Below are 144,179 nucleotides of genomic sequence, written 5' to 3' on the forward strand. Positions count from 1 at the left end.
ACACACCCACACCACAGGGCTCTGATGACACCTACTCCACAGGGCTCTGATGACACACCCACTCCACAGGGCTCTGATGACACACACCCACTCCACAGGGCTCTGATGACACACACCCACACCACAGGGCTCCGATGTCACACACCCACTCCACAGGGCTCTGATGACACACACCCACTCCACAGGGCTCTGATGACACATACTCCACAGGGCTCTGATGACACACACCCACTCCACAGGGCTCTGATGACACACCCACTCCACGGGGCTCTGATGACACACACCCACACCACAGGGTTCTGATGAACCCCAATCCACAGGGCTCTGATGACACACACCCACTCCACAGGGCTCTGATGACACCTACTCCACAGGGCTCTGATGACACACACCCACACCACAGGGCTCTGATGACACACCCACTCCACGGGGCTCTGATGACACACACCCACACCACAGGGCTCTGATGACACACACCTAATCCACAGGGCTCTGATGACACACACCCACACCACAGGGCTCTGATGAGACACACCCACTACACAGAGCTCTGATGATACACACCCATTCCACAGCACTCTGATGACACACACCTACTCCACAGGGTTCTGATGACACACACCCACACCACAGTGTTCTGATGACACACACCCACACCACAGCACTCTGATGACACACACCCACACCACAGCACTCTGATGACACACACCCACACCTCAGCACTCTGATGACACACACCCACACCACAGCACTCTGATGACACACACCCACACCACAGGGTTCTGATGACACACACCCACACCACAGGGTTCTGATGACACACACCCACACCACAGCATTCTGATGACACACACCCACACCACAGCACTCTGATGCAACACAAGAGCAGCTTCAGTAGCAGGTTATTCCTGCCCAGACATTCCACAGAGAGGTTTAGACCGTCATTTCTACCCACAGGCATTTAATGAGTGTAATTGATTAACTGTTTTGAGGTCATCCTATTGGAAAATGGTGCTGCCTGTTTTTCCCCCAGAGTAGGATAGAAATCAGCACTTGAATCAGACTATTATTTCAGGGATACATACTGTGGTACATATATGTGCCTTTATGAGTCTCAATGTGTGTTGTTTTTTATATTGTGTTTGTCATTGTTAAGTGTCCTGTCATTGCAAGTCATTGATGATACATGCTGTAAAAAAACAGTTTCCCAAGTTGGGATTATTAAAAGCAATACTCTACTCCCTCTCTCTCTACTCTAGAACAAAATAGAATAGAACAGAATAGAATAGAACAGAATAGGGCCTCCCGGGTGTACTGCAGCGCCAGCTGTGCCATCAGAGTCCCTGGGTTCGCGCCCAGGCTCTGTCGTAACCGGCCGCGACCGGGAGGTCCATGGGGCGACGCACAATTGGCCTAGCGTCGCCCGGGTTAGGTAGGGCTTGGTCGGTAGGGGTGTCCATGTCTCATCGCGCACCAGCGACTCCTGTGGCGGGCTGGGCGCAGTGTGCGCTAACCAAGGTGGCCAGGTGCACGGTGTTTCCTCCGGCGCATTGGTGCGGCTGGCTTCCGGGTTGGATGCGTGCTGTGTTGGCTTGGTTGGGTTGTGTATCGGAGGACGCATGACTTTCAACCATCGTCTCTCCCGAGCCCGTACGGGAGTTGTAGCGATGAGACAAGATAGTGGCTACTATAACAACAATTGGATACCACGAAATTGGGGAGAAAAAGGGGTAAAATTCAAAAAAAAAAAAAAAAGAATAGAACAGAATATAACTTAGAATACAATGATTGCTAACGTGTTTACGGAACTTACTAATGAATTATAGCCACAGCATTAGCATTTTTAGCATCAGCATGCGCTCTAATTTGAGAGGCAATCAGAGCAGGAGAACGCTTATTTTAATAGTTGTCTCTGACTGTGGAATGCCCCCTGGTCTACTTACGTCACTCCCCTGAGAGTGAGAGTGGAACAGACCGAGCAGACATGCCAGACTTGGGTTCAAATACTATTGGAAATCATTTGAAAAATGATATCTGTGCTGGATTGAGCTTGTCTGACAGAATGGAACCTCTAGAAAAGTCCTACAATTGCAAACGTTGCCCACTTGGCTCTCCAGGCAGGCTAAAGCAAACACTCAAAGTATTTAACAGATTTCTAATAGTATTTGAACCCAGGTCTGCACCGCAAACAGTCCGGTCCAGGATAACCCCTAAGACGTCAGAACCACCAGGCACCAAGCAGAGGCAGGCTGATCTCCCTGAGAGAGACACATATCATGTCTGTCTGCTCTGAAACCTCTCCTCTAAAATTACCACCTTATCAGAAACATTCTGCCCCTCAAACTCCCCTGTCTCCACCGCTGTGTGGTCCAGAAAGAGGACATGGGTAGTTTTTAACTAATGATTTATTGTCTCAGTTTAGGAAAAATATTAACTTAATTGATGCCCTTTTCAAGTAAGTAAATGACAGTATCAGTAAGAGATGTATTTTTAGAGACATGATACAGGTACCCATAAGAGTGTTTACGTCGGCAGGTCTGACTTGGGACATTGCCCCTGGTCTGGTGGCAGCCATCGCTAGTATGCGAATAGGTAAACACAATGGCCTCTGGTGGAATGTCACTGTTCATACTGGTAATGGTGCAAGACAATTGATCCTATCCGGCTCGTAGGACCACTATATGGGTTTATGACAAGATGGGAGGATAATACAACCTATTCCCCTTGAAAGTTGGACCCTACACAATACAGCTTTATGCCCCCCCCCCCCCCCCCCCCCCCCCCCTAATTCAGGACCTCTATAACAGGGGGTGTCAGAGTAAGGCCTTAAAAATTGTGAAAGACTCTAGCCACTCAAGTCATCAAATGTTCTTCTGCTACCGCACGGCAACCAGTACCGATGCAGGCTGGAACCAAAAGGACCCTGAGCAGCTTCCACCCCCAAGCCATAAGACTGCTAAATAGTTAGGTAGATATATTTAACAAACATCCTGTCAATCCAGAGCATCCCAAACATCCCGTCAATCCAGAGCATCCCAAACATCCCGTCAATCCAGAGCATCCCAAACATCCCGTCAATCCAGAGCATCCCAAACATCCCGTCAATCCAGAGCATCCCAAACATCCCGTCAATCCAGAGCATCCCAAACATCCCGTCAATCCAGAGCATCCCAAACATCCCGTCAATCCAGAGCATCCCAAACATCCCGTCAATCCAGAGCATCCCAAACATCCCGTCCATCCAGAGCATCCCAAACATCCCATCAATCCAGAGCATCCCAAACATCCCGTCAATCCAGAGCATCCCAAACATCCCGTCAATCCAGAGCATCCCAAACATCCCGTCAATCCAGAGCATCCCAAACATCCCGTCAATCCAGAGCATCCCAAACATCTTGATATGCCACACCTGTCAGGTGGATGGAGTATCACTCAATCAATTAAATGTATTTATAAAGCCCTTCTTACATCAGCTGATGTCATAGAGTGCTGTGCAGAAACCCAGGCTAAAATCCCAAACAGCAAGCAATGTAGGTGTAGAAGCACAGTGGCTAGGAAAAGCTCCCTAGAAAGGCTGGAACATAGGAAGAAACCTAGAGAGGAACCAGGCTATGAGGGGTGGCCAGTCCTCTTCTGGAGGTGTCGGGTGGAGATTATAACAGAACATGGTGAAGATGTTCAAATACTAATAATTACAGTGGTTGTAGATGGTGCAACAGACAGTAGGGGAGGTAAGTCCAACTCTTACTATAGCAGACAGTAGTGAGGTAAGTCCAACTCTTACTATAGCAGACAGTAGTGAGGTAAGTCCAACTCTTACTATAGCAGACAGTAGTGAGGTAAGTCCAACTCTTACTATAGCACACAGTAGTGAGGTAAGTCCAACTCTTACTATAGCAGACAGTAGGGGAGGTAAGTCCAACTCTTACTATAGCAGACAGTAGTGAGGTAAGTCCAACTCTTACTATAGCACACAGTAGTGAGGTAAGTCCAACTCTTACTATAGCAGACAGTAGGGGAGGTAAGTCCAACTCTTACTATAGCAGACAGTAGTGAGGTAAGTCCAACTCTTACTATAGCAGACAGTAGGGAGGTAAGTCCAACTATTACTATAGCAGACAGTAGTGAGGTAAGTCCAACTCTTACTATAGCAGACAGTAGGGAGGTAAGTCCAACTCTTACTATAGCATACAGTAGGGAGGTAAGTCCAACTCCTACTATAGCACACAGTAGTGAGGTAAGTCCAACTCTTACTATAGCACACAGTAGTGAGGTAAGTCCAACTCTTACTATAGCACACAGTAGTGAGGTAAGGGCTTGGATTTGATTTGTTAACTTTAGTTTTCCACTGGTGAAATTCTTCTTGCAGGGCCATATGTTTACCTTACCTTGATACATGTTCTTCACTCCAAAAAACAACACTTGTCAAATGTTTTCTTTTGGATATCAAAGTCTGGTCCAATATTGCATTGCCCATGTGTCTGGACTCCATCATGCTAACTGGTTCAATCTGGTTGACATTCCACACCAGTTTACCAGAATTTTGGAGCACAGTGAAATCAGTGTAGTAGCACAGTGACATCTTTGAATACTATTAATTCCCCACTGACATTAACTGATGCACATCACAGGGACTATGTTACCAGGTACTCTGCCTGTTACCAGGTACTCTCAGAGACTCTGTCTGTTACCAGGTACTCTCAGAGACTATGTCTGTTACCAGGTACTCTGCCTGTTACCAGGGACTCTGTATGTTACCAGGTACTCTCAGAGACTATGTCTGTTACCAGGTACTCTGCCTGTTACCAGGTACTCTCAGGGACTCTGCCTGTTACCAGGGACTCTGCCTGTTACCAGGGACTCTGTCTGTTACCAGGGACTCTGTCTGTTACCAGGTACTCTCAGAGACTCTGTCTGTTACCAGGTACTCTCAGGGACTCTGTCTGTTACCAGGGACTCTGTCTGTTACCAGGGACTCTGTCTATTACCAGGGACTCTGTCTTGTGTCCCAAATGACACCCTATCCTCAATAGTGTGCACTACCTTTGAGGTGGCACACCCCATAGGGCTCTGGTCAAAGTTAGCGTACTACATAGGGAATAGCAGATTTTGTTTACAGGCAGCTGAATGTTGATGTCCTTTCATAAAGTTAGTCTTGGCCAACAGCCTGTTGACCTAAGTGACTTGGCACAGAGCCGGAATAAAATATGCATCATCTGCAAAACGTGCATCAAAGCCAAAGAAAGGGTGGCATTTGCTTTCCGGTGGTTTTAACATGGCTGGTATTCAGAGGAGTGAAAGGACACCTGAGATCTTGGACGTGTGCTGTTTCCTGCTGCACCACAAAGTGTTGTGTTTCATTTGTTTACTTGCTTTAGGTGGTACTGAATGCATCAACAAATAAAACGCTTTGTTCTTCATGGAAGCTGCAAGGTCCTTCTTCTGATACCCGTGGTTGATGCTATCCACCAATGTCTTCTGGGAGATCTTTGTCAATTTAACAAAGACCTCCCATTTGGTTTTCCCGATACCTGTGTGGTTGTGTCTTCAATATGCAGGTCACCACAACAACATCCACTGTCTGGCTATAGCAGTCAATCAGCTGATTAATTGATTAAATTAATTTGTTGATTGATTGCAGGGCACCCCTGATTGTAAGTCGTTATGGACAATAGTGTCTGCTAAATTACCATATTGCGGTCTTGTTTGGGGGCAGAGCTCAGTAGAATAATAACCACCTGTGTGCTTTGCAAATGTTCATTTTTAACATTTATATGTTGGTCATTTAGCAGACACTCTTGTCCAGAGCGACTTGCAGTCAGTGGAATCATCTAAGGTTGATTAAAAAAACAACAACATCACAGTCATAGAAAGTAAAAGGTATTGTCACGTTCTGACCTCTATTTCCTTTGTTTTTGTATTTATTTAGTATGGTCAGGGCGTGAGTTGGGTGGGCAGTCTATGTTTGTTTTTCTATGTTTTGGTCTAGTTCTATGTTCGGCCTGATATGGTTCTCAATCAGAGGCAGGTGTTCGTCATTGTCTCTGATTGGGAACCATATTTAGGTAGCCTGGGTTTCACTGTGTGTTTGTGGGTGATTGTTCCTGTTTTTGTGTTTGCACCAGACAGGGCTGTTTTGAGTTCTCACGTTTCTTTCCGTTAGTTTGTTCATGTATAGTGTCGTCAATAAATACAATGAACAACCACCACGCTGCGCTTTGGTCCGCCTCTACTTCACAAGAAGAGAATCGTTACAGAATCACCCACCACAACAGGACCAAGCGGTGTGGTAATGGGCAAAGGAGAAAGCAGCAGCAGGAGCAGCGCGAGGAGGTATGGACATGGGAGGACGAATTAGACGGTAAAGGACCTTGGGCTCAGCCAGGAGAGTATCGCCGCCCCAAGGAAGAACGGGAGGCGGCGAAAGCGGAGAGGCGCTGGTATGAGGAGGCAGCGCGGCGTCGTGGATGGAAGCCCGGGAGTCAGCCCCAAAAATTTCTTGGGGGGGGGCTAACAGGGAGTATGGCTACGCCAGGTAGGAGACCTGAGCCAACTTCCTGTGGTTACCGGTGGGCTAGAGAGACCGGGCAGGCACCGTGTTATGCTGTGGAGCGCACGGTGTCCCCAGTGCGGGTGCACAGCCCGGTGCGGTACATTCCAGCTCCGCGTATCGGCCGGGCTAGAGTGGGCATCGAGCCAAGTGCCATGAAGCCGGCTCTACGCATCTGGTCTCCAGTGCGTCTCCTTGGGCCGGCTTACATGGCACCAGCCTTGCGCACGGTGTCCCCGGTTCGCCTGCATAGCCCAGTGCGGGCTATTCCACCTCGCCGCACTGGCAGGGCGACCGGGACCATTCAACCGGGTAAGGTTGGGCAGGCTCGGTGCTCAAGAGCTCCAGTGCGCCTGCACGGCCCGGTCTATCCGTCACCACCTCCACACCCCAGCCCTCCGGTGGCAGCTCCCCGTACCAGGCTGTCTCTCCGGCCCATCCGTCCAGAGCCTTCCTCCTCTCCAGCGCTGCCGGAGCCTCCCGCCTGTCCGGCGCCTCTGCCGGAGCCTCCCGTCTGTCCGGCGCCTCTGCCGGAGCCTCCCGCCTGTCCGGCGCCGCTGCCGGAGCCTCCCGCCTGTCCGGCGCCGCTGCCGGAGCCTCCCGCCTGTCCGGCGCCGCTGCCGGAGCCTCCCGCCTGTCCGGCGCCGCTGCCGGAGCCTCCCGCCTGTCCGGCGCCGCTGCCGGAGCCTCCCGCCTGTCCGGCGCCGCTGCCGGAGCCTCCCGCCTGTCCGGCGCCGCTGCCGGAGCCTCCCGCCTGTCCGGCGCCTCTGCCGGAGCTTCCCGTCTGCCCGGCGCCTCTGCCAGAGCTTCGCGTCTGCCCGGCGCCATCGGAGCTTCCCGTCTGCCCAGCGCCGCCAGCGCCGCCCGTCTGCCCAGCGCCGCCAGCGCCGCCCGTCTGCCCAGCGCCGCCAGCGCCGCCCGTCTGCCCAGCGCCGCCAGCGCCGCCCGTCTGCCCAGCGCCGCCAGCGCCGCCCGTCTGCCCAGCGCCGCCAGTGCCGCCCGTCTGCCCAGCGCCGCCAGTGCCGCCCGTCTGCCCAGCGCCGCCAGTGCCGCCCGTCTGCCCAGCGCCGCCAGTGCCGCCCGTCTGCCAGGAGCCGCCAATGCCGCCCGTCAGCCAGGGGCCGCCAGTGCCGCCAGTCAGCCAGGGGCCGCCAGTGCCGCCAGTCAGCCAGGGGCCGCCAGTCAACCAGGGGCCACCAGTGCCGCCAGTCAGCCCAGCGCCAGCGCCGCCAGTCAGCCAGGGGCCGCCAGTCAGCCAGGGGCCGCCAGTGCCGTCAGTCAGCCAGGGGCCGCTAGAGCCCCTCCGCCCGGAGCAGCTGTCCCTCTGTCCCGAGCAGCTGTCCCTCTGTCCCGAGCAGCTGTCCCTCTGTCCCGAGCAGCTGTCCCTCTGTCCCGAGCAGCTGTCCCTCTGTCCCGAGCAGCTGTCCCTCTGTCCCGAGCAGCTGTCCCTCTGTCCCGAGAAGCTGCCCCTCTGTCCCAAGCAGCCCCTCTGTCCAGTGGGGTCATTGAGAGGGGTGGGCATGGTGAGTAAGCCACGGAGGCGGACAATAAGGCGGACTGAGACAATGGCGAGGTGGGGTCCGCGTCCCGCGCCAGAGCCGCCACCGCGGACAGACGCCCACCCAGACCCTCCCCTATAGGTCAAGGTTTTGCGGCCGGAGTCCGCACCTTTGGGGGGGGGTACTGTCACGTTCTGACCTCTATTTCCTTTGTTTTTGTATTTATTTAGTATGGTCAGGGCGTGAGTTGGGTGGGCAGTCTATGTTTGTTTTTCTATGTTTTGGTCTAGTTCTATGTTCGGCCTGATATGGTTCTCAATCAGAGGCAGGTGTTCGTCATTGTCTCTGATTGGGAACCATATTTAGGTAGCCTGGGTTTCACTGTGTGTTTGTGGGTGATTGTTCCTGTTTTTGTGTTTGCACCAGACAGGGCTGTTTTGAGTTCTCACGTTTCTTTCCGTTAGTTTGTTCATGTATAGTGTCGTCAATAAATACAATGAACAACCACCACGCTGCGCTTTGGTCCGCCTCTACTTCACAAGAAGAGAATCGTTACAGAATCACCCACCACAACAGGACCAAGCGGTGTGGTAATGGGCAAAGGAGAAAGCAGCAGCAGGAGCAGCGCGAGGAGGTATGGACATGGGAGGACGAATTAGACGGTAAAGGACCTTGGGCTCAGCCAGGAGAGTATCGCCGCCCCAAGGAAGAACGGGAGGCGGCGAAAGCGGAGAGGCGCTGGTATGAGGAGGCAGCGCGGCGTCGTGGATGGAAGCCCGGGAGTCAGCCCCAAAAATTTCTTGGGGGGGGGCTAACAGGGAGTATGGCTACGCCAGGTAGGAGACCTGAGCCAACTTCCTGTGGTTACCGGTGGGCTAGAGAGACCGGGCAGGCACCGTGTTATGCTGTGGAGCGCACGGTGTCCCCAGTGCGGGTGCACAGCCCGGTGCGGTACATTCCAGCTCCGCGTATCGGCCGGGCTAGAGTGGGCATCGAGCCAAGTGCCATGAAGCCGGCTCTACGCATCTGGTCTCCAGTGCGTCTCCTTGGGCCGGCTTACATGGCACCAGCCTTGCGCACGGTGTCCCCGGTTCGCCTGCATAGCCCAGTGCGGGCTATTCCACCTCGCCGCACTGGCAGGGCGACCGGGACCATTCAACCGGGTAAGGTTGGGCAGGCTCGGTGCTCAAGAGCTCCAGTGCGCCTGCACGGCCCGGTCTATCCGTCACCACCTCCACACCCCAGCCCTCCGGTGGCAGCTCCCCGTACCAGGCTGTCTCTCCGGCCCATCCGTCCAGAGCCTTCCTCCTCTCCAGCGCTGCCGGAGCCTCCCGCCTGTCCGGCGCCTCTGCCGGAGCCTCCCGTCTGTCCGGCGCCTCTGCCGGAGCCTCCCGCCTGTCCGGCGCCGCTGCCGGAGCCTCCCGCCTGTCCGGCGCCGCTGCCGGAGCCTCCCGCCTGTCCGGCGCCGCTGCCGGAGCCTCCCGCCTGTCCGGCGCCGCTGCCGGAGCCTCCCGCCTGTCCGGCGCCGCTGCCGGAGCCTCCCGCCTGTCCGGCGCCTCTGCCGGAGCTTCCCGTCTGCCCGGCGCCTCTGCCAGAGCTTCGCGTCTGCCCGGCGCCATCGGAGCTTCCCGTCTGCCCAGCGCCGCCAGCGCCGCCCGTCTGCCCAGCGCCGCCAGCGCCGCCCGTCTGCCCAGCGCCGCCAGCGCCGCCCGTCTGCCCAGCGCCGCCAGCGCCGCCCGTCTGCCCAGCGCCGCCAGTGCCGCCCGTCTGCCCAGCGCCGCCAGTGCCGCCCGTCTGCCCAGCGCCGCCAGTGCCGCCCGTCTGCCCAGCGCCGCCAGTGCCGCCCGTCTGCCAGGAGCCGCCAATGCCGCCCGTCAGCCAGGGGCCGCCAGTGCCGCCAGTCAGCCAGGGGCCGCCAGTGCCGCCAGTCAGCCAGGGGCCGCCAGTCAACCAGGGGCCACCAGTGCCGCCAGTCAGCCCAGCGCCAGCGCCGCCAGTCAGCCAGGGGCCGCCAGTCAGCCAGGGGCCGCCAGTGCCGTCAGTCAGCCAGGGGCCGCTAGAGCCCCTCCGCCCGGAGCAGCTGTCCCTCTGTCCCGAGCAGCTGTCCCTCTGTCCCGAGCAGCTGTCCCTCTGTCCCGAGCAGCTGTCCCTCTGTCCCGAGCAGCTGTCCCTCTGTCCCGAGCAGCTGTCCCTCTGTCCCGAGCAGCTGTCCCTCTGTCCCGAGAAGCTGCCCCTCTGTCCCAAGCAGCCCCTCTGTCCAGTGGGGTCATTGAGAGGGGTGGGCATGGTGAGTAAGCCACGGAGGCGGACAATAAGGCGGACTGAGACAATGGCGAGGTGGGGTCCGCGTCCCGCGCCAGAGCCGCCACCGCGGACAGACGCCCACCCAGACCCTCCCCTATAGGTCAAGGTTTTGCGGCCGGAGTCCGCACCTTTGGGGGGGGGTACTGTCACGTTCTGACCTCTATTTCCTTTGTTTTTGTATTTATTTAGTATGGTCAGGGCGTGAGTTGGGTGGGCAGTCTATGTTTGTTTTTCTATGTTTTGGTCTAGTTCTATGTTCGGCCTGATATGGTTCTCAATCAGAGGCAGGTGTTCGTCATTGTCTCTGATTGGGAACCATATTTAGGTAGCCTGGGTTTCACTGTGTGTTTGTGGGTGATTGTTCCTGTTTTTGTGTTTGCACCAGACAGGGCTGTTTTGAGTTCTCACGTTTCTTGTTTTTTTCCGTTAGTTTGTTCATGTATAGTGTCGTCAATAAATACAATGAACAACCACCACGCTGCGCTTTGGTCCGCCTCTACTTCACAAGAAGAGAATCGTTACAGGTATATGCAACCTTTCCTGGGAATGTTGTTGTAGTTGAGGATACATTGGTCTTCAAATCCTCATCTTTTTGTAACAAGATAGCTTTTGGTTGAATCTTGGCCCTGCTCTTTGGGGTCCGGGCCATGTAGCTGTCTCTGTACCTGTAAAAGCACTTTGTGACAACTACTGAAGGGATTTATAAATAACATTAATTGATTGATTTGATTGGTAATTGATTTGGTGCTGTGCATCGCTAACAGAAGATACTGGATCTAACTCTGTAACCTTTTAGAAATGACCTGTGCTTTAACGTTGTAATCTTTCAGAAATGACCTATGCTTTATTTAACCTTTAAAGGGTATATGAAACAAAATGAAGACGTTTTTGGAGAGGATTTGACCACATGTAGACTAATAATTCGTACTTCCATTTTCTATGAATAAAGATGACTAACATTTATTAAATGACGTGTTTACAGTAAAGGAGAACAACAACATGTAAATGAACGGTAATCTGAGTGTATTTCCAGCCCACCGGAACCTTACTATCCTATATCAACAGTCCCCTGTGTTCACCATGGGGTCTGTTGTTAGGCTGGGGGGAAGGTGGATGATCACATTCTGGTGTGTGTGTTTGTACTGTGTCCCAATGGTCTAGATTAAAAGTTCTAGGTAGGAACTCTCTGTACAGTACTCAGTGGAAGGACACAGTCTACTGGCTGGAGAGTTGGTGGGCCAAATGTAGCCTCAAACCAAGTCACCCCACATCCCAGTGGACAGGAACACCCCACAGATTTCAGAACATCACTATTTATAACAATTTTACTCCCCATACTACTAGCATGCTCCATTTGTCACAATGCATACACAGTGAATGGTTAAGAAACACATTTTAATTGTGTAGACATGACTAACCTTGATCAGATAGGGATTGGATCATATTGAAACTCACATGTTAGCGCAACAAGGCTTCTTTGTCTGTGTGTGTATGGGTGGGGAGGGAGGGAGGGGAGGGTAGAAGGGGAGGGTGGGGTGAAAGGGGAGGGAGGGAGGGCGGGAGGGTGATATTGACAAAATAAGAATAGTTGTGGCTCCTGACAAAGGAAACTACTACAAAGCAGATATTTGGGTTTAGCTCTGATAGTCCATTTATTTTTTATACCTGGTGCTAACATGCATCATTTGTCCTGATCTTTGCCACATTCTGATTAAGCCCATATTTTTTGACAGGTGTAGATAATTAAAATACACATTGTGATCTGTAGGTGATCAGATCTTTCTGACCATCTACGGAGGTAGTCAGGCACACATTGTTTCTGGATATCAATCAAGTGTAAACAGAACTGGATGGTCAAAGCATTTTAATCATCATTAACCCGACCTCTATAATCATTGACTGGTGGCACCATTGACTTATGGCATCGGTAAATAAATGAATCCATATTATTTTGAAAGAATATCTATCCAAAATATTTGCATACAGAGAGGAACCAACTAATCTGCTCACAATGCAGACACAGTGGATAGATAAGATACATTTTAATACAGTGTTTGGATCATATTGATCATATCACAGAACTCAAATATTAGTGCAAGGCTTTTGATCAAGTTGGTGAATGACCTTGCTTGAACCCTCTTATCACAGTGTATCCTCCCTGCCGGACCTTGTCCCTAGCTTCCTGTCGGAACTTGTCCCTAGCTTCCTGTGAGGCCTTGTCCCTAGCTTCCTGTGAGGCCTTGTCCCTCGTGCCCTGTCGGGCCTTATCCCTAGCTTCCTGTCAGACCTTGTCCCTAGCTTCCTGTCAGACCTTGCCCCTATCTCGCCGTTGGGCCTTGTTCCTAGCACCATGTGAGGCCTAGCTCCATGTGAGGCCTTGTCCCTAGTGCCCTGTCGGGCCGTGTCTCTAGTTTCCTGTCAAACCTTGTCCCTAGCTTCCTGTCGAAACTTGTCGTTTGCTCCCTGTGAGGCCATGTCCTTAGAGCCCTGTCGGTCCGTGTCCCTATAGCTCAATTTGAAGCCTTGTCCCTAGCTTCCTGTCGGTCCTTGTCCCTAGCTTCCTGTCGGACCTTGCCCCTATCTCTCTGTCTGGCCTTGTTCCTAGCACCATGTGAGGCCTTGTTCCTAGCTCCATGTGAGGCCTTGCTCCTAGCTCCCTGTGAGCCCTAGTTCCTAGCTCCATTGATAGTAAGGACAAACACAGCCTACCTCTCTCCATCCACACTGAGTCCACAAGATGACGCCGACAGAGAGGGCTGCCTCGCTTTTAGTCCTTAGGAAACTTTGCAGTATTTTGTTTTTATATGTATTATTTCTTACATTGCTAGCCCAGAAAATCTTAAATGTTATTACATACAGCCTGGAAGAACAATTAGACATCAGTGCAGCGTCAACTTTCTAGCACTACGACCTGGAATACAACTTTTCCGAATCTGATCCTTTGTCGGAACTAACCAGGGCATTTGAACTGATTCCAGAGGCTGACCCAAAATAACGCCGCCAGAGAAGAGGTGGAGAGAGCGGTCTTCTGGTCAAACTTTGGGGGGGGCGCACACCACCCACCGCTTCCAAGTATATAACTCGCTAATGTCAAGTCTCTAGATAACAAGGTATACGAAATTAGAGCACGGGTTGCTTTCCAGAGAGACATCAGGGATTGTAACATACTCTGTTTCATGGAAACATGGCCCTATCGGGATATGCTTTCAGAGTCGGTACAGCCACCTGGATTCTCTGTTCTCTAAACATCTCTCCGGGAAGAAAGGCAGGGGTGTATGTTTCATGATTAATAACTCATGGTGTAATTGTAACATCATACAAGAAATCAAGTCCTTTTGTTCACCTGACCTAGAATTCCTCACAATCAAATGCCAACAGTGTAGTTATTCCCTCCGCAAGGCAATCAAACAAGCGAAATGTCAGTATAGAGACAAAGTGGAGTTGCAATTCAACGGCTCAGACACTAGGTGCATGTGGCAGGGTCTACAGACGATCACGGAATACAAAAGAAAAACCAACCACGTCACGAACATCGACGTCTTGCTTCCAGACAAACTAAACACCTTCTTTCCCTGCTTTGAGGACAATACAGTTCCACCAACGCGACCCATTAACAAGGACTTGTGCTCTCCTTCTCCGTGGCCGACGTGAGTAAGATATTTGAACGTGTTAACCCTCGCAAGGCTGCTGGCCCAGTCGACATCCCTAGCCGTGTCCTCAGAGCATGCGCAGACCAGTTGGCTGGTGTGTTTTCGGACATGTTCAATCTCTCCCTATTCCAGTCTGCTGTCCCCACATGCTTCAAGATGGCCACCATTGTACCCAAGAAGGAAAAGGAAACTGAACTAAATGACTGTCGCCCTGTAGCACTCATTTCTGTCATCATGAAATTCTTTGAGAGGCTAGTCAAGGATCATATCACCTCCACCTTACCTGTCACCCTAGACCCACTTCAATTGCTTACCGCCACAATAGGTCCACAGATGATGCAAATGCCATAACACTGCACACTGCTCTATCCCATCTGGGCAAGAGGAATACCTATATAAGAATGCTGTTCATTGATTAAAGCTCAGCATTCAACACCATAGTACCCTCCAAGCTCATCGTTAAGCTTTAGGCCCTGGGTCTCAACCCAGCCTGTGCAATTGGGTCCTGGACTTCGTGAGGGGCTGGCCCCAGGTGGGGGGCAGCCCACTTCGCTGTTCCTCAACACCCAACACCCACAAGGGTGCGTGCATAGCCCCCTCCTGTACTCCCTGTTCACCCATGACTGTATGGCCATGCATGCCCCCAACTCAATCTTCAAGTTTGCAGATGACACAACAGTAGTAGGTTTGATTACCAACAACGATGAGACAGCCTACAAGGGGGAGGTGAGGTCACTCAGAGTGTGTTGTCAGCAAAACAACCTCTCACTCAACATCAACAAAACAAAGGAGGTGATCGTGGACTTCGGGAAACAACAGGGCGAGCACCCCCCTCTCCACATCGACGGGACAGCAGTGGAGAAGGTGGCAAGTTTTACATTCCTCGGTGTACACATCACGGACAAACTGAAATGGTCCATCCACACAAACAGTGTGGTGAAGAAAGCGCTACAGCGCCTCTTCAACCTCAGGAGGCTGAAGAAGTTTGTATTGTCACCTAATATCCTCACAAACTTTTACAGATGCACAATTGAGAGCATACTGTTGGGCTGTATCACCACCTGGTATGGCAACTGCACCGCCCACAACCGCAAGGCTCTTCAGAGGGTGGGGCAGTCTGCACAACGCATCACAGGGGGCAAACTACCTGCCCTCTAGGACACCAACACCACCCGATGTCACAGGAAGGCCAAAAAGATCATCAAGGGCAACAACCACCTGAGCCACTGCCTGTTCACCCTGCTATCATCCAGAAGGCAAGGTCAGTACAGGTGCATCAAAGCTTGGACCGGGAGACTGAAAAACAGCTTCTATCTCAAGGCCATCAGATTGTTAAACAGCCATCACTAACACAGAGCGGTGTACTAGGCATTTGTTGTGGAATTGTTAGATTACATGTTAGATATTGTTGCACTGTCAGAACTAGAAGCACAAGACATCTGCTAATGCAATAACATCTGCTAACCATGTGTATGTGACTAATATCAGTTGATTTGATTTGATGTGGGGCCCTGTTCCTAGCTCCTTGTGAGGCCTTGTTCCTAGCACCATGTGAGGCCTTGTTCCTACCTCCTTGTTAGGCCTTGATCCTTGCTCCTTGTGAGGCCTTGTTCCTAGCTCCATGTGAGGCCTTGTTCCTAGCTCCTTGTGAGGCCTTGTTCCTAGCACCATGTGAGGCCTAGTTGAGGAAACATCCCCCTCCTATTGAACTCCACAGTGGCTGCTCTGCTATGTCCCGAGGCACCGATGACGATCACTGATGGAAAAATGGGCTTACATAAAGACTCACAGCTTGTAGTGTTGGTGACACAGTTGGTAGAGATGCTCACCTGCTGAGAGCTGGGGAGCTGGAGATCTCTAAGGCACAGGACCTCTGACACACATACTCACACACGTCACATACACTCTGTCACACATCTTCCAGATATACATTTACGCGCACAATCTCACACACACTACAACCTCTGCAGCACCAACCAACAGCCAGGAATCACGCTATGCAGGCTAGAATATCGAACTCTGACATCCGCCTGGAGACATGGAAGACAAATTTCAAACGGTAAGAGCCAAAGCCGTAATAGAACTATGCTATAGTTTCATAATGGTAGACAAAGTGGTAGGTAGTGGTTCCTAATGGATAATGTTAGATAAGAGAATGTTAAATTACAAATGTATGATCTGTTGGTGATTTATGTTTAAATATAAGATAAGACAATGCATGGTCTGTTTGCAGTTTACACGTAAAAGTTACTTTGAATCTTCAAACTGCTTCTGATAATGCTGAATCCTCACAATATTTTTAAACGGAGACTAAAGGTTCCCGTATCTCTGGGATTTATAGAGATACTGTACGAATTCAAGTCTCTGCAATAAAAGTAATTAGACAGTGAATTACATCTGCTCTGAGGTCAGTTCCTGGGCAAAGAGAGACCAGAGGTGGTGGTTGATATAGTTAATGGGAATAGAGAGAGGAGTGGAGAAGGACAGAGAGATAGAGGGGGAGAGACAGGAGAGAGGGAGAGAGATATTCAGTGGGAGGAGAGGAGTGGACAGGACCAGACTAGCACGTTTAATCTACACAAGATGAAGAGGTTTAATCTAGACTAGATGAAGAGGATGTCCAGCAGTCATTATTAAGTCAGATCAATCCTTCTAAATGCAATCAAAAGACACTGAGAATCCTTGGCTAATGAACACTGGAAGACTCCTCCCACTCTGCAGTTTGATTGGTTCTCGGTTTTTAATTCTCCCACTGGGCACAGGTCAGTTCAACTTCTAGTTTTGATTTACATTTGGTTGAAATTTCAACTAACGTGAAATCAACAAAAAAATGTAACTATGTCATTGGATTTAGGTTAAACATTGGCTGTAAAAAATATTAAATTCCCTTACGTTGATTACTATTTTCAAGTCCTGTAATTTTTCCAAATTGATTCAGCATCCTCATCACATATATTTTTGTTGTTGCTGTTGAAATGATATGGAAACATCTATGATTCAACCAGTTTTTGGCCAGTGGGCAAATCCTTCTACTAAGTCATTATATCCGGTTAAAGATTCATTATCCTTTTTTAGCCTTTTTTTCCCTTGCAAAGGTGAAGATTTTCCCCGACCACCCTGACACCAAACATAATTTTTGTCAACATATCAAACATTTAACAACCAACTCATTAAAATTGCCTTTGAATGTAACAAAAAAAAAAGGAAATTGAAACCTCTGAATTGACTTAATCGTTAAGAGTCTATTGATGCACACGTGTCAATCTCAGTAACATAATAAAAAAATCCCTACCAAAATCCGTATATAATGGCCTTCCACATCATCAGTGGAAGGTGGCCGAGCTACAGCGACATTTGTCAGACCATGAGATGTCCCGAAAATGTCTTCTCACCAAAAATTACCATTTGGCGTTTTGCTCACCACAAGTGTCACGAAACTCATCTGTAGGTAACCCATACCAATGAATGGAAGTATGGCGATATATATAGATATTAAACCTTCATCTGAAGGTAACCCATATAAACGAATGGAAGAATGGAGATATATATAGATATTAAACCTTCATCTGTAGGTAACCCATATAAACGAATGGAAGAATGGAGATATATATAGATATTAAACCTTCATCTGAAGGTAACCCATATAAACGAATGGAAGTATGGAGATAGTTTTGTGCCAACAAAAATAAGGGGTTAAATATGTGGCCCAAAAAGATACAAAAAATTCTTGATCTTTCTTGCAGGTAAAGGACAGACACTTCAAAAACTAATTCCTTCTGATAAATGTTTTGACTGTCCTTGTTTTTGTTAATTTATGAATGCGTTATACAGTGGTGTTTCTATGGGCTTTAGTAGTGAAGCACAAATTCTATATTTTTTGTATACCTAAAGGGGTCCTACAATTCAAAACCAAATCGCTAAATGATCCATGGTATGACCATCTTAAAACAATTATATTTGTTCTCTTAGTAGAACCCACCCCCTTTCTTACAATTCTCAGAATGAAATGCAGTCATACGCTCTGAATTGAAGAGGCAAGTCAAAGAGCATGGGAGCATGGGAGTGACCCGGCCACCAAGCAAGACAAGCAACCAGGGAAAGTCACTCTGCTGCATTTCCCCAGTGATGTCGCCAGAACGCTCTCCCAGCCTCATAGTTATAAAATGAGGCTTAATGAATTGAAGCTATACATGATGTATGTCTGCCCCAGCAGTGCTCCAAGTTAAAAAATTAATTGAATGTCATCTCTGATCTTGTACTGTAAGTGACTAGAATCTCTTAGATTTTTATTTGCATGAAAGCTATGAAAGAGAAGGAGACTAAGTTTCAGCCTCCACTTGTGTTTTCATTTGACCTGGCCTGTAAGGTTGTTGTATTTCTGGGTAGCCGAGTAGTAGTTAGCCTGCGGAGAATTGTTGTGGGTGACTTTCCAGGACAGTTTTTATTGGTTTATTTTGGTTTGGTCATTCTATCACACAGGCTCTGTAGTGAACAAGACTTTGGTCTGTGCTTTGCCGGTGCAGTGGAAAATTCTCATTGGGGTTTAGAGTACACACACACATTGCCTTGAAAGCATAGCAGTCAACACCCCACCAGTGAGGTTGCCTCGGCCACCCCCCCTCTTTCTCTCTCTATTTCTATCTCTTCCTCCAGCCCAGCCCTGCTTCCTTTCACAGCATTGACAGAACTGACACACTTTGGCCTGGACCAATCACAGTTCAGCTAGGTCCCCTCAGATGTGGGTGCAGGCTACGCAGGCTGGGGTGTACCAGGATGTCTTTCTCGGGACAGAAAACTTTGGGTGGTTCAGTTGAACAGTAGGCTATCTGAGAGAACTTTGGGTGGTTCAGTTGAACAGTAGGTTATCTGAGAGAACTTTGGGTGGTTCAGTTGAACAGTAGGCTATCTGAGTGAACTTTTTGCTTTCTAGTATTTTCTGGGGAGTCTCTCTCGGTTCTCTGTGTCACTGTGCCTGAGCTCTGAGCTTAGGGCTGTAAGAGACAGTACCTTTGGGCTGTGCAGGCAGTGTCTAACTGTGGGCTATAAGGGGTTGTAAAGGTTTTGCCTTACTGTGGGCTGGATGGCTGAGCTGGTGAGAGTGAGGAAGAAACATCTCCAGACACCTATCTCCAGGTAAGAGAAGGGGGAGAAAAAGTGAGTAGCAATGAATTTCTGAACCTTATTAACCTTTCCTGTCTGTGATAAGGTAGGAAGTAAGGTGTTATACTGTACATACTGAGGCTACTGTAACATCCTGAGGTTACTGTGCATACTGAGGTTACTGTACATACTCAGGTTACTGTACATACTCAGGTTACTGTAACATCCTGAGGTTACTGTACATACTGAGGTTACTGTACTTGGTCTACTGAGGTTACTGTAAAATCCTGAGGTTACTGTAACATCCGGAGGCTACTATAACATCCTGAGGTTACTGTAACATCCTGCGGTTACTGTACATACTGAGGTTACTGTATATACTAATGTTACTGTAACATGATGAGGTTACTGTGCATACAGAGGTTACTGTACATACTGAGGTTACTCTATATACTGTACTCAGGTTACTGTACATACTGAGGTTACTGTACATACTGTAACATATGTGCTGCGTCAAGGTCTAAGGACACATCTCTCTCTGTATAGCATGCGGACTGAAACAGTCTACTGCTTTTGTTTCATGAATCTGTCTGCTTGTTAGTTTCTTTGTCGAACCGTCCCTCAATAGGGACTCATTGTTCTCCGCTTTGTAATGTGGTTGTGAGACCTTTATTTTAACAATTGATATGCATAACCTTGACGTGTTTAGTTTGGAGTTTAGAGTGCTAGGACGTGCCACACTTCTCTGTACAACTCCTCACTGCTCCTCATGGCTCTTCGTTGCTCCTTATTGCTCCTCACTGCTCCTTATTGCTCCTCACTGCTCCTCACGGCTCCTCACGGCTCCTTATTGCTCCTAACTGCTCCTCGCTGCTCCTCACTGCTCCTCATTTCTTTATCACTGCTCATCACTGCTCCTCGCTGCTCATCGCTGCTCCTCGCTGCTCCTCACTGCTCCTCACTGCCCCTTATTCCAAGATGGCATAGCCGTAGCAGGTCTGTTTGTCTTGTCCCGTCAAGTCCCATGTATATATATTTTTCTTGGTATATATTTCCTATATTTATTATTATTATTTTTTTAATCTCAATTTCCATCATCGGACTGAACATACTCTCCTGCAACCGCCTCACCCAATGTGGTATGGATCTGCTATTTATTACACTTTAGAACCGGAACTCTACTAGCTACTAGCTAGTAGTCAGTTAGTCACTGCTAGCGGTCATCACCGTTAACTCGGACATCAGCCAGCTTCAGCGGGGTCAATTTCTGCCAGTCTGCACAGCGCGATATCAACCCATAGCATATCGACTGCTTTTTCTCTACCTCATCTCCGGATTCCTTTCACAAGCTCTGAACCTTTACAGCGGATCATCATAGCTAGCTAGCTGCTATCCGAGTGGCTACTCCTGGCTAACGTCTCTGTCCCGAAGCAAGCACCAGTTAGCCTGGAGCTAACCTCGAGCTAGGCCTGTCTCCCGGCTAGCTGAAGAGGTCCATCAGCCAATTCTTGGGCTACAATACTATTTTGCCAATTGGCCTTGGACTGGACCCTTACACAGCCGACACGGAGCCCCACCGATCCATCACGCCTGGTCGGCCAACGTAACCGTCCAAGGGGGTTTCAACAGGCTTTTCCGTTGTGACGTCCCCCGAAGGCCCATCTATTAGCCTGCTAACTGTCTGAATCGCTGTGACTCCAGCTCGCCTAGATATTCACTCGATCCAATGATCACTTGGCTACACATGCCTCTCCCTAATGACAATATGCCTTGTCTATTGCAGTTTTGGTCTGTGATTATTGTTTTATTTCACTGTAGAGCATCCAGATCTGCCCAATATGCCTTAGTTAGCCCTTTTGTTCCACCCCCCATACATGCAGCGACCTCATCTGGCTTAAATGGTGCCTTTAGAAACAAAACCTCTCTCATCGTCACTCAATGGCTAGGTTTACCTCCACTGTATTCACATCCTACCATACCCTTGTCTGTATATTATGCCTTGAATCGATTCTACCGTGCCCAGAAATCTGCTCCTTTAACTCTCTGTTTCCGAACACACTAGGCGACCAGTTCTTATAGTCTTTATCCATACCCTTATCCTACTCCTCCTCTGTTCCTCTGGTGATGCAGAGGTTAACCCAGGCCCTGAATCCCCCAGCTCCACTCCCATTCCCCAGGCGCTCTCATTTGTTCATTTCTATAACTGTAAAATCCTTGGTTTCATGCATGTTAACATCAGAAGCCTCCTCCCTAAGTTTGCTTTACTCACTGCTTTAGCACACTCCACCAACCCTGATGTCCTAGCCATGTCTGAAATTCGGCTTAGGAAGGCCACCAAAAATCCTGAAATTTCCATCCCTAACTAATAACATTTTCCGACAAGATAGAACTGCCAAAGGGGGTGGAGTTGCAATCTACGGCAGAGATAGCCTGCAGAGTTCTGTCATACTATTCAGGTCTGTGCCCAAACAATTCGAGCTTCTAATTAAAAAAATCCACCTTTCCAGAACAAGTCTCTCACCGTGGCGCTTGTTATAGACCCCCTTCAGCCCCCAGCTGTGTCCTGGACACCATATGTAAATTGATTGCCCCCATCTATCTTCAGAGTTCGTACTGTTAGGTGACATAAACTGGGAAATATTAACACCCCGGCCGTCCTACAACCTAAGCTAGTTGCCCTCAATCTCACACAAATGATCAAGGAACCTACCAGGCACAACCCTCAATCCGTAATCATGGGCACCATCTTAGATATCATCCTGACCAACTTGCCCTCCAAATACACCTCTGCTGTCTTCAACCAGGATCTCAGCGATCATTGCCTCATTGCCTGCGTGTGTACTGGGTCCGCGGTCAAACGACCACCACTCATCACTGTCAAATGCTCCCTAAAACACTTCAGCGAGCAGGCCTTTCTAATCGACCTGCCTCGGGTATCCTGGAAGGATATTGACTTCATCCCTTCAGAAGAGGATGCCTGGTTGCTCTTTAAAAGTGCTTTCCTCACCGTCTTAACAAAGCATGCCCCATTCAAAAAAGGTGGAGCTAAGAACAGATATAGTCCTTGGTTCGCCACAGACTTGACTGCCCTTGACCAGCACAAAAACATCCTGTGGCGTTCAGCATTAGCAACGAATAGCACCCATAATATGCAACTTTTCAGGGAAGTCAGGAACCAATATACTCAGTCAGTTAGGAAAGTTAGGAAATGTGCATCCTATAGCACTAATTCCAAAAAGTTTTTGGACACTGTAAAGTCCATGGCACTTCCTCCATGCTGCCCACTGCACTGAGGATAGGAAACATTGTCACCACCGATAAATCTACGATAATCGATCATTTCAATAAGCATTTTCCTACGGCTGGCCATGGTTTCCACCTGGCTACCCCTACCCCTACCATGGCCAACATCTCAGCACCCCCTGCAGCAACTTTCATTTTTTATTTTTGTTATTACACCTTTATTTAACCAGGGAGGTCAGTTGAGAACAAGTTCTCATTTACAGCTGCGACCTGGCCAAGATAAAGCAATGGAGTGCGACAAAAACAACAACAGAGTTACACATAAACAAACGTACAGTCAATAACACAATAGAAAATCTTTGTACAGTGTGCGTAAATGTAGAAGATTAGGGAGGGTAATGCAATAAATAGACCAGAGAGGCAAAATAATTTCAATTTAGCAATAACACTGGCGTGATAGATTTGCAGATGATAATGTGCATGTAGAGATACCGGGGTGCAAAAGAGCAAGATGATAAATAACAATATGGGGAAGAGGTAGTTGGGTGTGCTATTTACAGATTGGCTGTTTATTTTATCTAGGGCCTATTTATTGCCTACCTCCCTACTCTTCTACATTTGCACACACTGTACATACATTTCTCTGTGTTATTGACTGTACGTTTGTTTATGTGTAACTCTGTGTTGTTTTTGTCGCACTGCTTTGCTTTATCTTGGCCAGGTCTCAGTTGTAAATGAGAACCTGTTCTCAAATGGCCTACCTGGTTAAATAAAGGTGAAATAAAAACAAAAATAAAAAATAGCACCTCACTGCTCCTCACTGCTCCTGACTGCTCCTCACTGCTCCTTACTGATCCTCACTGCTCCTGACTGCTCCTCACTGCTCCTGACTGCTCCTCACTGATCCTCACTGATCCTCACTGCTCCTCACTACTCCTCACTGCTCCTCACTGCTCCTCACTGCTCCTGACTGCTCCTCACTGATCCTCACTGCTCCTGACTGCTCCTCACTGCTCTTCACTGCTCCTCACTGCTCCTGACTGCTCCTCACTGATCCTCACTGCTCCTCACTGCTCCTCACTGCTCCTGACTGCTCCTCACTGATCCTCACTGCTCCTCACTGCTCCTCACTGCTCCTCACTGCTCCTTATTGCTCCTCACTGCCCCTCACTGCTCCTCACTGCTCCTTACTGCTCCTCACTGCTCCTAACTGCTCCTCACTGCTCCTAACTGCTCATCACTGCTCCTCACTGCTCCTCACTGCTCCTTATTGCTCCTCACTTCTCCTCACTGCTCCTCACTGCTGCTCACTGCTCCTCACTGCTCATCCTGAGGTTACTGTAACATCCTGAGGTTACTGTAACATCCTGAAGTTACTGGACTGAGGTTACTGTAACATCCTGAGGTTACTGTACATCCTGAGGTTACTGTGACATACTGAGGTTACTGTCAAATTCTGAGGTTACTGTCAAATCCTGAGGTTACTGTCAAATCCTGAGGTTACTGTACATACTCTACTGAGGTTCTCACTGCTCCTGACTGCTACTGACTGCTCCTCACTGATCCTCACTGCTCCTCACTGCTCCTGACTGCTCCTCACTGATCCTCACTGCTCCTCACTACTCCTCACTGCTCCTCACTGCTCCTCACTGATCCTGACTGCTCCTCACTGATCCTCACTGCTCCTCTCTGCTCCTCACTGCTCCTAACTGCTCCTCACTGCTCCTAACTGCTCCTCACTGCTCCTTATTGCTCCTCACTTCTCCTCACTGCTCCTCACTGCTGCTCACTGCTCCTCACTGCTCATCCTGAGGTTACTGTCAAATCCTGAGGTTACTGTACATACTCTACTGAGGTTACTGTACATACTCTACTGAGGTTCTCACTGCTCCTGACTGCTCCTGACTGCTCCTCACTGATCCTCACTGCTCCTCACTGCTCCTGACTGCTCCTCACTGATCCTCACTGCTCCTGACTGGTCCTAACTGCTCCTAACTGCTCCTAACTGATCCTCACTGATCCTCAATGCTCCTCACTGCTCCTCACTGCTCCTCACTGCTCCTTACTGCTCCTCACTGCTCCTAACTGCTCCTCACTGCTCCTAACTGCTCCTCACTGCTCCTCACTGCTCCTCACTGCTCCTTATTGCTCCTCACTTCTCCTCACTGCTCCTCACTGCTGCTCACTGCTCCTCACTGCTCATCCTGAGGTTACTGTAACATCCTGAGGTTACTGTAACATCCTGAAGTTACTGGACTGAGGTTACTGTAACATCCTGAGGTTACTGTACATCCTGAGGTTACTGTGACATACTGAGGTTACTGTCAAATCCTGAGGTTACTGTCAAATCCTGAGGTTACTGTCAAATCCTGAGGTTACTGTACACACTCTACTGAGGTTACTGTACATACTCTACTGAGGTTACAGTACATACTCTACTGAGGTTACCGTACATACTCGACTGAGATTACAGTAGATACTCTACTGAGGTTACAGTACATACTCTACTGAGGTTACAGTACATACTCTACTGAGCTTACCGTACATACTCTACTGAGGTTACTGTAACATCCTGAGGTTACTGTAACATCCTGAGGCTACTGTACTTATGGAGGTTACTGTAACATCCTGAGGTTACTGTACATCCTGAGGTTACTGTGACATACTGAGATTACTGTCAAATCCTGAGGTTACTGTCAAATCCTGAGGTTACTGTCAAATCCTGAGGTCACTGTACATACTCTACTGAGGTTCTCACTGCTCCTGACGGCTCCTGACTGCTCCTCACTGATCCTCACTGCTCCTCACTGCTCCTGACTGCTCCTCACTGATCCTCACTGCTCCTCACTACTCCTCACTGCTCCTCACTGCTCCTCACTGATCCTGACTGCTCCTCACTGATCCTCACTGCTCCTCTCTGCTCCTCACTGCTCCTAACTGCTCCTCACTGCTCCTAACTGCTCCTCACTGCTCCTTATTGGTCCTCACTTCTCCTCACTGCTCCTCACTGCTGCTCACTGCTCCTCACTGCTCATCCTGAGGTTACTGTAACATCCTGAGGTTACTGTAACATCCTGAAGTTACTGGACTGAGGTTACTGTAACATCCTGAGGTTACTGTACATCCTGAGGTTACTGTGACATACTGAGGTTACTGTCAAATCCTGAGGTTACTGTCAAATCCTGAGGTTACTGTACACACTCTACTGAGGTTACTGTACATACTCTACTGAGGTTACAGTACATACTCTACTGAGGTTACCGTACATACTCGACTGAGATTACAGTACATACTCTACTGAGGTTACAGTACATACTCTACTGAGGTTACAGTACATACTCTACTGAGCTTACCGTACATACTCTACTGAGGTTACTGTAACATCCTGAGGTTACTGTAACATCCTGAGGCTACTGTACTTATGGAGGTTACTGTAACATCCTGAGGTTACTGTACATCCTGAGGTTACTGTGACATACTGAGATTACTGTCAAATCCTGAGGTTACTGTCAAATCCTGAGGTTACTGTCAAATCCTGAGGTCACTGTACATACTCTACTGAGGTTCTCACTGCTCCTGACTGCTCCTGACTGCTCCTCACTGATCCTCACTGCTCCTCACTGCTCCTGACTGCTCCTCACTGATCCTCACTGCTCCTCACTACTCCTCACTGCTCCTCACTGCTCCTGACTGCTCCTCACTGATCCTCACTGCTCCTCACTCCTCCTTACTACTCCTCACTGATCCTCACTCCTCCTTACTACTCCTAACTGATCCTCACTGCTCCTCACTCCTCCTTACTACTCCTCACTGATCCTCACTGATCCTCACTGCTCCTCACTGCTCCTCACTGCTCCTCACTCCTCCTTACTACTCCTCACTGATCCTCACTGCTCCTCACTCCTCCTTACTACTCCTCACTGATCCTCACTGCTCCTCACTCCTCCTTACTACTCCTAACTGATCCTCACTGATCCTCACTGCTCCTCACTCCTCCTTACTACTCCTAACTGCTCCTCACTGCTCCTCACTCCTCCTTAGTACTCCTCACTGATCCTCACTGCTCCTCACTGCTCCTCACTGCTCCTAACTGCTCCGAACTGCTCCTAACTGATCCTCACTGATCCTCACTGCTCCTCACTGCTCCTTACTGCTCCTCACTGCTCCTCACTGCTCCTAACTGCTCCTCACTGCTCCTCACTGCTCCTCACTGCTCCTTATTGCTCCTCACTGCTCCTCACTGCTCCTAACTGCTCCTAACTGCTCCTCACTGCTCCTCACTGCTCCTCACTGCTCCTCACTGCTCCTCACTGCTCCTTACTGCTCCTCACTGCTCCTAACTGCTCCTCACTGCTCCTAACTGCTCCTCACTGCTCCTCACTGCTCCTCACTGATCCTCACTGCTCCTTACTGCTCCTTACTGCTCCTCACTGCTCCTAACTGCTCCTCACTGCTCCTCTCTGATCCTCACTGCTCCTCACTCCTCCTTACTACTCCTAACTGCTCCTAACTGCTCCTCACTGCTCCTCACTGCTCCTCACTGATCCTCACTGCTCCTAACTGATCCTCACTGATCCTCACTGCTCCTCACTGCTCCTCACTGCTCCTCACTGCTCCTTACTGCTCCTCACTGCTCCTAACTGCTCCTCACTGCTCCTAACTGCTCCTCACTGCTCCTCACTGCTCCTCACTGCTCCTTATTGCTCCTCACTTCTCCTCACTGCTCCTCACTGCTGCTCACTGCTCCTCACTGCTCATCCTGAGGTTACTGTAACATCCTGAGGTTACTGTAACATCCTGAAGTTACTGGACTGAGGTTACTGTAACATCCTGAGGTTACTGTACATCCTGATGTTACTGTGACATACTGAGGTTACTGTCAAATCCTGAGGTTACTGTCAAATCCTGAGGTTACTGTCAAATCCTGAGGTTACTGTACACACTCTACTGAGGTTACTGTATATACTCTACTGAGGTTACAGTACATACTCTACTGAGGTTACCGTACATACTCGACTGAGATTACAGTAGATACTCTACTGAGGTTACAGTACATACTCTACTGAGGTTACAGTACATACTCTACTGAGCTTACCGTACATACTCTACTGAGGTTACTGTAACATCCTGAGGTTACTGTGACATCCTGAGGCTACTGTACTTATGGAGGTTACTGTAACATACCGAGGTTACTGTAACATTCTGAGGTTACTGTAAAATCCTGAGGTTTCTGTACATACTCTACTGAGGTTACCATACATACTCTATTGGGGTTACTGTACTTGCTCTACTGAGGTTGCTGTGACATCCTGAGATTACTATACATACTGAGGTTACTGTACATACTGAGGTTACTGTAACATCCTGAGGTTACTGTACATACTGAGGTTACTGTAACATCCTGAGGTTACTGTACACACTGAGGTTACTCTACTTATGGAGATTACTTTAACATCCTGAGGTTACTGTAAATACTCTACTGAGGTTTATGTAACATCCTGAGGTTGCTGTAAAATCCTAAAGTTACTGTACATACTCTACTGAGGTTACTGTACATGCTCTAATGAGGTTTCTGTAACATCCTGAGGTTACTGTACATACTCTACTGAGGTTACAGTACATACTCTACTGAGGTTACTGTACATACTCTACTGAGGTTACAGTACATACTCTACTGAGGTTACAGTACATACTCTACTGAGGTTACCGTACACACTCTACTGAGGTTACTGTAAAATCCTGAGGTCATTGTACATACTCTACTGAGGTTACTGTACATACTCTACTGAGGTTACAGTACATACTCTACTGAGGTTACCGTACACACTCTACTGAGGTTACAGTATATACTCTACTGAGGTTACTGTAAAATCCTGAGGTTACTGCACATACTCTACTGAGGTTACAGTACATACTATACTGAGGTTACTGTACATACTCTACTGAGGTTACCGTACATACTCTACTGAGGTTACAATACATACTCCATTGAGGTTACAGTACATACTCTACTGAGGTTACAGTACATACTCTACTGAGGTTACTGTAAAATCCTGAGGTCATTGTATGTACTCTACTGAGGTTATAGTACATACTCTACTGAGGTTACTGTACATACTCGACTGAGGTTACTGTACATACTCTACTGAGGTTACAGTACATACTCTACTGAAGTTACTGTACATACTCTACTGAGGTTACAGTACATACTCTGCTGAGGTTACTGTACATACTCTACTGAGGTTACTGTACATACTCTACTGAGGTTACCGTACATACTCTACTGAGGTTACTGTACATACTCTACTGAGGTTACAGTACACACTATACTGAGGTTACAGTACATACTCTACTGAGGTTACTGTACATACTCTACTGAGGTTATAGTACATACTCTACTGAGGTTACTGTACATACTCTACTGAGGTTACTGTACATACTCTACTGAGGTTTCTGTAACATCCTGAGGTTACTGTACATACTCTACTGAGGTTACAGTTCATACTCTACTGAGGTTACTGTACATACTCTACTGAGGTTACTGTACATACTCTACTGAGGTTACCGTACATACTCTACTGAGGTTACTGTAAAATCCTGAGGTTACTGCACATACTCTACTGAGGTTACAGTACATACTCTACTGAGGTTACTGTACATACTCTACTGAGGTTACAGTACATACTCTACTGAGGTTACAGTACATACTCTACTGAGGTTACAGTACATACTCTACTGAGGTTACAGTACATACTCTACTGAGGTTACTGTACATACCCTACTGAGGTTACAGTACATACTCTACTGAGGTTACTGTACATACTCTACTGAGGTTACAGTACATACTCCTCTGAGGTTACAGTACATGCTGAGATATTACAACTGGTAATGTATCTTCTGAAACTGAGACGGTACATTAAACGCATGTTTTCCTTCCTCGTTGATCCACAACAAAGCAGTCATATTATCAAGCAGATTATTCTAAATTCATCATCAAGTATGAAGCCCTCCCGCTGTGTCGCAGCCTTCCCATGCCTGCTATTTTTATGACTGGGCAGCTTTCAGAACCCCATCGCTGACGTGTGATAAACACACAAGTGGCTCATGACACTTTCACAGAGTTGACGCCATCATCATTTGTTGGCTGACAGTGCAACTGTGATTAGAAATGAAGTGATTGTGGTCCCACCGTGACTAACCTCTTCATAATGCATTCTAAGTACACATGCTGTGCATAACGCATTATAATGCAGGATAGATCTTAATAGCTGCTCATAAACATCTATAACAACATTCATAGAGCATTATGAGTAGGCAGCTCAATTGTTAAGCACGAGAACTTGAACACTCATAAACCCTATTTTATGAGAAATGGATTATCACCATCCCTTAAATCAATTTTCAAATGCCAGTGGTTGTTTTTGAGCCCTTGAAGTGCAGTGTAGTCTACTCGGGGGGTATTTTATGCTCTAAGATTGGCATATGAGGTCAGAGCAATAGTATGTGAGTTAGTGTTACTGATTTCCCTGTCAATTTTATTTCCTGTGAATGTATTTTGCCTTGGGGGGGGGTTGTAGTTTTAGCCTGGGCTGTGTTGTGTTTGATCCAGCGTGTATAGGCTACATATTTTTTTATATTCTTGAATTAGTAACTGTAGACCATAATGAATAGCAGCCTTATAACAGAAATGTAGTGAAACACTGGTGGTGTCATGAGTCAGTTTGAAGCACCAACTAGTAACGCACCAGAGAAAAAGTTCAGATATGCATTATACTGTATATGGTGAAAAGCACTTACTGTATGTATCGCTAGGAAGCACTATCAGCATTCTATGAGCTTTCCATCTGGATTCTATCAGTGTTCTATGAGCATTCCATCTGGATTTTATCAGCATTCTTTGAGCATTCCATCTGGATTCTATCAGCCTTCTATGAGCATTCCATCTGGATTTTATCAGCATTTTATGGGCATTCCATCTGGATTTTATCAGTGTTCTATGAGCTTTCCATCTGGATTCTATCAGCCTTCTATGAGCATTCCATCTGGATTCTATCAGTGTTCTATGAGCATTCCATCTGGATTCTATCAGCCTTCTATGAGCATTCCATCTGGATTCTATCAGCCTTCTATCAGCACTCAATCAGCCGAGTCGACCCTTTGAATTGATATATACTAAATATATAAAAGTATGTGGACACCCCTTCAAATGACTGGATTTGGCTACTTCAGCCACACCCGTTTCTGACAGGTGTATAGAATTGAGCACACAGCCATGTACAAACGTTGGCATATTTTTTAATTTATTTTACCTTTTAGATTTAGATTTAGATTACCATTTGCAGCAGAATGGCCTTACTGAAGAGCTTAGTGACTTTCAACGTGACACCGTCACAGTATGCCACCTTTCCTACAAGCCAGTTAGTCAAATTCCAGCCCTGCTAGAGCTGCCCCGGTCAACTGTAAGTGCTGCCTTGGGAAGTGGTAAGCCACGCAAGCTCACAGAACGGGATCACCAACTGCTGAATAGCGTAGTGCGTCTGTCCTTTGTTGCAACACTCACCACCGAGTTCCAAACTGCCTCTGGAAGCAATGTCAACACAATAACTGTTCAATGGGAGCTTCATGAAATGGGTTTCCATGGCCGAGCAGCCGCATACAAGCCTAAGATCACCATGCTCAAAGCGTCGGTTGAAGTGGTGTGAAGCTTGCTGCCATTGGACTCTGCAGCAGTGGAAGCGTGTTTTCTGAAGTGATGAATCACACTTCACAATCTGGCAGTCCGACGGACGGGTTTTGCTTATGCCAGGAGAACGCTACCTGCCCCAATGCATAGTGCCAACTGTAAAGATTGGTGGAGGAGGAAGAATGGTCTGAGGCTTTTTTTTTCATGGTTCGGGCCCCTTAGTTCCAGTGAAGGGAAAGCTTAATACTACAGTATACTATGACATTCTAGATTATTCTGTGCCTTCAACTTTGTGGCAACAGTTTGGGGAAGGCCCTTTCCTGTTTCAGGATGACAATACCTCCGTGCACAAAGAGAGAGCAGCAGACTGAGGGTCAGTCTCAGTGGAGGGAGAGAGCAGCAGACTGAGGGTCAGTCTCAGAGGAGGGAGAGAGCAGCAGACTGAGGGTCAGTCTCAGTGGAGGGAGAGAGCAGCAGACTGAGGGTCAGTCTCAGTGGAGGGAGAGAACAGCAGACTGAGGGTCAGTCTCAGTGGAGGGAGAGAGCAGCAGACTGAGGGTCAGTCTCAGTGGAGGGAGAGAGCAGCAGACTGAGGGTCAGTCTCAGTGGAGGGAGAGAGCAGCAGACTGAGGGTCAGTCTCAGTGGAGGGAGAGAGCAGCAGACTGAGGGTCAGTCTCAGTGGAGGGAGAGAGCAGCAGACTGAGGGTCAGTCTCAGTGGAGGGAGAGAGCAGCAGACTGAGGGTCAGTCTCAGTGGAGGGAGAGAGCAGCAGACTGAGGGTCAGTCTCAGAGGAGGGAGAGAGCAGCAGACTGAGGGTCAGTCTCAGTGGAGGGAGAGAGCAGCAGACTGAGGGTCAGTCTCAGTGGAGGGAGAGAGCAGCAGACTGAGGGTCAGTCTCAGAGGAGGGAGAGAGCAGCAGACTGAGGGTCAGTCTCAGTGGAGGGAGAGAGCAGCAGACTGAGGGTCAGTCTCAGTGGAGGGAGAGAGCAGCAGACTGAGGGTCAGTCTCAGAGGAGGGAGAGAGCAGCAGACTGAGGGTCAGTCTCAGTGGAGGGAGAGATCAGCAGACTGAGGGTCAGTCTCAGTGGAGGGAGAGAGCAGCAGACTGAGGGTCAGTCTCAGAGGAGGGAGAGAGCAGCAGACTGAGGGTCAGTCTCAGTGGAGGGAGAGAGCAGCAGACTGAGGGTCAGTCTCAGTGGAGGGAGAGAGCAGCAGACTGAGGGTCAGTCTCAGTGGAGGGAGAGTGCAGCAGACTGAGGGTCAGTCTCAGAGGAGGGAGAGAGCAGCAGACTGAGGGTCAGTCTCAGTGGAGGGAGAGAGCAGCAGACTGAGGGTCAGTCTCAGTGGAGGGAGAGAGCATGCCTCCACTCTCCCTTTCCTCCACTGACACTGACCAAAAAAGGACACAGTATTCAAACTCTAAAAAAGTATCGATTTTTCAGTAACATTCTTTAATGCCTGCTATGTTACTGAGACATCCGATTGGCCAGCAGCAGGCCTATAGTGCACTTGATTTACTCTCTGGGAAGGCAGAGTTCGTACCTTCAGACACTTTAAATTATTACGAATGTCAACCCTGCGTGCAGGGCAGCTGAATCGGGTGCACCTACTGCCAACAGCCCGAGACGAATACAAATAATAGGAACACAAGGCTTTATAGTTGGGTTTTTACAGAAATGTTCGGTGATCGACTAGGAATGCCTTGGAGATCGTGATCGACCGGTTGGTGACCACTCCTCTAGAAAGATGAGTAAAGTTCAAGCTCGTGCTTCTCTCTGTGGGCTGATATTTGACCTCCACCCCATCGAACACCTTTGGGATGAATTGGAAAGCCGACTGCTAATTGCTCAACATCAGTGCCTGACCTCACTAATGCTCTTGTGGCTGAATGGAAGTAAGTCCCCGCAGCAATGTTCCAACATCTAGTGGAAAGCCTTCCCAGAATAGTGGAGGCTGTTATAGCAGCAAAGGGGGGGACCAACTCCATATTAATGTCTATGATTTTGTAATCATATTCGATGTGCAGGTGTCCACATACTTTTGGTCATGTAATGTATCTAATTCTGTATGCATGCCATTTTAAGACTATGCGGTGGCCGTATAACCAAATGATTGAAAGTTTGGGCAGTTTTCCTATTTAATGGAAAATGTGGGGTTAATGATAGAAAATGTGGGGCTAATGATGCCTTCCTGCCACTGGTTCTCTGGTCCGCTCCACACCTCACGGAGTAGTATTACAACTCATCCAAATGATTGATATATATTCATTCTCTCTCTCTCTCCCTCCATCTCCATCTCTCTTTCTCTTTCTTTCTTTCTTTCTTTCTTTCTTTCTTTCTTTCTTTCTCTCTTTATATTTCTCTCTCTCTCTCCTCCCCCTCTCTCTCTGTCTCTCTCTCTCTCTCTCGCTCTTCTCTCCCCCTCTCTCTTTCCCCCTCTCTCTCTCTCTCTCTCCCTCCATCTCTCTTTATCTTTCTTTCTTTCTTTCTCTCTCTCTCTCTCTCTCTCTCCTCCCCCTCTCTCTCTTTCTCTCTCTCTCTCTCTCTCTCTCTCTCTCGCTCTTCTCCCCCTCTCTCTCTTTCCCTCTCTCCCAGTTTCCCAGACCTTTCATCCTATTGTCAAAGCATTGCCAGCTCATAACATTGAACCGTAACATACAAACACAAGGCTTTTGGGGGGGAAATTGCTTAGTAATTGCTCCCATCATATACCTGACTGTGTTTTGAAAACACTGCTGTCTTACTGAATATCTTGTTGTTGATGATAGTGTTGTGCTATGACAGGAACCAAGGTTATTCATCAACAAAATGTCGTCCTCCACTCCTACTTTAAATTAAACCCAACTTTAAAGGCTTAAATGCTCTGATGAAGGTCGCGAGGCTGATACTAAGCAAGTGCAACGTGCAGGATTTTCTTTCCTCTAAAAGTTCATTAGTAACACCATCATAAATCCTTAATATTGCCTATATCATGTGTAAAGTGCTTACAAAGACTTTTGGGACTCTCTTTCCAGGCTGAGGTGTATGGTCAAGCAATTGGAAGAGAAAGATGTGGACTTCGAAGATCTGAAGAAGAACTTGGACTACACAGCATCCTTACTGGAAGCTGTTTACATTGATGGGACCAGGTACAGTGTGGCCTTTAGTGTGATTATATTGTATGATACTGTAAGCCCCTACTGCCTGCTTAAGGCCTGAAACGCATATACACACCAACTATATCAGCATATCCTTGTTTCCACTCTGAACACAACGCTCCACATTATGTGTTGTCTATATTTAATATTTGAGCCATACGGTGTTCCAAGGCAACCATGTCTACTTGTCTATATTTAGTATTTCCCCTTAGCCACCCTGTCTCCTTTGATATGACCCCAAAGCACCTTGATGAAGGCTGTGATGAAGGATATGAAGATGGCTGTAATGAAGGATATAAAGAAGGCTGTACTGAAGAATATAAAGATGGCTGTAATGAAGGCTGTGATGAAGTCTGTGATGAAGGGTAAAAAAAGAAGGCTGTGATGAAGGATATAAAGATGGCTGTGATGAAGGCTGTGATGAAGGGTATAAAGGAGGCTGTGATGAAGGCTGTGATGAAGGGTAAAAAAAGAAGGCTGTGATGAAGGCTATAAAGAAGGCTGTGATGAAGGCTGTGGTGAAGGGTATAAAGCAGGCTGTGATGAAGGCTGTGATGAAGATTGTGATGTAGGTTGTGATGAAGGTTGTGATGAAGGCTGTAATGAAGAAAATAATGAAGGCTGTGATGAAGGCTGTGGTGAAGGCTGTGATGAAGGGTATAAAGAAAGATTGTGATGAAGGCTGTGATGAAGGGTATAAAGAAGGTTGTGATGAAGGCTTGATAAAGGTTGTGATGAAGGCTGTGATGAAGGCTGTAATGAAGGAAATAAAGAAGACTGTGATGAAGGCTGTGATGAAGGCTGTAATGAAGGAAATAAAGAAGACTGTGATGAAGGCTGTGATCAAGGCTGTAATGAAGGCTGTAATGTTTCCATCTACTTAAATGTGTCATTCAACAGAGTGGGATTGCTGTACCGCTTAGAATAAGGGAAACGAAAAAGAATGTGTCCCTGTTCCCATCACTGTCTCTCCTCTCTCAGGCAGGTCTGATTTGCTATCTCTCCTCAGGCAGGTCTGATTTGCTCTCTCTCCTCAGGCAGGTCTGATTTGCTCTCTCTTTCTCTCCTCTCTCAGGCAGGTCTGATTTGCTCTCTCTTTCTCTCCTCTCTCAGGCAGGTCTGATTTGCTCTCTCTCTCCTCTCTCAGGCAGGTCTGATTTGCTCTCTCTCTCTCCTCTCTCAGGCAGGTCTGATTTGCTCTCTTTCTCCTCTCTCAGGCAGGTCTGATTTGCTCTATCTCTCCTCTCTCAGGCAGGTCTGATTTGTCCTCTCTCTCCTCTTTCAGGCAGGTCTGATTTGCTCTCTCTCCTCTTTCAGGCAGGTCTGATTTGTCCTCTCTCTCTTCTCTCAGGCAGGTTTTATTTGCTCTCTCCTCTCTCGGGCAGGTCAGATTTTTTCTCTCTCTCCTCTCTCAGGCAGGTCTGATTTGTCCACTCACAGGCAGGTCTGATTTGTCGTCTCTCTCCTCTCTCAGGCAGGTCTGATTTGCTCTCTCTCTCCTCTCTCAGGCAGGTCTGATTTTCTCTCTCTTTCCTCTCTGTCGTGTCTTTGGCTATGCCGAATTAAGAAATATGACATGCTATTCTATAAAATAATGTCTCCGTAATTAATATTACCTGATTGAGCTAATAATGTAAATGTAATTAACTAGAGAGTCGGGCACCACAAAATTATATTTGTAGAACTGTTATCTTCCGAATAAACTCTTAAAGTCCTAGTAATATTTTACATCAATAGCAGTCAACATTAATCTTCATCTTACTTCAGTCTCATCTGAAAGTTGTAAATTCTTGGTTATCTGCAAGAACCCTGGCTAACAATTTGAATCAGCAATACAACATTGGGTTTAATTATTTATTTACTAAATACACACAATTAATCATAACTTGATTACAAATTACGTCATAAAGGAAAACGTCCCTAGCGGGCGGAACAGATATGACAGCTTGTTACACAAAGGAAAAGGGGCTGGGTTGAGTGAAAGAGCGGGAAGACTGAGTAACAAATGGAAAAAGCTGTGCTATCGTAAATACAGTATCTTATGCATTCTAAATTACCGCCCATTTGGAAAAGGAAAATGCAATAAATATTTACTCTGAGCTGCGCTTCAGTCGGTTGGTGGTTGATGGAAGGCCGTGTTGCCAAACCGAGTCCTCTGTCCTTTGAAGAATGTCTCTGGTTGTCAATTGATATGTTGTAGTAACGTCGTTGTGTGATAGACGGGATACTCTGTCTGTTCCTTCCTACCCTGCGTAACTCAACAGCTAGAAGGTATCACTTCTGTAGTGAATAAGAGTTCAAAAGTTCATACCATTCGCAACCAAAGCTCATGCTTTCTCATGCATTCTGACATAGGACCGTCACCCTCATATCCTCGGAACAGGAAGTTATGTTGTCGTCAAGGCTTTATATAGGAAGTGGGGAAAAGGGGTGTGTGTCATAGTTTGCAACCTCTGTCTCTTCATGTGGGCGGGCCATTGAGTGAGCAGCAATATCTTATGAAAACCCACATCTCACATTTTAGAAGCTAAAATCACATTTCATCCCATCACAAATCATTTCATATTCAAAAATGTCATGTGTAGACTTTCCACTGTAGAGTTTATGTCATCTTATCATTGATGAGAATGTCTCAGATGACAACCGAACTGACATCATATTCATTAAGTACCACCGCATATGTTCAATTGGTCGGATTACCAGAATATAGTTCATTTCCCCCCACCTTCTGATGTTCCCAGAATCTCTATGTTAACCAAGGGGTATGCAAATGTAACTTCAGTAGGGTAGAGAGGAAAAAGGGGGGAAGAGGTATTTATGACTGCCATAAACCTACCCCCAGGCCAATGTCATGACATCTCTCAGGCAGGTCTGATTTGTCCTCTCTCTCCTCTCTCAGGCAAGTCTGATTTGCTCTCTCTCTGTCCATTCAGACAGGGTCTGGACACAGAGGACGACCTCCAGAACCTGCACTCTGATGGCGTGCCCACGGAGGTCACTGATTGGCTGGCTTCAACCTTCACTCAGAGGGCCCGCCGCCCCGCCCGCCGCTCTGACGACAAACCAAAGTTCCGCAGCATCGTCCACGCAGTGCAGGCTGGGATCTTTGTCGAGAGGTAGATGGAAAACGTTATTATCTTCAATGAGGACATGAATTTGTAATATAAAGTATAGGAGGCTCGCCCTGGTCCTCCTCATTCATTTGTGATATAAAGTAAAGTAGGCTCGCCCTGGTCCTCCTCATTCATTTGTGATATAAAGTAAAGTAGGCTCGCCCTGGTCCTCCTCATTCATTTGTAATATAAAGTAAAGTAGGCTCGCCCTGGTCCTCCTCATTCATTTGTAATATAAAGTAAAGTAGGCTCGCCCTGGTCCTCCTCATTCATTTGTGATATAAAGTAAAGTAGGCTCGCCCTGGTCCTCCTCATTCATTTGTGATATAAAGTAAATTAGGCTCGCCCTGGTCCTCCTCATTCATTTGTAATATAAAGTAAAGTAGGCTCGCCCTGGTCCTCCTCATTCATTTGAGAAAAACAATGCAACATTAAAAAACCCTCCTTCTATATAATGTTGTGAATGGGGTTTGTGAAGTGTGTGTCATAGGGTCAGGATAAATTCACTTCTGTACATTTGCAGTGGAATTCTTGATCCACACTATGTTATAACAAGGACATCACAGATTCACTACTGAGATTGTCCAATGCAAAACATTGAATGTGCTGTTGTTCCAGGATGTTCAGAAGGGCCTACACTGCTGCCATGCCTGACCAACCTGCAGCAGTAGTTAACTGTCTCAGGGTAAGAATATGTGATCTGTTATAATTTCTAAAGTCTTTAGTTGGGCTACAACATATGGAGCAGAGCCAGGAGTTTCCCTGACCGTATGACTACAGTATGAGCTATCGACCTTTTCAATTTCAGACTCCAATTCTTGAAAACCTCAATGTGCTTTGGACATAACATATATCTGTTATCTATTTGTCTCTATCATCTCCATCTTTAGGACATTGACCGGTGGAACTTTGATGTGTTTGCCCTGAACACAGCCAGTGATGACCACGCACTACAGACCCTGGTCTTCGAGCTGGTGACACGATACGAACTCAACAGCAGATTCAAGGTCTCCACAAATCACTTTGCACGTCCTTACTATTTTACCATAACTCCTTCTGTTTCTGTACAGCTTTAATTTGACATTAGCCTCTAAAAATTCTAACTTTTCTCACTGCCATAAACAGCTGACGCAAACACACATATTATAGTCTACCTTTTCTAGTGTGTAAAACTGTTTCCATAGGTAGTACCCTAGAGGGCAGACTCAGACACAGGCCAGTTAGCTGATGTAGTGTGCTCGAACACAACAGATGAACTCCGTGTGAACCTTCCATGTCATAATGTGTGGTATTACAGATCCCAATCTCCTGTCTGATGTCCTTCTTGGAGAAGCTGGAGAAAGGCTACAGTAAACACAGCAACCCGTACCACAGCAGTGTCCACGCAGCCGACGTCACACAAACCCTCCACTGTCTGCTCTTACGTACAGGACTAGTGGTACAGTACAGCTCGTCTTCTCTCAGTTTATAACAAGTTATCCCTGTCATGTATTTGTTCGTCACAGCTCAGGAAAGGAGATTTCCCAAATTGTGTCTGCCTGGTCAGGTCACTGGCTACAGTGTGTGCATGGACTTGTATGAAATAGCAGAAGAAAATGTATAGGGTTTGTGAGAAATAATAAAGGAAAATATATTTTTTAAAGATATGTATGTTTGTATGTGTATTTGTATGCATATGTATGTGTATGTTTATGTATGTATATTTATATACATATGGGTATGTGTATGTGTATATATATAAATATATATATACACTATTAATATATACCCCCAAAATATATGGGGTATTGGAAATGATGAAGACAATTACATTGATGGAATCTACAATCAAAAAAGGGGGAAAAAAGAATCCAATATAGATGTATTTACTGTAAACCAATGTAAATGTCTGCATTTGAAATACAGGTGTTTATAATAAGGGGTGTCTGTGTTGGTCTAGCCTCCAGCACTGGTTACTCTATAATAACGATACACTAACTCTATATGAAAGGTATATGTAGGTTATGTATGTGAGGTTTATAACAAGGGGTATCTGTGTGGGTCTCACATGCAGCACTGGTTGACTGAACTGGAGGTCCTGGCGTCCCTGTTTGCTGCGGCCATCCATGACTACGAACACACTGGAACTACAAACAACTTCCACATTCACACAAAGTAAGAAAAAGTAAAGTAAGAAAAAGTAAAGTAAGATAAAGTAAAGTAAGAATTACTGAGGTGTTCGAAGATGCATTTGATTTCAGAGTGAGTGGGAGAGAGTGAAATCGAATCCACATTTTACACCAACTAAGATAAACATTGTGTATGTTTTATTCTCTGAATTTATTACAGTTTTTCTCAATTGCTAAAACACTAAAATCCATTGGCTGAACAAAGTTCTCAGTTGCCTGGACTCATTTAGCTAATTATGCAGTCTGTTGTCAATACCTTAAACAATTTCACATGATAAAACACAATTTGCAGATCTCACTTAGACTTTTCAGCAAAACTCCAAACACATTCTCATTCTCAAAACACATTCTGCACTCTCATGCACATGTCATCCATACTGGTAAACACAAGTGGCAACAATCAAATACAAATAGAGAACATATGTCATTGATTGAACACAACCACTCAAAATTGATTTAACCTGTTTCAAATGATGTGACACAACCAATATAAGCCAGTTCAGAGAGCAAACAGGTTGTTGAAGGTGGGAAGGAGAAAGTCTGAGAATGGATACTGTAGTACAGTGCATTGTAGGCTGTATACTGTACAATGGATGAATTGTATGGCCCTGAACATTGTGCTTTCCATTTATTAACAGTACTGACTCCTCAATATATTTTGACTGGTTGCAGGTTCATATCAACAAAGAACAAGAATTACAGTATCACAGAGACAAAGGACAAGTTTGTGAGATGCAGGGTACAGTACTGTAAAAATAGGGGTACAAGGAGGAGGAAGAACAAAAAACAAAATTGCAAAGAGCAAAGAAGAGTAGTAATTTCTTATAACTTTTGAGCTACTATGATAGAACATGGTTTCGTTCATCAAAAGACAATGACGGAAAAATATGAATCTTTTTTTAGATTAAAAATGTTCTTCTCCCTGAGAATTGTATGTTTTGAACAATGTGTTTTCTATTTTTCGGTGTATTGCTTACTGACTGCTTGAGAGTGTTTATCATTTTGATCACTTTGTTTATGATTTGAGAGCAGTGTTTGATTTTGAACACAGGTAAAACTGTTTTGAGGCGAATGTTTCATTTTGCAAGAGGAGTCAGAGGTTATGTAAATATGTGACGTTTTGTGTTTAATGTTTTCAGGAAATGGAGCAAGGTTTCAGAAATTGTGTTTTCAGAAATTGTGTTTTAGCAATTGAGAAAAACTGTAAATGACTGAGGTGCTCATCAAGAAAGAGAGAAGGGGAGAGAGAAAGAAACTGAAAGAGACAGAAAGAGAGAGACAGAAAGAGACAGAGACAGAGAGAAAGAGAGAGAAAGCGACAGAGACAGAGAGAGAGAGAGAGAGATGCTTTCAGCTCCTATTCCTTCTTAAGCAAACATATCTTATGGAGGGAAGCTGCTAATTTTAGCAGTAGATTTTCCACATAGAGACACAGAGGCACCTAAGAACTCTGTCTCCTGGCACACAGATCAACTCTTTATTTTGGGAACAAAAACACGAGGGCCTATCAACACTACAAAGAACAACGCTGTGATCACACTTCACCAGACCTGGCGCCAGGATACAGTGATTAAGGGGGAAGTTGAAATCGGCAAGGGGGAAAATTTTTGGGGGGTTCTTACATTGGAATTAAATTGAATTCTGCTTTACCACAATAAACAGAACATTTAAATAGAGAGACTCTGACATCATAGAGTGCTTTCGAAATTTGTGGCATATACAGTGCCTTGCGAAAGTATTCGGCCCCCTTGAACTTTGCGACCTTTTGCCACATTTCAGGCTTCAAACATAAAGATATAAAACTGTATTTTTTTGTGAAGAATCAACAACAAGTGGGACACAATCATGAAGTGGAACGACATTTATTGGATATTTCAAAATTTTCAACAAATCAAAAACTGAAAAATTGGGCGTGCAAAATTATTCAGCCCCATTACTTTCAGTGCAGCAAACTCTCTCCAGAAGTTCAGTGAGGATCTCTGAATGATCCAATGTTGACCTAAATGACTAATGATGATAAATACAATCCACCTGTGTGTAATCAAGTCTCCGTATAAATGCATCTGCACTGTGATAGTCTCAGAGGTCCGTTAAAAGCGCAGAGAGCATCATGAAGAACAAGGAACACACCAGGCAGGTCCGAGATACTGCTGTGAAGAAGTTTAAAGCCGGATTTGGATACAAAAAGATTTCCCAAGCTCTAAACATCCCAAGGAGCACTGTGCAAGCGATAATATTGAAATGGAAGGAGTATCAGACCACTGCAAATCTACCAAGACCTGGCCGTCCCTCTAAACTTTCAGCTCATACAAGGAGAAGACTGATCAGAGATGCAGCCAAGTATTAACTTAAGGGGGCTGAATAATTTTGCACGCCCAATTTTTCAGTTTTTGATTTGTTAAAAAAGTTTGAAATATCCAATAAATGTCGTTCCACGTCATGATTGTGTCCCACTTGTTGTTGATTCTTCACAAAAAAATACAGTTTTATATCTTTATGTTTGAAGCCTGAAATGTGGCAAAAGGTCGCAAAGTTCAAAGGGGCCGAATACTTTCGCAAGGCACTGTATCTGCTGCACTGAATCAGTACAATGGACAGCGCCATACAGATAGGACATTTTGGTAATGAATATAGGCTGCAAGATAGACAGGGAAATTCACTAAATACAAACAGCATGATTTCTATTTGCTGTCCAGTCATATGGTGACTAGATGTTTTTTCATTTTTTTCTTGAAGGTGGATTAACTTTTTGCCTGAGAAATATGGATTGGTAGAGTTCCATTCAGCTATGGCTCTATATAAAACTATAGATTTAAGGCGATTTGTCCTTGGCTCGGGTTGTTTTAGCTGCCCTGAATTTGAATGTTTGGTTTGGTGCTTATGTGTGTTGCTAGTATGTACTAACGACTGAAAAATACTGTTTAAAAAAAATATATATAACATTCCTAAAGAAAATCAGAAGACTAGATAGTAATATGTTTTTAACATGAAGCCATGAGAGATTCTGATAATATTTGGATAATATTCATACGGTCAGATAATCTACCAGCCCTGTTTTGAGCAATGAAGAGCTAATCTGGCAGCCCTGTTTTGAGCAATGAAGAGCTAATCTGGCAGCCCTGTTTTGAGCAATGAAGAGCTAATCTGGCAGCCCTGTTTTGAGCAATGAAGAGCTAATCTGGCAGCCCTGTTTTGAGCAATGAAGAGCTAATCTGGCAGCCCTGTTTTGAGCAATGAAGAGCTAATCTGGCAGCCCTGTTTTGAGCAATGAAGAGCTAATCTGGCAGCCCTGTTTTGAGCCATTTGGAGCTTTTTTCTATCTTTCTTTGCTGCAGATGACCATATAACTGGACAGTACTCTAAGTGTGATAGGACCAGGGACAGTACTCTATTGTTTGTAGAAATGAACGTGGTACCTTCAGGCATTTGGAAATTGCTCCCAAGGATGACCCAGACTTGTGGAGGTCTACAATTCTATTTCTGAGGTCTTGGCTGATTTCTTTTGATTTTCCCATGATGTCAAGCAAAGAGGCACTGAGTTTGAAGGTAGGCCTTGAAATACATCCACAGATACACCTCCAATTGATTCAAATTATGTTAATCAGCCCATCAGAAGCTTCTAAAGCCATGACATAATTTTCTGGAATTTTTCGAGCTGTTTAAAGGCACAGTAAACTTAGTGTATGTAAACTTCTGACCCACTAGAATTGTGATACAGTGATTTATAAGTGAAATAATCTATCTGTAAACAATTGTTGGAAAAATTACTTGTGTCATGCACAAAGCAAGAAATGTGTGGAGTGGTTGAAAAACGAGTTTTAATGACTCCAACCTAAATGTATGTAAACTTCTGACTTCAACTGTATTTTCCGTTCTGATATTTCAGATTTTTTTAAACTTGTGGATGATGTGTGTATTGTTATTGCTAGATATTGCTGCACTGTTGGAGCTAGAAACAGAAGAATTTCACTGTACCTGAGATAACACCTGCAAAACTGTATACTTACCAATAAATGTTGATTTGATGTGTGTGTGTGTGTGTGTGTGTGTGTGTGCGTGTGTGCGTGCGTGCATGCGTGCGTGCAAAGCTTCATGTTTTATTTTGATTTCAGGCATTTTTACTCCCCCAGTAAAATGTTATTTTTTCTCCTGAATCTTGGGCACCTCCATTGGGATTATTCAGTTGCATCACATTTCCTCATTATACTGTTACAACAGTACTACATATATGCTCTGTTTTGTTCTGCTTGCAAATGGAAGCAGATTAATCCTAAAAACACGTACTAAGCTGTTGCTGCAGTCTTGAAAATGTGTTGTACAGCCAAAACATTGACAATTAAATGTCTCCTTTTTTTTAGCACTTGCCTAAGTTTTCTATGCAGTGTTTATCCCTACGGGGAATCCCATTTACTGTGTAGCGCTGATATCTGTTTATTATCCATTTCTAAGTGTCTAGTAAACATGTATGCAAATTACTTTCGACAGGGGGCTTGATAATGGATGTGACTCAATTAACTTGCTCCTGCTCCTTTCTCCTGAGTCATTTATGTCCATCTGTTCTCTTCTCTCATTACCTCTTTATTACAGCTCCACCACTCAGAATCTCACTATCTGGTGCTGTCTCTATACATATGAGCCTGGTCATCTACGTACAGTGCCTCGGAAAGTATTGATTAAATTGTTTCTTTCCCCTCATCAATCTGCACACAGTACCCAATTGTGACAAAGCAAAAACAGTTTTTTCAAAATGTTTACTAATTTATTAAAAATAAAAAAACTGAAATATTACATTTACGTAAGTATTCAGACCCTTTACTCAGTACTTTGTTGAAGCCCCTTTGGCAGTGATTACAGCCTCGAGTCTTCTTGGGTATGACGCTACAAGCTTGGCACATCTGTATTTGGGGAGTTTCTCCCATTATTCTCTGCAGAACCTCTCAAGCTCTGTCAGGTTGGATGGGGTGCGTCGCTGCACAACTATTTTCAGGTCTCTCCAGAGATGTTCGATCGGGTTCCAAGCTCTGGCTGGGCCAATCAAGGACATTCAGAGACTTGTCCTGAAACCACTCCTTTGTTGTCTTGGCTGTGTGCTTATGGTCATTGTCCTGTTTGAAATTGATCTTTCGCCCAAGTCTGAAGTCCTGAGCGCTCTGGAGCAAGTTTTCATCAAGAATCTCTCTGTACTTTGCTCTGTTCACTTAATCCTGACTAGTCTCCTAGTCCCTGCATGATGCTCCCACCATCATGCTACACCGTAGGGATGGTGCCAGGTTTCCTCCAGACGTGACGCTTAGCATTCAGGCCAAAAAGTTCAATCTGAGAGTCTTTAGGTCTGAGAGTCTTTAGGTGCCTTTTGGTAAACTCCAAGCAGGCTTCATTGTGCCTTTTAATGAGGAGTGGCTTCCGTCTGGCCACCCTACCATAAATGACTGATTGATGGAGTTCTTCAGAGATGGTTGTCCTTCTGAAATGTTCTCCCTTCTCCACAGTGGAACTCTCGAGCTCTGTCAGAGTGACCATCGGGTTCTTGGTTACCTTCCTGACCAAGGCCCTTCAACTTCAATTGCTCAGATTGGCCAGGTGGCAGCTCTAGGAAGAGTCTTGGTGGTTCCAAACTTCTTCCATTTAAGAATGGTCAATTCCTTTGACCTCATGGCTTGGTTTTAGCTCTGACATACACTGTCAACAGTGCTACCTTATATAGACAGGTGTGTGCCTTTCCAAATCAATTGAATTTACCACAGGTAAAGTTGCAAAAACATCTCAAGGATGATCAATTGAAACGGGATTCATCTGAGCTCAATTTCGAGTCTCATAGCAAAAGGTCTGAATACTTATGTAAATAAGGTATTTCCTTTTTAAAAATCTTTAATACATTTGCAAGAATGTATAAAAACCTGCTTTTGCTTTGTCATTTTGGGCTTTTGTGTGTAGATTGCTGAGGATTCTTTAGTATTTCATCTATTTTAGAATAAGTTTGTAACGTAACAAAATGTGGGAAAAGTCAAGGGGTCTGAATACTTTCCGAATGCACTGTATGTGCTTTATCCAACCCCTCTGACTGTCATTGTCATGCCATATGTGTTTCTGGAAAACAAAGGACAAATGATATCCTGGTCACAGATCTGTAGGATCAGGGTTAAAGCTAAGGCATGACAACAGTAGTCAGATAATTTAGCTAAAGCCCGATCATTGTAGTAGAACCAATCTAGCTATTACTTCATGATTGTTTTTCATCTGTGTGTGTTTTGTGTAGGTCAGACTTTGCTATGATCTACAACGACCGGTCAGTCCAGGAAAGCCACCACATCAGTGCCGCGTTCCATCTTCTACAGGACGACCAATCCAACATCTTCATGAACCTCTCCAGAGAACAGTGGATGTAGGAGAGATGTACTGTATCAATATGCTGTGAGACAGACAGACAGAGACAGAGACACAGACAGACAGACAGACAGACAGACAGACAGACAGACAGACAGACAGACAGACAGACAGACAGACAGACAGACAGACAGACAGACAGACAGACAGAAGCAAACCCAACCACAACTCCCCTTTGAGCAGCACAAATCTATGTTACCATGGGAACAGAGAAACCCATCAGGACAGTCTGGAAAGGTTAGATGGGTGTGTTTATGCGTTTGTGTGTGAAAGGGCAGTCTGGAAAGGTTACATGGGTGTGTTTCTGTGTGTGTGACAGGGAGCTGCGAGCGCTGGTGATAGAGATGGTGTTGGCTACAGACATGTCGTCTCACCTTGTCCAGGTCAAAGCCATGAAGGGGTGTCTGCAGCAGCACGAAGGGTACGTGCTGCTCCACACTTTACCCAGGTCACATCATCTGAGATGTAGATTATGGTGGTACAGATGTAGGATCTTAATTTGAGACAATTTGCTACAGCAGGAAAATAATCCTGCAGCAACAGGAAATGTGAAGTATTATGTGGATTATAATGAATGTATGGGTTGATATAATTTTCATTAGAGCAAGTCAAGCCTGACATTTTTAAGTGGAAATGACAAACGTTAGAAGACTTTTTAATCCTCAAATATACTACAAGTTTGCATTTCCTGCCATGCAGGGAAATTCTCAGCAACAAAATAGTGATCAAATTATCTGTAGGCCTACTTGATAGCACATTGTGAGGAAGGTACTATATTCAATGACATATTTTTTTTAGACATGTTGATGGATTTCATTCCTGTTAATACTTGAAGAGCAATTTATTTTTCATAACTTAAAATGAATGTGATGTGTAACTCTCCCATTGACTCCAATGATTAACATGACATCCAAAGAAGCTCAAGTTCTGTTCTGGTCCATATCTAGCAGTCACTCGTGGTCATTTGTTTCCTATGGTCAACAGCATAGACAAACCAAAAGCGCTGTCCCTACTACTGCACACTGCAGACATCAGCCACCCCTCTAAGCCCTGGAGTCTACACTCTCGCTGGACCAAAGCCCTCATGGACGAGTTCTTCAGACAGGTAGGACCCATGGAGGAACTTACAACTGGGTACAGGATTTTCTTGACTGTTTCAGTTTTAGATAGTCTTTGGTACTGTGTTGGTCCTGGATCGTCTTCTGTACTGTGTCGGTTCTGGATCGTCTTCTGTACTGTGTCGGTCTTGGATCGTCTTGCGGATTGTGTCGGTCCTGGATCATCTTGCTCATTGTTGTTGATTGTCTTTGAAACATTTTTTCTCTCTTTCTGTTTCTCTGAGGGTGACAGAGAGGCAGAGCTTGGTCTTCCCTTCTCTCCACTGTGTGATCGGAACAGCACCCTGGTCGCAGAGTCACAAATAGGCAAATTATAAGACATTACTGCACATGGTCATCACTGAGTCATCCATTTGAGTCATCACTGAGTCATCCATTTGAGTCATCACTGAGTCATCCCTGAGTCATCATCAACCATCAATATATATGCTCTCATTTTATATACTTTGGACAATGTGTATGCAAAACCATACTGTCTAAAGCACATATGCAGGTTGTGTATGAAGATGTGATCTTTCACATGTAAAAAACACGGTTGTTACATAATGTATAATATTAGTATTATTAGACATACATGTTAGCCATTTAGCAGACACCCTTATCCAGAGCCACTTGTAGTAAGTAGTAAGTGCATACATTTTCACACGACGTAGCAATTTTTTTCATAGTATATAGCTAACAATACTGTTTTTGTGCGCAGGTTTCATAGACTTCATAGTAGACCCTACGTTCTCCCTACTGACTGACGTGGCTGAGAAGATAGTCATTCCCCTGGTGGAAGACAACCCAGGCCCACCGGACCCCTGCAATCGACACAGGTGGCATTCCAAGCATGTTTATTAGACTAGAACCCCAGCTTAGACGTTAGTTAGCTAGTTGTTTTCTTAACTTGTACCTACGCGCGACAAATACGTTCAAGCACTTGGGCTGCTGTACAATGGAAACAATGGAATAGTTCCAAAAGCACAAACCCAAATCTAAATTAAGCACACCCCAATTACATTTGACATATGTGTTTGACTCAGGTCTGATGCCTTTTTTGTCTTTTTTTCCCAGTAATCTGTGGAAGGAGAGTTCCAGAGGACTACAGTGGAGCTTGTCTCACATCACCTCAGAACTGGTCAGCTTCAGATCCACCTGGACACGACACACAGAAGACAACAAGTTCAAATGGAAGGAGAGCGGCGCCAATGGTAATGTGACAGACTTCTATTAACACCCTGTTGTAGCTCAGAGGTGGGCAATCTTACCTTGCCAGGCATGGCTGGTTGGGGTGGTGTATTGACGCTTGGCTGGAATCGCGACACCAGCTGTCGCAGTGTATGATTGATTGCTCACCCCTTGGCTTGGCTCTATGAATACTCAGTGGCTGAATCCCAAATGACACTGTATTCCTATGCAGTACGCTACTTTCGACCAGGGCCCGTAGGGCCCATAGGCCTCTGGTCGAAAGTAGTTCACTATATAGGGAATAGGGATCCATTTGGGGCGCAGTCAGTGTCTCTCTTTGATTTCCAAAAAGATTGAGGAGATATCAAGGAGACATACAGTAAGCCATGTTTATACCTGGTACTAACATCCATCCATCTTGTGTCTGGATCATGTCCACATTCTGATTATGCCCACATTTTCAGCCAGGTTTAGATGATTAAAAGAAGCATTATGAACTGATTTCGATCAGATCTTATAAGTGTAAATGGACAAGATCAGGATGAATATTCTTTCCAACCTATTGTATTTCAATCAAACAATCATACTATCATGCTATCATACCATCATGCTATAATGTGATCATCCTATCATATCATCACGCTATTATGCTATCATATCATACTGTCATACCATCATGCTATCGTGCAATCATGCTATCATTATTTATTTATTTACAGTTATTTTACCAGTTAAGTTGACTGAGAACACGTTCTCATTTACAGCAACGACCTGGGGAATAGTTACCATCACCATCATGCTATCATACCATCATGCTATCATGCTATCATACCATCATGCTATCATACCATCATACTATCATGCTATCATACCATCATGCTATCGTACCATCATGCTATCATACTATCATACCATCAGGCTATCATACCATCCTGCTATCATGCTATCGTACCATCATGCTATCATACTATCATACCATCAGGCTATCATACCATCATACTATCATGCTATCATACCATCATGCTATCATGCTATCATACTATCATACTAAATATACTTTAATCCTCTTCCCCTCTCAGGGCTCTTGGATCAGATCGTGTCGAAGGAGCCGTTGGCTGGTGAAGACGATGAGCTCTCTGAACAACTGCTGCAGACCCCTTCTAATGATGCTAAACAGTAGATAGGCCTCTCATGTAGTATGATGCCTATGTAAACGATATGTAAACGGAGGGTTGGGGAGAACTGTTTATCTTTTACATGTAATCTGATAATAATACAAAAATTTAACTGTAATCAGCTACTTTACCAGCTAAAATATTGTAAATGGATTCCAAATACTTTTGAAAAACTAGATGATTACTTCTTTTATTACTTTAAAATACAGAAAGGATGTTTGGGAAAGAATACAGAATGCCACCTTTCTGTTTCTCAATGACATTCAATTCAGCACTGAAAAAAAGGTGCTAGTTTATGTTTGTTCCACCTGGTTTGATGGATCCTTTCCATCTTCTTCTGATGTCTCTTAAGGAGAAAGTAATCAGTTGACATTACAGAGTGGAGGGGAAAGTAATCCAAAAGTAACTGAAAGTAATCAGATTATGTTACTGAGTTAAGGGGATAGTAACCCAAAAGTAACTGAAACTGAGTTTGGGTATCCAAAAGTTAAGTTACTAATTACAATTTTGGACAGGTAACTAGTAACTGTAACTGATTACATTTAGAAAGTAATCTATCCAACCCTGTGTAAATTATAGTAATTTAATGAAGATTACCAAAACATGCTGGTCATGTTCTATGCTAATTACCATACATGATTTTACGGTGGTTTGCTTGCAATTTGTTAACCAGTTAAGAAAACTTTCATGGAGAAACTTAGCAAAGATCATGTATCATGGGTAACATGGGTAGCATGTATGTTACATGGAATAGATAATGTCAAAGGTCCCAGCAGTGAAAGGCTGGCCTTATCATGTGGAAGATGTACGATGTAATCATGTGACTGTTGTTGATGTAAAGTACAACAAGACAAAGAGTTTTCTACTTCTTTATATTCTACCCGTACCACTGAGGAGATGTTGATGTGCTTTATATTCTACCCTTACCACTGAGAAGATGTTGATGTGCTTTATATTCTACCCTTACCACGGAGGAGATGTTGATGTGCTTTATATTCTACCCATACCACTGAGGAGATGTTGAAGAGTGATTCTTTGTCTAATTCTTCATCTGTTTTCTTTGAATCCAAAAAAATGGAATCGTGAACTATACTGAACATACAGGATATCAGTAGCCATTGTCCCAGATCATTAGCCAACTCTTCTGACTATCAGCCAGGAACATAGCCTGGAGACCGATCTATAGCCAAACTAGCATTTCTTCTCCACGATGAGTCTTGATTTGCTTGCCTCCCTTAAGTTTTGTAGAATGTGGGCACATTCTGATCATTCTGATTGGTTCCAGAAACCGGTGGGCTGGGCCAGAGGCGGCCTACATGATGACCGTATCAACTTTGATACTATGATTGGTTAGATTGATTAGAGACAATCCAATCACTGATTTAATTGTTTTGTACAGCGCCCCTCATTTTCACAGCAGCACAAATGACTTCTAGGATGGCAGTTTCAGATTTCAGGATGACACAGTCATAGACTCCTGAATAATTACATTCAGGAGTCTTATATCTTTAATGTTGTGATTCTGAGGCCGTCCTACTATGGACACAGCACATCAAAGGCATGACAGACAGTAATAGTCAGAAGAGTTGAATGAAGCACTGCAGATCTGGGACCAGGCTGAGATATCAGTCCAATCCTTCAGCAGAGTCCTGTTCACTGGTCCTCCAGTAGGAGGAGCCAAAACTGTGGGGAGGAAGATTGAACCAGGCTACAGTGGTATTATGAAATGCATTGGGTGAAAACTGGTCACGCTGTGAAATATTCATGTGTTTTATGCTCGCAGCACCACGTCTATTGAATAATTGATAATTGGGTTTTGTTATAAGTCAACCTTACTTACTCAACATTATAGGTCAGTGATGCAACGCTAAAGTCAGAGCCGTATTGTTGGCCTACTATGGGTAGTTCTTGGCATGAATTAAAATGGATTATAAATTGGGTGATTCAAGCCCTGAATGCTGATTGGCTGACAGCCGTGGTATATCAGACCGTATACCACGGGTATGACAAAACATGTATTTTTACTGCTGTACTTACATTGGTAACCTGTTTATAATAGGAATTAGGCACCGCTGGGGTTTGTGATATATGACCAATATATCACGGCTAAGGGCTGTATCAAGGCACTCCACTTTGCGTCTTGCCTAAGAACAACCCTTAGCCATGGTGTATTGGCCATATACCACACCCCCTTGGGCCTTATTGCTTAATTTTAGCATGGATTATAATTGGAATAATATGTTTTGTTTAAAGAAGTAAACACAAACGCTTGTCCAATTTAAACACTTTATTGTATCAAACCATTTTTATTTTTTTATTACATATGTAATCATTACCAAGTCAAACAAAGTTGAACTAAAATGCAGATATAGATGGATTTCATGTACCGTAATTTATCATTAATAAAAATTTAATAAATACACAATCATTTATGGTGTTCATACATTGAAAATGAATTACAAGATAATGTTTTTAACAGATGTAGAGTGTTCAATGCTAAATAACTGGAACACTTTCTATAAGCAGAATATAATTGTGGGTCAGATTCCCGGGAAGTATATGACTTTTATGTTGAAATCCTTACACCTGTCCAATTCAGTAGACCTCTCTAAATTGACATGATGTCGTTCGTTTGCTGTGTACTATACATACAGTATATTGAAGTAATGAGCCTAATCTGTCATCAAAATTATATGATGACGCTGACGAATATTAGGTCTAAAATGTCACCCAATCAGGACTCTAATGTCACATCAGTGAAGCAGAGTATGGGATAGAACTAGTGGAAAACAAATATAATTACCTAAGATAAAACAAGTTATATATGCTTCTGGATGTTGTTACGGTACAGAAAACAATACGATATACTGGTAGTGAAATAAAAACTCTGAATGATGTACTGGGGGGAGTACAGAACAAAGGGATGTGTAGTACTAAATCTGTACTATGCATGACTGGGATGTCAATAGACACGTTGATCGTGGGATGTCAATAGACACGTTTTTAAAAGATCAAAGTTCACCCAGAGTCCTGTCCAATGAATTGGTCCCTTAATCAGATATGTTTTGGAGACTTCAGAGACTCAAATAGACAGAGACCGAAAACACTCTGATCACAGCTCCAGATTGTGTCATTGATGATTCCCAGGATGCCTCCCAAATAAGCACCGTGTCCCCAATAATACAGTAGTACACTACTCCATTTGGCTCTGGTCAAAGCTAGTGCACTATATGAGAAATGATGTTCCCTAAGTGATGCAGTGATACTGCCCTGTGATTCTTAAAAATAGACAATGTTATTGTCGTGGCACAAATGTGTGTCGTGGCACAAATATGAATAAGGACTAAATGCTGTTCTTGTTGTTGTTGTTTATGGGAGTCTCTTTTGGCCCACCGAGGTCTAGTTCCTTCAAGAGTCCTGGACGGAATGTCTAAAACATCAAATCAATCTTAGAATAATCATGAGACAATATTTGGATTTATGAGTATTATACAGGGGCCATATTAGACATGTGAGTGCTAGGCCGTTACAGTTTGTGTATGCAACAAACCAAAAACTGTCATGAAAAATACCCAAATATTTCCTGTCCTGGTTTGAAACATCAGATAATTAGTTACAGATTAGTAGGGGCAATCAAATGAGTAAATCATTAGAAACAATAAACGCCTAGTCATAAATAAACGCCTAGTCATCTCTCCACCTGCACGGTATAGTACCTGACCAGACATATATCCTGATGTCTCCGTATCTACAGTGTGTCTGTTTATCAAAAGGATGATCACTTGTCTGCCTGTTGTCTGTAGTTATTAACTGAACATCAGGTCCCAAATGGCAACCTATTCCCTACATGGTGCACTATTTTTGACCAGAGCCCTGTGGGAATAGGGATCCATTTGGGACACACGACAGGTTGGCGTGGAGGCTGTTCCATGGTTCTATTTGTCTTCTTATTCCTGGATGGGTTTCTTTGTTTTCTTCTCCTCTGGACTCGCTACGGATGCAGATTGGACACATATATACACACACACACAGGGAGAGGGGGATAGAAAGATGGAGAGAGATAAATCAGTGAGATCAGGCTAGATATTTGAGAGCTTGTGAGCTTATTCCTACAGTGTTTCTTTGACATTTTTGAATGAAACATTTCTTCAGAATGTTGATCCACATACATTTTTAGAGTCGGTATGCAGTAGGTTATAAAAAAAGGCTCCATTGTTGGCACACATTCAAACTATTGCAGGCATATTGCAAAACGTTGCTTTTGTTCTGAAGCTACACGATCAAAGCACTATTACAGATGTTAGCTTCATTATTATGCACAATTAAAGCCAAATCGTTAAATAGTTTAACAGATGAAAATAATCACTGTCTGGCTGAATTCTAAAGATTCCCATTGATGATATCAAAGGGATTAGGATAGTGTCACACTACTGTCTGCAATAGGTGCAGGGGCTCCTCCTACCTGCTTGTGTGTGTTGTTTTTGTTGTGATGATGATGTTGCTGCCATGGGGACGGTGGAACATCCCACTTCTTCCTTGGAGAAGGAGCACTCATGTCCCCCTGCAGCGTCTGATAGACTGTCCCGTGAAAACTCTGCTGGAAACACAGAAAGTGTCCTTTACAGAATAGATGTGGTTAGCAGGTCAGTGGAAAGCAGACTGTGAAGAATGGCGCCGAAGTGATTCAACAAATCTGATCTGACAATCATGATTGATGTATTTTAGTAACAGGTCCACAATGTGATGACTAACATATTAGATATGTGTGTCTGCGAGCAGGGGTTGTTGGAGAGATTTCAATTCTGTACAAATATGAGATATACATTTCAAAATAGATTATAAATATAGTTTATTTATTTATTGTCCTATCATGATGGAATGGTACCCAACCCTATAACCTAGACACCCACCTGAGGGATCCATACACTAAGGAGAAGTCCTTATCTGTTTCATGAGCCTACTGTAAGTAGCCTATACACAGCCAAGACAGAAATATTAATGCACTCAGAGACCCACAAAAGCAGCACCGCCCCCTCAAGAGTCTGAGCCTGCCTGGCAGGGTTGGTCCTACAAAGCCAAAGCCCCCTGATGGGAGAGCATAATATACCAGGAATTGCTCAAAGCTGCTAATGAAAACCTTGATGACCTTGTACCTAGCCGGTGGGAGTCCCAGTGGGGTGCCCCCAACCAGGCAGTAGCTGTGCTGACAACACTAGCTGCAGTAACCCATGGGGGGGGGGGGGGGGGGGGGGGGGTCACAGTCGGACATTCAGAGAGGGAGCAAATTATTGTGGCCCTGGTGGCACAGAATAATCAAAGGTCTGACTTCACAGAGAATCTTGGGAAAATGGTCAAAACTGGGGACCAGCGTGTTTCAGAAGTGGGTATATTATTTTGCTCAAATTTGCATGCCTTCTCAAACAGCTGTAACTGTATATGCATTTGCACATCAAGTCCTTTCTTGAGTTGGGCTCGGGGATGGAACAACTGTTGAACATCTGAGTTTGTGGTTGTTTGTGGGGGAATGTGATCGAGTTTGCATGAGTATGTGTACGTATCCCACATCTGATGCTATGGGGTAATGATGTTAGGGACAACATAGGATGAATCACAATAATTGTTTGCTAAAATAATAATTGCCTGTCAGAAAAATAAATGTTGGAATGTCAATCCTGGTTCTAGGTAACTGCCTACAATATTAAGCATATTATTCGTTAATTGTGTAAATTAAGATTTTTTTTAAAAACTTAACATGTGTAAACTGAACAAGTTCCACAGACATGTGACTAACAGAAATGGAATAATGTGTCCCTGAACAAAGGGAGGGTTCAAAATCAAAAGTAACAGTCAGTATTTGGTGGGGCCACCAGCTGCATTAAGTACTGCAGTGCATCTCCTCCTCATGGACCGCACCAGATTTGTCAGTTCTTGCTGTGAGATGTTACCCCACTCTTCCAACAAGGCAACCTGCAAGTTCTCTGACATTTCTGAGGGGGAATGGCCCTAGCTCTCACCCTTCGATCCAACAGGTCCAGACATGCTCAATGGGATTGGGATCCGGGCTCTTCACTGGCCATGGCAGGACACTGACATTCCTGTCTTGCAGGAAATCACGCACAGAACGAGCCGGATGGCTGGTAGCATTGTCATGCTGGAGGGTCATGTCAGGATGAGCCTGCAGGAAGGGTACCACGTGAGGGAGGAGGATATATCTTCCATATAACGCACAGCGTTGAGATTGCCTACAATGACCAAAAGCTCAGTCCGATGATGCTGTGACACACCGCCCCAGACCATGACGGATCCTCCACCTCCAAATCGATCTCGCTCCAGAGTACAGGCCTCGGTGTAACGCTCATTCCTTTGACGATAAACGCAAATCGACCATCACCACTGGTGAGACAAAACCGCGACTCGTCAGTAAAGAGCACTTTTTGCCAGTCCTGTCTGGTCCAGCGACAGTGGGTTTATGCCCATAGGCAACGTTGTTGCCGGTGATGTCTGGTGAGGACCTGCCTTACAACAGGCCTACAAGCCCTCAGTCCAGCCTCTCTCAGCCTATTGCGGACAGTCTGAGCACTGATGGAGGGATTGTGCGTTCTTGGTGGAACTCGGGCAGCTGTCGTTGCCATCCTGTACCTGTCCCGTAGGTGTGCTGTTTGGATGTACCGATCCTGTGCAGGTGTTGTTACATGTGGTCTGCCACTGCGAGGACGATCAGCTGTCCGTTCTGTCTCCCTCTAGCGCTGTCTTGTCTCAGTACGGACAATGTATTGCCCTGGGCACATCTGCAGTCCTCATGCCTCCTTGCAGCATGCCTAAGGCACGTTCACGCAGATGAGCAGGGACTCTGGGCATTTTTCTTTTGGTGTTTTTCAGAGTCAGTAGAAAGGCCTCTTTAGTGTCCTAAGTTTTCATAACTGTGACCTTAATTGCCTACCGTCTGTAAGCTGTTAGTGTCTTAACTTCTTTGGGAAAGGGGGCAGTATTGAGTAGCTTGGATGAATAAGGTGCCCAAAGTATACTGCCTGCTACTCAGGCCCAAAAGCTAGAATGTGCATACAATCAGTAGTTTTCGGTAGAAAACACTCTGACGTTTCTAAAACTGTTTGAATGATGTGTGAGTATAACAGAACTCATATGGCAGGCAAAAACCTGAGAAAATATCCAAACCAGAAAGTGGGAAATCTGAGGTTTGTAGCTTTTCAAGTCTTTGCCTAATCCAATAAGCAGTGTCTATGGGGTCATATTGCACTTCCTAAGGCTTCCACTAGATGTCAACAGTCTTTAAAACCTTGTTTCAGGCTTCTACTGTGAAGGGGGAAAGAATAAGAGCTGTTTGACTGAGAGGGCTGGCAGAATGCCATGAGCTCAGTCAGGCGAGCGTCCGTGAGAGTTAGCTGCGTTCCCTTTCCTTTCTAAAGACAAATGAATTGTCCGGTTGAAACATTATTGAAGATTTATGATAAAAACATCCTAAAGATTGATTCTATACATCGTTTGACATGTTTCTACGAACTGTAATATATTTTTTGACTTTCCGCCTGAACTAATTGCTTGCGCACTGTGCAACAGATCCGCAAGGTAGATGGATGATTTTAAATATGTTCTTGAATCATAAACAGATATGGCTCATTAATCTATACCGGTCCAAATTATGATCAAACTTACAAGCAATACAAGACTCTATTATTATGGTGGGAGATTATAATACTGTTTTAAATACCTCAATGGACCTTAAAGGAAATCACACTATAAACTATCACCTTCGTGCACTTAAGGAAATCACGAATAACATGGATATTTTGGAACCAGTGGCTATGTGGAGGCTTAAATATACTGACCTAGTGAGATATACATGGCATTCGGAAAGTATTCAGACCCTAAACTTTAATATTTCCAGTTTTACTTTTAATACATTTGCAAACATTTCTAAAACACTATTTTTGATTTGTCATTATGGGGCATTGTGTGTGTAGATTGATGAGGGAAAAAAAACTTTTTTTTAGAATAAGGCTGTAACGTAACAAAATGTGAAAAAAGTCAAGTGGTCTGAATACTTACCTAATGCACTCTACATGGCGGAGGCTCAATCAAGCTAGTCGTTTTGACTACTTTCTAATGTCATTATCACTGGCAAGAAAAGTTTAAAAAGTGTTGATAGGGGATAGAATGAAGTCGGAACATGAAATTATTTGCATATACGTTGCTCTTACATAATTTCCAAGTTCGCGAGGATATTGGAAATGAATCAAAGCCTATTGGATTATTATTTGTTTTTAACTAGGAAAGAATAATGTATAACTGACTCTTTCTGATATAGGTACAGCAGATCCCCTTATTGTATGGGACACTGTTAAATGTGCTTTTAGGCTATGCAATTCAATAATCATCTTTAAAACAAAAGCTATTTAGGTCAAAAGAGTTCATATTAGCAAAGAAAATGGAGGGACTAACATAGAGCTACAGAATAAGTTAGCGGAAAAACAAGAAGAAATTGAGTAATTTATTCAAGAAACATCAAGTGGAATGTATTATAAAAAATAAAGCGAACTGGATGAATATGGGGAAAAATACACCAAATTATTTTTAAATCTTCAACATAGAAATGCAACTAAAAATACATTTCCTGAAACGGGTTACATATCCTAGTTTACCTATTTGTTTATGGTCTTGCCTACACCTAGCGACCTGTTTTTAAAATTAATATGAGCAAAAAATATTCAATTTTATTTTAAACGGCAAACCAGACGAAATTGAACGGCCCTATTTATATAATGAATATGAATTCGGAGGGCAGAAATGATTAAATATTAAAGGATTAGACCTCTCACTAAAGGCGTCGGTCATACAACAGTTATACTTAAATACGAACTGGTTTACTAGTAGATTAGTAAGAATGTCTCACCCCATATTCAAGAACGGCCTTTTTCCCTTTATTCAGATTACAACCTCTCACTTTTGGTTATTTGAAAATGAAACAATCTCCAAAATATCACTATTTTTAAAACAAGCCATAGATAGTTGATTGCAATTTCAGTTTAGTCCACCAGAAAATAATAATACAACAAAATATTGGATATATTTGGCTGTTTTTCGCTGCATAACATTTAGAAGTAGTCCCTTTTCAGGTTTAGAATAAGTGACTCCGAAAAGCTAACTCCTGTTTGTATAAATTGGTAGCATAGCTAGCACAGAGAAATCGTGGGTGGTAGTGAAAGTCGTTTTTAACTGTAATGCAGTTGATTGGTGACAATGAACATGTATTGGGGTTGACAGCCATACAAATATTGTACTCTAATTTGTACCTCAACATAGTGTGAAATGCACATAATCGATAGCCAAAATGTAGGCACGTTTCACCTGGGGGCAGTGAGGAGGTTCGGGACGTTTCCTCCACAGCATCTTTCCGACACACGTTTCCATGGCCTTTACATTGTTTTGGTTGAGTTCCATTACCCTCTTTACCATTTTTATTAATGGGTTGCATGGTTCTTCACAATATTCTTTTGAATGTTTGTTTTAGGACTGATGCTCAACTAAGCATTCTACTTAATGCAGTCTCAATTGGTGCGGGTAAAGATTTTGTCTAAAGTGCATTACTGTGGCTTGGAAACACAATGACATTTCAAAAGGAAGCAAAACATTTGTAGGACTTTTTTTTTGTCATCATTGCGATGTCACCAGATTGACTTTAGATGCAGGTTAACTTTAGCTAGCTAGCTAATATTGAGGGGAGAGCACATACATTTTAGCTAGCCAACGTTAGCATTGCTAACTTTTTCTAACAAACGTTACTAGCTCATGGCAACATTGCCATCTCTCTAAAGTAAACTTGACGACATCACAATAATGGCAACGTTATTTCTACAAATGTTTGTCTACGCTAGCAATGTCATTGTAATTCCAGATGAACCATCAGTCAGAATTCAATATGCTGCGACATCTGTAGAATGCTGATAACCATGGCAACAACACAACCGAGTGACGGAGATGCAACCCATGAATAGTATGGCAATGACTTTTAAAATTCTCCAATTTCTATATTCCAAATGTTATTTGGAATGTTCTAATTCCAATTCCATTGTTCCAGTTCCATTGTTTCAGTTCCAAACCTGTTTTTATTGTATTGAGGGGAGAATCACCTCCTCGTCTCATCAGTCATCAGTCAATGTTATTACTGATGCTGAGTGAGTTTTAAAGGTTGATATTTTTAAAAGTCCAAAGTTGACTATTGATGGTAATGATTCAGGGGGGTTGGGTTAAATGCAGAAGACACATGGGTTTAATGGATTCAGTTGTGCAACTGACTAAGTATCCTCTTTTCCCTTTCCCATTGATTATTTTCATCCATTGGTTTTCTCACTTCTTTCTAGACGTTGCCGTTTACTACATTTTTCCGTTCTGATTTTCAATACTCTATACTAAATGGGACTATGGGACAAAAACATAGTGTGTCTTTGCGAGAGGAAAATGTCACCCAGCATAGTATCAAAGGCACCAATATTGAGAAAATATTGCAACCTACATACAGTTGAAGTCGGAAGTTTGCATACACATAGGTTGGAGTCATTAAAACTATTTTTTCAACCACTCCACACATTGTTTCAACCACTCCACACTTGTTAACCTGTAGCTCCAAACTATAGTGTAGCTCCAAACTATAGTTTTGGCAAGTCAGTTAGGACATCTACTTTGTGCAAGACACAAGTCATTTTTCCAGCAATTGTTTACAGACAGATTATTTCACTTATAATTCGCTGTATCACATAACTAGTGGGTCAGAAGTTTACATGCACTAAGTTGACTGTGCCTTTAAACAGCTTGGAAAATTACAGATAATTATGTAATGGCTTTAGAAGCTTCTGATGGGCTAATTGACATAATTTGAGTCAATTGGAGATGTATCTGTGGATGTATTTCAAGGCCTACCTTCAAACTCAGTGCCTCTTTGCTTGACATCATGGGAAAATCAAAAGAAATCAGCTAAGACCTCAGTAAAACAATTGTAGACCTCCACATGTCTGGTTCATCCTTGGGAGCAATTTCCAAATGCCTGTAGGTACCACGTTCATCTGTACAAACAATAGTATGCAAGTATAAATATTGTGGGAAGGTTGTGGAATGCTACCTGAAACGTTTGACCCAAGTCAAACAATTTAATGCTACCAGATACTAATTGAGTGTATGTAAACTTCTGACCCACTTGGAATGTGATGAAAGAAATAAAAGTTGAAATAGATCATTCTCTCTCCTATTATTCTGACATTTCACATTCTTACTGTAAAATAAAGTGGTGATCCTAACTGACCTAAGACAGGGAATGTTTACTCTGATTAACCGTCAGGAATTGTTAAAAACTGAATTTAAATGTAGTTGGCTAAGGTGTATGTAAACTTCCGACTTCAACTGTATATATGGTTTACCTGGATCCATCTGAGCACAGCTCTAGGGTTCATTTTACTACTGAATTTAAAGCAGTTGGCACGATAAGAGGTCAGCACAGCTCTAGGGTTCATTTTACTACTGAATTTAAAGCAGTTGGCACGATAAGAGGTCAGCACAGCTGCCATGCTAGGACTGCATTTCCTTTTCCCATGATCTCAAATCAAATCTACCTTTTACTCTCCCTCTTTTTCTCCCACCACACCCCCCCCCCCTAGACCCGACTGCCTGTTCCCTCTACCCATGTCTCTCTCTTCCACCCATCTATCGCCCACGCCTCTCTCTCCCAACCCCTCTCTCTCCCAACCCCTCTCTCTCCCAACCCCTCTCTCTTCCACCCATCTATCGTCCACGCCTCTCTCTCCCAACCCCTCTCTCTCCCAACCCCTCTCTCTCCCAACCCCTCTCTCTTCCACCCCTCTCTCTCCCAACCCCTCTCTCTCCCAACCCCTCTCTCTCCCAACCCCTCTCTCTTCCACCCATCTATCGCCCACCCCTCTCTCTCCCAACCCCACTCTCTCCCAACCCCTCTCTCTTCCACCCATCTATCGCCCACCCCTCTCTCTCCCAACCCCACTCTCTCCCAACCCCTCTCTCTTCCACCCATCTATCGCCCACCCCTCTCTCTCCCAACCCCTCTCTCTCCCAACCCCTCCCTCTCCTGTTAGGGAAGATTCAGAATTTGTTGGTAACATATGTAAGATGTTTTATATTTATCAAATGTGTGTAAGTTAATTCTCATCAGAATGGTATTTTGATAATACTGTGGGCAGGGTTGCAGTATCTGTTCTATGTCAAGACTAAGTTGCATGGCCGCTGAGAGGGGAGAGGTCAAAGTGTCATCATGTGTAAACATATCTTTCACTCTCTACCTTTCCCATAGTGGGGAAAGGAAGGTTGCAGTGTCTGGAATCATTCTATGCTCCCTCTTATGTTGTTTCTATCTTAACCTATAGCCTCACCCTCCTCTCCGTGAGTTTGTCCAGGAGTTTGTATTTAGAGTGGGTTGTATCTAAATGACAATTTGATATATGCCTGTTGTAATGGAGGATTGGTTTATGGTTTGGGAAAGGAGACAAAGCTGAACGATGAGTTATGTCTATGCTGTCTGACTATGTGGGTCTTTGCTATTAAAGGAACTCAGTTGCATTGTAAGGGGGCTCTCAGAGAATTCACTGAGAGACACTGAATTTATCTGAGAGTCACAGGGTTGTGATAGAGCTCATATAATTAAAGATGGACTTTTATAACTAACTCTGACTTGTGTGTGTGGTTTGCTCCCATGATTAGGTAAATAGAGGAAATTTCCACGACACTCCCAACCCCTCTCCCTTTTTTCCTCCCTCCTCTCTTACCCTCCATCTGACAGCGCAGCTTCTCGAAGGCCTCCGCAGTGACATTGTCGCCGGTTCCCCAGGCCTCCTCGTCCTCCGGTAGCTCCAGCTCCTCCTCCTCTCCGGTGGGCAGAGTGTCCGGGCTGGGTCTGTCTGACAGACAGCTCTCTGAGGAACACTCATCATCTCCACCTATATATTGTGTTGGAAGAAAAAAAATATGCAGAAGACTGTAGCTGTCTTATGTAACTGTGGCTGTAGCTTATGGAGAATAAAGTTGCAGTGTATTCTATTCTGTTGTCACGGTGTCCTGTGCAAGCAAACAATAAGGTATAAACTCTTCTCATACCGTGCTGCTGCTTGTACAGGTGGTGTTCTACCATGAACTGCAATTCTGTAGGGAGGGAGGGAGAATGTGAGAGAGGTAGAGAGGGAGCGGGAAAATACACAATAAAAGGTGCAGGAGTCAATGTTAATATACTGTACAGTACGCCATTATGAACTGATGAAATCTTCACCGTCTTGCTGTAACATAGCCTTCTTCAGCGTGTCCATTAGAGTTGAAGCTGCTTGTAATGTAATGGAAGTGACTTAGCCCATATTATTGTGTGGGCGATGAATGTGTTGATTATTCCTTTAGAGGTTCAACTTGGTGTCATGATAGGGGCTGTACCAAATGTTTGATATATTTAATAGTAATTGATTATGCTCATGTTGTATTAATAGAAGGGGAGGGGTTATAAGACCCCTCCCTCCTTACATTTATAGGGTCCTAGACTACAGATTAACAATATATATACATTATGAGGTTTAATATTGTTTCACAGTACTTTTCTAGGCTCTCTGCCTCTTATGAAGAAACAGTCTGAGCAATGTGTGACTGTGAAGACAGAACTCTGCAGGGGAGTGTAAGAGATAGGAGACTAGTTAGACGTTAGACAACTTGGACATTTACTGCTAAGCTTTTAGATAGCTATATAAACAAGAGTTTTAGTGTTGAGTTGGCATGGTTTTGGTCTCAGGAGTAGAAGATAATGATGTAGGCAGTGACATAACTAGGGCTGGACTTTGGGTTTAATAAAATAACTCGGGACCTTTCTTTGATGCAGAACTTACTCTGAAACATGCGTCATGTTCCTGTTGTCAACTTCTGTCTGCAATTGCATTAAGAAAGGTTTTTGAACAATTTAATTAAAGATATTGTCATAATGCTAATTTCACCGATGAGCCAATGATTGACAAGGACCAAGGAAACGAACCCCAACAAAACCTACAGTGTATTTACACCCCTTGACTTATTCCACACTTTGTTGTGTTACAGCCTGAATTCAAAATTGATTAAATAGTTTTTCTTCTCACCCATCTACACAAAATACCCCATAATGACAAAGTGAAAACATGTTTTCTTTTTTTAGCACATTTATTGAAAATTAAATACAAAAACATCTCATTCACATAAGTATTCAATCAATAGTTTGTAGAAGCACCTTTGGCAGCGATTACAGCAGTTTTTCTGGGTAAATTTATAAAAGAATTCCACATCTGGATTGTGCATCATTTCCCATTATTCTTTATTCTTTTGGTGGTTGATCATTGCTAGACAACCATTTTCAGGTCTTGCCATAGATTGTCTCGTAGATTTATGTCAAAACTGTAACTAGGCCACTCAGGACATTCACTGTCTTCTTGGTAAGCAACTCCAGTGTATATTTGGCCTTGTGTTTTAGGTTATTGTCCTGCTGAAAGGTGAATTCATCTCCCAGTGTCTGATGGAAAGCAGACTGAACAAGGTTTTACTCTAGGATTTTGCCTGTGTTCAGCTCCATTTTATTTATTTTTATTCTGAAAACCTTCCCAGTCCTTAACATTTACAAGCATACCCTTAACATGATGCAGCCACAACCATGCTTGGAAATATGAAGAGTGGTTCTCAGTGATGTGTTCTGTTGGATTTTCCCCAAACATAACACTTTGTATTCAGGACATAAAGTGAATTTCTTTGCAACATTTTTTCAGTTTTATTTCAGTGCCTTATTGCAAACAGGATGCATGTTTTGGAATGTCTTTATTCTGTACAGGCTTCCTTGTTTTCATTCATTTAGGTTAATATTGCTCAGTTTTGTCCTATCCTAGCCATTAAAAGTGTTACAAAAAGTACAAAGTGTTTGTTATGTGTTAAACCTCTGTTAAAATACGCTTAAAATTATTAAAAGACAAGAAAGCGATTGTGATTGTGTTGAATTTTGTTTGGGAAATAAAGATGGACATGGTTTGAAAAAGGTAGTGGTGATTTGAAACCGCTCAGGGATTTCACCATGGGGCCAATGGTGACTTTAAAACAAGTACAGAGTTTAATTAGGGATAGGTGTCTCGCTAGTGGGACAAATTCCGGTGACACTGGAGGGTGTGCAATTCAAATAAATAATCATAACAATTATGGATATTATACCTTTAGGTACATATAAGTGTGTTATATTCACAAATAACGATTAAATATTAACTTACTTTTTGAAACTCTTCCTCTGATTTGTCATCCAAAGGGTCCCAGCTATACCATGTAGTGTCGTTTTGTTAGATAAAATCCTTCTTTATATCCCAAAAAGTCTGTTTAGTTGGCACCATTGATTTGAGTAATCCACTCGTTCAACATGCAGAGAAAGGAATCTGAAAATCTACCCCTAAACTTTGTCAAAATACGTTTTTATTCACTCCTCAGATACCCTAAAATGTAATCAAGCTATAATATTTCTTACGGAAAGAAGTATGTTCAATAGGAAACCGATTTTAGCAGGTGCACACTGTCTTCATGGCGCGCCCAAACATGAATTTCCAAGACTCTGTCCCTGTACTAAAACTGATATTTCTTATTTGTTTTTTTATAGTTACAAGCCTGAAATCTTGAACATAGACTGCTGACACCCTGTGGAAGCCATGGGAATTGCATCCAGGGAGCTAATTTTCAATATGACCTTTTACTTGCCTTTCTAAGAGGAAGGTCGCTTAAAAACAAAAATTCTTTCCTACCATATTTATTGTGTTATATTCTCCTACATTAGCTTAACATTTCTACAAACTTCAAAGTGTTTTCTGTCCAATTGTACCAATTATATGCATATCCTGGCTTCAGGGCCTGATCAACAGGCAGTTTACTTTGGGCACGTCATTCAGGCAGAAATTGAGATTTTTAACATAGAGCAGGCCCTGTCGTTACCTCATTTCCAAGAGATAATGCCTTACATTATGCCTGGGAAGAAAACACTTGTCAGGTGTAATGCAAAAAATGTACAATTTGCTCAAATTCCCATTGGCTCAACTTACCCAAAGGTCATTGGCTAAACTTACCCCAAGGCAAACATTTAGACTATATTAGCTGACACAGCTACAAGGATGCACTTTAATATTGAAGCTTAGAGAGACCGCAGCTGATGTATAGACCAATCTTAAAATGATCTACTTTGGTTTAGATACATGAAACCTCTAACACAAAAAAAGACACCCTGGTTCGAATCCAGGCTGTATCACAACCAGCCATGATTCGGAGTCCCATAGGGCGGCGCACAATTGACCAAGCGTCTTTCGGGTTTGGCCGGTGTAGGCCGTCATTATAAATGAGAATTTGTTCTTAACTGACTTGCCTAAATAAAGGTTACATTTAAATGTTAAAACATTTTATTTGACTTGGTGAAAATCTGTTTTTTGGACCTAACTTGTTTTTTTTACTTCACAGATTACACAAACTTATGACCTCTTCCTAAATATTTGGTCAAATTATTAATTTTGTGCATGGTTTCCTAGAAACAAGGGTGGCTCAACTTAGCCCACTCTTTTATTTGTTCTGTTTAGGAAGTGAAGAGAGTGCAAACCGAGGACACATTCAGAACTTTGGGCTGACTGACATATTATTAAACTGAAGAAAGTCACACTGCAATAACCCCATGTTGATTAAATAAATAAGAGCCCATCTTAAATGACTATGTTGATGCTTATGTGTTACCTTCTCTACAATTCGTAAGCTACATGACCTCACCTTTCATGGTGGGCGTGCCTCTTGCTCCCTTCCTCCTCTGCCTGGGAGAGTTCAACAGGGCTGCCTGCAACAACATGTCAACATTAATAAGGTAAGCCGGGCCAGAAGATCTTCATTTGTCCATGGGTTGTCGTTACTAATGATTTCTCTATAGATGCATTCCATATGAAGTACACAGTTGATTACCTTGTATAACTGGTTAGGAAGACGGTCTTCATCTATTTCTGTAGGAGGGACAATAAAATATGGGTTGTGAATTAAACTGTAACATAAACAAATCCGATGAACTGTGTAGGGTGGCTGGAAGCCTAGTTGTTAAGAGCTTTGGGCCAGTAACCGAAAAGATGCTGATTCGATTCCCGAGACAACTAGGTGCAAAAGTAATTTGATGTGCACTTAACCCTAATTCCTTCTGTTAATCACTCTGTAACAGTGTCTGCCAAATGCCTAAAATAAAATGTAAAATGATGAACACACACATAGACTTGGCAGGACAGTATAGTCCTATAGTTCTGCCAGTCTACAGCTGTGTTCCAGTATATAGTCCTATAGTTCTGCCAGTCTACAGCTGTGTTCCAGTATATAGTCCTATAGTTCTGCCAGTCTACAGCTGTGTTTCAGTATATAGTCCTATAGTTCTGCCAGTCTACAGCTGTGTTTCAGTATATAGTCCTATAGTTCTGCCAGTTTACAGCTGTGTTCCAGTATATAGTCCTATAGTTCTGCCAGTCTACAGCTGTGTTCCAGTATATAGTCCTATAGTTCTGCCAGTCTACAGCTGTGTTCCAGTATATAGTCCTATAGTTCTGCCAGTTTACAGCTGTGTTCCAGTATATAGTCCTATAGTTCTGCCAGTCTACAGCTGTGTTCCAGTATATAGTCCTATAGTTCTGCCAGTCTACAGCTGTGTTTCAGTATATAGTCCTATAGTTCTGCCAGTCTACAGCTGTGTTTCAGTATATAGTCCTATAGTTCTGCCAGTCTACAGCTGTGTTCCAGTATATAGTCCTATAGTTCTGCCAGTCTACAGCTGTGTTCCAGTATATAGTCCTATAGTTCTGCCAGACTCCAGAGGGACTCGACAATGTATGGTGACTAAGGTGACCTTGTGTCAGTCTGTGTGTGTGTGTGTGTGTGTGTGTGTGTGTGTGTGTGTGTGTGTGTGTGTGTGTGTGTGTGTGTGTGTGTGTGTGTGTGTGTAAACATGTATGTTGTGTGTGTGTGTCTGTGTGTGACCTTGTGCCAGTCAGTCCAGATGGTCTAATGACCCCCTCAGACCTCTGCCTGACGTCAGCAGGACAAGTGGCACTGGATAGTCACAATGCTGACATTACTACAACCACAACCACAGGACTGATCCTAGATTCACAATAACAACCACACACACACACACAACATACATGTTTATACACACGCACACACACACACACAGTCTTTTTCTAGGACACCACCACCTTGTTGCCTAGCAACCTAAACATCCCCAGACACCAGTACAGTTCAGTGTGTCTGTGTGTCTATGGGTGTGTCCATGCGACCTCCATGCATGTGTGTGTACACTTGAGCATGTTTGTGTCTGTTTGTCTGAGTGTGTGTGTGTGTGTGTGTGTGTGTGTGTGTTTGTCTGAGTATGTGTGTGTGTGTGTGTGTGTGTGTGTGTGTGTGTGTGTGTGTGTGTGTGTGTGTGTGTTTGTCTGTGTGTGTGTGTGTGTGTGTGTGTGTGTGTGTGTGTCTGTGTGTGTTTGTCTGAGTGTGTGTCTGCATATGAAATGTGAACAGCTCTTCAACATGCCTGTGATGTGTCTGCATCTGTTTCAACACTCCTCTCTGCATCACATAACAATTCAGCACGTTTTAATATCGACATCAACTGAATAAAAAAATACAAAATGAACGACTTCTCATAAAAACACACCAAGAAAGCCCCTTTTCATTTTTAACAACGTGTGTTTGTGATGATGCATCAAACATCCATATTTTTAGCAAGTCCCAAGTGTCTGGCCATCAAGATTTTTGTTTCAAAACCATTAAAATAAGTAGGGCAGACCTGCAGTGTTCTCTCTCTCTCTGTCTCTCTCTGTCTATCTCCCTCTCTCTCTGTCTATCTCTCTCTCTCTGTCTCTCTCTCTCTCTCTGTCTATCTCTGTCTCTCTCTCTGTCTATCTCTCTCTCTGTCTCTCTCTCTCTCTCTGTCTCTCTCTCTCTCTCTCTCTCTCTCTCTATCTATGTGTCTCTCTCTCTCTCTCTCTTTCTCTCTCTTTCTTTCTCTCTGTCTGTCTCTCTCTCTCTCTTTCTCTCTCTTTCTCTCTCTCTCTCTCACCCTCTGAGTGAGAGAGAGAGAAAGGGTTACAGCTCAGTGTGTGAATTGGAATAAACTGAGGGGTCTTCTCCAAACTGACTAGGAGTTAATCTCAAATGGAATCCTACTCTAAAGAGCCTATGTGGTCTATGCCCAAAAGTAATGCAGGATATAGGGCTATAGGTCAAAAATAGTAGACTACATTGTAGATTATAGGGTGTTATCTTTATTATTATATATTATAGGGTGTTATCTTTATTATTATATATTATAGGGTGTTATCTTTATTATTATAGCCTATAGGGTGTTATCTTTATTATTATAGCCTATAGGGTGTTATCTTTATTATTATAGCCTATAGGGTATTATCTTTATTATTATAGCCTATAGGGTATTATCTTTATTATTATAGCCTATAGGGTGTTATCTGTATTATTATAGCCTATAGGGTGTTATCTGTATTATTATAGCCTATAGGGTGTTATCTTTATTATTATAGCCTATAGGGTGTTATCTGTATTATTATAGCCTATAGGGTGTTATCTTTATTATTATAGCCTATAGGGTGTTATCTTTATTATTATAGCCTATAGGGTGTTATCTTTATTATTATAGCCTATAGGGTGTTATCTTTATTATTATAGCCTATAGGGTGTTATCTGTATTATTATAGCCTATAGGGTATTATCTTTATTATTATAGCCTATAGGGTGTTATCTTTATTATTATAGCCTATAGGGTATTATCTTTATTATTATAGCCTATAGGGTGTTATCTGTATTATTATAGCCTATAGGGTGTTATCTTTATTATTATAGCCTATAGGGTGTTATCTTTATTATTATAGCCTATAGGGTGTTATCTTTATTATTATATATTATAGGGTATTATCTTTATTATTATAGCCTATAGGGTATTATCTTTATTATTATAGCCTATAGGGTATTATCTTTATTATTATAGCCTATAGGGTGTTATCTGTATTATTATAGCCTATAGGGTGTTATCTGTATTATTATAGATAATCATCTGTTATCTTTATTATTATAGCCTATAGTGTGTTATCTGTATTAGTATAGCCTATAGGGTGTTATCTTTATTATTATAGCCTATAGGGTATTATCTTTATTATTATAGCCTATAGGGTGTTATCTGTATTATTATAGCCTATAGGGTGTTGTCTTTATTATTATAGATAATCATCTGTTATCTTTATTATTATTGTCACGCCCTGACCTTAGAGAGCCTTTTTATGTCTCTATTTGGTTTGGTCAGGGTGTGATATGGGGTGGGCATTCTATGTTTTGTTTTCTATGATTTTGTGTTTCTATGTTTTGGCCGGGTATGGTTCTCAATCAGGGACAGCTGTCTATCGTTGTCTCTGATTGGGAACCATACTTAGGTAGCCCTTTTTCCCTCCTTTCGTTGTGGGAAGTTGTCTTTGTTTGTGGCACTATAGCCCTTAAGCTTCATGGTCGTTTTGTATGGTTTATTGTTTTGTTGGCGTAATTTTAAATAAAATAAAAATTTACCCTCACCATGCTGCGCTTTGGTCCAGTTCTTTCGACGGCCGTGACAATTATAGCCTATAAGTATTATCTTTCTTACTATAGCCTATAGGATGTCATCTTTATTCATGTATAGGGTGTACTCTCTCTCTCTCTCTCTCTCGACAGGCATCCAGCTACAGCTCACTCTGATACAGATATCAGTGGAGTGTGTGTGTGTGTGTGTGTGTGTGTGTGTGTGTGTGAAATAATGAAATACTTACACATAATATAGTTTGTATCAGTAAGACAGTCAACATTACCATTATGTCACTCCAAAGATCTAATAGATGGGAAAACAGAGGGGAGTGGGGAATTGCTGATAAAAAGGACCATTATTTGTATGTGTGTGTAGTACGGAACTGTTATTTTTCTTCAGGGAGAATATCAGAGACTCAGTTAATCTCCTGTGAATCTCTTGTTGAGAGAAAGATCCCTAAGATCAAAGACAGAAAAGAGAGTTTATATGTAGTCTATAAATACCTATCACAATGACTTAGCAACATTACCTATACCACACACACACACACACACACACACACACACACACACACACACACACACACACACACACACACACACACACACACACACACCAGGGAGGAGAGAGAGAGAGAGAGAGAGAGAGAGAGAGAGAGAGATTTTGTGAGTGAGTATTGTTTACTGTTAAAAAAGTATTGAAATTTAGAGATGGAGAGAGAGAGGTGTCCCACTCTCTTATGACACCGGGGAGAAGAGAGAGACAAAGACAGAGACAGACAGAGAGAGTTGGAGAGAGAGAGAGACAGAGAGAGGAGAGGTATCCCACAAGGAAGGAGAGAGAGAGGAGAGGAAACGAGAGATGGTATCCCACAGAGAGAAGAGAGAGAGACGTTTAGTTCCAAATATCAGGAAGGACAGGAGCCATATAAGGATAAGGGGGTTAGTTCCGATGGTAAGGAAGGACAGAAGGACAGATGGACAAGAGCCAGATGGGGTTAGGGAACCTAGATCCAGTAGTCATGAATGATAGAAAGCACCAAGTGGGAGCACGGACATACTACATTATTGATATAGAAATGACATGCTGTATATACCGTAAGTATGACACAGATCTAACCATGGCAACCTGGACATCGTATGTCACTATGTAGGAGTAAAAAGGTAGGAAGGTTGTAATATAAAGGAAGGAGGGTAGGGTAGGGGAGGTATAATATAAAGGGAGGAGGGTAGGGGAGGTATAATATAAAGGTAGGAGGGTAGGGGAGGTATAATATAAAGGGAGGAGGGTAGGGGAGGTATAATATAAAGGTAGGAGGGTAGGGGAGGTATAATATAAAGGGAGGAGGGTAGGGGAGGTATAATATAAAGGTAGGAGGGTAGGGTAGGGGAGGTATAATATAAAGGGAGGAGGGTAGGGGAGGTATAATATAAAGGAAGGAGGGTAGGGGAGGTATAATATAAAGGGAGGAGGGTAGGGGAGGTATAATATAAAGGAAGGAGGGTAGGGGAGGTATAATATAAAGGTAGGAGGGTAGGGGAGGTATAATATAAAGGTAGGAGGGTAGGGGAGGTATAATATAAAGGTAGGAGGGTAGGGGAGGTACAATATAAAGGTAGGAGGATAGGGTAGGGGAGGTATAATATAAAGGGAGGAGGGTAGGGGAGGTATAATATAAAGGGAGGAGGGTAGGGGAGGTATAATATAAAGGTAGGAGGGTAGGGGAGGTATAATATAAAGGTAGGAGGGTAGGTGAGGTATAATATAAAGGTAGGAGGGTAGGTGAGGTATAATATAAAGGAAGGAGGGTAGGGGAGGTATGATATAAAGGTAGGAGGGTAGGGGAGGTATAATATAAAGGTAGGAGGGTAGGTGAGGTATAATATAAAGGTAGGAGGGTAGGTGAGGTATAATATAAAGGTAGGAGGGTAGGTGAGGTATAATATAAAGGTAGGAGGGTAGGGGAGGTATAATATAAAGGAAGGAGGGTAGGGGAGGTATAATATAAAGGTAGGAGGGGAGGGGAGGTATAATATAAAGGGAGGAGGGTAGGGGAGGTATAATATAAAGGGAGGAGGGTAGGGGAGGTATAATATAAAGGTAGGAGGGTAGGGGAGGTATAATATAAAGGAAGGAGGGTAGGGGAGGTATGATATAAAGTTAGGAGGGTAGGGTAGGTATGATATAAAGGTAGGAGGGTAGGGGAGGTATAATATAAAGGAAGGAGGGTAGGGGAGGTATGATATAAAGTTAGGAGGGTAGGGTAGGGGAGGTATAATATAAAGGTAGGATGGTAGGGGAGGTATAATATAAAGGTAGGAGGGTAGGGGAGGTATAATATAAAGGGAGGAGGGTAGGGGAGGTATAATATAAAGGGAGGAGGGTAGGGGAGGTATAATATAAAGGAAGGAGGGTAAGGGAGGTATAATATAAAGGGAGGAGGGTAGGGGAGGTATAATATAAAGGTAGGAGGGTAGGGGAGGTATAATATAAAGGAAGGAGGGTAAGGGAGGTATAATATAAAGGTAGGAGGGTAGGGGAGGTATAATATAAAGGGAGGAGGGTAGGGGAGGTATAATATAAAGGTAGGAGGGTAGGGTAGGGGAGGTATAATATAAAGGTAGGAGGGTAGGGTAGGGGAGGTATAATATAAAGGGGGGAGGGTAGGGGAGGTATAATATAAAGGAAGGAGGGTAAGGGAGGTATAATATAAAGGTAGGAGGGTAGGGGAGGTATAATATAAAGGGAGGAGGGTAGGGGAGGTATAATATAAAGGTAGGAGGGTAGGGGAGGTATAACATAAAGGTAGGAGGGTAAGGGAGGTATAATATAAAGGGAGGAGGGTAGGGGAGGTATAATATAAAGGTAGGAGGGTAGGGGAGGTATAATATAAAGGGAGGAGGGTAGGGGAGGTATAATATAAAGGGAGGAGGGTAGGGGAGGTATAATATAAAGGTAGGAGGGTAGGGGAGGTATAATATAAAGGGAGGAGGGTAGGGGAGGTATAATATAAAGGTAGGAGGGTAGGGGAGGTATAATATAAAGGTAGGATGGTAGGGGAGGTATAATATAAAGGGAGGAGGGTAGGGGAGGTATAATATAAAGGGAGGAGGGTAGGGGAGGTATAATATAAAGGAAGGAGGGTAGGTGAGGTATAATATAAAGGAAGGAGGGTAGGGGAGGTATAATATAAAGGGAGGAGGGTAGGGGAGGTATAATATAAAGGGAGGAGGTTAGGGGAGGTATAATATGAAGGTAGGAGGGTAGGGGAGGTATAATATAAAGGGAGGAGGGTAGGGGAGGTATAATATAAAGGGAGGAGGGTAGGGTAGGGGAGGTATAATATAAAGGTAGGAGGGTAGGGGAGGTATAATATAAAGGTAGGAGGGTAGGGGAGGTATAATATAAAGGGAGGAGGGTAGGGGAGGTATAATATGAAGGTAGGAGGGTAGGGGAGGTATAATATAAAGGGAGGAGGGTAGGGGAGGTATAATATAAAGGAAGGAGGGTAGGGGAGGTATAATATAAAGGTAGGAGGGTAGGGTAGGGGAGGTATAATATAAAGGGAGGAGGGTAGGGGAGGTATAATATAAAGGGAGGAGGGTAGGGTAGGTATAATATAAAGGAAGGAGGGTAGGGGAGGTATAATATAAAGGTAGGAGGGTAGGGGAGGTATAATATAAAGGTAGGAGGGTAGGGGAGGTATAATATAAAGATAGGAGGGTAGGGGAGGTATAATATAAAGGGAGGAGGGTAGGGGAGGTATAATATAAAGGTAGGAGGGTAGGGGAGGTATAATATAAAGGGAGGAGGGTAGGGGAGGTATAATATAAAGGAAGGAGGGTAGGGGAGGTATAATATAAAGGTAGGAGGGTAGGGGAGGTATAATATAAAGGTAGGAGGGTAGGGGAGGTATAATATAAAGGTAGGAGGGTAGGGGAGGTATAATATAAAGGAAGGAGGGTAGGGGAGGTATAATATAAAGGGAGGAGGGTAGGGGAGGTATAATATAAAGGGAGGAGGGTAGGGGAGGTATAATATAAAGGTAGGAGTGTAGGGTAGGGGAGGTATAATATAAAGGGAGGAGGGTAGGGGAGGTATAATATAAAGGGAGGAGGGTAGGGGAGGTATAATATAAAGGAAGGAGGGTAGGGGAGGTATAATATAAAGGTAGGAGGGTAGGGGAGGTATAATATAAAGGTAGGAGGGTAGGGGAGGTATAATATAAAGGAAGGAGGGTAGGGGAGGTATAATATAAAGGAAGGAGGGTAGGGGAGGTATAATATAAAGGGAGGAGGGTAGGGGAGGTATAATATAAAGGGAGGAGGGTAGGGGAGGTATAATATAAAGGTAGGACTGTAGGGTAGGGGAGGTATAATATAAAGGGAGGAGGGTAGGGGAGGTATAATATAAAGGGAGGAGGGTAGGGGAGGTATAATATAAAGGAAGGAGGGTAGGGGAGGTATAATATAAAGGTAGGAGGGTAGGGGAGGTATAATATAAAGGTAGGAGGGTAGCGGAGGTATAATATAAAGGAAGGAGGGTAGGGGAGGTATAATATAAAGGGAGGAGGGTAGGGGAGGTATAATATAAAGGTAGGAGGGTAGGGGAGGTATAATATAAAGGTAGGAGGGTAGGGGAGGTATAATATAAAGGAAGGAGGGTAGGGGAGGTATAATATAAAGGGAGGAGGGTAGGGGAGGTATAATATAAAGGAAGGAGGGTAGGGGAGGTATAATATAAAGGGAGGAGGGTAGGGGAGGTATAATATAAAGGAAGGAGGGTAGGGGAGGTATAATATAAAGGGAGGAGGGTAGGGGAGGTATAATATAAAGGAAGGAGGGTAGGGGAGGTATAATATAAAGGTAGGAGGGTAGGGGAGGTATAATATAAAGGAAGGAGGGTAGGGGAGGTGTAATATAAAGGTAGGAGGGTAGGGGAGGTATAATATAAAGGTAGGAGGGTAGGGGAGGTATAATATAAAGGAAGGAGGGTAGGGGAGGTATAATATAAAGGTAGGAGGGTAGGGGAGATATAATATAAAGGGAGGAGGGTAGGGGAGGTATAATATAAAGGAAGGAGGGTAGGGGAGGTATAATATAAAGGTAGGAGGGTAGGGGAGGTATAATATAAAGGTAGGAGGGTAGGGGAGGTATAATATAAAGGGAGGAGGGTAGGGGAGGTATAATATAAAGGGAGGAGGGTAGGGGAGGTATAATATAACTAGATTATAATACATAATAAATTGCTTCACTGTGTGTCCGCCTCTGCATTGCTGCTCTATGGAGTTTTACGCTGAGTCCTTTTTACTTTGTGATTACTGCTAATGTTAAAGGGCTTTATAAAATACGTTTGATTGATTGATCTGCTGCCAGCGGACCATTCGACTGAAGAAGGACAGAAGACACATTTCAGTTCTACACAAAAATGGACACTAGAGTAGGCCCATGTATTAAAGTGAATAAGATGCTATTTAATTACCTGGAGAAGACTGGTCACTGGAAGCCACCAGAGTAGCAGGGGTGGGCCGACGTCTTCTGATCTGGAGAGAAACAGACAGAACTGACATCAGTATTCAAGAAATCGAAAAAAAAGTAAATTAAGAAACCAAGAAAAACACAAGATTTTGTGGTGGTGGTGTTTGCTTAGAGATAGAATTCAGATGTGTGGTGGGGTTAAAAAAAAAAAAAAAAAAAAGAGTCCAACAACAGTATTGCACCCACACAAACAGCTGACCTCATCTTCAACTCCCTCAGTTGCACAGACACACACACTTACACACACACCAGCAGTTCTGAGCTGTAGCTGACAGCCTTGCTGAGTAAGGACGAAAGACAAGTGAGGTCCAATCCTACTGTTGTTTCTAAATGCTGAAATCTGCAATTACAAAACAGTCTAGTTGGCTTTCTGTTTACAGTATCCCACACACTGTTATTTATGTGTATATTGTACTGGAGTGACTAAAACAGTGAGCACCATAATGATCATTTTAGAGGCAGAGTTAGGAGAGTGTCACACCCTGACCATGTTTTGCTTTGTATGTTGCTATGTTTTGGTTTGTCAGGGTGTGAGCTGAGTGGGCATTCTATGTTACATGTCTAGTTTGTCTAGTTCTATGTTTGGCCTGATATGGTTCTCAATCAGAGGCAGGTGTTTGTCATTGTCTCTGATTGGGAACCATATTTAGGTAGCCTGTTTGGTGTTGGGTTTTGTGGGTGATTGTCCTTAGTGTCCTGATGTCCTTGTTCTGTGTTGGTTTACACAAGTATAGGCTGTTTCGGTTTTCGTTCCGTTTATTGTTTTGGCAGTGTTTGTGTTTAGTGTGTTGCTTCATTAAACATGAATCGTAATCTACACGCCGCATTTTGGTCCGACTCTCCTTCACAACAAGAGAACCGTGACAGAGAGCTTCTTCACCTGCTGTTTATCACTATTTTTCTCTGATTTAAGTATAGCCTATATGTAAGGAAGACAAGATGGAATTCATAGAACAACACAGTAGCAAAACTCCTAACCCAACCTCGGTTGGCATGCGAAACAGTCTACACGCAGAAACATGAAACGGAGGCTGAGTTCACACAGGCAGCCCAATCCTGATGTTTTTATTGGCGAAAGAGCTGATCCGATTGGGTCAAAAGACCAATTAGTGGGAAAAGATCATAATTGGGGCAGCCTGTGTAAACACAGCCTCTGAAAACCTTTGAAATGCACATGTTACTACTGAAGAAAATGCTTACCTAATGAGAGTCTTGCTCTGCTTTCTTAGTTAACGATAAGGGTTTATTTAATAGGGACTCATTATGGGAGTCAATGTCATCTCCTTGATGACGTACTGCTCACTAGTCAATGTTATCTCCTTGATGACACACTGTTGCTCACTAGCCAATGTTATCTCCTTTGTAATACACTGCTCATTAGTCAATGTTACCTCCTTGATGACAGACTGTTGCTCACTAGCCAATGTTATCTCCTTCATAATACACTGCTCATTAGTCAATGTTATCACCTTGAATGACACACTGCTCATTAGTCAACGTTATGTAATTGAATGACACACTCATGCTCACTAGTCAATGTTATCTCTTTGATGACGCACTGCTCATTAGTCAACGTTATCTCATTGAATGACACACTGCTCATTAGTCAACGTTATCTCTTTGAATGACACACTGCTCATTAGTCAACGTTATCTCCTTGAATGACACTGCTCATTAGTCAATGTTATCTCCTTGAATGACACTGCTCATTAGTCAATGTTATCTCCTTTAATGACACACTGCTCATTAGTCAATGTTATCTCTTTGATGATGCACTGCTCATTAGTCAACGTTATCTCCTTGAATGACACACTGCTCATTAGTCAACGTTATCTCCTTTAATGACACACTGCTCATTAGTCAATGTTATCTCTTTGATGATGCACTGCTCATTAGTCAATGTTATCTCCTTGAATGACACACTCCTGCTCAGTAGTCAATGTTTGTTTTTGCACCAAAGAAAACAAGTGATAAACAACAACACATTTAAACGATGTGCAGGTGTGGTTGGAAGCCCAAGGGCTGAAATGAAAACCACACCACAAACAAGGTTTGTAACAAAACTTACTATTTAAAAATATATAAATTAATTGATCAGTAAAAATGGTTTGTTTAAATGTGTGTGCACATGTGTGCATGTGAATGTGTGAGAGAGAGTGAGGCTATATGGAGGAGATTACTGAGTAGTTTGGTTCATCAGACTGACCTCCAGTTTTCTCTTGACGTTATTGAGGGAGATACCTCAACATTATCTCCTTGATGACACACTGCTAATTGGGTATGCAGACCGAAAGAGGATTCATTCCCATTCTCACACAGCCAGAGAAAGACTGTGTATAAGAAGCAACATTTGTCTTTCTTTTGGTCTATATTTCACACCAGAGACTATGAAAGCATATTTGGGTCCTTGAAAAGTGCAGTATTAAACCCATGTCTTATTATTGCTGTTAGAAGTGTCCCACTGGGGCCCACTCGGGCCACACTGGTTGATTGTGTGGTCAGTGTTGTTTTCACTTTTACAGGAACATTGCTCACCTCATATCCTGTCTTTCGAGGATATTAAAAAGGTTTCTTTCTTTTGTTTGCTTGTGTCAATACCTTTTCATGTTCACCCACCTCGTAGCTGAAGAGCCACTCCAGTACCGCTCTCCTCAGGTTTCCCTCCAGCCCTCCAACCCTCCCCCTATTCCTACTCATTTTATTTATATTTATCCAGCATGTGTGTGTGTGTGTGTGTGTGTGTGTGTGTGTGTGTGTTTGTGTGTGTGTGTGTGTGTGTGTGTGTTTATAGCGTGTGCACTGTGTGATTATATTTACCTGTGTGTGCGTGTTCCCTTGCATTTGTGTTTGCGTGTGTGTGTGTGTGTGTGTGTGTGTGTGTGTGTGTACCATATCTTATGCTACACACACACATTATTTCATACTTACTATACCATACCGCGATACCTTACCATATCTTACCATACCCTACCATACCATACCTCAATACCATACCATATCTTACCATACCCTACCATACCTCAATACCACAACATACCTCAATACCATAACATATCTTACCATACCCTACCATACCATACCTCAATACCATACCATATCTTACCATACCCTACCATACCATACCTCAATACCATACCATGTCTTACCGTACCATACCATACCTCAATACCATACCATATCTTACCATACCATACCTCAATACCACACCATATCTTACCATACCCTACCATACCATACCGCAATACCATACCATATCTTACCATACCCTACCATACCATACCATACCATACCTCAATACCAATACCTATCTTACCATGCTATACCTCATTATCATACCATACCATACCATATCTTACCATACCTTACCATACCATACCTCAATACCAATACCATATCTTACCATACCATACCTCAACACCATACCATATCTTATCATACTATACCTCAACACCATACCATATCTTACCATACCTCAATACCATACCATATCTTACCATACAATACCTCAGTCACCAGTATACTTTTATTTACAAAGCCATTTGGGGTTAACTACCATTTTATTTGAGATTTGAAATCTCTTTTTCAAAAGCGTCCTGGCCAAGATAGGCAGCACCAAGTCATTACACAATTACAGACAGACAACATGAAAAACTACAAGTAATCTAGTAAAAACCATAGAATTCACAGGAGTATAAAACACAATTATAAAACAGAAAATTAAAATCATAGAATTCACAGGAGTATAAAACACAATTATAAAACAGCAAATTAAAACCATAGAATTCACAGGAGTATAAAACACAATTATAAAACAGAAAATTAAAAACATAGAATTCACAGGAGTATAAAACACAATTATAAAACAGCAAATTAAAACCATAGAATTCACAGGAGTATAAAACACAATTATAAAACAGAAAATTAAAAACATAGAATTCACAGGAGTATAAAACACAATTATAGAACAGAAAATTAAAAACATAGAATTCACAGGAGTATAAAACACAATTATAAAACAGAAAATTAAAAACATAGAATTCACAAGAGTACAACAAAATGATAAAACAGCAAATTAAAAACATTGACAGGTCAGGGAATCAGTCTCAAGATCATTCATAAATGATTTATAAATACCAATCGAGGCAAGTTCTTCCAGTTTAAAAGTATTTTGTTGATGAGTACATAAAAACCCATTTACCAAATTCAAGCATTCATAAATAAAATATCCCCATAGTCTAGTAAAGGCATAAATGTAGCTGATACAAGGCTCCTCTGGCTTCAAAATAAAAACAGGTCTTATTCCTAAAATAAAATGCCAATTTCAGCTTCAATTGTTTTGTAAATTGTTGAATATGCAATTTAAAATAGAGGCCGACATCAATTAAAATTCCAAGATATTTATATGAGGTTACAGTCTCAATCTCATTGCCCTGACAGGTAATAATAGGTGAAAAGTTCAGAGGTCTATTTCTTGCTTTAGAAAACACCATTAGTTTAGTTTTGTCAGTATTGAGGATAAGCTTCAATTGACACAAGGTATGTTGAACAGTATAAAAAGCAGTTTGTAAGTTCTGGAAAGCTTTTGTAAGAGACGAGGCACAACAGTAAATAACAGTACTATCAGACAGATAGTTAGCAAACCATGTAACTGCATGTTCCGAAAGACCTACACACGACAATCTCTGCCTTAGTATAGCATGATCAACTGTATCAAAAGCCTTAGAGAGATCAATAAAAAGTGAGACAGTGCTGTTTTTTGTCAAGTGCTTCAGTGATATCATTTAAAACCTTCATGGCTGCTGTAATTGTGCTATGCTTCTTCCTGAAGCCTGATTGGTACATTGATAAAATAGAGTTAGTATATAAAAACTCTTTTAGCTGTTCACTCACAAGGGTTTCGAGTATTTTCACCAGGGGTGACAGCTTTGAGATTGGCCTATAATTATTTAAAATAGTTGAAACTACTTTTAAAAGTAGTCGGACAAAATTCTTTGGAATTTCATTACATTCGAGGATTAGATTGAACAGAAATGTAAGTGGTTCATGAAATCAGCTGCCAAATTTAAAAAGCAGGGATCCAAAAGATCAGGACCTGCAGGCTTTCTCTGATCTAAGGATTTCAGTGCTTTATGTACCACCTGCACTGATAATGGCAGAAAGCTAAAAGTTTGACCAGCTCTCACTGGTTCATCCACACGGGGTTGTACAGAGACAGAGGACACTGAATCAAAAAGCCTACCAGATGATACAAAGTGCTCATTGAAACAATTCAGCATTTCAGTTTTGTCATATATAGCAACAAAGTCCTTCAATACACATGACAGTAATTCATTAACATTACTGATACCAGACATAGACTTAATAGCCTTCCAAAACTTTCTAGGGTCATTCAGGTTATCAGTGGTAACAGACATAAAATATTCAGACTTGGCCTTCCTGAGAAGAGAAGAACACTTGTTTTGTAGCAGCCTAAAAAATAAGCCAATCAGCAACATAACATGATTGCCTTGCTTTAGCCCAGGCTAGATTACGTCCGTGAATAATACAAGACAGCTCAGAAGAAAATGGATTATCCCGCCCATTAACCCTGAACCTGTGGAATGGGGCATGTTTGTTTACTATTTGGGAAAAAACCATCATGAAAGAATTTCCAGGCAGTTTCCACATCAGGGCTAAACTCAATCTGCTCCAGTCAAAATAAAACAAATCATGAAGGAAAGTCTGCTCATTAAAACTGTTCAAATGTCTCTTACGTATAAAACGTGGGTTTGTCTTTGGAACCTTTCTAACAGCAACAACAGCACAATGGTCACTTAAATCATTACAAAAAACATAAACCGCAGAATATTTATGTGGAACATTTGTCAATATCAAATCAAACAGGGGCTATTTTGGGGGGCATTTAAGTTTTGGGCGAGTGGGTGAGTTAATCAACTAGGTAAGATTCATAGAATTACAAACATATTTAAATCATCAGACACTGGCTTTAACCAACACCAGTTGAGATCACCAATCAATGTAACGGTTTTCCTTAGGTGAAGGAGAAGCGGACCAAAATGCAGCATGGTTGTTATTCATGTTTTTTAATGAAGAAAACTATACATGAATAAACTATCAAAACAATAAATGTGAGAAAACCTAAACAGCCCTATCTGGTGACAACAAAGACAGGAACAATCACCCACAAACACACAGTGAAACCCAGGCTACCTAAGTATGATTCTCAATCAGAGACAACTAATGACACCTGCCTCTGATTGAGAACCATACTAGGCCGAAACATAGAAATACCCAAAACCTAGAAAAACAAACATAGACTGCCCACCCAACTCATGCCCTGACCATACGAAATCAATACAAAACAAAGGAAATAAAGGTCAGAACGTGACAATCAAGATCATTTCATTGTAAAGATGTTTAGACATAAGGTTCATCAGAGAAGAAAATACATCACCGAGAGCAGAGGAGGGTCTATAACAGCCAATCACAGTTATAGAGAGCAGAGGAGGGTCTATAACAGCCAATCACAGTTATAGAGAGACCCTTTGAAACCTCAAAATTCAGGTTTCTCAATATTGCAAGAAATTCTAACTGTTTACAAATAGTTTCAGACTTTGACACACTTACAGGGAATTTAGTTTTTACATATTTAGCCACACCCCCACCTTTCTTAACTCGATCAGTACGATAAACATTGTAACCACTTGTACAAATATCCTTATCAAAAACAGACTTGCTGAGCCAGGTTTCAGAAAACACAATTACATCAGCATCAGTTGATTTACCCCAATTCCTAACCCCATCCATTTTTGACAACATGCTGCGTACATTTAAATGAAAAATGCCAAAGCCCGATCTAGATTTAAAATCAGAGGGGGTTTGAAGACATTGAATATCAGGGCCAGGGTTAGGTTGCACGTAACCTGATATCAACAAAAGACCTCTGTTTAATAACCTTGCACGGCTTCTCTTTTTTAAGAGACCTACTGCAAGCGAATTCTACAAGTGAGTTTCTACACAATACAAAACAGTCATTTAAACCCATTAGACTTTGGTAGTGACACAAATTCGTACTGTTCACATCATGCCACAAGTGCATCGGCACTTGGACGAGTGGACCGAGTGAAAAAGAGCGAGTTCCTGCAGACAAAATGTCTAATGGACCGGAGAGCACATTGTCAGATGTACTCACCCAGTGGCAATGTTCGTTTTCAGTGCACAAAACAATACCACAAAAATTTTCATTTTCTCTGATAAATCTAAAAAATAAAGGCCAAGGAAGGTAAGGGGAGAGAGGGGCAGCATGTATGTATGAGTCTGAATGTGAGTGTTTGCGCGTGTGAGTAGATTGGGTGTTGAGGTCGATTGAGAGAACGGGTTGGGGATTTTTGAGCTGCCACTGACAGCCAGGCGAAGAGCAAAAAGGAGCAGCTTGGACAAGACACTCAGCAGACGAAGGAGGAACTCAGGCCAGCTAGAGATAGGGTTACTTTGGTCAACTTCAAGTAATGAAGTGCCGAGTTGATCTTTACACCAGCAAAAACAAATTAGTTTGCACTACACAACCAGGAAGTTACTCAACCATAAATAAATAGGTTATTAGTAGGTTAAAATGTACTAGTCACAGACAAACGACATGACATGCTGCCATCTTGAACACTCGTGGACCACTAAGTAGTCTACTGGAGCAAGGCTCTGGAGCAATGAACCGCCCTTGCTGTCTCTGCCTGGCCGGTTCCCCTCTCTCCACTGGGATTCTCTGCCTCTAACCCTATTACAGGGGCTGAGTCACTGGCTTACTGGTGCTCTTTCATGCCGTCCCTAGGAGGGGTGCGTCACTTGAGTGGGTTGAGTCACTGATGTGATCTCCCTGTCTGGGTTGGCGCCCCCCCCTTGGGTTGTGCGTGGCAGAGATCTTTGTGGGCTATACTCGGCCTTGTCTCAGGATGGTAAGTTGGTGGTTGAAGATATCCCTCTAGTGGTGTGGGGGCTGTGCTTTGGCAAAGTGGGTGGGGTTATATCCTTCCTGTTTGGCCCTGTCCGGGGGTATCTGTCTCATTCTCCAGTATTTATGCTTCAGTAGTTTATGTGTCGGGGGGCTAGGTTCAGTTTGTTATATCTGGAGTACTTCTCCTGTCTTATCCGGTGTCCTGTGTGAATTTAAGTATCCTCTCTCTAATTCTCTCTTTCTCTCTTTCTTTCTCTCTCTCGGAGGACCATGCCTCAGGACTACCTGGCATGATGACTCATTGCTGTCTCCAGTCCAACTGGCCGTGCTGCTGCTCCAGTTTAAACTGTTCTGCCTGCGGCTATGGAATCCTGACCTGTTCACCGGACGTGCTACCTGTCCCTGACCTATTATTTGACCATGCTGGTCATTTATGAACATTTGAACATCTTGGCCATGTTCTGTTATAATCTCCACCCGGCACAGCCAGAAGAGGACTGGCCACCCCTCATAGCCTGGTTCCTCTCTAGGTTTCTTCCTAGGTTTTGGCCTTTCTAGGGAGTTTTTCCTAGCCAACATGCTTCAACACCTGCATTGCTTGCTGTTTGGAGTTTTAGGCTGGGTTTCTGTATAGCACTTTGAGATATCAGCTGATGTACGAAGGGCTATATAAATACATTTGATTTGATTTGATCTTACCATACCATACCTCAATACCATACCATACCTCAATTCCATACCATATCTTACCATGCAATACTTCACAATATTACCATATCTTAACATACCTTACTTCAATATCATACCATATCTTACCATACCATTCCTCAATTCCATACCATACCATATCTTACCATACCATACCGCAATACCATACCATACCATACCATATCTTACCATACTATATCTCAACACCATACCATATCTTACCATACAATACCTCAATGCCATACCTTAATACCATACCATATCTTACCATACTATACGTTAATACCATACTATATCATATCATACCATAATACCATAACATATCTTGCCATACTATACCATACCATAATACCTTACCATATCTTACCCTACCATACCTTAAAGCATACCATACCATAACTTAATTCCATACCATAGTCCTGGTAACCCCAGGGGGTGCACATTTTAGTGTTTGTCCTAGCACTACACACCTGATTCAAATAACAATTCAAATAATTATTTGAGTCAGCTGTGAAGTGCTAGTGCAAAAATCTAAACGTACACCTAGGGGGGCCTCGGGACCGAGTTTGGGAAACGCTGTATTAATACCATACCAAGCCCTCGTAGCGGCTCTCATCGACACACACACACACACACACACACACACACACACACACACACACACACACACACACACCACTGCCCCCAGAGCCTTAATCATCCCGTTTTCCTTTCAGCTATTTCTCCTTCACATTCAACACTGCATAACTCACAAATTGAGAAGGAAAGAGAGAAAGCCATAGATTCTGTTATTGTTGCTTCTGTAAAAGAAGTGTCAAATATGAAGAGATTCCAGCTCTTCTGATGGATCGACCAGAGTAACAATAGAATGAATCGAACGGGCTGATTCACATGGAGCACCATACTCCTCTCTCGGATTCATACGCAATATTGCTCCCGGTATAACAAAAGACGATCCATCTATGTCCTGACGTTTTTAATCTAATGTTCCCATGTTGTATCAAATAAAATAAACGTTATTTGTCACAAGCACTGAATACAACAGGTGTAGACTTTACAGTGAAATGCTTACTTACAAGCCCTTAACCAACAACGCAGTTTTCAGAAAAATTGGTGTTAAGAAAGTACTTACAAAAATGAACTGAAGTAAAAAACCAAAAAAAGGAAGAAAAATTTTGAAAAAATAACTAATAATTAAAGAGCAACAATATTATAACAGTAGCCAGGCAATATACAGGGGGTACCGGTGCAGAGTCAACGTGTTGGGGTTAGTCGAGGTAATTGAAGCAGTATGTACATGTAGTTAAAGGTAAAGTGTCTATGCATAGATAATAAACAGAGAGAAGCAGCAGCGTAAAAATTGAGGGGGGGGGGGGGGGGGGTCAATACAAATAGACCAGGTGGCCATTTGATTAGCTGTTCAGGAGTCTTATGGCTTGAGGGTAGAAGCTGTTAAGAAGCCTTTTTGACCTAGACTTGGCACTCCGGTACCACTTGCCGCCTAGTAGCAGAGATAACAGTCTATGACTAGGGTGGCTGGAGTCTTTGGCAATTTTTAGGGCCTTGCTCTGACACCACCTGGTATAGAGGTCCTAAATGGAAGGAAGCTTGGCCCCAGTGATGTACCCTCTGTAGTGCCTTGTGGACAGAGTCCGATCAGTTGACATACCAGGCGGTGATGCAACCAGTGCTCTCGATGGTGCAGCTGTACAACTTTTGAGGATTTGAGGACCCATGCCAAATCTCCAAGTCTCCTGAGGGGGTATAGGTGTTGTCGTGCCCTCTTCACGACTGTCTTGGTGTGTTTGGACCATGATAATTTGTTGATGTGGACATCAAGGAACTTGAAGCTCTCAACCTGGTCCACTACAGCCTTGTCGATGAGAATGGGGGTGTGCCCGACCCTCCTTTTCCTGTAGTCCACGATCATCTCCTTTGTCTTGATCAAGTTGAGGGAGAGGTTGTTACCCTGGCACCATACTTCCAGGCCTCTGACCTCCTCCCTATTGGATGTCTCATTGTTGTCGGTGATCAGGCCTACCACTGTTGTGTCATCAGCTAACTTAATGATGGTGTTGGAGTCGTGCTTGAACATGCAGTCATGGGTGAACAGAGAGTACAGGGGGGGACTGAGGAAGTCCAGGATCCAGCTGCAGAGGGAGGTGTTCAGTCAGAGGGTCCTTAGCTTAGTGAGGGCACTATGGTGTTGAAAGCTGTGCTGTAGTCAATGAATAGCATTCTCACATAGGTGTTATTTTTGTCGAGGTGGGAAAGGGCATTGTGGAGTGCAATAGAGATGGCATCATCCGTGGATCTGTTGGGGCGGTATGAAAATTGGGGTAGGTCTAAGGTTTCTGGGATAATGGTGTTTATGTGAGACATGACCAGCCTTTCAAGACACTTCATGCCTACAGACATGAGTGCTACAGGTCGGTAGTCATTTAGGCAAGTTACCATGTTGTTCTTGGGCACAGGGACTATGATGGTCTGCTTAAAACATGTTGGTATTACAGGCTCGGTCAGGGACAGGTTGAAAATGTCAGTGAAGACATTTGCCAGTTGGTCAGCGCATGCTTGAAGTACATGTCCTGGTAATCTGTCTGGCGCGGCGGCCTTGTGAATGTTAACCTGTTTTAAGGTCTTACTCACATCGGCTACAAAGTGTGTGATAACACAGTTGTCCGGAGAAGTTGGTGCTCTCATGCATGCTTCGGTGTTGCTTGCCTCGAAGCGACCTTAGAAGTCATTTAGCTTGTCTGGTGGGAATGTGTCACTGGGCAGCTCGCTGCTTCCCTTTGTAGTCCGTAATAGTTTGCAAAGCCCTGCCACATCCGACGAGCATCAGAGCTGGTGTTGTAGGATTCAATCTTAATCCTGTATTGACGCTTTGCCTGTTTGATGGTTCGTTGGAGGGCATAGCGGGATTTCTTATAAGCTTCCGGGTTAGAGTCCCGCTCCTTGAAAGCGGCAACTCTACCCTTTAGCTCAGTGCAGATGTTGCCTGTAAACCATAGCTTCTGTTTGGGGTATGTACGTACGGTCACTGTGGGGACGACGTCATCGATGCATCGATGAAGCCATTGACTAATGTGGTGTACTCCTGAATGGCATCGGAAGAATCCCGGAACTTATTCCAGTCTGTGCTTGCAAAACAGTCCTGTAGCTTAGCATCTGCGTCATCTGACCACTTCCGTATTGAGCGAGTCACTGGTACTTCCTGCTTTAGTTTGTGTTTGTAAGCCGGAATCAGGAGAATAGAGATAGAGTCAAATTTGCCAAATGGAGGTAGAGGGAGAGCTTTGTACGTGCCTCTGTGTGTGGAATAAAGGTGGTCTAGAGTTTTTTTCTCCCCTGGTTGCACATGTAACATGCTGGTAGAATGAGGTAACACAGATTTAAGTTTCCCTGCATTAAAGTCACCGGCCACTAGCAGCGCTGCCTCTGAATGAGCATTTTCTTGATTGCTCATGGCCTTATACAGCTCGTTGAGTGCGGACTTAGTGCCGGCATTGGTTTGTTGTGGTAAATGGAAAGCTATGAAAATATAGATGAAAACTCTTTGGTAAACTTTGGTAAATCGTGTGGTTTACAGCTTATCATGAGATACTCTATCTCAGATGAGCAAAACCTCATGACTTCATTATTAATATTAGATTTTGTGCACCAGCTGTTATTGACAAATAGACATAGACCGCCACCCCTTGTCTTACCGGAGGCAACTATTCTCTCTTGCTGATGCATTGAAAACCCCACCAGATGTATGTTATCCATGTCGTCGTTCAGCCACGACTCTGTGTAACATAAGATATTACATCTGAGCTCATCCATTTTATTATCCAATGATTACAAGTTGGCTTATAGGACTGATTGTATAGGCGGATTACCGACATGCCGTCGGATCCTTACAAAGCACCCTGACCTACATCCCCAATATCTCTGTCTCTTCTTCATGCAAATGGGCCTCGTCCAGTGTCTGAAGTGTAAATCCTTCACGTCCGACTCATTAAAGAAAAATCTTTGTCCAATACGAGGTGAGTAATTGCTGTCCTGATATCCAGAAGCTCTTTTCGGTCATAAGAGACGGTGGCAGAAACATTGTGTACAAATAAATTACAAATAACACAAAAAAAACACACACAATAGCAGAATTGGTTAGGAGCCCGTAAAACGGCAGCCATCTCCTCCGGGGCCATTAGTGACATACAAGACAGGTATCTTACAGACAGGAGTCTTTCCACATCCATCACATAATCTATATATAGACCTGTCCTTATAACAGCAATCCTGTTCAACTTTGAACTATCAGAATTATTCATGGTCTTTTGAGCAGTGAGACATCCAATTCCCTATATAGGGCACTTCCTTTGGCCAGAGCACTATAGGCCTGTATAAGGAATATGGTTTGGTTTAGGATGCCAGCCTTAGTCTTTTTCCTGGCTCCATCTGCTTTTCTACCATGACTTATGTCTTAATTCTTCTTCTATATGATGCTTAGTGGTTTGTACAACAGAAGAGTAGCAGAGAGCTGGTTTAGTAGCAGGTACAGTATAATAAACGTACATTAGCCTATAATTAAATGTAATGCTGTTATGGATACTGTTCAAACTCATAAAAATAATTGAAGCTGAATCAGGAAGGAAGTAATTCAGAGGACAAGGGATACACCACTATAACTACTCTCCTTCCTTCTGGTGTCTGTGTAGGTCAGTGGTGGCTGGTAACCTAAAACATTGAGGAGGACAATGGATGAAATAACCTAATGGGAGGACAATGCTATTAACTTCCTTTTTTCTCAATTTCCGCCTGACTGACGTGCCCAAAGTAAACTGCCTGATGCGCAGGCCCTGTAGAAATGTTAAAATAATGTATGTATAATGTACGAGACTAGTCTCAATAGTCTCATACAATTTATTTTTTTGAGAGAGACCATGCTCTTACAATGGAAAGTATAGGAGCATTCTGAATTCTGGCTCCCAGGATGCCATTCCTATGGCTTACACAGGGCGTCAGCAGTCTATGTTTCAGGTTTCAGGCTTGTAACTTCCAAAACGAATGAGAAATATGAGTGCAGGGACAGAGTTTTGGAAATTCGTGTTTGGGTGCGAAATGAAGACATGACGCACCTGCTAAAATCGGTTTCCTTTTGAACATACTTATTTCCGTAAGAAATACTATAGTTTGATTACATTTTAGGGTATCTGAGGAGTAAATAGACATTTATTTTGACTTGTTGAAACAAAGTTAAGCGCTAGATTTTCGGATTACATTCTCTGCCCGTTGAACGAGTGTGGATTACTCAAATCGATGGCGCCAACAAAACAGACTTTTTGGGATATAAAAGAAGGATTTTATATAACAAAACGACAAAACATGTTATAGCTGGAACACTATGGATGACAAATCAGAGGAAGATTTTCAAAACGCAAGTTCATATTTAATCGCTATTTGTGAATTTTTGAGACATGTGCCAGTGGAATAATATTTTGATGTGGGGCACCGTCCTCAAACAATCGCATGGCATGCTTTGGCTGTAATGGCTACTGTAAATTGGACAGTGCAGTTATATTAACAAGACTTTAAGCTTTCAACCGATATAAGATACTTGTATGAACCTAAATGTTTAATATCCATAATTTGTATGATTATTTATTTGATTTGCGCTCCCTACAGTTTCACCGAAAGTTGTCCCACTAGCATGACGCCTAGCCCTAACTTAAGGAGAGGACAAGGCTATACAGCTACTGGCTGATACTCCACTATCACTACTGTTGTTTACCTTTATTCCTATCTGTACAGATAGGGAAAAATACATTAAACTACTATATTTTCTGTATCCTGGAATGAACAAGAATCATAATGTGCTGGGCACCAGGAAGTGCAGTTGTAATGCAATTTCAGTCATAGGAGATATAGATATATCCATTTTAGTCTAAAAGTAATAAGGTGATTATGAAATACAGTGGTGACTTCTCTCAGTATTACAGTAGCTAAGAATAGAACTGGCCCAGAGCTTGGGCTTATTTCAGTTACAGTCATCTCAGGCATGTATTGAAACAGATGTGCTTTCAGAACCTTTTTTAAATCTAGGACAGATGAGGGGTGTGACAGCCAAAACATTATCTCTGTACTGCCTCTCAGAAATGTCATCTCAGAAGCACTAGGAATTAACAGTGTTGACCCAGTGAAGGACAAATATATGTCTAGACATCAGCTTATACAAGATGTTAAATCAAACCTACCCAGATACATCATGGAGTTACATGACCTTGAAATGCCATGATTCCTCATGTTAACTAACTAGGGACAGAAGGGTTTTATTATGCACAAAGAAGCTCTTATCGAAAGGATTGAGGTTGCTCAAATTCAAGAGAAAGGGAATGTCTCAGAAATTGATACACTGTCATTCTAACACTGTGGGGAAAGAAATTAGGGAAGTAGAAATTGATACACTGTCATTCTAACACTGTGGGGAAAGAGATTAGGGAAGTGGAAATTGATACACTGTCATTCTAACACTGTGGGGAAAGAGATTAGGGAAGTGGAAATTGATACACTGTCATTCTAACACTGTGGGGAAAGAGATTAGGGAAGTAGAAATTAGAACCACATTATGATGTCATACAAGGAACTCAGCATTTGTTTTGAAACATGTAGAAGTACGTTCCAAACCAAATGCTTAGTTCCTTGAAACTGATTACAGTTGTTAGTCAGCAGCATCCCCCAGGGCCGGTTCCTCCAGGACTCTACCACCCAGGACTCCAACCCCAGGACTCCAGCCCCAGGACTCCAGTCCCAGGAATCCAACCCCCAGGACCATCCTCCAGGACTCTACCACCCAGGACTCCATCACCCAGGACTCCAGCCCCAGGACACCAACCCCCAGGACTCCATCCCCCAGGACCATCCTCCAGGACTCTACCACCCAGGACTCCAGCCCCAGGACTCCATCCCCCAGGATCATCCTCCAGGACTCCATCCCCCAGGACCGCATCTTCAAGGACTCCATCACCCAGGACTCCAGCTCCAGGAATCCAACCCCCAGGACCATCTCCCAGGTCTCCAGCCCCAGGACTTCAACCCCCAGGACTCCATCCCCCAGGGCCGCATCCTCAAGGACTCCATCACCCAGGACTCCAGCCCCAGGAATCCAACCCCCAGGACCATCCCCCAGGACTCCAACCCCCAGGACTCCAACCCCCAGGACCATCCCCTAGGACGGGGGACTGGAGTCCTCAAGGACTCCATCACCCAGGACTCCATCCCCCAGGACAATCCTCCAGGACCATCCTCCAGGACTCTACCACCCAAGGACTCCATCACCCAGGACTCCATCCCCCAGGACTCCATCCCCCAGGACTCCAACCCCCAGGACTCCAACCCCGAGGACCATCCCCTAGGACTCCAATAGCCAGGACTCCATCCCCCAGTACTCCTTCCCCCAGAGAGATAGTTTGATGGACAGTGAATGCTGCTTCTCTCCAGAGCCTGATCTACACACTATGAGGTGTCCAGGCACAACAAGGAGTACTGAGGCATGGAGGAAGGCCTGTGATACCAACACAGGCACACTGAGACACTGTGATGTCATGGCTGTTCTATGACAAATCCCTGAAAATACTGAAACACCAGTGTTGAGGAAGTTACTGAAAATATAGTTTATCAAGCTACCAATTACTTGACAGTGGAATAATTTAAGCTACACTACAGCTACCCTTAAGAAAAATAGAGTTTACCTAACTCAAATTACTTTGAAAAAGAACATGCAAACTACTTTGCGAAAAAAAGTACTGGGCACAGACGTCAATTCAACGTCTCATCCACATTGGTTCAACGTAATTTCATTGAAATGATGGGAAACAATGTTGATTCAGCCGGTGTGTGTCCAGTGGGTCGTTCCAGTAGTTGGCTACACTGCTACACAACAAAAAAAGCATTTAACTAACACTGTGAAACACTGAAACATTACAACACAGAAATGTTGAAACACAAACCACTTAAATCACCTAAGCACTGAAACAACGAAACTGACACTGAAACAAAGTAATTCCATTGATACCTCACACTGGAATAGTGAGACACTGAAAAACTTTAACAATGAAACACTAGAAAATACTTAAACACCCAAACAAACGCTGAAGCATATCAGCTGGCCTCTTGTTATCAGCCCCACACTGAAATACTGTGATGCCCACACCACATCAGTCAGCTCTGATAGGATCTATGACGCCCACACCACGTCAGTCAGCTCTGATAGGATCTATGACACCCACACCACGTCAGTCAGCTCTGATAGGATCTGTGATGCCCACACCACGTCAGTCAGCTCTGATAGGATCTATGATGCCCACACCACATCAGTCAGCTCTGATAGGATCTGTGATGCCCACACCACGTCAGTCAGCTCTGATAGGATCTATGATGCCCACACCACGTCAGTCAGCCAGCTCTATTCTGATAGGCTCTGTGATGCCCACACTCTGCTCTGATAGGCTCCGTGATGACCACACCACATCAGTCAGCTCTGATAGGATCTATGACGACCACACCACGTCAGTCAGCTCTGATAGGATCTATGACACCCACACCACGTCAGTCAGCTCTGATAGGATCTGTGATGCCCACACCACGTCAGTCAGCTCTGATAGGATCTATGATGCCCACACCACATCAGTCAGCTCTGATAGGATCTGTGATGCCCACACCACGTCAGTCAGCTCTGATAGGATCTATGATGCCCACACCACGTCAGTCAGCCAGCTCTATTCTGATAGGCTCTGTGATGCCCACACTCTGCTCTGATAGGCTCCGTGATGACCACACCACATCAGTCAGCTCTGATAGGATCTATGACGCCCACACCAGGTCAGTCAGCTCTGATAGGATCTATGACGCCCACACCACATCAGTCAGCTCTGATAGGCTCTGTGATGCCCACACTCTGCTCTGATAGGCTCCGTGATGCCCACACCATGTCAGTCAGCTCTGATAGGATCTGTGATGCCCACACCACGTCAGTCAGCTCTGATAGGATCTATGACGCCCACACCACGTCAGTCAGCTCTGATAGGATCTGTGATGCCCAGACCACGTCAGTCAGCTCTGAAAGGATCTGTGATGCCCAGACCACGTCAATCAGCTCTGATAGGCTCTGTGATGCCCACACCACGTCAATCAGCTCTGATAGGATCTGTGATGCCCACACCACGTTAGTCAGCTCTGATAAGCTCTATGATGTCCACACCACGTCAGTCAGCTCTGATAGGATCTGTGATGCCCAGACCACGTCAGTCAGCTCTGAAAGGATCTTTGATGCCCAGACCACGTCAATCAGCTCTGATAGGCTCTGTGATGCCCACACCACGTCAATCAGCTCTGATAGGATCTGTGATGCCCACACCACGTTAGTCAGCTCTGATAAGCTCTATGATGTCCACACCAGATCAGTCAGCCATCTCTATTCTGATAGGCTCTGTGATGCCCACACACAGCTCTGATAGGCTCAGTGATGCCCACACCACGTCAGTCAGCCCCACACTGAAATACTGTGATGCCCAAACCACGTCGGTCAGCTCTGATAGGCTCCGTGATGACCACACCATGTCAGTCAGCTCTGATAGGATCTGTGATGCCCACACCATGTCAGTCAGCTCTGATAGGATCTGTGATGCCCACACCACGTCAGTCAGCTCTGATAGGATCGGTGATGCCCAAACCACATCAGTCAGCTCTGATAGGATCTGTGATGCCCACACCACGTCGGTCAGCTCTATTCTGATAGGCTCTGTGATGCCCACACTCTGCTCTGATAGGCTCCGTGATGCCCACACCACGTCAGTCAGCCCCACACTTAAATACTGTGATGCCCATACCATGTCAGTCAGCTCTGATAGGCTCTGTGATGCCCACACTCTGCTCTGATAGGCTCCGTGATGACCACTCCATGTCAGTCAGTCAGCTCTGATAGGCTCCTTGATGACCACACTCTGCTCTGATAGGCTCTGTGATGCCAGTCAGCCAGCTCTGCTCTGATAGGCTCTCTGGTTGACTACACCATGTCAGGAAAGCCATGCAGCTCTCAGCATCTCAGGATTCATAAGAGTGTCATCTCTGAGTGGCACCCAGCCAAGTCTCTCTCTGCAGGGCGGCTGAGAGCTACATGATCAGTGCTCAAGGCTGTCTGACTCTAACAGAGGGAGAAGGAGATTGCCACAACTTATATCATTCCAGTAGAGGTAACTGTAGGACAGTAAAGCAGCCTACCAACGTATGCACGGGCAAAATAACACACACACACACACACACGTGAATGTGCGTACACACACACACACACAAACACACAACCTCACACATACAGCACCAAAGAGTGTTCGAACAGATGTTTCACTTGATTCATGGTTCACTTCCTCCTCAGTAATTAGTGCCTATTGATATCGTAACAAGAGGACAGTGTGATTCATGGTTCACTTCCTCCTCAGTAATTAGTGCCTATTGATATCGTAACAAGAGGACAGTGTGATTCATGGTTCACTTCCTCCTCAGTAATTAGTGTCTATTGATATCGTCACAAGAGGACAGTGTGATTCATGGTTCACTTCCTCCTCAGTAATTAGTGCCTATTGATATCGTCACAAGAGGACAGTGTGATTCATGGTTCACTTCCTCAGTAATTAGTGCCTATTGATATCGTAACAAGAGGACAGTGTGATTCATGGTTCACTTCCTCCTCAGTAATTAGTGCCTATTGATATCGTAACAAGAGGACAGTGTGATTCATGGTTCACTTCCTCAGTAATTAGTGCCTATTGATATCGTCACAAGAGGACAGTGTGATTCATGGTTCACTTCCTCCTCAGTAATTAGTGCCTATTGATATCGTAACAAGATGACAGTGCGATTCATGGTTCACTTCCTCCTGACTCTCAGTACGTCAGACAGAGCTATAGCCAGAGGCTGACCCCACTGTGATCCCTGAGCAACACCTCTCTCTCATCACGCCTCCTCACACACACACACACACACACACACACACACACACACACACACACACACACACACACACACACATACACACACACACACACACACACACACACACACTTAACCTAAAGTTACATACAAATAAATCACGGGTAGAAGGGCAGTGAACCAGAATTGTCAAAAAGTCAAATGTCAAATGACGATTAGACAAATGAAGAGTCCCCTCCCATGACCATAACCTTAATGATTTATAACAGTATTATTAATCTATCCCAACACTCCTGATTAACCTCCAGTAACTCCCCATCCCGAGTCCGGGAGCGTAATCATCAACTGACACTAATTAGCATAACGCAACGGACATAAATATTACTAGAAAATATTCATATTCATGAAAATCACAAGTGAAATATATTGAGACACAGCTTAGCCTTTTGTTAATCACCCTGTCATCTCAGATTTTCTAAATATACTTTACAGCCAAAGCTAGACAAGCATTTGTGTAAGTTTATCGATAGCCTAGAATAGCATTTTGTCCAGCTAGCAGCAGGTAACTTGGTCACGGAAATCAGAAAAGCAATCAAATTAAATTGTTTACCTTTGATGAGCTTCGGATGTTTTCACTCACGAGACTCCCAGCTACATAGCCAATGTTCCTTTTTTCCAAAAAGTTTATTTTTGTAGGCGAAATAGCTCCGTTTGTTCTTCACGTTTGGCTGAGAAATTGCAGTCACGAAAACGCCCAAAACTATTCCAAATTAGCTACATAATATCGACAGAAACATGGCAAACGTTGTTTATAATCAATCCTCAAGGTGTTTTTCAAATATCTATTTGATAATATATCAACCGGGACAGTTGGCTTTTCAGTAGGACCGGGAGGAAAAATGGCTACCTCTCTCTTTTACGCAAGAATCACTCAGGGCCATCAGCTGGCCACTTACGCAATGTGTTCGTTTACGCTCATTCTTCAACATAAAGGCGTGAAACTACGTCTAAAGGCTGTAGACACCTTAGGGCATGGGTGTCAAACTCTGGCCCGTTGTCTCGCGGGCCAAATATAATTACCCCGCGGGCCAAATTTGGCCGCGGGGTAATTATATTTGGCCCGCGAGACAATACCAAATTACTACTAGAGCTGGCCCGCCGGTATTATACAGCGCATTCACCACTAATACTACGAATCCCATAATGCTCTGCTGTTTTCGCGCGCCAATCAGGACAGGACCCAGAAACGCTCTCTCCTCTGTGACAGTAGTCATAGCAACATAGACGCTACAACTGTCAGCGAGCTAACCCTTCCCAAAAATGGCGAAAAGAAAGGCAGAAAACAGGAGCTTTCTGGACAAGTGGGAGGCAGAATATCTGTTTACATATGTAAAAGACAAACCTGTTTGTCTTGTTTGTGGAGTCAACGTGGCTGTAAGTAAGGAGTACAACATTAGACGACACTATGAAACGAAACACCATGACAAATACAAGGACCTGGACATGACTCAAAGGAGCCAGAAAGTAGAGGAGATGAAAAGAAGTTTGGTTTCACAACAGAATATGTTTAAAAAAGCCACATCACAAAGCGAGGCTGCTGTAAAGGCTAGTTATATAGTGGCAGCAGAGATCGCAAAATCAGCCCGGCCCTTTAATGAGGGAGAGTTCATGAAAAAGTGCATGATGAAGGTTTGTGACCTCGTATGCCCAGAGAAAAAACAAGCATTTTCAAACGTGAGCCTGAGCAGGAACACAGTAGCTGATCGCACATGTGATCTTGCCACCAATCTGTATGACCAGCTGATGGAAAAGGGAAAAGATTTTGTTGCGTTCTCCCTCGCTGTGGATGAGAGCTGCGACGCATCTGATACTGCTCAGCTGTCAGTCTTCATCTGTGGAGTGGACTCAAATCTGTGTGTTACGGAGGAGCTATTAGGATTCAAATCAATGCATGGCACAACCACAGGAAAGGAAATCTTTGAGGAGGTTTCCAAATGTGTAACTGAAATAAAGCTGCCGTGGGATAAACTCGTTGGATTAACGACAGATGGTGCGCCAGCGATGTGCGGTAAAAAGAGTGGACTGGTGGGCATGGTTCGGGAGAAGATGCGGGAAGAGAACTGTGCAGATGAGCTAACTGTTTACCACTGCATCATACATCAGGAAGCACTGTGTGCCAAAGCCCTAAAGATGGAACATGTTATGACCACAGTAACACAGGTAGTTAACTTTATAAGAGCCAAAGGTCTAAATCACCGCCAGTTTAAATCTTTTCTGGAGGAGTGTGGTTCGGAATACGCAGACGTGCCGTATCACACAGAGGTGAGATGGCTAAGCAGAGGAAAAGTACTGAACAGATGTTTCGAGCTGCGTGAGGAAATATGTCAATTCCTGGAAACCAAAGGGAAGGATACAGCAGAGCTCCGGGAGCAAAAGTTCCTGTGTGAGCTGGCCTTTCTCTGTGACATCTCGAGCCATCTCGATGCGCTGAACCTGCAGCTTCAGGGGCAGGGGCGCATCATCACAGACATGTACGCTGCAGTGAGGGCCTTCAAAACTATACTGTGCCTGTGGGAGAATCAGATGCTGCAAGGAAACCCTTGCCATTTTCCCTGCTGCCAATCCATAAAAGCGCAGATCTCTACCGCCGTGTTCCCATGCGCACAGTTTGCTGAAAAACTCAGTGTTCTCGCCGCTGAGTTTAGCCGGCGATTTGCCGACTTCGATGCCCAGAAATGCAAGTTTGAACTGCTTAGTAATCCCTTCGCAGTTGATGTGAAAAATGCACCAACCAACATCCAAATGGAGCTGATTGAACTCCAGTGCAACGACACGCTGAAATCAAAGTATGATGCTGTGGGCGCCGCACAGTTTCCACGGTTCATCCCTGACACAATGCCTCAGCTCCGCACCCAAGCTGCTCAGATGCTCTCCATGTTCGGCAGCACTTATCTATGCGAGCAACTTTTCTCCTCAATGAAGATGACAACTCACAGGAGACGTCTGACTGATGAACATCTTCGCTCGATACTGAGGATTTCTTCAGCTCAGAGCTTGAGCCCAGACATTGATGAACTAGCATCCAAGAAGAGATGCCAGGTATCTGGCTTGGGCACATCAGATTAGACCAGTGTGCAATAATTAACGTTTTCTTTATGCACTTTTTCTTGCTACAAGGCATGGGCTTGAATGGTTGATTGATTTATTATCATTTTATTTGTAAAATTATTAGCCAGTCGAAAAAGTTTATTTTGGTATTTAAATCAGAAGGCTGCAAATAGAAAAGAGGCATACAATTTTTATTTAAATTTTATTTATTTAATAAATGAATGCCATTGATGTGTTTTTTCATTTGAAATTCGATTTTGCATGTCTCCACTATTAAATTATATATTGTATGGTAATAAGCGATGCTTGTTCCATATTCAATGTTAAAGCAAAACTTGTTTGGGTCCATATTAAAAGGTTAATTTGTTCAATGTTGGCCCGTGACTTTGTTCAGGTTTTACATTTTGGCCCACTGGGTATTTGAGTTTGACACCCCTGCCTTAGGGCATACGTAGAAAAGGGAATCTGGTTGATATCTCTTTCAATGGGGAATAGGGATACATAGAAAGACAGGGGTTTCAAAATAAGGGTCACTTCCTGATTGGATTTTTCTCAGGATTTCGCCTGCAAAATCAGTTCTGTTATACTCACAGACAATATTTTTACAGTTTTGGAAACTTTAGAGTGTTTTCTATCCTGTCAATTATATGCATATTCTAGCATCTGGTCCTGAGAAATAGGCAGTTTACTTTGGGACGTTATTTTTCCAAAAATAAAAATAGTGCCCCCTAGCTTCAAGAGGTTTAATTAATCTACTAAAAACAAAAAACATTCCTTCCTACATATTTGTAGGAAGGAACTCACTCAATTTGTGTACTGTTCAAACTTGTCATTACAAACTTATTTAAATCTTGGTTATGGGACCTAGAAAGAGCATTTAGTTTTGTTTACATTCAGTACTGACTTTAGAGTCAATAGTGACCTCTACAGTGCTAGAAAATCTGTCTTCCAATTTGAAAAGGCTTGGTCAACTGATGGAGCAATGGAATACAACACTGTATCTGTGGAATACAACACTGTATCTGTGGAATACAACACTGTATCTGTGGAATACAACACTGTATCTGTGGAATACAACACTGTACCTGTGGAATACAACACTGTATCTGTGGAATACAACACTGTACCTGTGGAATACAACACTGTATCTGTGGAATACAACACTGTATCTGCGGAATACAACACTGTATCTGCGGAATACAACACTGTATCTGTGGAATACAACACTGTATCTGTGGAATACAACACTGTATCTGTGGAATACAACACTGTATCTGTGGAATACAACACTGTATCTGCATACACATGAATACGTGTATATATTTTTTGACATCATCTACCTTGAGTTCTGTCATTGAGATAATTATGAAACAAGTCTACAAACATGGAAGTCTACAAACATGGAAGTCTACAAACATGGAAGCACAATTCATTCTATCATCTAAGGCATTTGCAATATTATTTACAACATGCACGGTAGCCATAGTGGTACCATGTTTAGGTCTGAATCCGGATTGGTTAATATTAAGAACACTGTTTACTGATAGATCATAACGTAGCTGTTTGTTGACAAATGATTATAGGATGTTTGCAAGACAAGGGAGCCTGGAAAGGGGTGGAAAAACAACACTTAGGCTTCTACTTCCAGCGTTTACATGCCATATACATTTTACGGACACCGTATATTTTACATTGGTTATAACTTGTTGTTTTTAGTCCCTCCCTTTAGATAGTTTTGATTTCTATTTGCCATGTATTTTTCAACTGTGCTGTGATGTTTCACAAAAGTTCTGAACTTTTCTATTCTTATAGTTTCTACAGATTGTAAATCAAAGATCAAATGTTTTGCTATTATATTATGATGCATTATATTATTGATCGATTGACTTTTCAAATCACCCAGAGGACAGTAAATGTTACAATTCTTCAGCCAAACCTGAACCTGCTACCAAAAACATGCTACTGTACATGTGGACAGTACCAAAACAAATGATCTAATGATTCTGTCTCTTTGCATCAAGATTTGCAGAGCTGGGATGGGAGTATCCCCATATATACTGTACATAATATTCTATTGGTTGCAAGAATTTTGTATAATCATTTAAAAATAAAAACTCTATGTTTGGAATCAACCGTCATTTTGTGTATCAGTTCATAAACCATGTGCCATGGAATTGGTACATTAAAAATCTCTTCCCAACTATTTTACGAATTATAAGGTCCTTAAGTGAAAAGGGTATACTTTTTTATTTATCACAATTTTCTTTAATCAGTTTTGGACTTTAATGCAGGGCTGACAAGTTCCTTACCTTCTCCCCTTCCCACTTTCCTCCTCCATTTTTACAGTAATGCTGCAATTACTTGGTTGTAATTTTGGTTAGAGCAGACATTTTCATATATTTCTGTTAGTTCCATGTGTGACATAACTCCACTAGTCCCATTTATGATATAATTTACAAGGATTATACCATTTTTAAAACATTCTTTAAAAAATAACGTTTTTTTCAGTTATTGCATTTGAGTTTAAGCGTAATATTTTGTTGATTTCTTATGAAGAAGATATCTGAGAGTACAGGAGAGTACCATGGATTAGTCTAGTTGTTTAACTCGGAGTTGCTCAGCCAGAGAGATAACAAATGGATCAGAAAATTGTGAGTGTCAAAACAGGGTCTAGTAGAAAAAACGCTCTCAATAATAACGATCATGCAGGAACGCCTGGGGCAAGAATTTATTTTATCTTCACAATTATACGATGGTCAGAGTTTTTCAATTTGGTATCTCTAAGACAATCAATAGGCCAGTGGTTGCTGATATAATTAGCAAAATCACCAGTAGCCAAATACTTATGGGGACGGTTAGTCAGGATACGGTAAGCCAATCAACATCTCCTAACACAACCAGTTTAGATACCAGAAAGGGTTTTAAATCATCAGAAATAGTACCAACAGCCTTCGCGAAGCGGCTGGGAGGCGGTAGACTTCAGTAATAAATATATGCACATTCTAGCTTATGGCCACTTTTACAGCCAACATCTCACACATTTTTGGGGACAGAGATGCTAAGAGAGCATTATGCCATAACAGAAGTCCATCACATCTAAAACGGCAACTTATCTATAATCAAATTATTCAGCCAGGTCTCTGAGATGACCGTAACGTCTGGGCTAGTAACATGCACCCATACATCCAGAAATGTTAAACATCAGGCTTTGCACATGTATATGGAACAGTCCGAGCCCTATACAAGATGTGACAACAGCAGGAGTGTCCATGGTGGATACATGGGGACATAATTGTTAATAGAATTGGATGAGCTAGCCACAATGGGCTTCCTGATTGCACACAAACTGGCAGAAATAATAATAGAATTCAGGTAAATGTGCACAAGATTACTATTATACGTACCCCTATGCTTAGGAGCACATGCAGCAATACGATATCTTGATATGACGATTAGTAGCTTAGGTGGAGCTAACAAACAGTGTGTTCTGTATGGTAACTAACAGAGCTTTCAATGGAAATGAAATTAAACTGGCACAGAATGACTAATTACAATACCCCCTATCAACACGGGAAGCTGTGACAGAATGATATCAGCTCACCTGTGTAATATTGACATAAGCTCTGAACCACTTGTTTTTTCAAAAATGGTCTTATGGTTTTATCAATTGCTGTGCTGAACAGTTCATTACCTCTGTTATGTGTTGTGTGTATTTGTATTTAGTTTTGCTATAAAGGTGATGAGGATACAATAACACACATGCACAATAAATAGGCCTACATCTAAAAATACATACAGCCTCATTGTATATATTTATATATATACAGTACCAGTCAAATATTTGGACACACCTACTCATTCAAGGGTTTTTATTTATTTCTCCTATTTTCTACATTGTAAAAACAATGAAATAACACATACGGAATCATGTCCACGTAGTAACAAGAAAAGTGTTAAACAAATCAAAATGTATTTTATGTTTGAGATTCATCAAAGTAGCCACCGTTTTGCCTTGATGACAGCTTTGCACACGCTAGGCATAGTCTCAACCAGCTTCACCTGGAATGCTTTTCCAACAGTCTTGAAGGAGATCCCACATATGCTGAGCAATTGGTGGCTGCTTTTCCTTCACTCTGCTGTCCAACTCATCCCAAACCATCTCAATTGGGTTGAGGTCGGGTGATTGTGGAGGCCAGGTCATCTGATGCAGCACTCCATCACTATCCTTCTTGATCAAATAGCCCTTACACAGCCTGGAGGTGTGTGGGGTCATTGTCCTGTTGAAAAGCGAATGATAGTCCCACTAAGCGCAAACCAGATGGGTTGGCGTATCGCTGCAGAATGCTGGTTAAGTGTGCCTTGAATTCTAAATAAATCACTGACAGTGTCACCAGCAAAGCACCTCCTCCTCCATGCTTAACGGTGGGAACTAAACATGCGGAGATCATCCGTTCACCTACTCTGCATCTCACAAAGACATGGAGGTTGGAACCAAAAATCTTAAACTTGGACTCATCAGACCAAAGGACAGATTTCCACCGGTCTAATGTCCATTGCTCATGTTTCTTAGCCCTAGCAAATCTCATCTTATTGTTGGTGTCCTTTAGAAGTGGTTTCTTTGCAGCAATTCGACCACGAAGGCCTGATTCACACAGTCTCCTCTGAACAGTTGATGTTGAGATGTGTCTGTTATTAGAACTCTGCAATTTCTGAGGCTGGTAACTCTAATGAACTTATTCTCTGCAGCAGAGGTAACTCTGGGTATTCCTTTCCTGTGGCGGTCCTCATGAGAGCCAGTTTCATCATAGCGCTTGATTGTTTTTACTACTGCACTTGAAGAAAGTTCTTGAAATGTTCTGCATTTACTGACCTTCATGTCTTAAAGTAATGTTTCTATTTGTTTATTGGAGCTGTTCTCGCCATAATATGGACTTGGTCTTTTACCAAATAGGGCATCTTCTGTATACCACCCCTACCTTATCTCGAACTGCTTTGCTTTATCTTGGCCAGGTCGCAATTGTAAATGAGAACTTGTTCTCAACTTGCCTACCTGGTTAATAAAGGTAAAATAAATAAATAAATAAAACAACACAACTGACTGGCATTAAGACGGAAAGAAATTCCACAAATACACTTTTAACAAGGCACACTTGCTAATTGAAATGCATTTCCAGGTGAACATGAGGCTGGTTGAGAGAATGCCAAGAGTGTTCAAAGCTGTCATCAAGGCAAAGGGTGGCTACTTTGAAGAATCTCAAATATAAAATATATTTAGATTTGCTTAGATTTAGATTTGCTAAACACTTTTTTTGTTACTACGTGTACATGATTCCGTATGTTTCATTTGGTTACTACATGATTCAATATGTGTTATTTCATAGTTTTGATGTCTTCACTATTATTCTACAATGTAGAAAATAGTAAAAAAATAGTAAAAAATAAAGAAAACCCCTTGAATGAGTAGGTGTGTCCAAACTTTTGACTGGTTCTGTAAGTACGTTCACCTTTTGGACGCTGTAGCCATGATTTTATTCGATGACTAGATTTTGAGTTACGTAGGTTTGTGTAAAAAAAATAGTCTGATGACCCCTTATACTGACAGCCCTGTAAACAATCCAGTGGTTCTTGGTAACGGCTGGACGGATCAGGACGAAAGTGTTGTGTACATCGACATTGGTGTCTTGTTGGTTTACATATGAGGGTAAGGAGATTTTAATTTAACATTGAGCTTTAAATTAAATAATATGTTATATGTCACCTGTGCCGAATACAACAGTTGTAGAGCGGAATGCTTCCTTACAAGCTGTTAACCAGAAATGTAGCTTTAAGAAAAATTAGAGAAAAAATAATATTTACTAACTAAAGTTAATAAATGTATAAAATAAGACAATAAAATTACAATAACAACTCTATATACAGGGGTACAGGTACAAAGACAATGTGTGGGGGTACAGGTACAGGTAATTGAGGTAATATGTACATGTAGGTAGGGGTAAAGTGACTATGCATAGATTATAAACAGTGAGTAGCAGCAGCGTGAAAAGATTATAATAATTTAATAAAACGGAAGGAGGAAGATGCAAATAACCAATTTAATAGTCACGCCAACTATTGAGATTCACACTCTGCTCTGTAAGGGCTACAACCTCCCCGTGTCATAACTAATTGATCCCGACCCACCGAATGCTCTCAGAATGGACACTATTGAGAGACTATGTCGTCCTGTGCCATAACCGCCTGCGACCCACTAGCCTAGCCCCATTTCCAGCCTGCCCCTATGTCTGTTCAGATTGAAGACTGGCTGCGATAGCACCGGTAAAACTGTACCTCATTGATCCTGTAAGTAACACCTAGGAAAGCTAACTGCTTGTGTAAGGTCCTGTATGATCACCCCCACTGCCTCCTCACCTGTTCAGCAGCCTCTGGGTCCAGGTGTGAGTCGAGGAGAGGCATGGTGAACTGGATCTTCCTGGGGCTGCCTGTCTCCATGGTCCTGCTGGTGGTAGAGTAGTAGTAGTAGAGTAGAAGATGCACAGATCACTATCGAGCGCTTTCTCTCTCTATCTCTGTCTCTCTGAGTCTGTCTGTCTCTCTGTCTCTCTATCTCTGTCTCTCTGAGCCTGTCTGTCTCTCTGTCTCTCTGAGTCTGCCTGTCTCTCTGTCTCTCTATCTCTGTCTCTCTGTCTCTTCACACCTGTACCCTTCTATTACCCCCTTTCTCTCTCTCTCCCTGTCCTTTCTATGCCGTACTCTTTCAGTCTCTTTCTTTCTTTTCCAGCTCTACTATTACTGTGTTCCTGTGTTCCTCTGTTCCTCTGTTCCTCTGCCCGGTCTCCTTTCAGTTCTGTACTAGAGAGGGAAGCAAGGGCATACTGCGCTCTGAAGACCTCTCTCTCTTTCTCTCTCTCTCTCTCTCTCTCTCTCATTCGCTGAGTCTGCCTCCCTCTCGCACTTGACCCCGCCCCCTCTCCCCTCTCTCTCGTTCTATTGGCTGGTCTTGCACTGGGACTTAACTGCAGAGCCAAACCAAGCCGGAGGCTGAGGCTCTCCTAACTCCTACAAGCAGCCAAATACATCACACCATCATGCTCAGTAAAAATATTTTAGTGATGATGGATTTAAAAAAAAAAGTCAAACACCTACACACACACACAGCACAACACACCTACACACACACCTACACACACACATGCAGATGTACACAACACATACACTACATAACATATTGATGGGTACTGAACATAACACAGCGGACGTCCCTTTCATCTTTAGACATGTAATATTGACCTGTATTTATTAACATTTACAGCCAAGCCACAAGACAGAGACATGTCCGTGGTCGTCATATGTCATGTCAGAAAATACATGATATCAAGACATCATGGTCATTTATGATAAGATCATGAGGAATCAGGTCCGATCAGATATGATATCAAGATGTCATTGTCAGTAAGATAAGATAAGATAAAGCTGTGACAGATAGATGCTCTGCTGTATTCATTCTGATTCGACATGTCCTGTAACATAGCCTCCCTCCACTCTGATCAGGTATGTCCTGTAAACATAGCCTCCCAACACTCTGATCAGGTATGTCCTGTAACATAGCCTCCCTCCACTCTGATCAGTCATGTCCTGTAACATAGCCTCCCAACACTCTGATCAGGAATGTCCTGTAACATAGCCTCCCAACACTCTGATCAGTCATGTCCTGTAACATAGCCTCCCAAAACTCTGATCAGGTATGTTCTGTAACATATTCTCCACTCTGATCAGGTATGTCCTGTAAAATAGCCTCCCTCCACTCTGATCAGTCATGTCCTGTAACATAGCCTCCCAACACTCTGATCAGGTATGTCCTGTACCATAGCCTCCCTCCACTCTGATCAGTCATGTTCTGTAACATAGCCTCCCTCCACTCTGATCAGTCATGTCCTGTAACATAGCCTCTCTCCACTCTGATCAGGAATGTCCTGTAACATAGCCTCCCAACACTGATCTTGTATGTCCTGTAACATAGCCTCCCAACACTGATCTGGTATGTCCTGTAAAATATTATCCACTCTGATCAGGAATGTCCTGTAACATATTCTCCACTCTGATCAGTCATGTCCTGTAACATAGCCTCCTTCCACTCTGATCAGGTATGTCCTGTAACGTAGCCTCCTTCCACTCTGATCAGGTATGTCCTGTAACATATTCTCCACTCTGATCAGGTATGTCCTGTAACGTAGCCTCCTTCCACTCTGATCAGGAATGTCCTGTAACATTGCCTCCTTCCACTCTGATCAGGAATGTCCTGTAACATATTCTCCACTCTGATCAGGTATGTCCTGTAACGTAGCCTCCTTCCACTCTGATCAGTCATGTCCTGTAACATAGCCTCCCAACACTCTGATCAGGTATGTCCTGTACCATAGCCTCCCTCCACTCTGATCAGTCATGTGCTGTAACATAGCCTCCCAACACTCTGATCAGGTATGTCCTGTACCATAGCCTCCTTCCACTCTGATCAGGAATGTCCTGTAAAATAGCCTCCCTCCACTCTGATCAGGTATGTCCTGTAACATAGCCTCCCTCCACTCTGATCAGGTATGTCCTGTAACATAGCCTCCCTCCACTCTGATCAGGTATGTCCTGTAACATAGCCTCCCTCCACTCTGATCAGGTATGTCCTGTAACATGGCCTCCCTCCACTCTGATCAGGTATGTCCTGTAACATAGCCTCCTTCCACTCTGATCAGGTATGTCCTGTAACATAGCCTCCCTCCACTCTGATCAGGTATGTCCTGTAACATAGCCTCCCTCCACTCTGATCAGGTATGTCCTGTAACATAGCCTCCCTCCACTCTGATCAGGAATGTCCTGTAACATAGCCTCCCTCCACTCTGATCAGGTATGTCCTGTAACATAGCCTCCCTCCACTCTGATCAGGAATGTCCTGTAACATAGCCTCCCTCCACTCTGATCAGGTATGTCCTGTAACATAGCCTCCCTCCACTCTGATCAGGAATGTCCTGTAACATAGCCTCCCTCCACTCTGATCAGGTATGTCCTGTAACATAGCCTCCCTCCACTCTGATCAGGAATGTCCTGTAACATAGCCTCCCTCCACTCTGATCAGGTATGTCCTGTAACATAGCCTCTTTCCACTCTGATCAGGTATGTCCTGTAACATAGCCTCCCAACACTCTGATCAGGTATGTCCTGTACCATAGCCTCCCTCCACTCTGATCAGTCATGTTCTGTAACATAGCCTCCCTCCACTCTGATCAGTCATGTCCTGTAACATAGCCTCTCTCCACTCTGATCAGGAATGTCCTGTAACATAGCCTCCCAACACTGATCTTGTATGTCCTGTAACATAGCCTCCCAACACTGATCTGGTATGTCCTTTAAAATATTATCCACTCTGATCAGGAATGTCCTGTAACATATTCTCCACTCTGATCAGTCATGTCCTGTAACATAGCCTCCTTCCACTCTGATCAGGTATGTCCTGTAACGTAGCCTCCTTCCACTCTGATCAGGTATGTCCTGTAACATATTCTCCACTCTGATCAGGTATGTCCTGTAACGTAGCCTCCTTCCACTCTGATCAGGAATGTCCTGTAACATTGCCTCCTTCCACTCTGATCAGGAATGTCCTGTAACATATTCTCCACTCTGATCAGGTATGTCCTGTAACGTAGCCTCCTTCCACTCTGATCAGTCATGTCCTGTAACATAGCCTCCCAACACTCTGATCAGTCATGTGCTGTAACATAGCCTCCCAACACTCTGATCAGGTATGTCCTGTACCATAGCCTCCTTCCACTCTGATCAGGAATGTCCTGTAAAATAGCCTCCCTCCACTCTGATCAGGTATGTCCTGTAACATAGCCTCCCTCCACTCTGATCAGGTATGTCCTGTAACATAGCCTCCCTCCACTCTGATCAGGTATGTCCTGTAACATAGCCTCCCTCCACTCTGATCAGGTATGTCCTGTAACATGGCCTCCCTCCACTCTGATCAGGTATGTCCTGTAACATAGCCTCCCAACACTCTGATCAGGTATGTCCTGTACCATAGCCTCCCTCCACTCTGATCAGTCATGTTCTGTAACATAGCCTCCCTCCACTCTGATCAGTCATGTCCTGTAACATAGCCTCTCTCCACTCTGATCAGGAATGTCCTGTAACATAGCCTCCCAACACTGATCTTGTATGTCCTGTAACATAGCCTCCCAACACTGATCTGGTATGTCCTGTAAAATATTATCCACTCTGATCAGGAATGTCCTGTAACATATTCTCCACTCTGATCAGTCATGTCCTGTAACATAGCCTCCTTCCACTCTGATCAGGTATGTCCTGTAACGTAGCCTCCTTCCACTCTGATCAGGTATGTCCTGTAACATATTCTCCACTCTGATCAGGTATGTCCTGTAACGTAGCCTCCTTCCACTCTGATCAGGAATGTCCTGTAACATTGCCTCCTTCCACTCTGATCAGGAATGTCCTGTAACATATTCTCCACTCTGATCAGGTATGTCCTGTAACGTAGCCTCCTTCCACTCTGATCAGTCATGTCCTGTAACATAGCCTCCCAACACTCTGATCAGTCATGTGCTGTAACATAGCCTCCCAACACTCTGATCAGGTATGTCCTGTACCATAGCCTCCTTCCACTCTGATCAGGAATGTCCTGTAAAATAGCCTCCCTCCACTCTGATCAGGTATGTCCTGTAACATAGCCTCCCTCCACTCTGATCAGGTATGTCCTGTAACATAGCCTCCCTCCACTCTGATCAGGTATGTCCTGTAACATAGCCTCCCTCCACTCTGATCAGGTATGTCCTGTAACATGGCCTCCCTCCACTCTGATCAGGTATGTCCTGTAACATAGCCTCCTTCCACTCTGATCAGGTATGTCCTGTAACATAGCCTCCCTCCACTCTGATCAGGTATGTCCTGTAACATAGCCTCCCTCCACTCTGATCAGGTATGTCCTGTAACAGAGCCTCCCTCCACTCTGATCAGGAATGTCCTGTAACATAGCCTCCCTCCACTCTGATCAGATATGTCCTGTAACATAGCCTCCCTCCACTCTGATCAGGAATGTCCTGTAACATAGCCTCCCTCCACTCTGATCAGGAATGTCCTGTAACATAGCCTCCCTCCACTCTGATCAGGTATGTCCTGTAACATAGCCTCCCTCCACTCTGATCAGGTATGTCCTGTAACATAGCCTCTTTCCACTCTGATCAGGTATGTCCTGTAACATAGCCTCCCTCCACTCTGATCAGGTATGTCCTGTAACATAGCCTCCCTCCACTCTGATCAGGTATGTCCTGTAACATAGCCTCTTTCCACTCTGATCAGGTATGTCCTGTAACATAGCCTCCCTCCACTCTGATCAGGTATGTGTAACGGTTTTCTTCTATCTCCTCCTCTGATGAAGAGGTAGAACAAGGATCGGACCAAAATGCAGCGTGTAGATTGCGATCCATGTTTTAATAAACAAACGTAAAACACGAATCAATACAAACACTACAAAATAAATAACGTAATGAACGTAACGAAAACCTAAACAGCCCTATCTGGTGAAAACACATAGACAGGAACAAACACACAGTGAAACCCAGGCTACCTAAATATGGTTCCCAATCAGAGACAATGACGAACACCTGCCTCTGATTGAGAACCATATCAGGCCGAACATAGAACTGGACAAACTAGACATGTAACATAGAATGCCCACTCAGATCACACCCTGACCAACCAAAACATAGAAACATACAAAGTAAACTATGGTCAGGGTGTGACAGTATGTCCTGTAACATAGCCTCCCTCCACTCTGATCAGTCATGTCCTGTAACATAGCCTCCCAACACTCTGATCAGGAATGTCCTGTAACATAGCCTCCCTCCACTCTGATCAGGAATGTCCTGTAACATAGCCTCCCTCCACTCTGATCAGGTATGTCCTGTAACATAGCCTCCCTCCACTCTGATCAGGTATGTCCTGTAACATAGCCTCTTTCCACTCTGATCAGGTATGTCCTGTAACATAGCCTCCCTCCACTCTGATCAGGTATGTCCTGTAACATAGCCTCCCTCCACTCTGATCAGGTATGTCCTGTAACATAGCCTCTTTCCACTCTGATCAGGTATGTCCTGTAACATAGCCTCCCTCCACTCTGATCAGGTATGTGTAACGGTTTTCTTCTATCTCCTCCTCTGATGAAGAGGTAGAACAAGGATCGGACCAAAATGCAGCGTGTAGATTGCGATCCATGTTTTAATAAACAAACGTAAAACACGAATCAATACAAACACTACAAAATAAATAACGTAATGAACGTAACGAAAACCTAAACAGCCCTATCTGGTGAAAACACATAGACAGGAACAAACACACAGTGAAACCCAGGCTAACTAAATATGGTTCCCAATCAGAGACAATGACGAACACCTGCCTCTGATTGAGAACCATATCAGGCCGAACATAGAACTGGACAAACTAGACATGTAACATAGAATGCCCACTCAGATCACACCCTGACCAACCAAAACATAGAAACATACAAAGTAAACTATGGTCAGGGTGTGACAGTATGTCCTGTAACATAGCCTCCCTCCACTCTGATCAGTCATGTCCTGTAACATAGCCTCCCTCCACTCTGATCAGTCATGTCCTGTAACATAGCCTCCCAACACTCTGATCAGTCATGTCCTGTAACATAGCCTCCCAACACTCTGATCAGGTATGTCTTGTAACATAGCCTCCCAACACTCTGATCAGGTATGTCCTGTACCATAGCCTCCCTCCACTCTGATCAGTCATGTTCTGTAACATAGCCTCCCTCCACTCTGATCAGTCATGTCCTGTAACATAGCCTCTCTCCACTCTGATCAGGAATGTCCTGTAACATAGCCTCCCAACACTGATCTTGTATGTCCTGTAACATAGCCTCCCAACACTGATCTGGTATGTCCTGTAAAATATTATCCACTCTGATCAGGAATGTCCTGTAACATATTCTCCACTCTGATCAGTCATGTCCTGTAACATAGCCTCCTTCCACTCTGATCAGGTATGTCCTGTAACGTAGCCTCCTTCCACTCTGATCAGGTATGTCCTGTAACATATTCTCCACTCTGATCAGGTATGTCCTGTAACGTAGCCTCCTTCCACTCTGATCAGGAATGTCCTGTAACATTGCCTCCTTCCACTCTGATCAGGAATGTCCTGTAACATATTCTCCACTCTGATCAGGTATGTCCTGTAACGTAGCCTCCTTCCACTCTGATCAGTCATGTCCTGTAACATAGCCTCCCAACACTCTGATCAGTCATGTGCTGTAACATAGCCTCCCAACACTCTGATCAGGTATGTCCTGTACCATAGCCTCCTTCCACTCTGATCAGGAATGTCCTGTAAAATAGCCTCCCTCCACTCTGATCAGGTATGTCCTGTAACATAGCCTCCCTCCACTCTGATCAGGTATGTCCTGTAACATAGCCTCCCTCCACTCTGATCAGGTATGTCCTGTAACATAGCCTCCCTCCACTCTGATCAGGTATGTCCTGTAACATGGCCTCCCTCCACTCTGATCAGGTATGTCCTGTAACATAGCCTCCTTCCACTCTGATCAGGTATGTCCTGTAACATAGCCTCCCTCCACTCTGATCAGGTATGTCCTGTAACATAGCCTCCCTCCACTCTGATCAGGTATGTCCTGTAACATAGCCTCCCTCCACTCTGATCAGGAATGTCCTGTAACATAGCCTCCCTCCACTCTGATCAGATATGTCCTGTAACATAGCCTCCCTCCACTCTGATCAGGAATGTCCTGTAACATAGCCTCCCTCCACTCTGATCAGGTATGTCCTGTAACATAGCCTCCCTCCACTCTGATCAGGAATGTCCTGTAACATAGCCTCCCTCCACTCTGATCAGGTATGTCCTGTAACATAGCCTCCCTCCACTCTGATCAGGAATGTCCTGTAACATAGCCTCCCTCCACTCTGATCAGGTATGTCCTGTAACATAGCCTCCCTCCACTCTGATCAGGAATGTCCTGTAACATAGCCTCCCAACACTCTGATCAGGAATGTCCTGTAACATAGCCTCCCTCCACTCTGATCAGGAATGTCCTGTAACATAGCCTCCCTCCACTCTGATCAGGTATGTCCTGTAACATAGCCTCCCTCCACTCTGATCAGGTATGTCCTGTAACATAGCCTCTTTCCACTCTGATCAGGTATGTCCTGTAACATAGCCTCCCTCCACTCTGATCAGGTATGTCCTGTAACATAGCCTCCCTCCACTCTGATCAGGTATGTCCTGTAACATAGCCTCTTTCCACTCTGATCAGGTATGTCCTGTAACATAGCCTCCCTCCACTCTGATCAGGTATGTGTAACGGTTTTCTTCTATCTCCTCCTCTGATGAAGAGGTAGAACAAGGATCGGACCAAAATGCAGCGTGTAGATTGCGATCCATGTTTCAATAAACAAACGTAAAACACGAATCAATACAAACACTACAAAATAAATAACGTAATGAACGTAACGAAAACCTAAACAGCCCTATCTGGTGAAAACACATAGACAGGAACAAACACACAGTGAAACCCAGGCTACCTAAATTTGGTTCCCAATCAGAGACAATGACGAACACCTGCCTCTGATTGAGAACCATATCAGGCCGAACATAGAACTGGACAAACTAGACATGTAACATAGAATGCCCACTCAGATCACACCCTGACCAACCAAAACATAGAAACATACAAAGTAAACTATGGTCAGGGTGTGACAGTATGTCCTGTAAACATAGCCTCCCTCCACTCTGATCAGTCATGTCCTGTAACATAGCCTCCCTCCACTCTGATCAGTCATGTCCTGTAACATAGCCTCCCAACACTCTGATCAGTCATGTCCTGTAACATAGCCTCCCAACACTCTGATCAGGTATGTCCTGTAACATAGCCTCCCTCCACTCTGATCAGTCATGTCCTGTAACATAGCCTCCCAACACTCTGATCAGGTATGTCCTGTAACATAGCCTCCCAACACTCTGATCAGTCATGTCCTGTAACATAGCCTCCCAACACTCTGATCAGGTATGTCCTGTAACATAGCCTCCCTCCACTCTGATCAGTCATGTCCTGTAACATAGCCTCCCAACACTCTGATCAGGTATGTCCTGTAACATAGCCTCCCAACACTCTGATCAGTCATGTCCTGTAACATAGCCTCCCAACACTCTGATCAGGTATGTCCTGTAACATAGCCTCTCTCCACTCTGATCAGTCATGTCCTGTAACATAGCCTCCCAACACTCTGATCAGTCATGTCCTGTAACATAGCCTCCCAACACTCTGATCAGGAATGTCCTGTAACATAGCCTCCCAACACTCTGATCAGTCATGTCCTGTAACATAGCCTCCCAACACTCTGATCAGGTATGTCCTGTAACATAACCTCCTTCCACTCTGGTCAGGTATTTCCTGTAACATAGCCTCCCAACACTCTGATCAGTCATGTCCTGTAACATAGCCTCCCTCACTCAAAGCACAACATACTATTATTCATCTGTCAGCAGCCAGGTATTCCCTACGACACACTGGCAAGAGGCCTGACACCTGATAACACAGACACATGTTTCTTTTAGATACATTAACAAACAAAACAACACTGTCCAGGGGAAATACAGATATGTTCCCTCTGTTTTTCAATGTAATAATGGGAACAGACGATCATGGCCTTGTTTCTATTACAACATATTGGAAGACTGTCATTCACCCAGCTCATTGTAATCATTAATCCAACAGCTGCAAACAAGAGTTTATATTGGACACATTCAGGTACGTTTATCCCTGTTTTGTTCCGATCCCTTCTGTTTAAGAAATGTTTTTCAACAGAATCGGTTAATTAAATACACCCTTGATCACACGCAAACACAGATCACCTTCATAGCAGCCAGATCATTGCATAATTCCTTTTCACACCTCTCACCGTTTCCTTTGCTTGTGAACTTCATTGCACAAAACATCAGCTGTCTGTGACCAGGTGAAAAAATATTTTCAAGCCATACCTTCATATCATAACCGCTAACCGCTACACACAGCCTACGTCAGTGTCACCATGTTAGCCTCTATGGGATCGGTGGTCCCTATACCAGGATGGCTGTTGCTAATGTAACTAGAATGACGTTGTAAGTAACAGCCAACTTTCCAGGACATAGACATGTCTTTTATATGCAGAAAGCTTAAATTATTTTTAATCTAACTGAAGTGTCCAATTTACAGTTGCTACTACAGTAAAATACCATGCTGATGTTTGAGGAGAGTGCACAACAACAACAAAAAAAATTATCATGGCAACTGGTTTGGTACATTCACCTCTGGGAAAGACGAGAAGCAGGTACAGGTATATTTAATGGGAACAGCCATGGAACAGGATAGGACAGTGTCTGGACATGAACACATAACATGTGCGTAACGAAGGGCAGCCTGGTGCCCTCGAGAGCCAGAGAGGGTGAGCGGGACCGTGCGTGACAGTACCCCCCTCTAAGGGCACCACCCCCCGCCCCACTTGGGCCCGACAGGCTGGCCGAGGCATGGGCACTGGACAAGCCGGCTGGGGGCGTAGAAGCCTGATGAACTGGCGCAGGTGTGGGATCCTGGAGAACTGGCTCAGGCATGGGATCCTGACGATCCGGCTGTGGCGTGAAAGCCCGACAATCCCGCTAAGGCGCAGGCATGGGAGTCTGACGAACCAGCTGAGGCGTGGGAGCCTGATGGGCCGGATGAAGAATGATGTGGGTTGGGTGCCTGCCCACCGAGGCAAGACGACCTCTCGAGCCAGCTAAGGCGTGGAAGCCCTCGAGTGCCAGAGAGGGAGAGCAGAAGCAAGCGTGACAGTACTTACATTCAGTAGTCTTGCTCTGATTTATCATCCTGAGGGTCCCAGAGATAAAATGTAGCATCGTTTTTTTTTGATAAAATCCATTTTTATATTCAAATGTCTCTCTCACTTCTCCTTCAATTTTGAAAAAACAGATTTGTTCAAAACTGTTCAACTTTAGTCTTTCTTTCTCTCTCTCTCTCTCTCTCTCTCTCTCTCTCTCTCACTTCTCCTTCAATGTTAAACTTTAGTCTTTCTCTCTCTTTGAGCCAACTACTAATTGTATGTACTGCTGTGCAAGCTGGCTGTAGTTTATGCTTTCAGTGCTAGATTAATCAAGTCAAATCAATTCAAACATTATTTGTCACATGCGGCAAAAATACAAGTGTAGACCTTACCGTGAAATGCTGATTTATAAGCCCTCAACCAAGAGTGCAGTTTAAGAAAGGTTAAGTGTAGACCTTACCGTGAAATACTGATTTATAAGCCCTCAACCAAGAGTGCAGTTTAAGAAAGGTTAAGTGTAGACCTCACCGTGAAATGCTGATTTATAAGCCCTCAACCAAGAGTGCAGTTTAAGAAAGGTTAAGTGTAGACCTCACCGTGAAATGCTGACTTATAAGCCCTCAACCAAGAGTGCAGTCTAAGAAAGGTTAAGTGTAGACCTTACCGTGAAATGCTGACTTACAAGCCCTCAACCAAGAGTGCAGTTTAAGAAAGGTTAAGTGTAGATCTTACCGTGAAATGCTGACTTACAAGCCCTCAACCAAGAGTGCAGTTTAAGAAAGGTTAAGTGTAGACCTTACCGTGAAATGCTGACTTACAAGACCTCAACCAAGAGTGCAGTTTAAGAAAGGTTAAGAAAATATTTACCAAATATTATTTTAAAATAATAAAAAGTAACACAATAACATTAACAATAACGAGGCTATATATAAGGGGTACCGGTACCGAGTCAGGTTAGTTGAGGTAATTTGTAGATGTAGGTAGGGGTGAAGTGACTATGCACAATTCTCTGATCCTTTGATTGGGTGGACAACATGTCAGTTCACGCTGCAAGAGCTCTGATAGGTTGGAGGATGTCCTTCAGAAGTTATCATAATTACTGTGTTAATCTACAGAAGTGTGAGAACCATGAGCCTTCTAGGTTTTGTATTGAAGTCAATGTACCCCGAAGGGGTATAAATTGCCCTCCGGCTACACCATGGTGCTACCCTACAGAGTGCTGTTGAGGCTACTGTAGACCTTCATAGCAAAACAGCATGTTTTAATAATAAATTATTTGGTGACATGTGAATATATTTAGTATAGTTTTATCTAAAAAATAGATGTTTTAATGTTTCACTATATTTATGAAATTCACTGAGGAAGACGGTCCTCCCCCTCTTCCTCTGAGGAGTCTCCACTGGTTTATACTGTGTGCAGCTTGTCCTTTGTGTCTCTTATGTACACAGACAACAGTTTGTTTTGAACACTGTCGTGCTTTTCAACCTTGCAGTGGTTAGAAAACAGCAATTAAGAGATATCACTGAGACAACAGGTCAGGATTCTCAGGAATGGGTCTTTGTCATCAAAGCAGTGACAGCTGCTCAGAGTGGGACTGCATCCCAAATGGCACCCTAGTCCATATATAGTGTACTACATAGGCGATAGGGTGCCAATTGTACTGTACACTGGGTCTAACACAACAACATGTTGAGCTTGTACAGCCACAGCCCACCCGCTCTTGCTCTGTATCGCTCTGTCTGTCTCACAGTCTGTCGGTGTCGGTCGGTCTGTCTGTCTGTCTGTCTGTCTGTCTGTCTGTCTGTCTGTCTCTCTGTCTGTCACTGTCTGTCTGTCTGTCACTCTCTCTTCCTCTCACCGTCTCTCTCTCTCTCTTTTACTCTTTCTCCCTCTCTCTGTCTGTCTATCTCTGTCTCTCTCTCCCGCTGTCTCTGTCTGTCTGTCTATCTCTCTGTCTCTCTCTCCCGCTGTCTCTGTCTGTCTCTCTCTCTTTTACTCTCTCTCCTCTCTGTCTGTATCTCTCTTTTGCTCTCTCTCCTTCTCTCTGTCTCTATCTCTCTCTTACTCTCTCCCTGTCTCCCTCTCTCTGTCTACTTCTCTCTCTGTCTACCTCTCCCTCTCTCCCTCTCTCTATCTCTCTCCCTCTGTCTCTATCTCTATCTCACTCTCTCCCTGTCTCCCTCTCTCTGTCTACCTCTCCCTCTCTATCTCTCTCCCTTTGTCTCCCTCTGTCTCTCCTCTCTCTCTTGTTCCATCTCTACCTCGCTCACCCCCCTTTAGCAGCTCTTTTCTCTATCATCGTGCATCACATATAGAAAACCCCTATTGAATGGGTCTGCAATGATGAGCAGGACAATGTCTGAATCAGGTTTTCTAAGGATCAGTCTTCATACAGCATCAGTAAGGTACTCTAAGCTGCCTTAAGCTTTTGTAAGTGCATGGTAAACCAGCCTTAACTAAGAGATTACGAGATTTAAAAACATTAATGATACACTACATGACCAAAAGTATGTGGTCATTTCAAAATCATGGGCATTAACATGGAGTTGGTCCCCCCTTTGCTGCTATAAAAGCCTCCACTCTTCTGGGATTCATCACTCCAGAGAACACGTTTCCACTGCTCCAGAGTCCAATGGCGGAGAGCTTTATATCACTCCAGCCGATACTTGGCATTGCACATGGTGATCTTAGGCTTATGTGTGGCTGCTCGGCCATGGAAACCAATTTCATGAATCTTCAGACAAACAGTTATTGTGCTGATGTTGCTTCCAGAGGCAATTTGGAACTCGGTAGTGAGAGTTGCAACCGAGGACAGGAGATTTTTATGCGCTACGTGCTTCAGGACTCGGCGGTCCCATTCTATGAGCTTGTGTGGCCTACCAGTTCTCAGCTGAGCCGTTGTTGCTCCTAGACATTTCCACTTCACAATACCAGCTGCTCCAATACGGAGCAGCTCTAGCAGGGCAGAAATTTGACGAACTGACTTATTTGAAAGGTGGCATCCTATGACGGTGCCACGTTGAAGTCACTGAGAATCTTCTGTAAGGCCATTCTACTGCCAATGTTTGTCTATAGAGATTAGATGGCTGTGTGCTCCATTTTATACACCTGTCAGCAACGGGTGTGGCTGAAATAGCCAAATCCACTCATTGGAAGGGGTGTGTATATATAATGTATGTACAGTACATGTGGTGGAGGCAATATGAAAGAGGGTATTGTGTTATATTACATATTAGTCACTTTCAGGGACTGAAGATATGTTGTTTTTGAATTCATGAAGCAAATGACCTAATCTCTCATTGTTTTGTGTTGTTTTACGAGTTTTCTAATTACATTAGACCTCATGCTTTTTTTTTATATTATATTATATTAGCTTCATGCTAATTCAACGTAACTCCATTAAAAGACTTGGATGAACGACTGTAGCATTCATTTATCACACTGAGTGATGTTGGATTAAATGAAGTGAGAAAAATATGATGTTGTGTCCCAAACACTGTTTTAATATGCTGCCTGTGCTCCCAGCCTGTGATGGGAATGTTAATCATATTGGTGAGAGAGAGAGATTCAACAACACCTGCAGAATAATTCCAATGTGTTTTATAATGCTAGTTTACTACAGCCTGATGGTATTGGATGTGGAAGGAAGTGTCAAAACTCGTTTCAGAATTAAGATTTGTAGATTTTTGATTTCTAGGTTCATTTGAAGATATGTGAATTTCATTTCCCTGCATCTATCGTGATTGTTATTGTCTTCCATAAGATGAACTGCCACCTTCTTCAATCTTGTCAGTGACATTGCAATAGTTTTGCCATTACACGTCCCCTTGCCAGCCAACCTTCACGTGTCCAGTGATGTCGAAGGGAATCAATGTGATGATACCAAGATGGAGGACGATAATGATGTTAAGGAAAGGAAGACAAAGAAGAGGTGAGCAGAACATCTGAGAAATATTGGATTTAAAAAAAATACAACCCCATAAACACTTACTGTTATAATTTTAAAAAATGGTGATACATTATATTTGATACATGCCTTTCTGGAAAGTCGAGGACAGTTTATATTACACTATACTCTTGTTCTCACCTCTTTCTCTTGCTTTGTCTCTCTCTCCCTGCATCATTTCGCCTGCTGTGTTGACTCATGAAAATCCAGATGAGTTGTGCATGGCTTTGTTGTTGACTACAGGATGCCTCTCCCCTAATTGACCTAGATTGTTTGTGTGTGTGTATTGATATGAAGGCTATGTGTGCTGTTTTTTAAAATTGATGTAGTTCTATCCTTGAGCTGTTCTTGTCTTAAAAATATTAAAATACCAAATATGAAAAATGAGGCCTCTTTCTCTATTTCTCTCTCTCACACTCCATCTCTCTCTCTCTCTCTCTCTCTCTCTCTCTCTCTCTCTCTCTCTCTGTCTCTGTCTCTCTCTCTTTCTCTCCCCTCCATCCTTTGTCTCTTCCATGGTCACACTTGTCATTTCACTGTGGTACATCTATAGCAGAAAAGATAACAGAAGGTGTCACTGACCTACAGATGAGCCAGTTTGTTACAGCAGGAAAATAATCCTGCAGCAACAGGAAATGAGAATTATAATGTGGATTAGAATTAATGGAAATATTTTGTAGGGGTTGATACATTTTTTGTTAGTCTGACATTTAAAGTTGAAATTACAAACATTAAAACCTTGAATAACCTACACGTTTGCATACAGTATATTCTCCATCATATAGACATTATATGCCAGTAAAACCTGCTACAACAACCATCGAAAATGACTCGATTGACTAGGTTAAATAATCCATTGAGTAATCTGACATTCAGGGAGGCCTACAAACTAAAGGAAAGACAAGCCATTTAAACCAATGGCCATTTAAAATCAATAAACCTCCATCAATACATGCTTAAACGCTTTGTTTAGCGAAATATATCCAACGTCATTCAATACTGAACTGAAACATTTGGCCATCTAAACAAACACAAGACTGCCATAAAGTTAACAAAGGAAAAGGGTTAAGTTCAACTTTGCAATAACAATGTCAGGAAAAGAAAGCATTTCTATTTGGGGATGAAAAACCGTTCAACTGATACCAATAATTTCCAGCTATATAAAAACTGCTCTCTCCACTCCACTCCACTCCCCAAACTCCCTCCCTCCCTCCCTCCCTCTCTCTGTCTCTCTCGCTTTCCCAGGTTCCTCCACAGTGCCTTGCAAAATAATTCATCTCCTTGGCGTTTTTCCTATTTTGTTGCAATACAACCTGTAATTTAAATGTAATTTGATTTGGATTTCATGTAATGGACATACACAAAATAGTCCACATTTGTGAAGTGAAATGAAAACAATTATAAATAGAAATTATAAACAGAAAAGTGGTGCGTGCATATGTATGCACCCCCTTTGCTATGAAGCCCCTAAATAAGATTTGGTGCAACCAATTACCTTCAGAAGTCACATAATTACTTAAATAAATTCCACCTGGGTGCAATCTAAGTGTCACATGATCTGTCACATGATCTCTTTATATATACATCTGTTCTGAAAGGCCCCAGAGTCTGCAACACCACTAAGCAAGGGACACCGCCAAGCAAGCGGCACCATGAAGACGAAGGAGCTCTCCAAACAGGTCAGGGACAAAGTTGTGGAGAAGTACAGATCAGGGTTGGGTTATGAAAAAATATCAGAAACTTTGAACATCCCACGGAGCACCATTAAATCCATTATTAAAAAATGGAAAAATATGGCACCACATCAAACCTGTCAAGAGAGGGCCGCCCACCAAAACTCAGAGACCAGGTAAGGAGAGCATTAATCAGAGAGGCAACAAAGAGACCAAAGATAACCCTGAAGGAGCTGCAAAGCTCCACAAAGGAGATTGGAGTATCTGTCCATAGGACCACTTTAAGCCATGTACACTCCACAGACCTGGGCTTTACGGAAGAAAAAAAGCCATTGCTTCAAGAACAAAATAAGCAAACATGTTTGGTGTTCTCCAAAAGGCATGTGGGAGACTCCCCAAACATATGGAAGAAGGTACTTTTGGCCATCAAGGAAAACGCTATGTCTGGCGCAAACCCAACACCTCTCATCATCCCGAGAACACCATTTAGCGCCATCCGTCATTCCTTCAATTCTGACCAGTTTCCCAGTCCCTGCTGATGGAAAACATCCCTACAGCATGATGCTGCCACCTCCATGACGTCTTTCATCGGCAGGGACTGTGACACTGGTCAGAATTGAAGGAATGATGGATGGCGCTAAATACAGGGAAATTCTTGAGGGAAACCTGTTTCAGTCTTCCAGAGATTTGAGACTGGGACGGAGGTTCACCTTCCAGCAGGACAATGGCCCTAAGCATACTGCTAAAGCAACACTCGAGTGGTTTAAGGGGAAACATTTAAATGTCTTGGAATTGCCTAATCATAGCCCAGACCTCAATCCAATTGAGAATCTGTGGTATGACTTTTAAAATTGCTGTACATCAGTGGAACCCATCCAACTTGAAGGAGCTGGAGCAGTTTTGCCTTGAAGAATGGGCAAAAATACCAGTGGCTAAATGTGCCAAGCTTATAGAGCCATACCCCAAGAGACTGGTAACTGTAATTGCAGCAAAATGTGGCTCTACAAAGTATTGCCTTTGGGGGGTGAATAGTTATGCTGTCACGCCCTGACCTTAGAGATCCTTTTATGTCTATTTTGGTTTGGTCAGGGGTGGGCATTCTATGTTTTGTGTTCTATGTTTTCTATTTCTGTGTGTTTGGCCGGGTGTGGTTCTCAATCAGAGGCAGCTGTCTATCGTTGTCTCTGATTGAGAACCATATTTAGGGAGCCTTTTCCCATCAAATTAGGAAAAATGCCAAGTGGGGGGAATACCAACCCAGTACACACAGCCAGTCAGAGCACTATAGACTGGGTTCCCAGGTTCCTCTATAACCCCACCACCAACCCAGTACACACAGCCAGTCAGAACACTATAGACTGGGTTCCCAGGTTCCTCTATAGCCCAACACACACATACAACAGAGCTAAACACTGCTAGTTACTTGAAGATATTCTACATCAGGGTTGTTATGACATCATATATTGTCCAGGGCTCATTTTAAAAAGAGATGTCAACCTCGATATGACTTCCCTAAATAAATCTAGAATTATGGCTATACTTCTGTATTTGATGTCTGTGGAGATATCCCCCAAGGGTCAGGACTCAATAGAATACACAGGGACATGTCGCTCTTGCTTTAGATTCTAAAATCATGTGCATCATTAGTTCTTTTGATAGCTTGTATGCCTCAGGGAAGGAATATAGAACATGGAATCAAAGACTGTTCCTCACAGAGTGTTGCTCAGAATAAATATCCTCAAAATGCCTATATGATGAATCTGAATACCCTCGTTAGGGATACAAAAAACATTGATTGTGCACCTGTGGAGACAGACACGCACACATTCACCGGACACACACGGAGACACACACACAGTCACAGGACACACACGGAGACACACACACAGTCACAGGACACACACGGAGACACGCACACAGTCACCGGACACAGATTAGATTCTTCAAAGTAGCCACCCTTTGCCTTGATACCAGCTTTGCACACTCTTGGGATTCTCTCAACCAGCTAACCCTGGAATGCTTTTCCAACTGTCTTAAAGGAGTTCCAACATGTGCTGATCACTTGTTGGCGGATTTTCCTTCACTCTGCGGTCCAACTCATCCCAAACCATCTCAATTGGGTTGAGGTTGGGTGTTTGTGGAGGCTAGGTCATCTGATGCAGCACTCCATCACTCTCCTTCTTGGTCAAATAGCCCTTACATAGCCTGGAGATGTGTTGGGTCGTTGTCCTGTTGAAAAACAAATGATAGTGGGACTAAGCGCAAACCAGATGGGATTCGCTTCAGAATTATTGAGAATTAAAACGTGCAGTGTATTCAAGGTTTAAAAAGGCTTTAAAAGTTTATAACTTCCACTTTAAAATGTCAGACTTGATTTGGCCTAATGACAAATGTATCAACCCCTTCAAAAATCGTTCATTAATTGTAATCCACATAATAATTCAAATTATTTTTTATTCTTTAGCAAACTGGCTCAAGACAAGATCCTATACCTGTACTCTGCGTTCAATGTTTTCCCAGTTACCCCTGGTATGCACCAATCAGCATGCTGGAAGTCTCTCAGGACTGCTAAGAGAACAGGGGGATGCTTGTTTAATCATTAGGGCTAGGAGGTTTTCCTGACCACAGGACTAGAGCAAGAAAAACTCCTGGCCCTTTACAACTTAATGGAATTTCAGGAGTTTGGGGAAAGAGAACATTTATGTACCGAATGATTTATTTATTCATCTGTTACAGTCGGCCTATATTTCCTAGGTCATTGCTGAGTGCTGAACCAAATTATTTATTTCCAGCAGCGATGTGTGTGAGAGTTGGAGGTTATTTCTTGCCAAATCTTTGCAGCACAGCCATGCCCCAGATATGTCCTGGAGCCTGTTCTCAGTCCCTGGACTGTATCCTATCCCCAGTCAACAAGTCTCCTCTGGTGTTAAGGCCAAACCTTCAGAGGATACAGTCACATTACAGTATCAGGGCACCCTGTTCCCTATGTAGACCACAAAAGTAGTGCACAACATAAGGATTAAGTGCCATTTGCCCTAGTCAAAAGTACTGCATTACATAAGGAATTAGGTGCCATTTGCCCTGTACACAGGGAATAGGGTGGCATTTGGGACACATATTTGGTCATGTAAGGTGGTTTTCAGAGAAGCTGAACTTCTAATGAACAGATGGGGGAAGTGAGCGTGAATTACTATTCCCACGTTACTATTAAAATGTGACTATTTCCAAATTAGTATTCCACCTTTACTGCTAAAACTTGACTATTTCCACTTTAATATTAACACTTTTTATTTATTTTATATTTTTTTAGGGGGTAGATCAGCTTTAATAATGTGGATAGATTGTAGCTTCCATCAATGTAATTGTCTGCATCATTTCCAATCCCCCTTATTTATTTTTTTGTAATGATATATACATACGGCATGTTAAACTAAGCTACACTGCATTACACAGTGCAGTGGATAGGCTATCCCAATCACAAGCCCTGGCCTGCGCTGCTCTTGCTGACGTAGACCCTTTTGTGCTGCCTAACCAAGGCTTCCTCCAAAGGAAAAGAAAATATATATATATATATATATTTTGTTTTTTAAATGCTATATCTGTGTGTGCGGACTACTGTAGGCCTACTGATGTCCTGTTTAGTTGGAGAGGGAGAACAAAAAGATGATTGTATGTATCGTGTGTCGAATGATGAGGAATATTTTTTTATTTAATCCATTTTAGAATAAGGTTGTAAACGTAACACAATGTGGAAAAAGTGAAGGGGTCTGAATACTTTCCAAAGGCACTGTGTATAGATATTTTCCATTATTATTTTCCCCTAACCTTATCACCCCTCCCCTAATTTGAGTAAACTAATAGACAACAACATTTAGGCTTCTACTTCCAGCTTATACATACTACAAACATTTTACAGACACAGTGTATTTTACAATAATTAACATTTGTTTGTTTTTAATCCCACCCGTCAGCTCCGCTCAACCCCTCCCATCTATATCTGAACACCATCCAGTTTTTTCAACTGTGTTGTGATGTTTCACCAAAGTTCTGAATCTTTCTATTCTCACACAGTAGTTTCTACAGATTGTAAATTAAAGATGAACATTTTTTGCTAAAAGTGTTATTATATTATTGATCGATTGACTACGACTTTTCAAATCACCCAGCAGTACTAGAGTTAGCTCAAGGTAAATGTTGCAATTCTTCAGCCAATCCTGAACCTGCGAACAAAAACAAGCTACATGCAGTATGGACAGTAGCAAAACAAATTATTGAATGATTCTATCTCTTCGCACGCAAAATCTACAGAGCTGGGTTGGTTGTATCCCCCATGTATATAACATTCTATTGGTTGCAAGAATTTTGTATAAAAAAAATTGAACTTTTGAATCTGCCTTCATTTTGTGTATCAGTTCATAAACCATGTGCCATGGAATCGGTGCATCGAAAATCTCTTTCCAACTATCTTGCAATCTATGTGTCAAATCTTTTTTTTAAATTGTCCTTTAAGGAAATTCTGATAAATAAAAAAGTATAGCAGTTTCATTTAACCAATTGTGGTCTTTAATTCAGGGCCAACAGACAACTTCCCCCTTCCACTTTCCACTCCTCCATGTTTGCACTAATGCTGCAATTTCCATATATTTGTGTAAGCTGCATGCGTGACAGTCTTTTTTATAAAATAATTTACAAAGATCATACCTTCTATTTTATTTTTATCAATTAGTATATTTGAGGTGAACCATAACATTTGTTGTATTATTTATTCAGTATTTTCTGGTGGATTAAACTGAAATTGCAACCAACTTTCTGTGGCTTGTTTTAAAGATAGTGACATTTTGGAGATTGTTTCATTTTCAAATAACCGAAAGTGAGAGGTTGTAATCTGAATAAAGGGGAAAAGCCATTATTGAACATGGTGTGAGACATTCTTACTAATCTGCTAGAGTACCAGTTTGGATTTAAGCATATCTTTTGTATGACTGAAGCCTTTAGTGAGAGGTCTAATGCTTTAATATAGAATTTCTGCCCTCTGAATTCACATTCATTATATAAATAGGCCCATTTAATTTTGTCTGGCTTGCCGTTCCAAATAAATGGAATATTGTTTGCTCATATAAATATATCTAAATATAAATATATATATATATATTTTTAAGTCGCTAGGAATAGGCAAGGCCATTAGCAAATAGGTAAACTGTGATATGACTAAAGAGTTAATCCGGGTGATTTTTACACAAATAGACAAGTATTTTCCTTTCCATGGTAGCAAGATCTTATCTATTTTTGCTAACTTTCTATAAAAATGCACTGAGATCATTTATTGCTTATGTGATTTGTATGCTGAGTATGTCCACATCACCATCAGACCATTTTATTGGTAAACTAAGCAGTAATGTAAAAAAAAATGGGGGGGGGGGGGGTCCAATACGTAACATAACACTTACCATAATTTGCTTGTAATCAAGACGTTAGAAAAAGTATCTAGATCCTCTATGATGCTGTGGAGGGATCCAAATTGTGGATTTAAAAGAAAACGTGAAACATCAGTGAACAATGAATCTTTTTGTTTTTAAGCCCTGGATTTCTAATCCCTTGATACTATTGTTGGATCTGATTTAAATAGCTAACCTTTTCATGGACATAATAAATAGATATGCCGACACTGGACAACCTTGTTTTATTGCTCTTGACAGTTTTATACTTTCTGAGGAGTAGTCATTATTTACTATTTTACACCTATAGTTACTTTACATACCTTTAACCCATTGTATAATTGAAATATTCCTGGCATTTATAAACGAATTCCAGTCGTACTTTATCAAAAGCCTTTTCAAAGTCAGCTGCTGTATGAATACCAGGACTGGATTCCTAGATTTTTCACAGTGTTCTATTGTTTCCAGTACTTACTTGTCTTATATTATCTAAAAAAAAAATGTCTGATTAGGATGAATAATATCCAACAATACCTTTTTAATTTCGAGTGGTATGCGGATTGTTAGAATCTTTTGCATAACAACAATGAAATGTAAGGGGCCTCGTTTAAATGGACTGAATCTTTGTTTATCACTTCGGTCCTGTTTCAGTAATAATGAAATCAGACCTTCTTGTTGAGTATCTGATAATCTACCATTTTTATAGGAGTGGTTAAAACATGCTAATAACGGTCCTCTGAGTATATCACAAAAGGTTTGGTATACCTCCAATGGTATGCCATCCAGCCCTGGAGTTTTCCCATCCTTAAAGGTTTTAATTGCATTATGAAATTCATCCTCTGTAATTTGGCCTTCACATGAGACTTTCTGTACACATGTTAATTTTACATTATTCATAGAACAAACATCCATACAATTAACTTCGGTTAGTGAGATGGAGGAGACCGAAATGAAAACATATGCTTAATTAAAGTACTTTGCTTCCTCTTTCAAAATATTGTTCGGGTAATCATGGGTGACTCCGTCATTTGTAATAAGTTTCAGTAAAAAAAATTAAAAAAAGTTTTGTACAATTTCTATGTTGAAGATGAAAAACGATTTGTTGCATTTTTCCCCATATTCCATCCAGTTTGTTTTATTTTTATAATATATTACACTTTTTTTTTTTAAATATATATATTTTCTTGAATAAGTTTCTCCATTTATTTGTGTCTTTCCTCTGACGTATTCTGTGCCTCTATGGTACAGTTGTTATTGCTATCTATCTGTACTGTTAGTCTCTCTATTTTCTTTCTTAATATGAATTATTTTAACTAAAATTGCTTTTGTTTTAAAGAAGAGTATTGTATTGCATGGTCTCTAAAGGCACATTTAATAGTGTCCCATACAATAAGGGGTTCTGCTGTATATATACAATTGAAGTTGGAAGTTTACATACACCTTAGCCAAATACATTTAAACTCAGTTTTTCACAATTCCTTACATTTAATCCTAGTAAAAATTAACTGTCTTAGGTCAGTTAGGATCACCACTTTATTTTAAGAATGTGAAATGTCAGAATAATAGTAGAAAGAATGATTTAATTAAGCTTTTATTTCTTTCATCACATTCCCAGTGGGTCAGAAGTTTACATACACTCAATTAGTATTTGGTAGCATTGCCTTTACATTGTTTAACTTGGGTCAAATGTTTCGGGTTTCAACAAGCTTCCCACAATAAGTTGTGTGCATTTTGGCCCATTCCTCCTGACAGAGCTGGTGTAACTGAGTCAGGTTTGTAGGCCTCCTTGCTCGCACACACATTTTCAGTTCTGTCCACAAATGTTCTATAGGATTGAGGTCAGGGCTTTGTGACTTTGTGACCTTGACTTTGTTGTCCTTACACCATTTTGCCACAACTTTGGAAGTATGCTCGAGGTCATTGTTCATTTGGAAGACCCAAGCTTTAAAACCTCTTAAGGATTAGCCCCTTTTTTTCAATTTTCGTCTAAAATGACATACCCAAATCTACCTGCCTGTAGCTCAGGACCTGAAGCGAGGATATACATATTCTTGGTACCATTTGAAAGGAAAGACTTTGAACCTCATGGACATGTGAACAAATTTACATTTTCTGTCAAGACTGCCCAAATAAGCCTAATTTGTTTATTAAGGTCTGTCAGTGTGGAACATTTCAAGAACTTCGAAAATGTCTTTCTTGTGCAGTTGCAAAAACCATCAAGCTCTATAAAGAAACTGGCTCTCATGAAGACCTGCCACAGGAAAGGAAGAGGATAAGTTCACTAGAGTTAACTTCAACTCAGATTACAGCCCAAATAAATGCTACACGGAATTCAAGTAACAGACACACCTCAACAACAACAGTTCAGAGGAGACTGAGTGAATCAGGCCTTCATAGTCGAATTGCTGCAAATAAGCCACTACTAAAGGACACCAATAAGAAGAAGAGACTTGCTTGGGCCAAGAAACACGAGCAATGGACATTAGACCAGTGGAAATCTGTCCTTTGGTCTAGTGAGTCTAAATTTAAGATCTTTGGTTCCAACCTCCATGTCTTTGTGAGGCGCAGAGTAGGTGAATGGATGATCTCCGCGTGTGTGATTCCCACCATGAAGCATGAAGGAGTAGGTGTGATGGTGTGGGGGTGCTTTGCTGGTGACACTGTCTGTAATTTATCTAGAATTCAAGGCACACTTAACCAGCATGGCTACCACAACCATCTGCAGTGATATGCCATCCCATCTGGTTTGGGCTAAGTGGGACTATTATTTGTTTTTCAACAGGACCATGACCCAACACACCTCCAGGTGACAGTTACTATCTATGTTACTATTTTACCAAGAAGGAGAGGGATGGAGTGCTGCATCAGATGACCTGGCCTCCACAATCCCCCGACCTCAAAAAAATTGAGATGGTTTGGAATGAGTAGGAACACAGCGTGAAGGAAAAGCAGCCAACAAGTGCTCAGCATATATGGGAACTCCTTCAAGACTGTTGGAAAAGCATTCCAGGTGAATCTGGTTGAGACCGGTAAGTGTATATTTACTGACTAGTTGAAGAACGCCCAGTTTGTTATTTATCGACTTCAGCAAGTCAGTTTCTACACGCATAAATCGTCTGTATCCATCGAGGAGTCATGTGTTCTTTTGGGGATTGGTTCTCCATGCTTACTTCTCCGACATGTTTGGGTATTGGATCTCCATGCTTACTCTCCGACATGTTTGGGTATTGGATCTCCATGCTTACTCTCCGACATGTTTGGGTATTGGATCTCCATGCTTACTTCTCCGACATGTTTGGGTATTGGATCTCCATGCTTACTTCTCTGACATGTTTGGGTATTGGATCTCCATGCTTACTCTCCGACATGTTTGGGTATTGGATCTCCATGCTTACTTCTCTGACATGTTTGGGTATTGGATCTCCATGCTTACTCTCCGACATGTTTGGGTATTGGATCTCCATGCTTACTCTCCGACATGTTTGGGTATTGGATCTCCATGCTTACTCTCTGACATGTTTGGGTATTGGATCTCCATGCTTACTCTCTGACATGTTTGGGTATTGGATCTCCATGCTTACTCTCTGACATGTTTGGGTATTGGATCTCTATGCTTACTTCTCCGACATGTTTGGGTATTGGATCTCCATGCTTACTCTCCGACATGTTTGGGTATTGGATCTCCATGCTTACTCTCTGACATGTTTGGGTATTGGATCTCCATGCTTACTCTCTGACATGTTTGGGTATTGGATCTCCATGCTTACTCTCTGACATGTTTGGGTATTGGATCTCCATGCTTACTTCTCTGACATGTTTGGGTATTGGATCTCCATGCTTACTCTCTGACATGTTTGGGTATTGGATCTCCATGCTTACTCTCCGACATGTTTGGATATTGGATCTCCATGCTTACTCTCTGACATGTTTGGGTATTGGATCACCATGCTTACTCTCTGACATGTTTGGGTATTGGATCTCCATGCTTACTTCTCTGACATGTTTGGGTATTGGATCTCCATGCTTACTCTCTGACATGTTTGGGTATTGGATCTCCATGCTTACTCTCCGACATGTTTGGGTATTGGATCTCCATGCTTACTCTCCGACATGTTTGGGTATTGATTGTATTGGTGATATTGGTCGATACATTTCTCTAGCCTTACAATTTGTTTTGTGTTGTGTTGTTTTCCAGATTGGAGGTTATTGCCCATGAGTATGTGGAGTGAAGTTTTAATATTTTCTTCAGATTTACAGGTAATGAATATTACGTTTTTATCTTGAGGCATTCTGCACCGCTGTCTTCAGTCCGCCATATCCTGTCTCCTACTATTAACAAGATACTATTCACACTATTCACACGTTATTATTCACACGTTATTATTCACACTTTACTGTTCACAATTTACTATTCACACGTTACTATTCACACTTTACTATTTACACGTTATTATTCACACTGTATTATTCACACTTTACTATTTACACGTTATTATTCACACTGTATTATTCACACTTTACTATTCACACTTTATTATTCACACTTTATTATTCACACTTTACTATTCACACTTTACTATTCACACGTTATTATTCACACTTTATTATTCACACTTTACTATTCACACTGTATTATTCACACTTTACTATTCACACTTTACTATTCACACGTTATTATTCACACTTTACTATTCACACTTTACTATTCACACGTTATTATTCACACGTTACTATTCACACTTTACTATTTACACGTTATTATTCACACTGTATTATTCACACTTTACTATTCACACGTTATTATTCACACTTTATTATTCACACTTTACTATTCACACTTTACTATTCACACATTATTCACACTTTATTATTCACACTTTACTATTCACACTGTATTATTCACACTTTACTATTCACACTTTACTATTCACACGTTATTATTCACACTTTACTATTCACACTTTACTATTCACACGTTATTATTCACACTTTACTATTCACACGTTATTATTCACACTGTATTATTCACACTTTACTATTCACACGTTATTATTCACACTTTACTATTCACACGTTATTATTCACACTTTACTATTCACACGTTATTATTCACACTGTATTATTCACACTTTACTATTCACACTTTACTATTCACACGTTATTATTCACACTGGCGGTCTAAGGCGGTCTTCTGGTCAGACTCCGGAGACTCCGGAGACGGGCACAGCGCGCACCACTCCCTAGCATTCTTCTTGCCAATGTCCAGTCTCTTGACAACAAGGTTGATGAAATCCGAGCAAGGGTAGCATTCCAGAGGGACATCAGAGACTGTAACGTTCTTTGCTTCACGGAAACGTGGCTCACTGGAGAGACTCTATCCGAAGCGGTGCAGCCAACGGGTTTCTCCACACATCGCGCAGACAGGAAAAAACATCTTTCTGGTAAAAAGAGGGGCGGCGGCGTATGCCTTATGACTAACGTGACATGGTGTGATGAAAGAAACATACAGGAACTCAAATCCTTCTGTTCACCTGATTTAGAATTCCTCACAAGCATTTCGCTACACTCGCATTAACATCTGCTAACCATGTGTATGTGACAAATAAAATTTTATTTGATTTGATTTGACTTTACTATTCACACGTTATTATTCACACTTTACTATTCACACGTTATTATTCACACTGTATTATTCACACTTTACTATTCACACTTTACTATTCACACTTTACTATTCACACGTTATTAGACCGCCTGTAGACCGCATTATCTACCAAGAGAATTCTCTTCGATTATAATCACAGCCGTATACATCCCCCCCCAAGCAGACACATCGATGGCTCTGAACGAACTTTATTTAACTCTTTGCAAACTGGAAAACATTCATCCGGAGGCTGCATTCATTGTAGCTGGGGATTTTAACAAGGCTAATCTGAAAACAAGACTCCCTAAATTTTATCAGCATATCGATTGCGCAACCAGGGGGGGAAAGACCTTGGATCATTGTTACTCTAACTTCCGCGACGCATATAAGGCCCTGCCCCGCCCCCCTTTCGGAAAAGCTGACCACGACTCAATTTTGTTGATCCCTGCCTACAGACAGAAACTAAAACAAGAGGCTCCCACGCTGAGGTCTGTCCAACGCTGGTCCGACCAAGCTGACTCCACACTCCAAGACTGCTTCCACCACGTGGACTGGGACATGTTTCGTATTGCGTCAGACAACAACATTGACGAATACGCTGATTCGGTGTGTGAGTTCATTAGAACGTGCGTTGAAGATGTCGTTCCCATAGCAACGATTAAAACATTCCCTAACCAGAAACCGTGGATTGATGGCAGCATTCGCGTGAAACTGAAAGCGCGAACCTCTGCTTTTAATCAGGGGAAGGTGTCTGGTAACATGACCGAATACAAACAGTGCAGCTATTCCCTCCGCAAGGCTATCAAACAAGCTAAGCGTCAGTACAGAGACAAAGTAGAATCTCAATTCAACGGCTCAGACACAAGAGGCATGTGGCAGGGTCTACAGTCAATCACGGACTACAGGAAGAAATCCAGCCCAGTCACGGACCAGGATGTCCTGCTCCCAGGCAGACTAAACAACTTTTTTGCCCGCTTTGAGGACAATACAGTGCCACTGACACGGCCGGCAACGAAAACATGCGGTCTCTCCTTCACTGCAGCCGAGGTGAGTAAGACATTTAAACGTGTTAACCCTCGCAAGGCTGCAGGCCCAGACGGCATCCCCAGCCGCGCCCTCAGAGCATGCGCAGACCAGCTGGCCGGTGTGTTTACGGACATATTCAATCAATCCCTATACCAGTCTGCTGTTCCCACATGCTTCAAGAGGGCCACCATTGTTCCTGTTCCCAAGAAAGCTAAGGTAACTGAGCTAAACGACTACCGCCCCGTAGCACTCACTTCCGTCATCATGAAGTGCTTTGAGAGACTAGTCAAGGACCATATCACCTCCACCCTACCTGACACCCTAGACCCACTCCAATTTGCTTACCGCCCAAATAGGTCCACAGACGATGCAATCTCAACCACACTGCACACTGCCCTAACCCATCTGGACAAGAGGAATACCTATGTGAGAATGCTGTTCATTGACTACAGCTCGGCATTCAACACCATAGTACCCTCCAAGCTCGTCATCAAGCTCGAGACCCTGGGTCTCGACCCCGCCCTGTGCAACTGGGTACTGGACTTCCTGACGGGCCGCCCCCAGGTGGTGAGGGTAGGCAACAACATCTCCTCCCGCTGATCCTCAACACTGGGGCCCCACAAGGGTGCGTTCTGAGCCCTCTCCTGTACTCCCTGTTCACCCACGACTGCGTGGCCACGCACGCCTCCAACTCAATCATCAAGTTTGCGGACGACACAACAGTGGTAGGCTTGATTACCAACAACGACGAGACGGCCTACAGGGAGGAGGTGAGGGCCCTCGGAGTGTGGTGTCAGGAAAATAACCTCACACTCAACGTCAACAAAACTAAGGAGATGATTGTGGACTTCAGGAAACAGCAGAGGGAACACCCCCCTATCCACATCGATGGAACAGTAGTGGAGAGGGTAGCAAGTTTTAAGTTCCTCGGCATACACATCACAGACAAACTGAATTGGTCCACTCACACAGACAGCATTGTGAAGAAGGCGCAGCAGCGCCTCTTCAACCTCAGGAGGCTGAAGAAATTTGGCTTGTCAACAAAAGCACTCTCAAACTTCTACAGATGCACAATCGAGAGCATCCTGGCGGGCTGTATCACCGCCTGGTACAGCAACTGCTCCGCCCTCAACCGTAAGGCTCTCCAGAGGGTGGTGAGGTCTGCACAACGCATCACCGGGGTCAAACTACCTGCCCTCCAGGACACCTACACCACCCGATGTCACAGGAAGGCCATAAAGATCATCAAGGACATCAACCACCCGAGCCACTGCCTGTTCACCCCGCTATCATCCAGAAGGCGAGGTCAGTACAGGTGCATCATAGCTGGGACCGAGAGACTGAAAAACAGCTTCTATCTCAAGGCCATCAGACTGTTAAACAGCCACCACTAACATTGAGTGGCTGCTGCCAACACACTGACACTGACTCAACTCCAGCCACTTTAATAATGGGAATTGATGGGAAATGATGTAAATATATCACTAGCCACTTTAAACAATGCTACCTTATATAATGTTACTTACCCTACATTATTCATCTCATATGCATACGTATATACTGTACTCTATATCATCGACTGTATCCTTATGTAATACATGTATCACTAGCCACTTTAAACTATGCCACTTTGTTTACATACTCATCTCATTTGTACATACTGTACTCGATACCATCTACTGTATCTTGCCTATGCTGCTCTGTACCATCACTCATTCATATATCCTTATGTACATATTCTTTATCCCCTTACACTGTAAGGGGTACAAGACAGTAGTTTTGGAATTGTTAGTTAGATTACTTGTTGGTTATTACTGCATTGTCGGAACTAGAAGCACAAGCATTTCGCTACACTCGCATTAACATCTGCTAACCATGTGTATGTGACAAATAAAATTTGATTTGATTTGATTTGACTTTACTATTCACACGTTATTATTCACACTTTACTATTCACACGTTATTATTCACACTGTATTATTCACACTTTACTATTCACACTTTACTATTCACACTTTACTATTCACACGTTATTATTCACGCTTTACTATTCACACTTTACTATTCACACTTTACTATTCACACGTTATTATTCACACTTTACTATTCACACGTTATTATTCACACTGTATTATTCACACTTTACTATTCACACGTTATTATTCACACTTTACTATTCACACGTTATTATTCACACTTTACTATTCACACGTTATTATTCACACTGTATTATTCACACTTTACTATTCACACTTTACTATTCACACGTTATTATTCACACTTTACTATTCACACGTTATTATTCACACTTTACTATTCACATGTTATTATTCACACTTTACTATTCACACTTTACTATTCACACTTTGCTATTCACACATTATTATTCACACTTTACTATTCACACGTTATTATTCACACTTTACTATTCACACGTTATTATTCACACTTTACTATTCACACGTTATTATTCACACTTTACTATTCACACTTTACTATTCACACTTTACTATTCACACTTTACTATTCACACGTTATTATTCACACTTTACTATTCACACGTTATTATTCACACTGTATTATTCACACTTTACTATTCACACGTTATTATTCACACTTTACTATTCACACGTTATTATTCACACTTTACTATTCACACTTTACTATTCACACGTTATTATTCACACTGTATTATTCACACTTTATTATTCACACTTTACTATTCACACTTTACTATTCACACTTTACTATTCACACGTTATTATTCACACTTTACTATTCACACGTTATTATTCACACTTTACTATTCACACTTTACTATTCACACTTTACTATTCACACGTTATTATTCACACTTTACTATTCACACTTTACTATTCACACGTTATTATTCACACTTTACTATTCACACGTTATTATTCACACTGTATTATTCACACTTTACTATTCACACGTTATTATTCACACTTTATTATTCACACTTTACTATTCACACTTTACTATTCACACGTTATTATTCACACTTTACTATTCACACGTTATTATTCACACTGTATTATTCACACGTTATTATTCACACTGTATTATTCACACGTTATTATTCACACTGTATTATTCACACTTTACTAATCACACTTTCTTACTATGTGATCAATACACTGCTGTTTGTTATCATTGCTTGCATAAATTAGGACAACCCTGCACTTAAGGCTGTTGAAGGGAGCTGGAGACCAGAGCATTATTAAATGCATATTATTTACTCAATTCTGTAATTCTGTGATTTTGCTGTGACAGTTACTATCTATGTTACAAAGTACACACTCACACACTAACACACAGTCCCCTCTGAGACTGGTGGAGAACAGAAAGGTTCCTGGTGTTTCTCTGAGATAACTGGAGAGAGTGAATCAGAAGAGAGTGAATCTGAAGAGAGTGAATCAGAAGAGAGTGAATCAGAAGAGAGTGAATCACGGCTGTCAGGAGACAGTTGTCCAGCTAGTTAACCCTTCCCACGTCCTCACCATCCTATCAAACATGCACAACAGGACTTAAAGATGGAATCCGCAGTAGGGGAAACAGCGCCACTGTCCGCCCCACAGCCGTTGTTATTGTTTTGTTGACGAAGAGGAAGGTGAGGAGCGTTGCCCAACGTGGTTACAAATGGCAGTACATTTTCTGCTGTTCTATCACACGGGCAATGATGTCATCGAGGAAACCGTGTTTATTGTTTGCAGTAACTTCGTTGTTGCTGTAAAATCCCAAACGGCTGTGGCAGTTTCAACAGCATTCCAGCTTTAACCCCCGCATACATGTACTCAATCTCCTACCATTGGTGAGCAGGAGACCAATGTTGGATTTCTGGGGGGCAATGTCTTTGTTTGTAACCCCTCGCTTATTGGGCAAGACAAACTTATATTCTAATATATTTGCTCTATAAGATAGTTTTAATTGAAACGATGAGCTTTACAAGATGCCTTTCCTCAATTACAATAAAATAGTGATCAACATGAAATACATTAACCTCTAATTTAGTAATCTAATCTAATTTACATCTACATGATCATTTACATCAACATTTACATACATTTGACATTTGAGTAATTTAGCAGACGATCTTATCCAGAGCGAAGTACAGTTAGTGCATTCATCTTCAGATAGCTAGGGTGAGTCACCACACATCACAGTCGTAGTAAAGTACATTTGTATGAATATAATATATTTAGATAAAAGGCACAGTCACTGAAAAGCATAGGCTTGCTGCACTCAAGCACTACATTTTCAGAGCAACCCAGATTCCCTGCCTCAGCCTGAGGCTCTCAACTAGGCTATAGCTAGTCTGTCACAATGAGCACTCAGAACAGGACCTTGAAATATAGATTACTACAGAGCAGAGCCTTATTACAAATACAGTATCTGAACCCACTACCACTCACATTACCATTGGTCCTTGATGTGAGCCCAGACCGAAGCACAGATCAGTGGGGTGACAGGCTCTTGGATTGGTTCTATCGTATACTTCTATGAACTATTATCTCTAGCAGTGGTTTAAAGTACTTATGTAAAAATACTTTGAAGAACTACTTAAAAGTAGTTTTTTGGGGGTATCTGTACTTTACTATTTATATTTTGGGCAACTTTTACTTTTACTTCACTACATTCCTAAAGAAAAGAACGTACTTTTTACTCCCTACATTTTCCATTACATCCAAAAAATACTTGTTGCATTTTGAATGATTAGCAGGACAGGAAAATTGTTCAATTCACACACTTATCAAGAGACCATCCCTGGTCATCCCTACTGCCTCTGATCTGGCGGACTCACTAAACACAAATGCATCTTTTGTAAATGATGTCTGAGTGTTGGGGTGTGGCCCTGGCTGTACATACATTTTAAAAACAAGAAAAGATATGTATAAGGGTAAAGTGACTAGGCATCAGGATATAAGGTAAACAGAGTAGCAGCAGCTTGTATGTGAGTGGGTGGGTGGGTGTAGAGTCAGTATAAATGTATGTGAGAAGGTGTGTGTGAGTGAACAGATGATGGAGTGAGCGTGTTGAAGTGACTGTGTGTGTGTGTTGGCGTGACATTGTGTGTTTGTGCGTGTTGGAGTGACAGTGTGTGTGCGTGTTGGAATGACAGTGTGTGTGAGTGTTTTGGAGTGACTGTGTGTGTGTGTGTGTGTGTGTGTGTGTGTGTGTGTGTGTGTGTGTGTGTGTGTGTGTGTGTGTGTGTGTGTTGGAGTGACAGTGTGTGTGAGTGTGTAGAGCCCTGTGAGTGTGTAGGGCCCTGTGAGTGTGTAGGGCCCTGTGAGTGTGTAGGGCCCTGTAAGTGTGTAGGGCCCTGTGAGTGTGTAGGGCCCTGTGAGTGTGTAGGGCCCTGTGAGTGTGTAGGGCCCTGTGAGTGGGTAGGGCGCTGTGAGTGTGTAGGGCCCTGTGAGTGTGTAGGGCCCTGTGAGTGGGTAGGGCCCTGTGAGTGTGTAGGGCCCTGTGAGTGGGTAGGGCCCTGTGAGTGTGTAGGGCCCTGTGAGTGTGTAGGGCCCTGTGAGTGGGTAGGGCCCTGTGAGTGTGTAGGGCCCTGTGAGTGTGTAGGGCCCTGTGAGTGTGTAGGGCCCTGTGAGTGTGCCCTGTGAGTGTGCCCTATGGGACTCCCAATCACAGCCAGATGTGATACACCTTGGATTCAAACCAGGAACTGATGTGATGCCTCTTGCACTGAGATGCACTGCTTAAACTGCTGCGCCACTCGGGAGCTTGGGATAGAAGCTGTTCAGGAGCCTGTTGGTGTCAGACTGGACACACCGATACCGCTTGTGTGATGCACTGGGCTGTCTGCACTGCCATCTGTAGCGCCATGCAATCGAGGGCGGTGATATTGCCATACCAGGCAGTGATGCAGCCACAGGTTTAGATTGCGTCGGAAGGGACGGACGGATGAATGGGCTGGCTGGCTGGCTCACTCTCATAGCAGGCAGGGGCAAAACTATGGCACGGCACTTCTCCGACCTTGCTGGAGGGGTCTATACTGATGGGGAAGCCTAATAGTCTGCGTGTGGGGGCTTGTTCTCCGGTACAAGGGCAGCTTGCGACTTGCCACACACACACACACACACACTGATTAGGACTCACCCATGTGATAATTACAGTGGTGTCAGGTGGACATGGCTGGCAACACGCAAATACAGGTACAGGGCTCTTCCCAGGATTTGGTTAACAAGGTGGTGCTGCTGAGTATGGCGGAAGGGAGAGGCTGGAGGGGAGCAGTGGCCCCCTTTGGACTTTTTTTAGAATTTTTTTAAAACCTGCAACTGCCATTTCCTGCAATCTCGACCAAAATAAATACCATATTGTGGTGTGGTGCCTGGCTTTAATATGATGTAATAAAATAAAAAATAAAAAATATATATATATTACAACATAGTGCTGCAGTCACTAGGTGTCGCAGCCAGTCCACACTCCTGCGTTATTTTGGGGAGAACCCAGCTGGTATATTCTTTTTATAAGATTAATTTCAGGAAAACTGCCATTTTATCTAAACCTCTCTTCTAGCTTGAAATGAAAACACATAAAATGTCAGATCTTGTTTTAAGGTAACAGTCCCGAACACTACAGCTGTATTTTCAACTTTCAGTACTCAGCCCCTCAGCCCCTCCAAGCCAACCTAAATGTCCTGGACCTGGTGTCCCTGGAGGAGTTCAAAGGTCAAATAGATGAACAGATTGAGTCATTTAGCTGTTTCTAGTTGTCATCCGATGTCACTAGTCGGCATTGACTTTATGTAAGGAAGTATTTTATTTCACTGATGTAGTTTTGATACCGTAATGGCCCAGTAGTTTTACATACAGGACCTAATGTTTCCCGACTTGTGTCGTGTACATGTTTTTTACTGCTTGTTCTGTTTGTCTGAAACGTATGTGTTGATGCTGCTGTCTTGGTCCAGGTCTCTCTTGAAAATGTGATTTTTATCTCAATGAGAACATACTCCGAACATACCGGAACATACCAAAACATACTAGAACATATCAGAACATACTAGAACAAATCAACATTCAATGCCATTTTGTTATCTGTGCGTTGAACCATACAGGTAATTCTATTTAACTAAGATAACAGGAACACAAGCCAACTGTCTTTCAGTACATACTGTCTACAATTACAAAAAAACATATCCTTTCATACTATGAATGTACAATTTATTCTAAATACCTCTGCAACAGTTTTTACAAACATTTGAAGTATTCTTGGGATTTGTATACTGTATATCCCCTCCTTCCAAGCCAAGTCAAACCAGAGTGTGTTATCGCCATCTAGTGTCCACAAGACATTTAGCAGGACCAAACCCAGTTGATTCTCAAACTAAATTCATTTAATTAGTCTTTGACTTTTGTTGCTATTTACAATGGTAAAACAAATCAATCAAATCATGACCCCCCCCCCCCAAAAAAAAAAAAAAAATTAGTCTGAACAACACCAATATTCTTTAATGCATTTAATACAAGATTGTCCAGCAATTTCTGAATCACAAAGTAGACTCTACATGCTCATAGGCCCAGTAGACAACAGGGACGTATATTAATTGCGTGTACAGGGACGTATATTCATTGTGTATATTCATTGTGTGTACAGGGCTGTATTCTCATTGTGTACAGGGCTGTATATTCAGTGTGTGTACAGCACTGTATATTCCACCATAGTCTCACTGCTCAACTTCTCATATCCATTCACTTCAGGGGTGATGGGGCCAGGAGTTTCTCCAGACCACGTAACCTGACCAGAGAAAACTCCAGGCCCTACTTGAAGGTTTTAAACTGTGTCGTGAAACACTCTGCAAATTATGTACCTTAACCTTCAGTAAACCTTTAGTAAACCTTTAGTAAACCTTCAGTAAACTGTAAACCTTTAGTAAACCTTCAGTAAACCGTAAACCTTTAGTTAACCTTTAGTTAACCTTCAGTAAACCTTCAGTAAACCTTTAGTAAACCTTCAGTAAACCTTTAGTAAACCTTCAGTAAACCTTCAGTAAACCGTAAACCTTTAGTTAACCTTCAGTAAACCTTCAGTCAACCTTCAGTAAACCATAAACCTTCAGTAAACCTTCAGTAAACCTTCAGTAAACCATAAACCTTCAGTAAACCTTCAGTCAACCTTCAGTAAACCTTTAGTAAACCTTCAATAAACCATAAATCTTCAGTAAACCTTCAGTAAACCTTCAGTAAACCTTCAGTAGCTCCAAAGTTAATTATCATCCTCTTCCTACCAATTAATTATCTCTCTTTTTGAATTAAGCCATAAGGCACTTTTATGTAAATACAAACTGTAATAAATTATTATTTACAATCATCTTTCCCATCAAGGTTTCTAACTATTGAGGACATCTAAGGGGCTGCAGGGGGTTATGTGAAGTACCTGAACAATGTGGTACTCAACCACAATTATAAACTTTGTTTGTTTGTATCTAATATCTCCTACCATGAGCTGAAGCTGTTGATATTGTCGTTTCGTACGTTGAAGTTGTTTTCTTCAACATCATTCAGGTCATGGATTGTTATTGTGAATTCCTCAATGGCTGTTCCTCGCAGCCGACCGACACAAAACAAAACTACAGCCTAAACGGTCACAACACAATCAATTCAACTGATTCCAATGTTATGGCCATAGCAGTGCTGCAGTCAGAAGGCTGGGCAGTGTTCATTAGGTATCAAATGGAAGAAAACAGAAAGGGACAATCTGAACTTTGTAAGAAACACTTGCTTTGGTTTTCCGTTGCAAAACTTTTTACCGTGGTGTGTCCTAATGAACAAGACCCTAAGGACTTCAACAAGACAACAGACTAATGTGTTCTGATCAATCTTATCTAAATGGGAGCTGGTGTTGTCAGATAATTTTCATTCTAGCGCTGTATCAACAGTAGTATTACAGTGACTCAAATTAAAACGCTAAACAATAATATATAAACATAGTTTTTCTTTGCCCTTTTCGATCTTACAGTACAGTAGCTATGACAAGAAGCAGTCCGAGTCATAGGCATTGGCTTTGAAATAAGTGTGTGTGTGTGTGTGTGTGTGTGTGTGTGTGTGTGTGTGTGTGTGTGTGTGTTTGTGTGTGTGTGTCTGTCTGTGTGTGTCTGTGTGTGTGTGTGTGTGTTAGCCTATCGGAAAAGATCAGTGAATATTGATGCCTGTCAGCAGTAAAAGTCCATTTGAGTGTCAGTGTTCAGTCTATCAACATGTATTGATCAATCTGATTGGTATGGATCTAGTCAGAAGTCTGTGTGCAGTATTACAGTCTGTAAAAAACACCAATGCAAGGCATGGTACATATGGATTTTCCCCGGTTAGTCAGTCAGTCAGATAGTCAGATAGTCAGATAGTCAGTCAGATAATCAGTCAGTCAGATAATCAGTCAGTCAGATAGTCAGATAGTCAGTCAGATAATCAGTCAGTCAGATAGTCAGTCAGATAATCAGTCAGATAGTCAGTCAGTCAGATAGTCAGTCAGTCAGATAGTCAGTCAGATAATCAGTCAGATAGTCAGTCAGTCAGATAGTCAGTCAGTCAGATAGTCAGTCAGTCAGATAGTCAGTCAGTCAGATAGTCAGATAGTCAGTCAGTCAGATAGTCAGTCAGTCCTTCAGTCAGTCAGTCAGTCAGATAGTCAGATAGTCAGTCAGATAGTCAGATAGTCAGATAGTCAGTCAGATAATCAGTCAGTCAGATAATCAGTCAGTCAGATAGTCAGTCAGTCAGATAGTCAGTCAGATAATCAGTCAGTCAGATAGTCAGTCAGATAATAAGTCAGTCAGATAATCAGTCAGATAGTCAGTCAGTCAGATAGTCAGTCAGATAATCAGTCAGTCAGATAATCAGTCAGATAGTCAGTCAGTCAGATAGTCAGTCAGTCAGTCAGATAGTCAGTCAGTCAGATAGTCAGTCAGTCAGATAGTCAGTCAGTCCTTCAGTCAGTCAGTCAGTCAGATAGTCAGTCAGTCCTTCAGTCAGTCAGTCAGATAATCAGTCAGTCAGATAATCAGTCAGTCAGTCAGATAGTCAGTCAGTCAGATAGTCAGTCAGTCAGTCAGTCAGTCAGTCAGTCATTCAGTCAGTCAGTCAGATAGTCAGTCAGTCAGTCAGTCAGATAGTCAGTCAGTCAGTCAGATAGTCAGTCAGTCAGATAGTCAGTCAGTCAGTCAGTCAGATAGTCAGTCAGTCAGATAGTCAGTCAGTCAGTCAGATAGTCAGTCAGTCAGATAGTCAGTCAGTCAGATAGTCAGTCAGATAGTCAGTCAGCAGTAGCAGTTCAGAATATTGATCCAGTCATTCTAAAAGTACAATACAGTAGAATACAGTAGAATACAGTAGACTACCGTAGACTACAGTACAATACAGTAGAATAGCATCGGCTTGAGCGAGTTTTCACCATTGATAAATCCATGATGGGAAGTGTGCACACGGGTGATGAATCGGGACATAGCCGCAATGTGCACAACAGTGTTGTGACACGGTCAGTCTGCACACGTTTGTTCCACTGCAGAGTTAGTGAGTGCCATAGGGTTGAATGGGTGTTTGCTGCTATTCTAGTCCTTGTTTGTTGATGCTGTTCAGGAGCTTCCGTCACTCCAGTGTGTGGCCCACTCCTTCTTCTGGAGGATCCCTGCCTTCTGCTGGAACTGGGGCCGGTCTTGACGGGGGATCTTCACTGCATGGTACTGAGGAACTTTGTCTTCATACTGGACCCGACGGAAGAAACCACACTGTGGGGGAGAGAGGGAGAGGGAGAGGGAGAGGGAGAGAGAGAGAGAGAGAGAGACTAGGTTGATGTTGCTATGCAACCCAAGGAAGATTTTTGGTTGCTGATTATGAAACATTGTACATGTGCCACAAAAGCCAAAAACATCCAGGTGATTTGCATAAAGTTTGAATAAAACAGGTGACACACAACAAGCAAAGTAAACACACCACACAGCATAACACACATATGCTGACAACTCACTCGCCATTTTGTGAGAAACAAGAAACAAGTTCATTCTGGCATTCTAACCTAATCTAATCAGGAGACATATGACCAGATGAAATTAGATTATTCATGAATAGAACAGGAAGGACAATCTCATCAGGAAGAGAACATGTAAACAACTTTCTACAATGCCAGGATGAACTTGTTTCAGGTATACAGAGGTTTACAGACCACAACTCAGGCAAAGTCACAGCACTGACAGGCCGGTACAGAGCAGGCCAAGGTACAGAGCAGGCTAGGGTGCATGGCTTTACCACTTGGAGAGAGGAGAGGGCAGGAACCTATTGGTCTGACGCCTGCTTCTCAACCTCAGAGGGCTGAGCATGCATGTGGGCGTGGTAGTACTCTGTTTCG

At 43.1% G+C, this 144,179-nt stretch overlaps 3 protein-coding genes across 12 annotated transcripts in view; 1 reads left to right on the forward strand and 2 right to left on the reverse strand.

Moving 5' to 3' along the window:
• Positions 1 to 18,665: 18,665 nt before the first annotated feature.
• LOC110528588 (dual specificity calcium/calmodulin-dependent 3',5'-cyclic nucleotide phosphodiesterase 1B) lies at positions 18,666 to 51,720 on the forward strand. Of its 5 annotated transcripts, XM_036984183.2 has the most exons (14): positions 18,666 to 19,136; positions 34,045 to 34,158; positions 37,101 to 37,283; positions 37,899 to 37,965; positions 38,171 to 38,287; positions 38,578 to 38,718; positions 39,334 to 39,434; positions 45,705 to 45,830; positions 46,152 to 46,253; positions 46,817 to 46,937; positions 47,175 to 47,256; positions 47,651 to 47,768; positions 48,007 to 48,143; positions 49,200 to 51,720. In XM_036984183.2, the coding sequence occupies exons 1-14, from the start codon at positions 19,084 to 19,086 to the stop codon at positions 49,298 to 49,300; spliced, it is 1,563 nt and encodes a 520-aa protein (XP_036840078.1). In that variant the 5' UTR covers positions 18,666 to 19,083; the 3' UTR covers positions 49,301 to 51,720. The 5 variants fall into 5 exon arrangements, with proteins under 5 accessions (XP_036840078.1, XP_090098108.1, XP_090098111.1 ...); XM_090241982.1 differs by having other exon boundaries at positions 18,678 to 19,136; positions 46,817 to 47,256; XM_090241984.1 differs by lacking the exon at positions 37,899 to 37,965 and having other exon boundaries at positions 18,738 to 19,136.
• LOC110528589 (protein phosphatase 1 regulatory subunit 1A) lies at positions 51,568 to 105,106 on the reverse strand. Of its 2 annotated transcripts, none has more exons than XM_021610718.3 (8): positions 104,599 to 105,106; positions 75,406 to 75,466; positions 66,288 to 66,325; positions 66,102 to 66,165; positions 62,424 to 62,468; positions 62,096 to 62,266; positions 53,758 to 53,892; positions 51,568 to 53,286 (listed from the first exon to the last, which is right to left on the reverse strand). In XM_021610718.3, exons 1-8 carry the CDS (start codon positions 104,677 to 104,679, stop codon positions 53,243 to 53,245), a joined length of 639 nt encoding a protein of 212 aa, XP_021466393.2. In that variant the 5' UTR covers positions 104,680 to 105,106; the 3' UTR covers positions 51,568 to 53,242. The 2 variants fall into 2 exon arrangements, with proteins under 2 accessions (XP_021466393.2, XP_021466394.2); XM_021610719.3 differs by having other exon boundaries at positions 53,758 to 53,889; positions 104,599 to 105,089.
• Positions 105,107 to 140,286: 35,180 nt separating this feature from the next.
• LOC110528585 (integrin alpha-7) overlaps positions 140,287 to 144,179 on the reverse strand; it is a 70,454-nt gene continuing 66,561 nt past the window's right edge. For 3 of the 5 annotated variants that reach the window (XM_090241987.1, XM_090241986.1, XM_090241990.1), the window contains one exon: positions 140,287 to 143,562. In XM_090241987.1, coding sequence (XP_090098113.1) covers positions 143,410 to 143,562 — 153 coding nt within the window. In that variant the 3' untranslated portion in view covers positions 140,287 to 143,409. Of the gene's footprint in view, positions 143,563 to 144,079 lie in introns of all 5 variants that reach the window. The other 2 variants (XM_090241989.1, XM_090241988.1) reach the window with 1 other exon arrangement.

Source organism: Oncorhynchus mykiss, chromosome 7 (assembly GCF_057628025.1).
Source record: "Oncorhynchus mykiss isolate SJ-2025 chromosome 7, ASM5762802v1, whole genome shotgun sequence".
NCBI lineage: Eukaryota > Metazoa > Chordata > Actinopteri > Salmoniformes > Salmonidae > Oncorhynchus > Oncorhynchus mykiss.

What these genes read in the sequence shown, in the direction of transcription:
- LOC110528589 (XM_021610718.3), bottom strand. Translation starts at nt 104,679, where the DNA reads ATGGAGACAGGCAGCCCCAGGAAGATCCAGTTCACCATGCCTCTCCTC. An exon ending in AGGCACGCCCACCATGAAAG is followed by an intron (nt 62,469 to 66,101) that starts GTGAGGTCATGT and finishes CCCTCCCTACAG; the next exon opens with AATTGCAGTTCATGGTAGAA. An exon ending in CCTGTACAAGCAGCAGCACG is followed by an intron (nt 62,267 to 62,423) that starts GTATGAGAAGAG and finishes CACAATATATAG; the next exon opens with GTGGAGATGATGAGTGTTCC.
- LOC110528588 (XM_090241982.1), top strand. Translation starts at nt 19,084, where the DNA reads ATGGCTGAGCTGGTGAGAGTGAGGAAGAAACATCTCCAGACACCTATC. An exon ending in AACTTCCACATTCACACAAA is followed by an intron (nt 39,435 to 45,704) that starts GTAAGAAAAAGT and finishes TGTTTTGTGTAG; the next exon opens with GTCAGACTTTGCTATGATCT. An exon ending in GGTCGCAGAGTCACAAATAG is followed by an intron (nt 47,257 to 47,650) that starts GCAAATTATAAG and finishes TTTTGTGCGCAG; the next exon opens with GTTTCATAGACTTCATAGTA.